We start from the raw sequence: 144179 nt of genomic DNA on the forward strand, positions 1-144179 counted from the left end.
GTTCTTGCCCTTGTTCAATCCATTATCTGAAGGCTCTTCTCCAGTTATTTCATTTTTTCCCCTCAGTTCTTTCATGTGCTACTTAATTGTTGCCGTCTCAACAAAGTGGTTTTTGCCCTTACCCAAGCTTGTTACTGCTGCTACATCTTTTAACTCCATATCACATACCAGATTATTTTATTTGTGTATGGTCTGTCTCCCCTATGAGAATTTAAGTTCCATGAGACTAGTTATTTTTTTATACTGGCTATTGCTCTAGTGCATGCTTGAGCACCTGCTACATCATGAGTTGTTTGTAGATTTATTTTATTAATTTTAATTATGTGTATATATTATGTGTGTATATCTGCACAAGTGTGTGAGTGCAGGTGCTTGCAGAGGCCAGAGGCATTTGATCCTCTTGGATCTGGAATTACAGGATGCTCTAAGCTGCCTGACAGGGATGATAGGAAATGTACTCAGTATGCACTCTTAACCACTAACCTGTCTCTCTAACTCCTACCGTGCTTTTTCAATAAACCGTTCATGAACCTAATATAATAACATACTCTTGCTACCCCTGTACTTGGCAAGTGGAGCGAAGAAGTGGTTCAAGGTTAGACATGGAGTTCTGGGTGACTTAGGGAGTTGGAGGTCAGTCAGGGTTACGCACAATCTTGTCTCTCACAAAAAAATCTAACAAAATGTCAAAATATTGATTAACTGAAATTCAATAGATAATAATTCAATAGATCATAACCGCTTCTTTTATGGTGTTCAGACTGCTTCGAGATTCTAATCTTTGGCAAAAATACCCTTTAAAAAAATAGGGTTTTTCTGTGTAATAGCTCTGACTGCCCTGGAACTCTCTATGTAGATCAGGCTGGCCTCATGCTCATAGAGATCTGATTGCTTTTGCCTCCCCAGTGCTAGAAATAAAGGCGTGCACCACTGCCATCCAGCAAAAATACCCTTTTGTAGTTGTATTTTCATACTTCCAGCTTATGTAATATGCTGTTCCCTCTGCCTAGCAATTAATTTCCCCCATCTACACTATATGTGGACAGTTCCCCACCTCACACTTAAGTCTTAGCTTAAAGGCTCTTGCTCCCTCTCTCTTCCTTCCACTCCCTCTCTCTGTGGTATTTTTGCTTCCTCAAGCTAGATTATATACCCCTTTTCTATTTGCTAATAGCCCTCCAGTACTGCTGTAGTTATCAGTTTGTGCCTGAATTATCTATTTACATATTCACTTCTCCTAAACTGTAAGTAGCCCGAAGGACCAGGAATTACTGAAGGTGAAATCACTGATGTCTACCATAGTTCCTGAAATTAAGATGGGGACAGATTTTATTTCAAGCCAGCTTTGCTGTTTCTGACGTGTGTGACCTTGGTTAAGTCTCTTTACCTTCTGAATTGTTCTAGTTTGGTTTCAGTTGTTGTGATGAGCAGCATGACCAAGCTGTTGGCCAAATAAACACTTTCTTCTCATAAGATAAAAAGGGAGATTATTGAATCTACTTTTAAAAAGGAACTACTTGTTTTAAATAGGATAAGTGATGAGAATTCTTATCTGAATCTGTCAAATGTTAATGGACTAGATATTTTTAATGTAATTCTTGATTGTATATATTGTATATACTTATTGGATATAGTTTTTCTTATATTAGTTATAAGCTTTTTAATTTTAGACAAAAAGGGGAAATGTGGTGATATTGTGTTCCCCAATATTATTGTGCACGCTAATAAACTTATCTGGGGTCAGAGAACAGAACAGCCGCTAGATAGACATAGAGGCCAGAAAATGGTGACACATACACCTTTCATCCTAGCATTCTAGAGGCAGAGATCCATCTGGATCTCTGTGAGTTCAAAGCCACTGGAAACTGGAAACAGCCAGGCATGGTGACACACACCTTTAATCCCAGGATGTGAGCCTTTAATCCCAGGAAGTGATGGCAGGAAGCAGAAAGGTATATAAGGCGTGAGAAACAGGAACTAGAGCCTGGTTAAGCTTTTAGGCTTTTGAGCAGCAGTTCAGCTGAGATCCATTCGGATGAGGACACAGAGGCTTCCAGTTTGAGGAAACGAGATCAGCTGAGGAACTGCGAGGACTTGCTAGGTGAGGTTGGCTGTGGCTTGTTCTGTTTCCCTGATCTTCCAGCATTCACCCCAATACCTGGCCTTGGGTTTGTTTTTATTGATAAAACCTTTTAAGATTCGTGTTACATTCTTCCTGCAAGTTGCTTTTGGTGTTCATTGCAGCAACTGAAACCTAGAGAAGAAGCCAAGGCAGGGATCCAGAGTCAGGAACTGAAGCATAGACCATGGAGATAGGCTGCTCACTGGCTTAGAACAAAAGCTAAGCAGTACATGAGTTTTAGTTTAATGTCCTGTAATATAGCCATCATGACCCTCACCATATAGACTGATGAGGAAAGGATGAAATAACTGTATACATAAAGTACTATGAAAAATATGTAGATCTCTGGTGGATGACTCTCAGCACTTTGGAGGCTGAGAAAAGATCATGCTTCACAAGTCTGAGGCCAGCAAGAGCTACATTTCAAGATTCTGTCTTAGACAGCAATAAACAAAATGAAAGGTTTTTTTTTTTTTTGTCAACTTGAGATAAGCCAGTGGCATCTGGGAAAAGGAACCTCATCAGATTACTTGTGGCATTTTATTGGTTAATAGTTGATATGGGAAGGCCCAGCCAACTAGGGGTGGTGCCACCCTGGGCATGTGATCCTGTATAGTATAAGAAAGCAGTCTGAGAAAGCCATGGAGAGCAAGCCAGTGAGCAGTGTTCCTTCATGCCTTCCATTCAATTCCTGCCTCGACTTCCATTCATGGTGGACTGTGATGGTATATGTAAGTCAAATAAACACTTTCCTCCCCAAGTTGCATTTGGTCATGTTTTATCACAATAGAAATGTAACTAAAACAGAAACTGGTACAGAGAGTAGGCTATTGCTGTGGCAGACTTGACCATATTGTTTTGGGAGACCAGCATCACTGAGATGAAAGGTTATGGGAATATTTCCTCAGGGTCAATACCAAACATTTGTAGTCCAGGATGGGCAACAACGCACCTCAACATGGCATATGAACTTGGTAATGTGTAAGTTACCCAGGTGGTATTGATTTTGAAGGTCACAAAGAGCAGCTGAGGCCTGACACCATATGTATCAGGGCTGGCGTCCCAGAAGAGAAGGCTGGGAGAGGTCACTGGTAAAGGTGAATCATCAGTTGCAATGGAAATCCCAGCATACTATAGCTACCAGTATCATGGAATGAATGCCAAGGACAACAGCAGCCATGGAGTGGAGTCGGCCTGATCCTATGAGAAGTATGTACTGTGAATGGTGCAACCAGAAAAGTACAGCTGCCCAGGCCCTTTGGAGCCCAGAAGATTTTTGAATGGCTCCCAAATGTCAAGCACTAAACTTTTTACATTTTGGAAGTTTAGGTTTGCTTTGATCTGATTGTGAATGTGCTCTAGTTCTTTCTCTTGGAGTGTGAAAGCATGTAACTTCTATTCTAAAGGAATCCACAGTTAAGAGACTTTGGATATTTTAAACAATCTGAACTTTCAAAGTGAATTTTTAAAAATACTACAGGACTTTTTCAAGATGGGAACTCAGTTTTATTTATGTTTTATGTCTATGGATGTTTTGCCTACATGTATGTCTGTGCACTATGTATACGCAGTGCTGACAGAGGCCAGAAGGTGATGGATGGCTCCCCTGCAGTTACAGGTGCTTGTTAGGCACCATCTGGGTGCTGGAAATCAAACCTCAGTCTTCTGGAAAAACAACTAGGACTTTTAACCACTGAAACTGTAGTCATCCAGAAATAATGGGATGATTCAACACCAATAAATCAAAAAATGCAATACACATAAATGGTCAAGGATAGAAAGTGCACGATCTTCTTGTTACAGGTAAGTCTTTTAAGAAAATCCAACATTCCTTGATGATAGAAGCCCTAGAGGGACTAGGTATGAATGGGACATGTCTCAAAATAGCAATTGCCATACCCAGAGATTAATGCATCTCTCAACTGTCATCAGAGATGTTTCTCTTTGCTATAGATGGTGACTAATGCAGAGACCCACAGCTAGCCAAGGTGGAGAAAATAAGAGCCTGCGGAATGCTCAGCCTCAAATGGAACATCTCTACTGCACTTTTTACTCCAAAGGCTCAGGGATTCCTGGGGAAGGCGCAGTAGGAAGGCTGTAAAAGCCAGAGGCTTGTGTCCTCTGCTCAGAACAGCACAGCTGCGCATTTGAACTCAGAGTGGTTTTGACAGCATGCACAAACCCCATGTAAGCGCAAGCTCCCTTCTCCAGGGAGGTGGATGCAAAGTTCCATCTTTAGCCAAGAGCTATTAGCAAGTGACAACTGCTGTGGGGAGGGGGGGTCAGTTTTCTTTGAGTTTTGCCACTGGTAGATCAACCACTAGACAGTAGAAGGCCATACTTTCATGACTATATGGCTAGCACAAATTGTCCTGGATGGGTTAAAAAACAGATGCCACAAAATCGGGTGGCTAGAGAAGGGGGATGAATCAGGGAGAAGTTGGGGACAGGGGTGAATGTGGTCAAAACTCATTGTACACAATTTTCAAAAAAACTAATTACAGTTTTCTTTAAAAAGAAAAAAATAATCCATATAGAAAAAGGGCTTTCAAAAAACTAATCACAATTTTCTTAAAAAGAAAAATAATCCTTTTAGAAAGGGGGTGGGAAATGAAAGTTCTTCTCATGATTTTTTTCTGTCTGCTTTTTTTTTTGTGTGTGTGTGTATTTGTTTTGTTTTGGTTGGTTGGTTGGTTTGGTTTTTCGAGACAGGTTTTCTCTGTGAACCAGCTCTGGTTGTCCTAGAACTTGCTTTGTAGACCAGGTTGGCCTCGAACTCACCGAGATCCACCTGCCTCTGCCTGCCAAGTGCTGGGATTAGAAATTTAGAAAGTTCTTAAAAGAAGAAATACTGACGACTAATACTCCTCGAACAAGTACTCAGCATCATTACCCACCAAAGAAATGTAAACTTAACCTTCTTTGACGCCCTTCCCATCCTTTGGCTCTGTCTTTTGGACATGTCTGTTGCAAAAGTGAACTCGTAGTACCTGTGGTTACCTGGACACAATTTGCACAAGATCAAGCCAAATAAAATTACGGTATTATTAGGGAAATTAAGCTTAAAACTACTGTAAGTTTCAGTCTCACCCCAGTCAGAACAGCCATCATCAGAATACAAAGGACAACAAATGTTGGCATGGATGTGAAGAAAGAGTGACCCTCGTTTCTATACTGTTGTGAAGAATATAAGATAGTGCAGTCACTTTGGAAATCAATCTGGAAATTTCTTCTGGACATGTTCACTAAGGACTTTATATCCTACTGTAAAGATGTTTGCACAACTGTGTTCATTACCATTCTATAATAATAATAATCAGGAAATGGAATCAACATATATATATATATATATATATATATATATATATTAACTGAGAAATGGATAATAATTATGTGGTGCATATATATAGTAGAATGCTAGTCATATGTAAAAAATGAAATTATAAAATTTGCAGGTAAATGGATGGAACTAGAAAAAATTATACTGAGTGCACCTAGGCCCCCAAAGACAAATTCACATGTTCTCTCTTATTTGGGCCCTAAGCTTTAAATCTTTTGTTTTTGTGTTTAACACGGAGTATATGTGGAAGCCAGGAAATCAGGAATAGGCCAGGGTGGGGGTGCATTTAGAGAAGGGGGTAGTACAATGAAGGTGAAGTGAATGTAGAGGGGGAGAATACTGGGGACACAAAGGGTCAAGCAGGTAATAGAATTACAAGGTTCGGAAATGAGGGGTCAAGGAAAGGGTTAACCGAGATGAGGTGTCTGTGGAGAAGCGACAAGATCTTGCAACCCAAGTAAAACACATGTGGTATGGAAGAACATGGGCGAGGGGGATGCTGGGAGCTAATGGTTTAAGTAGGGAAATGTGTAAATTGAGGTATCCTGCACATTAGATCACTCTCCCTCTAGCAGCCATTGGTTTGTTAGTTGAAAATCTTAATGTCAAGCATGGGATACCACCCTGTGAGTTGTTGACCAGAAAGGCCCCAGAGGCTCAGGACACAATATAGTCTATTGGCAATGCTCTTGGTTCCTCCACTATAACTGGATGGTAAAGCCTTACTGCTGAAGACACCACACCCTTTGGGTGCAAGAAAGAGAGAAATAAATGAGAAGTGAGATGGAAGCTTCTTCCTATAAAAACAAAAATATTTTAATTTTTAAAATTATGTGCCTGTGGGGGGATTTGTACACATGAGTATAGATGGCTATGGGGGCCAAAGGGATAAGGAGCTTCTGGAGATGGAGTTAGTGGCAGTTGTGAGTCACTGATATGGGTTATGGGATTTGAACTCAGGTCCTCTGCAAGATCATTGTTCTAGTCAATGTTCAATTGCTGTGAAGAGACACCATGAGCACAGCAGCTCTTAAAAAGGAAAACATTTAATTGGAGCTGGCTTATAGTTTCAGAGGTTTACTCTATTATCATCATGGCAGGAAGTATAGTGTCATGCAGGCAGACACGGTCCTGGAAAGGTAGCTGAAAGTTCTACATCTGGTTCTAAAGTCAGCAGGAAGAGAGAGTCACTGGGCCTGGCTTGAGCATTTGAAAGCCCAAAACCAATCCCCCAGTGACACACTTCCTCCAACAAGGCCACACCTACTCCAACAAAGCTACACCTCCCAATAGTGCCACTGTGGTGATCAAGCATTCAAATCTTTGAGCCTATGGGGGCCATTCTTATTCAAACCACAACAAGCATTGTACACTCTTGCCAGCTGAACCATCTCTCAAGCCCACAAAGCTTCTTTCTAAATATTTAGCATTCATAGTGCCAGAAAGCACTATTTGGGCAGCTAGGGGAGAAAAGTCATTAACAATAATAACCAACTATGGTTAACCAATCCTGCAGGTTATGCTGACCTGTCAGGCTTTATATGTTCATTGGTGCAATTGTGGCATAATATTTGGGGATAGCCAAGGACTTTCTGACTGTATTTGAGGCCTCTTCCATGGGAGGGAATATATTCATGGTACTATTAGCCCAGCTAAAAGCCCATGGCTTAGTCATACATCTTAGGAAGGAACCTACCACTTTTTGTTAAATGTTTTGTTAAATGTGCATTTAATCAAATGGCCTTCTAAGTAGTTATGTTTGTACTCATATATTAGTGCTGCTCTTGATTTGATCCAGAGAAGCTTCTTCCTGGAGTGGCAGCTAATGAAGAGAGTCAAAGTGCTTAAAATAAATGACTGTTGGGTACTCAGTCCTAAATGGAGCATCTGTATCATCCCCTGTCAGAGCCTAGGGAACATTGTGAAAAGAGGAGACTGAAAGATTTTATAAGATTGAAAAACTGTGAAATACTCTCTTGTGGAAATGATAACCATGTACTCATGAACTTATAGCTGCTGAATTATTTACATAAAAAAGTGCAAAAAAGACATGAAAGGAGGAGTAGGAGGGAGCTAAGAGCAGGTAATGGATGGTGAGTATGATTATAATATATTGTATACATGTATGAAATTGTCAAAAATGATGAAAATGTCATATATACATATAATGGAGTTAATTAAATAAAGAAAACTGAAATTATGAGATTTTTAGCAAAATGGATAGAAGTGGAAAATATTATACTAAATTAGCCAAACCCGACTCACAAAGACAAATATCCTATTTTGATCTTATATGTAAACTACGCTTCTAATATATATATATGTATATGTAATATATACATATGTATTGTTATCTAGTATATTTAAAATATATGCAGATATGCATATGTATTTAGGTGGGAATGAATGTATGTAGATCCTTGGAAACTAGAAAGGAGCTCATGAGAGCAAGAAAAAGGCCTTAAGTAGGGAGAGATATCAGAATACACATGATATGAAAGTGCAAAGGAGAATACTGGGGTTGGCCAGGCCTCCTAAACCATACAAACTACTTCCTTTGGTATTGCCTTCTCACCAGAATTATATAGTAAGATCTTTTGGTCAAAATACATAGAGAAATAATTCCAGGACTGACCTAGGAGCTTCTTGCCTGCTGTATCTTATCTGGTGGTACAGCCTTGATGTTACAAGAGCAACCTACTAGGAAAGATGTGCCTACTCCTGAAATGATGCTGAAATAATGGGGTAACCAACTACTTCTTTATTGGATTTGAGGGCCTGCTCAACAAGAGGGAATGTCATGCCTGGTACTGTTTTCCTGGTCAAAATGCCATGGCTAGGAAGATCATAGACCCTAGGGGTAATATTACTTTATTGTTAGTTAACTGTTGCTTATGCTGTTGATAATGTTGCTTACCTGTTGCTTTGCTAATGGACATATTGTCAAATTGCCTTCTAATATTCATGTTTATACTCATAGAATAGTGCTGTCCTCATCCTTGGTCAGAGAAGCTTCTTTTTGCAATGGTTACTGCATAGACTCATAATGGGTTGAAGTCCTGAAAAATATGAGATTTATGAATTCTCAGCCTTCCCAAGGAATGAATGAATATATATATATTCATATATATATATATATATATATGAAATTGTGGAAGAATGAGTTTTTTTTAAGGAATAAAAAGATTGGGCCTATGGAGAGGGACTCACAGGTAGTTGATGGTTGCCAAAAGAGGGAGAAAGATTTTCTTTAGTGATGTAGGTCTGGTAAGGTGTCAATACTCATATATAACCCCTCACACACACTCCTATAAGCAATACTAATGAAATTCATTGTGTTACCAAAACAAACAAATAAAAGATATGGAAAGTAAAATGGGGGACTAAATAAGAAAAATATCAGTAAGAGATGGAGTAGAACAAGAGTGAGTAATTTAGAGTGAATATGATCAAAATGTGTTATAGGATATATGGAAATACTATAATGAATCCCATTATTATGTATAATTAATAAATGGTAACAAAACTTTTTAAAGATTAGTGTTTTATCTGAGGTGCAATAAGAGGAATCCAAAGCTAATTATGAGGGAAGGATACATTCTAAATGACTTCCTGCAAGCATGCTGTGTTTTTCAAGACAGGTTCTCACATGTAACACAGACCCTCCTCAAACTTGCCATGTAGTAGAAGCTGGCCTTAGACTCCTGTTCCTACTGCATTCCCTTCCCACATTCTGGGACTACAGACATGTGTCGGCATGCCAAACCTCAAAATGATTGTTTTAACTTGAAGAGATGGTCGTACTTACTGTTAATTAAAAAATGAAAATAAAGATAAATGGGATTTGCCATCAGTATTGCATGTTGGAAGGTATTAGAATGATGCTATCCAATGTGGGTAGACAAGTGAATACAAAAACACAACAGCCATGTCAGCATACATCTATAATCCCAGTAATTAGGAGGCTGAGATATGAGGATTGCCCCAAACTCAATACCAACTTGGCAAATTCTAGACCAGCCAGGGATACATAACTAAGCCCTGTCACAAAAAAAAAAAACGATGCCCAACAAACAGTGTTGAGTGATAACAGCACTTGACTGACCACCATGTGGAGTATAAGTTTTAGCTGGGCATGGCAACCATCACTCATGACAATGAAGCAGAAGATATATATATATATATAATTTGTAGAAGAGCTATAGCAGTACATTTCTTCATTAGGTAGATGTCTTTAGGATCTAGCTTGTTAAAAGGCATGCAGATAAATGACAAATTGGAATCTAACCAGAGGAAAGTAAGTAGACTGGGTGGGAATGGAAATCAGTGCAGGAAACAGTCGAAGGAGCTGGAGGCACAGAGGATAGAAATCTTAGTAAATTTATTTTAATTTAAATAAAACCACTCAGCCAGGCCTGGTTACACATACCTTTAATACCAGCAGCACTCAGGAAGCAGAGGCAGGCCAGTTTCTGAGTCCAAGTTCAGCCTAGTCTATAGAGTGAGTTCCAGGACAGCCAGGGATATATAGAGAAACCCTGTCTCAAAAAACCAAAAGGAAAAAAAAAGCTATGTTTTTGTATTGAAGGACTCTGAGCAGACAATCAAGCCACCTGGGCTTATGTAAGATGTCTGGCTGGCAGTGAAGGTAAGCATCTCATTAGAGGCACATAGAAAGTCAGGGATTTAGTTAGATGACCTATAGGTCCCTTCCTATCTAATTTTTGAGACTGGGCTTTAACAATGTTGTAGACTTATACTGCCTGCCTAAAGAAAGTTAAGGGCAGAGGGTCTAAGGAATAAAAGCTCAGTGGTCCTAAGTGTGTTAGAGCAAATGCCACCTTAAGTCTGGCTTACTACCCCTAACTCTTCAAAATAAGCCTTCCCCCACTTCCTGGATCCGACGGCCATTCCCTTCTCCCACAGTCTCTGACCTGGAGAAATGGCCGAGTTTCAGCAGGAACTTGGGACTCTTGTACTCTTCTTTCCTTTGGGGTCAGTTTAAATTGGTTTCATCATTAGGCTGAAGATAGGTAAGTGATTACCTAGAGTGTGTCATTGCAGGGGAGCTCTATCCCTTTGAAGAGAAGTCTGGCTTTCATTGCTGCTTTGTCCTTTGAATCTTGAATGCTTTCCAAAATTGTTTTGCAAAAATGCCAGTAATTACGGGAAAGGGATCACCTTAAGATGCCAGGAAAAGGGATGGGGAGGAGCTCTGCATTCTGCAGAGGGCCTTTCCTAAGTGTCTAGAGGAAGTTTTGTGTGCTGGGAGGCTGGGCAAGGCAAGAGGCGGAGGGGGTCTTCAGAGAGGAGGGTTTTTTTTAATATGAACAATTTAATAACTTATTTTTTTTTTACATAAGCAGAATCTCCTTAAAGTTCATTTTAGGATTCCCTGTGCTTACAGATTTCAAAATTATATGTAGGACATTTTTCTTTTCTTTATTTTTAAATAGTGTGTGTGTGTGTGTGTGTGTGTGTGTGTGTGTGTGTGTGTGTACATGTACACATGTGCACCTGAGGAACTTAGTAGACAACTTACGGGAGTCAGTTCTGTCTCACCATGTAGGTTCCAGGGATTGAACTCAGGTCTTCAGACTTGGTTGCAAGTGCCTTTACCTGCTAAGACATCACACTGGTCCAAGTTTTCTTTATCCATTCTGTTCTTGAATGCTTAGGCTGATTCCACAATTAAGCTCTTGTGAATAAGGCTGCAATAAAGATTGATGTACAAGTATCTCTGTGATCCATTGTCTCAAAGTCCTTGGGTAAGTACCCAGGAGTGGACTAGCTGGCTTATACAGTTGGTCTATTTTTAGAGTCTTTGAGGAAACATCATACTAAGTTACATAGAGGACGCATAAGCTTGCATTTTTATTGGTCATGTGTAAAGGTTTCCTTTTGCCATATAGGGAGAGAGGAAGAGACAGAGACAGAGAGAGAAAATGCTGTATGTGTCTGTGTGTCTGTGTGTTGTGTATGTGTGTGTGTGTGTGTGTGGGTCACTGCAGGCCAGGAGTCAATGTTAGGGATCTTCTTCTACTTCTTCTATCACTCTCCATCTTAGTTTTTCTCACTTAACCTGGAGCTTATCAACTGGCTAGACTTAATTGGCCAGCAAGCCCCAAGGATCCTCCTGTCTGCCTCCTCAGTGCTGAGATTGCAGGTGTACACTGCCATGCCAACATTTTAGGTTGGAGATATGAACTCAGTTCCTTATGGTTTTATGGCAAACCATTACTGACTGAACAATCTCCCCAGTCCAAGGATGAAGTTTTTCTATTCAGGGTCTCTGCTTAAAAGTAGAAGAGCTAAAATATTTTTTTTTAAAGTAAAAGAGCTAGAATCAGTACTTACTATTCCTACCCATATATTAAAAAAAAATCCTAAAGTGTTTTTTTTTTTTTTTAAAGAATATGGTGCCCAGATTTCATTCCAATTAGAAGGTTCTAATTCAATTATTCTGTGCTTTGTTAATTTTATACAACTTCCCACCGGAGTGAAATGAATCACTAAACCATGAGAAACAGTAAGATGGAATTCAGCCTGAGAGAAGAAAAGTAGAGGCTGGGTTACCTGCCTGGTCTCATGTAGGGCAGGATCCATGGGTAAGAGATGACAGGACTTTAATGCTCCCTAACTATAGCCCCTTGTTTCAAAAGTGACTGAGAACAGGAAGGACTAGTTTCTTAGCTAGGGCGAACCAAGTTTCTAATTAATCTGTGACTTTTCTAATGTAAAAATTGCAAGTTTGACTGGGCATATATCAGAAATGGCAGAGTGTTTGCCTAGCATGCACAAAGCTCTGGGCCTCTCCCCATTACAGAATAAATAAAGTGTGGTGGTACAGGGCAGTGGTATATGCGGAGGGCAAGAGAATCAGGTCATCCTCCACTCTAGCTTACATAGTGTGTTAGTGGGCAGCCTGGGATACATAAGACCATATCTCAAAACAAACAAACAGAAAACAAACTTTCAAATCCTACACACAGCAGGCACATTTGAATGATTGGTTAATCAACATAGAGCGAATACAAGTATTTGAACCTTAAAGCACACCAGGTATGCTATCCCACACCTGTAACCCCAGCTTTCAGAAGTCTCGAGATGGGAGTATCACAAGCTCAAGGCCTTCCTAGGATATATCACAAGACTGTGTCTCCTAAAAACAAAACAAAACTGTAAGTTGTCCAAGCACTTATTAGAATAACCACTTTCCTTTTGTCAGTTTCTGTTCTGTGAAATGAGGTGAGCCTTTAAACGCTGCTCTATTTGCTTCTTTCATTGTCTGCTGGAAAATGGAATATTTGTGAAGGGGCTTAGTGACCTATAAAGCACTAAATGGACTTCAGGGTAGAATGTTTTATATAATAGGCCTTTTCCTATGATGAAAATGTCACAAGATGTTTGCCAGTTACATCTGAAATATCTATTGTGGGGTGTCAGGCTAGTTCTTGATTATTGTTCTGGTTAGTTTTTTTGTCATTTTGACCCAAGCTAGAGTTATCTGGGAAGAAGAACCTCAATTGAGAAAATGGCTCCATCAGGTCCGTAGGCTACTCTGTGGGGTATTAATGATGGATGTGGAGAGGCCCATCCCACTGTGGGTAGTGCCAACTCTGGGTAGGGGATCTTGAGTTGTATGAGAAAGCCAGTTGAAAAAAGCCAGTATGCAGTGTTCCTTCATGGTTCTGCTTCAGTTCTTGCCCTGTTTGAGTCCTTGCCTTGGCTTTCCTCTTTGATGGACTATGATCAGGACATGTAAGCCATATAAACCCTTTCATCCACAAGTTGCTTTTGATTATGGCATTTTATCACAGCAATTAAAACCTAACTAAAACAGTTATGCATTTCTTCTCATTTATAAGTACTATTACGTCTTCACCCAATATTAAAAATAATCCTATGATATCAGGGCTTCCAGAGTATAGCTCAGTAGTAGTGTGCTTGCCTAGCATATGTAAGGTCTTAGGTCCCACCCCCCTAATATAATAACAAATAAATAATTTTAGAATGTCAGAACTCTAGTGCTCGCTTCTGCAGCATATATACTAAAATTGGAATAACACAGAGAAGATTACCATGGCCTTTGTGTAAGGATGACACGCAGATTTATGAGGTGTTCCATATTTTGCTACAATCCACAGTGTCAGAGAGTCTAGGTAACAAGGAGGGCCTAAGGGGGGATGCATGGATCTCCCTGGGAAGGGGAAATAGAAGATATCTCCTGAGTAGACTGGGGTTGTGTAGGGATGGGAACTTGAGAGATTGGTTGGGGGTGGGTGGGTGGAGGGGGAGAGTACTGAAAGGGGAGGCTTTTGGGGGTCAGGTTGAAATCTGATGCAAGGAAAACTCCCTCAATCTACAAGGATGACCCCAGCTAAGACTCCTAACAATGGTGGATAGGTAGACTGAACTGGCCATCCCCTGTGATCGAACTGGTGACTACCTCAATTGCCATCAGAGAGCCTTCACCCAGTAACTGATGGAAACAGATGCAGAGACCCGCAGCTAAACAGACTGAGCTCAGGGAATCCTGTGGAAGAGAGGAAAGAAGGATTGCAGGAGCCAGTGAGGTCAAGAATATAGTAAGAAACCCCACAGAAACAACTAACCTGGCTCATAGGAACTCACAGAGTCTGAACCAACAACCAGGGAGCCTTCATGGGACTGACCTAAGCCTTCTACATATATGTGACAGTTATGTAGCTTGTTCTATTTGTGGGACTCCTAACAATGGGGCAGAGGGGAGAAGGAAGAGCAGGAGGAGAGGAAGGAGGGGAAACTGTGGTCATATGCAAGGCTGTGCATTAAATCCTCACCATGGCAAAAACAACAACAATAAAGCCCAATGAAGGGGCAGATGGAGACCTTGAGAAGTAGAGTAAATGATCTAACACCCCAAGATTCATCAAAGCTAGGAGCTGGCTTTCAAACTCAGTACTGTTGGTGCTTTGCTCCTTTCCAGAGTTGTGTATTACTTCCCAGCCACATCTCTGACCCCATAAATCCACACTTTCTTTTGGAGGACATTATGTTTTACTTTACAAATACATGTGTTTTGTTTCGTTTTGGTTTGGTTGGTTAGTTGATTTTGGTTTCTGGAGACAGGGTTTCTTTGCGTGTAGCCCTGGCTGTCCTGGTACTTGCTCTGTAAAACAGGCTGGCCTCGAACTCACAGAGATCTGCCTGCCTCTGCCTCCCAAGTGCTGGACTTAAAGGCTTGCCCCTCCACTGCCTGGCTACAAATACATTTTTGTGTAGGAAAAAAAAAGAGCTATGCGAGCTCAAGGCAGGGGGATGGAATTAAGCCTGTGGAGGCATCTGTGGTTGTAGAATACTTCTTCAGTGAGATGAAGCTAGAAAAAAATGTAATTGTTTTCCTGATAAACATGGGAGGATGTTCTGAAGCTGGGAACAACCCAGTTATCATCTAGTGGAGTAAGGAAATCAGAAAACAGGATTTTGTCAGTTTAGCACAGGGGCTTTCAGGAGCTGAGTACTTTTATAGGAGATAAAATTGACTGTATTATCTCTACTAAGGAGTCAGGACTTTAGCCTGCAGGTGTCAGAATACCACTGGAAGGCTTTAGGCTATGGTCAGGTATTTAATGATTTCTGTTTTGCATTTTCATAGCTATATCTCATACTTTGGCAATCTTCCTACCTCAGCACTTCAAGTGTTGGGATTACAGGTGGATGCTACTGTGACTGATTAGTGCACTTTAACCACTTGTAACTCTAGGCCAAGCAGAGGGATTATCAAAAAGAGTAAGAAAGTTCTAGACTTGCTCTCAATCTCAGAAGAAAACTTATATTTTTCTGTCCCAAACCACTGAATACTGGAGTTGAGGCCTTGTGTTGACTCATCCCTGGGACATGCGGCTGGTAGGAAGGCCACCCCACCCTTCTGTCTGGGCTGAGCCATGTATATTTGGGGCCCAAAATGTACTTTCTAGGCTATTCTGGGTCAGGACATCAGCACTCCTCTAGCTCTGACATGCACTAGTCTCTCAAGGTTTTTGCTCTGGTCCTTATTACCATCTTTATAAACAGAGCTCTCCCACGTATCTTCTGGGCTTCATGGAAAAAAACCCACCCACTCTTAAGTCCCCATGGCATAGTTCTCTTTCTTTTTGTCCCATTTAATTTTCCTAAATCATGTTTCTGGGTGTGTAAACATCCAAAGCATTATGGTATCGGAGAGAAGGGAATTTCTGTAGGCTATGGGGTTGAGGGTGGAGTACTCTCATGGAGGAAATTACATTTGACTTGGTTTATTAAGGGTGGATATTTGCATTCATTTCTGACGGTGGAAATGATGTAGCTAGCTGGAATTAGAAGCTAAAATAAAGCCCTTTTCTCCTAAGTTTTTTTTTGGGGGGGGGTCAGGATATTTTATCACAGTAACAGAAGTGAATCTAGGACAGGTTCTGACATATGGCAGTGTTTGGAAGTCCATAAGAGGGGCAGAAAGACTGTTCAATGAGTGAAGAAGACATGTTAAGGACCCATGTGGTGGAAGTGAGAGCTAACTCATCAAGTTGTCCTCTGACCTCCACATGTGTGCCTCAGTACACCCCCCCACCCAAAAACAAATACAAATTTAATGAAAAACTAGTGTAAGCTCCATAAGAGGAAATAAGGATGTGCATAGCTTAAGTGACAAAATACTTAACTAGTGAATATAAAATTCTGGGCGGCATCCTAAGATCTCCTTCAACTTGCTGTGGAGCTAAAAATGACATTGAATTCCTGATACTGCTGTGGGATGTCCTGTATGCTGTGAATGTATGTTGCTGTGATTGATTGATAAATAAAATGCTGATTGGCCAGTAGCCAAGCAGGAAGGATAGTGTAGGCAGGGCTAAGGAGAGAAGGGAATGCTGGGTGGAAGAAGGCTAAGTCAGGAGATGCCAGCCTGCCATCCAGGGAGTGGCATGTAAAGGCAACAGGTAAAGCCACGGAACATGTGGTGACATACAGATTAACCGAAATGGACTGAGTTTAAGTGTAAGAGCTAGTCAGTGGTAGGCCTGAGCTAATGGCCGAGCAGTTTAATTAATATAAACTTCTGGGTGATTATTTTATATGTGGTTGCAGGGTCCATGGGGCTGGGCAGGACTGGAGAAAACTTCAACTACATGATACTCCTACATCCTGGTTCTGAGATTACAGGCCTGCACCACCATTATCTGGCAGCACTCAGGAGGCAGGGGCGGATAGACTTCCATGATAGGCCAGCTTGGTCTACACAGCAAATTCCAGGACAGCCGGGGCTACACAGTGAGCATTGAATGAAAGGAGAGGGGAGGGAAGGGGCTCAGTTTGAGGTTGCCTTAGCTTACATAGTGAGTTTCAAGAGAGCTTGATCTACAGTATGAGACCCCTTCCTCCCACCACATCCACCAAAACACTAGCACTAGTATTTTGGCACATGCCTGCAGCAATCAGAAGTTCATGAGTTTTAAGTACTTGTGGTTCTCTGAATCTTAAGTAAAGGTTTTCTAGGTAATGAACAGAATATCTTTTCTGTCTCTTGTCACATGCTTCAAAACTTCATGCCTTATATAATACAATTATTTTATATTCACTTTTAATTCATACTAGTGTAACTCCATACAATGAAGTAAAATGAGAGCCTCGCCCACAAATTCCAGTATGTTCTTTGTGTATAGTACTGCCTGGTCTGGTATTCACTAATGGTTTTGTTTCTACCTCCTGAGTGCAGGATCATAGGTGTCCATCAACATGCCATTTTTTTTCTGTTTGTTTGCCTAGTTTTTTAAAACTAGTGGTGAAAAAATCTAATAGAGGGCTTCATGCATGTTAAGCAAGCATTCCACTAACTGAGCCACATCTTCAGTCTTTAAAAAAATTGTTTTAGTTACACACACACACACACACACACACACACACACACACACACACACACACACACATCCCCGAAGCTCACTGACCAGGTACCTTAGCCAAATCAATGAGCATCGGGTTCATTCTGAGTGCCTGTCACAAAAAACTAGGTGGATTGAGCCAAAAAGGAACCTGACACTGACATCTGGTCTCTATTCACATGTGTAAAGCAACTGAATGTGGTAGTTTGAAATAGAATGACCCCCCATAGGCTCATATATTTGAATGCTTAGTCATTAGGATGTGGCACTACTTAGAGGGATTAAGAGGTTTGGCCTTGATGGGGTAGGTGTGGCTTTGTTGGAAGAAGTGTGTCACTGGGGAGAGGGGGTTCCTTGGGGTTTCAAATGTTCAAGTCAGGCCCAGTTTCTCTCTCTGCCTTCTTCCTGCAGATCCTGATATAGAATTCTCAGCTCCTTCTCCAGCACCATGTCTGCCTGTGTGTCACCATGTTTTCTGCCATGACAATAATGAAATAAACAAACCTTTGAACTGTAAGCCAGCCCCAATTAAATGTTTTCCTTTATAAGAGTCTCCATGGTCATGGTGTCTCTTCACAGTAATAAAATCCTAAAACAATGAACAAGTATATACACCATACATATGCATTCAAAGGTTTTGTAAAACACCACTAAATATAGACAAGAGCAGTGGTGCATGCCTACAATCTCCACATTTGGGAAGTCGAAGCAGGAAGGTCAGAAGTTGTCTTCAGCTACATAGAGTTAGAGGCCAACCTGAACTAAGATCCTGTTGCACCCACAAAAAAATGCTGGGTATGGTGGTGCTTACCTGTAATCCCAGAAGGAGAAGCAGGAGGATTTCCACAAGTACAGGGTCAACTAGAATTGTACAGTGAGACCCTGAATATATATAAACATTTCATACTTATGGAGGAGGCTTTCAGGTCAGATGCAGCTTGGGTCCTCTGGGTCTAGTATCTGAAGTGTGTGGTGTCTATAGCACTTGGGATTTACCTTCCACTTCTGGGGGGCAACCAAAGGCAATAGCGGTAGTCTGTAATATTTTAGGAGTCTCCTGGACAACTCTAATCAACAATTCAAAAGAAGGCTTCTCATGGCAGGTGTTGGTGTTTAGATAGTCTTTGGCTCTTGAGGGGAGGATTGTCAAACCAGACAGGAAAATTTCATTTAACTATGTGTGTATATGTACACACAGACCCTCAGGTATTATAGATATTTTAAGTAGATAGTTAATAGTATAATTCCTTATGACTTATTTCGACATCCTAACAGTTATTTTACCATCCTATCTCCTTCTGTATTTATCTCTACCACCTCCCTAACAAAAGCCCCCACTCAGTTTTATTCCTTTCCCCCTCAGATCACTTATACCCTACTATTCTCCTCTCTCTTGCTCCTCCTGACCTCAATGATTTCTTTTTGCTTTCCTGGTTTCTATAATTATTCTAGATTATATACTCACATCTAAAGATTTGGTATTAGGGACCTCATGTAATAAAGAACATGCAACATTTGTCTTTCTGGGCCTAGATAACCTCACTAAATGTGATCTTTTTTAGTTCCATCCATTTACCAGCAAAGTTTGTGATTTTATTTTTCTTTACAGCTGAATGGTATTCTATAATGTATAATGAACCACATTTCATTATCTATGTATCAGTTAAAGAATATTCGAGTTGTTTCCATTTTCTAGCTATTGTGGGTAAGCAACAAGAATAATGGCTGGATAGTCCTTTGAGCATATACAGAGGAATGGTATAGCTGAGTCATATAATAGATTTATTCATGTTTTTTGATGATTCTCCACACTGATTTCAAGAGTAGCTGGACCAGTTGGCAATTCCATCAACACTTAATGAGGGTTCACTTTTCCCAGTATCCTCTCCAGTGTTTGTTGTCAGTTGTTTTGTTGATCTTTGCCATTCTGGATAGGATAAGATGAAATCTCAAAGTTGTTTTGATTTGCATTTCCTCAAGTGCTAGGGAAGATAAATAGGTTTTTTTTTTTTAGATATTTATTAGTTATTTTTATTTCTTTCTAGAACTCTCTGTTCAGATCTCAAGCCTATTTTGAATGTGTCGTTTGAGGTTTTGAGTCCGGTTTTGAGTTCTTTATATATTCTGCATATGCATCCTCTGTGAGATGGACAGCTGGCAAAGATTCTTTTCCATTCTGTGGACTTCTTCTTCTCTCAATTTATTCTTTCTTTAGCTGGGCAGATACTTTTTAGTTGTATGAAATACCACTTGTCGATTATTCAATCTTGAAATAATGGAGTACTATTCAGAAATTCCTTTCCTACATCTTTGTCATGTAGGGTACTACCTATTCTATTTCATCTAGTAGTTTCGCTGTTTCAGTTTTCACACTTAAGTCTATGATCCATTTGGAGTTAATTTTTGTGTAAGGTGATAGATACTGCTCAAATTTAATACTTCTTCTGCACATGGACATTGAATTGTTCCCAGCATCATTTGTTGAAGATGCTTTCTTTTCTCCAGTTTGTGTTTCTAGCATCTTTGCCAAATATCAGATGGCTGAAGTTATGTATACTTGTGTTTGGGCCTTTGATTTTGTTCCATTTATCTACATATCCGTGTTGTGCCAGTACTATATTGCTTTTATTGCTGTGGCTGTGGAATATATCTTGAGATCTGGAATTGTAATCCTTCCAGCATTATTCTTTTTGCTCAGGATTGTTCAGGGTATTCAACATCTTCTGTAGTTCCATATGGATTTTAGGATGTTTTTCTATTTCTGTGAAAAATGAGATAGGGATTTTGATTGGTATTACATTAAGTCTATAAAGGGATTTTGGAAGAATGGTCATTTTCACAATGTTAATTCTACTAATCCATGAGCATGGGATATCTTTCAATTTTCTGTGTCTTTCTCTGTCTCTTTCTTCAGAAGTTTAAAGTTTTCAGCATAGAGTCCTTCACTTCCTGGGTTAGGTTTATTCTTAGATATTTTATTTTCTTTGAGGCTATTATGAATGGAAGTATGTTTATAATCTTCTCTGTATGTTTGTTTTGGGTATATAAAAAAACTTTTAATATTTGCAAGTTGATTTTGAATCTTGTCATGTTGCTGAAACTGTTGACCATTTCCAGAAGTTTTCAGGTAATTTTTGTTTTTAGGGATCTGCTATTATAATATCATGTCATCTTCAAGAAGGAATATTTTGACTTATTCTTTTCCTATGTGTATCTCTTTAATTTCATTCTCTTCCATTATTGCTCCAGCTAGTGATTTGAGCACAACATTAAAAAGGAATGGGGACAGTGGACAGCCCTGTCTTGTTCTTGATTTTAGTGGAGTGGCTTCAAGTTTTTCTCTATTTAGGGTGATATTGTTTGTGGGTTTCTCCTATATAGCTTTTATTATGTTGAGATATTGTATCCAGAAGTTTCTTTCCTGCCCAATCCTAGAGACTTATATTAATTATAAACTGTTTGACCTATTGCTCAGGCTTATAACTAACTAGCTCTTATGCTTAAATTAACCCATAATTCTTGTCTATGTTTAGCCATGTGGCTTAGTATATTTTCTCAGTCCATCATTCTCATCTCACTTCTGTGTCTGGCTGGTGACTCCATCTCTCCTTTCCTCTTCCCAGAATTCTCCTAGTTTGGCAGCCCTGCCTATACTTCCTGCCTGGCTACTGGCCAGTCAGTGTTTTACTAAATCAATATGTGTGTATTACAGTGTATAAAAGCATTATTACACAGCATTTCCCCCTTTTTTTCTTTTCAAAACAAAAAACCCTGAATCTAATCTCCCTTGTTTAGCTATTTTCCTGACCATTGTCCATAGCAATTTGTAACCAACATTTTAAACAAAGACAAATATCCATAATTCATTTTGGGGGAATGTGAATTTAGTTTTCTAGGCTACTTCTTGCTGACTGGGGGCTGTAGCTGAAGGAAACTCGAGCCATTGGGCACCATTTGTAGCTGAAGATTTTCCTTTGCCCACCCGACTGCTGCATCCTTGCATTTCCACAGCTGCTCAGACCCAAATGAACACACAGAGGCTTATATTAATTACGAACTGTACGGCCTATTGGCTTAGGCTTCTTGCTAGCTAGATCTTTATCTTAATTTAACCCATTTCTATAAATCTATACTTTGCTACATGGCTTGTGGCTTGTTGGTATCTTTAGATCTTGCTTCTCATGGTGGTGGCTGGCAGCGTCTCCCCTGACTCAGCCTTCCTGTTCCCAGAATTCTCTTCTCTGTTTGTCTTGCCTATATTATACTTCCTGCTTGGCTACTGGCCTATCAGTGTTTTATTTGTCAACCAAATCAGAGCAACACATTCACAGCATACAGAGCAATATCCATAGCAGGGGGCATTGGTAATCTTTGGGAGACCCTGAGAAAATTTAGGATTATGGTCAAGTCCTGACTGGAATAGTCTATGAGGCTGGATCATCCCAGCCACCAGCCTTGAAGCCTTTCTGGATGCAGAACTCAGAGGAAACTGCACAGAGGTGTTCTGAAATGTTAGATCATTTGGGCTATCTGTTCCCATTGGAGATTTTTCAGGAGGTCTTGCTCCATCAAACCATATTAACCTAGAAACAATCCACATGTTCTCATCTTCTGTAGAAACAAAAGCAGAACCTCTTTTCCAAAGCAATGTATCTTTACACCCAAACTTTGAAGTCAAGATACCTTTAAAAAATATGTATGTTGGTTTTACTTAGCAGCCCCAATAATCAAATGTCTCTCTGTAGTTAAAAATCCCGAAGACAGCATAATAATATACAGTATCCACAGTCTCTGTGTATTTTCCATCTTTACATGGCTTATTTTATTTTTATTACTTTATTTCCTTTTAAGGACTAAAGTCGCAGCCCTGGCTGCTGGATCCCTGTAGTCTTACTCTCTCTATGACTCTTCCTTCCTTCCTTCCTTCCTTCCTTCCTTCCTTCCTTCCTTCCTTCCTTCCTTCCTTCCTTCCTTCCTTCCTTTTTTTCTTTCTTTCTTTCTCTCTCTCTTCCTTTCTTTCTTCCTTCCTCCCTCCCTCCCTCCCTCCCTCCCTCCCTCCCTCCCTCCCTTCCTTCCTTCCTTCCTTCCTTCCTTCCTTTCTTTCAAGATAGGATTTCTCTGTGTAGCCCTGGCTGTCCTGGAACTTGTTCTGTCCACTAGGCTGGCCTCAAACTCAGAGACCCATCTGCCTCTACCTCCTGAGTACTGGAATTAAAGGCATACACCAGCACCCTCTGACCTATTTCTATGACTTTTATCATGAAGACATGTTGGATTTTTATCAAGGGATTTTATGGATCATGATCAACTGATTTTTTTGACTTCAAGTGCACTTAAGTGGTTTATTTCCTTGAATGACTTGCCTATGTCGCATCATCTCCAAATCTAAACTTGGTCATGGTGCATAATGTTTTTTGATGCCTGTCTGTACTTGCTTTGAAATTGTTTTATTGAACAGTCTTTAAATTATATTAATCTATGATATTAGTCTATAGTTTTCTTTGTTGTAGTTGTTAGTCTTAACCTGGTTTTGATATTGGATTGATACTGGTTTCATAGAGACCCTGTGAATATATGGTGTGCATTTGGGTAATTCAAGCTAATATCAGTATGTCAACTCGACTGCAAATTTAATTCCTTTTTACAATGTAATATAACATTTATTGTTTTTGAAAACTCAGTTGTAAATATCTTTGAAGGAATACTATATTGCCTACTTCTGGGAGTTAGTTACTAAACAAGTAAATATATAACTAAAATACATTAGGAAAGCTGTGATAAGTACCATAAACAGTTGTATTGGCTCATTTCTGTATCCCAGCACTCAGCTGATATAGGAGAATCTTTAAAGATTCCAGGAAAGCCTAGTTTACATAGTGAGTTCCAGGATAGCCTGGGCTACATCATTTCAAAACAACAACAAAAATAACAAGTGTCAGGAGAGGAATACATTTTGCACATTACATTTAACATTGTTTTCTTTGGCAAAGAGAGAAATTCTATTTGAGAATGAATGAGCAAGTTCTGTTGGCTGATGGAGTAGCCAGTATCTGTGATGCCAGCATCTAGGAGGTAGAGGCAGGAGGATTGGGAGTTCCTTGGCTACTGGTAGATTTCAAAGCTAGCTGAGGTTAAATGAGGCTCTATCTACAAAAGCAAAATCAACAGCAGCAAGAATAAGTGGTATTTAAGCTGCTGCAAGAAGAAAAGGCAGGAGCTAGAAAAGTATGTCACTGTAAGCAAATAGAAACTGTCCATGTGCAGCCTTGCCTAGGAAGTGGGACAATTCAGGTGGCAAACAGTTTTGCAAGACTAAATATGGCATCTAGACATGTTAGCTGATGCCTATAATTTCAGCACTCAGAAGCCTGAAGCAGGAGGACTGGCATGGGTTAGAGGCCAGTCTGGGCTACATAGTAAATTCCAGGGCAGCTACAGTATGAGACTCTATCGCAAACAAAAACAAAACCCTTTTTAAGAGTAAATGTGCTGATGAAGCAGTAGATGTGGTGAGTACATCCCCAGTACAATCTATAATGCCAGTGCCCTGAGGATAGCAAGGAGCTCCCTTATGCCCATAAGCTTGTCTGTGGCCCCCAAGATGTTCGGGGTCAGTCTAATACCCTGAAAAATGGAGGCAACTAGAACATTGGAGCACCAGAAAGCTAATTAATACAGTTGTGGCTTAGGGGTGCAGCTAGGCAGTGGGTGGATCTAGACTGAGGCTTTGGCCAGAGAATGAAGATGATCTCATCTCTGTCGCAAGCATCATCAATCAGGAGGCCTGGCACTAGACAAGCTTCTAGAAGATGAAAAGAAAAAGCAAGCTACAGCCCTTTCCTTTGGGAGCTTTTGTTGGTATCTAGACAACATGCCACAGTAGGAACAATAACCCCTCCATTTCCTGAGCATCTGTTGCACAAGAAAAGCCCACGGACTCCTGGGTCTCAGATTCTGTCTCTAGCAATGCTAGGCATGTAGTCTGGGTTGCATCTTAATAGTAAAACCCACTAGCCAGCCTCTGTAGCTTTTCTCCTCCCCGAAATATTTTAGTTTCTGTATTATGATATCTTCACTGCAGAAGATACAGAACTACAAGGCCATTCATCTTTCCTAGGAACTCATTTGACCCTCACTTCAGGGAACACTGGCTTGAAAGTTCTAACTAGTTTTCCACCCTGAGAAAATTCATTTACTTCTTTTAGCCTTAGTTTCCTCATGTATAAAATGGGAGCATAAGCTAAGCAGTGTAGTCCTGTAGTTCTAACATTTATGAGGCTGAAGCAGATGAATTACTGTGAACTTTAAGCTAGACTTTGCTAGACATTGTGAGTTCCCAGCCAAGCTGGGCTATAATGTGAGAAATTGTATCAAAAAGAAGATATAATAAAACATCAAAATCAATGAAGAAATAAAACAAATTGAGGACCTAAAGCCTAGAAGATGGTAAAGGTGTGATCATTGTTGTTCTTTTTGTTTGGAGACAGAGTATCATGTAGCCCAGGTTGTTCTGTAACTCACTATGTGGCCCATGCTGGCTTTGAATTTCTGATCTCCCTGTCTCTTTCTCCCAAGTCCTGGCTTTATAGGGGTACACCATCACAACCACTATAACTATGATCTTTTAGGATTGTGATTTCTAGGGTTTGTTTGTTTGTTTGTTTCTCTGTATAGCTTTGGAGCCTGTCCTGGAACTCACTCTGTAGCCCAGGCTAGCCTCGAACTCACAGAGATCCTCCTGCCTCTGCCTCCTGTGGCTGGGATTAAAAATGTGTGCCACCACTGCCCAGCCATGATTTTTAGCTTTTTAGAGAGTTGATCATTTCATTCCATGAGCTAAACATGGGATATTTTCTTCTTTTTCAAACATTCTGATACATAAGATTAATGGCTGGACAGCTATTGACCAATTCAGCAGGGTGAACATTTAAATCTGTATTGTCTTGAAGAGAGTACAGCGAGATCTCTTAGACTCCCCAAACCCAAATTTTTAGAGAAGGGGAAGCTGAATAGTTGGAAGGGGTATGAATGTGAGGCCAAACTAGAGGACTGGTCTTTCTCTTCCCCTGAACCATTACATTGCCAGGACTGCTTGCTTCAGAGTCACTAGGGAAGCCCAGAAACATGATGCGGCTAGCTCAGAGGTCACTTCAGCTGTGGAGGAGGAACCCCCATTTTCCTCACTGAGACAGCCACACCTGGGTTTACAGCTGCACACATGTATGGCTGAGCTGAATATAAAACAGGACCATTGGCATCGTGAGAAGGAAAGGGAAGTCTTTCTTCCCCCCGCAGATTGGGTCTCAGTACATCCCAGATTGGCCTTGGTCTCATGATTCTCCTAACTCAGTCTCCACAACATCTGACACCTCAGATATGCAGCATCCTGCCTGGTGTGGTAGAAAGCTCTTAATATGAACTTAGTAATGTTTTTGATTTGCATTTCTTAGTTGAAAGACTGTAGAATGTTTTCTAGCCTGAGGCTAGGATCTAAGGAATGAGATAAAGTGTGAAAGAGGCGACTGCCTATCAGATCTACCTGGAAATACATAGCTGGCCCAAGAACACACATGCAAACAAATGAGCACAGTAACAGGAAGGCCCAGGAGCATACAGAAAATACACATGATCAAAGAGACATATATCTGACTGAGCACTTGTGGGAGCCTGTTTTCAGGCTCCTCGTGGCTTTACACAGCAAGAGGATGATTAGGGCCACAGGCCTGAGTGCAGGTGTCTGAGATGGTCTGCACTTGGCTGTGCTGGGGGGGGGGGGGAGGTCTTTTGCTCCACCCCTTGGCGTCTCTATAAATACCCTGGGGCAGAGACAGTCGGGCCGTTGGAAAAGGTTCCAGGCCTTCTCGAGGCTATCCTGTATTTTCTATCTGTTTATCTCTGCAATATAAATCTTTCTATCTAATATTTCCTGCTGCTCGCACTCAAGAAAACTCTGGGGAGCAGTGGGGTTGGTGGGTAAACGCCCCACAAGCACTAATGCTTATACCTGCAAAACACACCGCTATGATCATCATTTTCCATGTGCAACACACTTCCCATATTTCTAGTCCCAGCACTGTTGAAGTAGAGGTAGGAGGATCATGAGTTCAAGGCCAGGCTGAACTACACAGTGAAACCCTGTCCACACACTGTAGCTGTTAGACATGAGAAACCAATTTCAAACCAATAGGGAAACTTCCTTTTGGTGGGCTAGCTTTCGTAGTACTGAGAGGTACTATGTAATATAGGCAACAGTATAGAAAAATACATCAATGGACTTCCCCAGCCCTGGATCCTACATGCTATAACACCAACTACTATTGCCAGGGTAGCAATCGTGACATGACAGGGGTAACTAACAGATTGCTGATTGAATTGAGGCCAAATCCAATCACAAATGAATTCACGTGTGTGACTATAATCCTGGTCAAAAGCCTGTGACTGGGGAAGTTATAGACCCAGTGTAGAAGATGCTATTATTATTTTCCTAAATGATCATGTTGTCAATTTTCCTTCTAAATACATGTAGACCTGAACTCTATAAACCTTTGTCAGAGAAGCTTCTTTTTGCATCGGGCAACAATCAATGTACTGAGAAGAGACTGGGTACCCATCACTAAATGGGAAATCTTTATTAACTTTCCACCAAGGTTTAGAGACCATCAAGGAAGCAGAGACAGAAATAATGGAAGAAACATGATGGGGGCGAGTTCTGGGAAATGCTGTCTTCTGGACATGATGCAGCTATGGCAATCATGAACTCACAGCAGCTGTAGTTACCTGCACAGGATTAAGCCAGCCAAAACTCCAACATGGATGGTGGCCTAGTTTGGTTTCTGCGGCTGTGACAAAACCCTGCCCAAAAATAAGGTGGTGAAGAAAGAAAAAAGGGCCTATTTCCACTTATAATTGATGGTCCATCATGAAGTCAGGGCAGGAGCTCAGGGCAGCAACCTGGAGGCAGTGACTAAGCAGAGGCCATGGACGAATGTTGTTTACTTGTTTGCTCCTCAGGGTTTGCTCTACTACCCTTCTTATACAACCTGCCTGGGGATAGCACCACCCACAGCGGGCTGGGCCCTCCCACATCAATCATTATTCCTGGAAATATGAAATAAATTGTCTCCTTCCACTTTCATGTGGACTCTAGGATTAAAGGTGCATGGCAAGCACCTTTACCTACTGAGCCATGACCTTTTTTAAAATTTTGTTTTGTTTTGAGACAAGGTCTTATGTAGCCCAGGCTGGTCTCAACTCACTATATAGCTAAGGATGTTCTCCAACACACGTATTTGCTTGAACGTGTGCACATGGCAAAGTACACATTCAGAGGCCAGAGAACAACTGGGGAGAATTAGTTCTTTACTTCTAACATGTAAGTCCTAGGGATCAAACTAAGGTTATCAGACTTGGTGGTAAGCACCCTTACCACCGAGCCAATTTCTTGGTTCTCTTCCAGGTTTTTTTTTTGTTTGTTTTTCAAGACAGGGTTTCTCTGTGTAGCTTTGTGCCTTTCCTGGAACTCACTCTGTAGACCAGGCAGGCCTCGAACTCACAGAGATTCACCTGTCACAGAGATCTGCCTGCCTCTGCTTCCCGAGTGCTGGGATTAAAGGTGTGTGCCACCACTGCCCGGCTCAGTTTTTTTCCCCCACATTTTCTTCTCCTACTTCCTCTATCTTTCTTCCTCCCTCCCTCTCCTTTTTTCCTTCCTTCTACCTTCCTTCTTTACTTCTCTGTTTTATTTAGTTATTGTATTTTATTTTATAATTGAGATGGGGGTCACATCACATACAGCCCACGCTGGCATCCAATTCATCTTTTGGTCCTTCTGCTGAGTTTACAGGCCTGTGCCACCAAACCCAGTTTTATGTCATGACTGGGATCAAACCCAGAGTTTCCTGGATGCTAAGTAAGCATCTTATCAACTGAACTACATTCCCAACTCCCTTTTAAATCCTGTGTGTATGTGTGCTCCATGTACATGTCTGATGCTCTTCGAGGCCAGGGAGGGAGTTGGCTCTGGAATTGGAGTTACAGTGTTATTGGGAACCAACAGATTGGGAACTGAACCAGGGTCCTCTATAAGAACAGCAAGTTCTCTTCAACACAGAACAGCCTCCCCAACTCTTCTTTCTTTTCTTTTATTACAAAATCTCACAATATAACTCAGGTTGGCCTAGAACATTCCATGTAGCCCAGAATGGTCTCAAATTTGCTGCAGTCCTCTGGCCTTACCTTTCTGAGTGCTAGGATTATGAGCTCGAGTCACTGTGCCTGGATTATTTTATATGTTATTTTAAAGTAATTTATCCTGGGCTTTGTGGTGTACACACACATGTAATTGTAGCATTTGGAGACAGAGGCACTGGGAGTACTGCATGTTCAAGGCTAGATTGCTTCACATAGCAAGTTCTAGGCTAGTAAGGGCTTCAGAAGAATTACAGTATTCCAGGGGCTAGAGGAGTGAATCAGAGGTTAAGAGTGCATACTGCTCTTCCTGAGGACCTGGGTTTAGTTCCCAGCATCCACTTCCAGCAACACACAACAACCACTGCAACCTTGTTGAAAACAAACAACCACAAAAGAATACCATGCCCTAATTCCACTCTTCCCTCACCACAGTAATTTATGATAATTGAAAAAAATTGAATGTAAAAAGCAAATAAAGTATATACATTGAGAAGTAAAAGCTCCTCTTCTTTTTCAAATGTTTCATTTCTACTTTTTAAAATTTCTCTCTCTCTCTCTCTCTCTCTCTCTCTCTCTCTCTCTCTCTGTGTATGTGTGTGTGTGTGTGTGTGTAGTTGAGTGCAGTATCTGCAGAAGTCAGAACAAGGCTACAGATCCCCTGGAGCTGGAGTTATAGGGGGTTGTGATCTGCCCCAGATGGAATCTGGGAACCTAATCAGGTTCCCTGGAAGAACAGAATGAGCTCTCAACCACTGAGCCATCTCTCCAGCCCCCTTATTCTTCTCAATACCTCTGCTGTTTCCAGAGATAACTATTGTTATTAGCTTGCCATTTATCTTTCTCCTCTGGAGACTTTTAAACATGTATAATTCATAAATGGTATTATATCATTAATATTGTTCTGTGACTTGATAATAGAATGAAAGTTCATTTCATGGTAGTTTGTGGGTTTTTTTTAAGGCTGAATAACACCCTGTTGAATTGATATACTATTTTTTGTGTGGCCCCACTGAGCTACATTTTCAGTATTATAATAATGTGTTCAAAAGCTCACTAATGATTGTCATTCAGATTGTTTTATTTAATTATTAGAGTATTGCAGTGAATGACCTTGTAAATGCCTCTGTGCACAACAACAGAATGTTTCTCTAAAGTACACTAACAGCTAAGCTGGGATAGTATGAGTTTTTTATTGTTGTTAGGAACTGAGACAGTAGTAAGGAGACAAGAGAGGCCACCTCCATTGGTCTTGTCTCCTAACAGGAGAAGCTGAGGAAGTATAAAGTCGAACTTTGCCCTTAGAAGGCAGCTATGCTAACCATTATAGCACCAACACCACACCAAATTTGCCCTTAAAAGACCAAAACAGAATATATTCTGGTAAACCTGCAGGGCTAGAAATAAGAAGAGCTGTCCTCCTGGAATGGAGGGAAAGAAAGAAAACAGCAGCAGTTGATGGAACAAAGAGAATGTGGAGGGGAGGCCTGAGGAGCACCATGAATTGGCTACAGGAGCTCAGGGGAAGCAGAAAGCACAAGGAGGGAGCAGAGACTGGGAGGGCTTCCCGTAGGTGAGGCTCAGGTGCCCAGGGACAAGAGGGTGCACACTGCCTGTGGCCAGAGTGGCCTGGCTAGAGGGCAAGGCCTGTGCTGGGGAGCTGTGGGAAGAAGAGAAGGCTGGGAAGGGAAGTGTGTGCATCCTTGGGGCAGGCCACCAGCCAACTCTCAGGACAGGTCAAAGTCGCCATTCCTGAAGATCACCATGGTAACCACATGGAGGATGGCCAGGGCAGGGCAGCCCAGAGGCAGGAAGACCAGGGGGGCACCTGTTTTCACAATTCAAAAGAGTTGGTTAGGGAGGACCTGAGGTACTGTTGGTAGACACGGCAGGGAGGAAGCTGTAAAGGACAGACACACAAAGAGCACGGCTTGGTGACCAACGGGAAGGGTCCAACAGAGGAGAATTCACCAAGGTGATACTCTGCACATAACAGACGACGCTAACAACAAACCCACTAACAGATACAGAGCTGCTGGGGAGGATGAGGGTGAGCACACCTCACAGAGCCTGGCCCCTAAGAGGTAGCCGGCACTGTGGCACACACAGCAGGATGGAGGGATGGGGCAGATCCTTCTAGAAGTATAGAGTGCGAACTGTGCATGTTTTCCGGAGGGAGCACAAGCAGCGCATGCAGACTGGTCACATATGGCTGCCCACTGCTCTTTGGGAACAGAACTGGGATCTACTGACTAGACTGGGAGTCCCTGTGGACAGGACCCACTTCATATTCCAAGAGGACACTGGTTCAAATTGAATTGATCGGCTGGCTGGGGGAAGCTCCTGAAATGCTTACAACTTTTTATGTGAGGAGAACCAGGAAGCAACCCTACCCTCTCCCTGCCGTCCATTAGTGTGATTAATAATAAATATCCCCAGGCACTGGATGCTGGCAAGATGCCTGGTCTCTGCTGCTTATTCCCCATCCGCTGTCCCCACTTCCAGCCTGCCCATTAGGTGCTGTGCTGATAGGAATCACAAAATGTGCCTCCTCTCCAAGTATGCCTGTCCCAGCCTGGGACTGAGGTCATGGGTTTGGGCTGGTGGAAAGAAAGTAGACTTAAATTCCTACGACCCAGGCCCAGCTTCTGATCTTGTTATTAAGAGACCACGTGATTTTCCAAAAGGTACTTCATTTCCCAGACTCTCAATCTCCTCATTTCTAGCTCTGAAAAGTCTTTTGTGACATGATGTGAGTCCCTAATCCTCACTATATGGTAGATAACATTTTCTCTGTTGTCACTCAAACTCTGTGTTTCATTTCCAAGAAAAGAGTACCCCGTTACTTTGGCTTATATTCTCAGCCATATTATGTCACGGGGTGAACTTTTTCTGTTGGGGTGACAGCAGTATATTCTTTTATAGTACTGTCTAGCTTCAGAATGTGCACAACTACACACACTACATCCACCCATCAATGCCTGTAAACTCATGCACACACAGGAAAAAAAAGCTGGGTAGCATGTTAAGGAGCTGAGCAAACTACTTAAAAGTCAAGGGCGGCATAGGAATCCAAGTGGAGTGGGAGAGGATGCCATAGGGTGGGGGAAGGTAGAAGAGGGAAGGAAGTAGTCAGAGTCTGAGGGAGATGGGTGGGGTTGGACAAAGAGGAGAGATTGCAATAATACACGTGCAAATTTTGATAATCAGAACCATAGAACTGTGGCGAGTCTTTTCTAACCTGACTACTATAAGACTGATTTATGTAAAAGTGTACCACATGATCGATCTCTTGCTGATCCTGCAGCTCACTAATTATCTTGGCTGGCTAGCCCAAGAGCTTCTGGAATCTACTTGTCTCTGCCCTGTTCTCATGCACCTCCTTGTCAGGCTATAGGTAGATGGTAGAATTCAAATTCAACTCGTCATGCTTATTGTGCAACCATTTTACCAATGGATCCAACTCTCCAGCCCCTAAATCTTAGGTTTGGTCTCCTGTCCCTTGATTATGATGTCTCAAGCTTTCCTGGACACTGGGTCTAGAATGCTCCTGCACTGCATCTCCTCATAGTGGCCCTCACCTAGCTTTACTGTTTGATAACAGACTTGTCTAACCTTCCTTGAATGGTAGGAATTTACCTCATCTAAAACTCTTCTCATGCTCCCTATTTCTCCCCGAGGAGCCAATCTATATGCAAACAGCTAGATTTTATTCTCACATCTTTTTCTCCACAAAGGCTGGCATAAGCCAGATCATATCTAAACTTAATTGTCGGGATTAATCTGGTCCCAGAAAGATGGGTATAATTCTCAGGTCACTTATGATCACAACAAGCAGTTGCATGGGGGAAGAATAGAAGTATTGATCATGGAAACATGGAGTGGTGTACCAGGAGGTAGGGAACTAAGATGAATTTCCCTGCCCATAGTGAAGAACAGCAGAGCGCCACAGTTGCCTCTACTTTGCTGGGACGATAGGGAGACTATTTGAAGTCTAACCTCCCAGTCATGTCCAGTTTCTTGACCTCAGTAACCATCCCCACTTTAACCAGCGTCTGTCTGGTGAAGTGGGAATGTGAGGCATTACTTCATTGGTTCTTTTTTGCCCCTGGTTTTAACCATTATTTTTGACTTGTACTATTGCAATCTCTCCTCCCCTAGGTCCAACCCCACTCATCTCCCTCAGACTCTGACTTCTTCCTTTCCTCTCCTACCTTCCCCCACTTTACAGCATCCTCTTCCATTCCACTTGGATTCCTACGCCTCCCTTACCTTTTTAGTAGTTTACTCAGCTCCTTGACATGCTACCCAGCTTTTCTTTGTGCTTGTATTTGCGGGGAGTAGATGGGAGTGTCGTGTGGCTGTGGGTGTGCACATACACATGGGGGGTAGGGAATGACATGCTGGGGATTTCCACTTTCCAGAAAGTTGAACTAGTCTGCAGTGACCTTATTTTATTTTAGGTATTTATTCTAGTACCCAAATCCTTTAGGCTCTAGGTGAACATGAATGAAGGAATCAGTAAGTTCCTTTAACTTTGTGGCGGGGGTGGGGTGGGGGGAGAGGAGGTCTATGGGCCATGACAGTATCAAGGAATGTGAGTGGCTATTATTTTTACTCCTTCTACCAAGGTCTTCTGAAAGATGCTGCTCTTCCTTGGGGCAGATACCCAGGTTTTGTCAGGGAATGCTCTTCTCCTCCCTCCCCCAGCACCTATTAATGAACTGTGGTGTCAGCGACAGAAATGGGGGCATGTTGATTCATGGACTCTGTTAAGTTGTGAGAGGAGGAAATAGGACTGTTAGGTTTCTGAGTGCCAATGCAAGACTTAATGCAATCACGTTTGTGGGTTTTTTTTTTTTTTCTGAGCAGGCTACTTCTTTCTCCTCCTTTTATAATGTTTGAATGGGAAAGGACCTTGGAAACCCAGTAGTTTGGTCATTGTTCCAGAAAAGGGAAACTCAATGCCAGAGAGGGGAAGGGACTTACCCAAGAGAGTGCAGAGGACACAGGGTGAGTTAATGATAAAACCATGATTTGAAGCCAGGTGGGTGTTCTGGTCGCCCCTTTTAAATGGCCTTTCCACTCTTCTGTATTTGACTCTCCATCACCGAAGTATATGGTACTTTCCCTGACAAAAGACACAAAATCCGTGCTCCTGAACAGTTGCCAGAACAGGAGGGTATATCTCACCTGAGAGACTTAGACACTTATCAAAAAGTGAAAGTGAGTCTGGTGTTGGGGCCCATACCTGTAATCTCAGCACTAGGGTGGCAGAAGCAGGAGGCTCTGGAGTCCAAGTCAACCCGCTACTGCTACTACCCTGTGGTAAAAAAAAGAGTGAATGTGTAGAAATGGCGGCACACACCTGAAATCCAGTAGAGGTAGTAGGTTATTGGTTCTAGACTAACCTAAGGAACATGGTAGGACAGTGAGTTCAAGACTAACCTAAGCTACATAATGAGTTTAAGGCCAGCTCTGGTGACAGAGCAAACAAAAGTAATGTGTTGGGGAAGGGCTAAAGAAAGGTCCACGGTACCAATCTGAGTAGAGCTGAGCCTGGGAATAGGAGGAAAGAAAGTGAACATAGAAGACAGATATTTGGAAAATACCTCAGTTCTGAAGAACACGAGGCCCAAACAATGTAGAAGGAAACGTGACAGGTGAAATGAACCCCAGAGAGGGGAATGAAGTGTTGAGGAGGAGCTGAGGCAATTTAGTCAAGAAAATTTTCCTGAGAGTAGCAGAACTCTGAGGAGCTGCTGTGGACAGCAGAGGATCTGTGTTCCCAGGGAGCTTACATGAAGCGTGATTGGAAGTCACAGCGAAGAGTTCAAACGTACACAGGGGGAACTTTCTAATCAGTAAGGATGCCTAGAGAGGAAATAGGGCAGCTCTAAGGGGCAACGGGTTCCCCAACAGTGGTAACTCACAGTGGAGAGCTGCAAAAGCATCTGGCTAGGGTGTGGCCCCCCAGTAAAGCTCTGGCTCAGACTGGGGGCGGAGTCTGAGGGTCGAAACTTCAGGGGCTAGGGACAGTTGAGAAAAGTGGGAGGGGGGCAGAGGGGGCCGGGGTGGGGAGTGGGAGTCCTTCTCGGTGCGTTTGGGACCCCGGCCTGGCCCCCCACGTGGCCGGAGTGGTTGCCCTGGGCTGGGCCGGGCTGGGCGGGGCGATGCCCGAAGCCGCGGGCAGGCTGGCGGGAGGGCGGGGAGAGGCGCGGAAGCCCGGCCACATAAAGGAGCGAGCGGCGCAACGGGGGCGGCTCTTTCCTGGGTGGGGTTTGCAAAGTCGTGGCCCGTTAGCAGGAAGCGGAGCAGTCGCCCGACACCAGAGTGGGACCCAATCTGAGCACCCGGCTCTCTCCCGAGTCCTTGCCGAAGTGTACTGCGCGCTCAGAACAGCCCGGCAGTTTCTAGCCAAACTTCACCAACTCCTCCGCCTTTGCCGCCACCATGCCGAAGACGGTGAGTGCCGGGGACTGGCGCTGTTGCTCCAGGGGGCTCCAGTTTGACCCTTGCAGCCCTAGCTGCGGACTTGCCTGGCCACAGGCCTGCCGGGGGCGGGGGGGGGGATACCGGACTGTCCCTCAAGGCCCAAAGAAGGAGAAGATAGTGGGGTCCTAATTTGAGCGCTCTAGAGGGTGAGGCGGTGTCCGGACTAGAAGTGTGGATAAGGAGGGGCCATCCTTTCTCAGGGTCCAGTTCCCCGCCTCTGGGATGAGGCAGTGGAAACTCGGGGTTGTTGGGCACTGGGAAGAGGACTCTACTTCTGAGAACATTTTCCCGGCCCAGGAATTGGCGCCTTTGTGGAGCAAGGCTACCACTGTCCCAGAAGAGCCCCATGGTAACAGAGAAGCAGGGAGGAGAGAGGAAGTTGCTCAGGGCGGATCCCGCACGCCCATCCACCTTTCCCACAGCCGCCCCCCTTCTCCCCGACTCCTGCTCTGCCCCCTTCCAGGGCTCCTCAGCTCAAACTACTTTCCCCTGGGAGGTGAGGGGGATGTAGAGGGGCTCATCTGCTGGGTTACTTCCTTTTACCCAGGAGTGCAAACACTTAACTAGGCACAAGTCTGTGGAGGGGCCCACTCAAGCTACTGGAAGAGAGGGCAGGTTTCTCTTCCTCTAAGAAATCCCTGATAGACACAGTACCCCTCTAACCCCTCGGGACTGTTCTGTGAGGTATGGGTTTTCTCCTGCGAGTGCCACACCTATCTAGTGTGGTGCTTGATTAGAGATCTGGTCTCCACCCCACTGGCTGTTGCTAGAAGAGCAGAAGCCTCCAGGGAGTGAGGCCTAGGGGGGCCGGATGCCCAGTAGGGAGAGGTGGGGGAGGGGTGTGTGCTTGACTAATGAGCTCTGCTTGCTTTTGTGCAAGTCACGCCTGGTCCTTGTTCATGAAGGCCCAATGACCACCACGACTTGAGTCTCTTAGGTGAAGGAGCTTGCTGGCCTCCTGTGTTGTGTGTTGCTGGTCCATCCATCTTCCTAGGAGTGCCTGAGCCTGGTAGAGCTGAGATAGTGACGAGGATGCTTAAGAAGGGATGAGGATCCCTGGGAGGAGAGGAGAGTGAATATATACGGGGAGGTCTTTGTGTCTATACTGAGGTTTAGTTTCCACCTTACTGTATTTCAGCTTTCACTGCTGACTCGTTCTTCAGCTTCTCAGAACTCTGTCCTTAAGGAACACAACGTTTCTCTCTTAGTTTTTAGTATTTTGAGACAAAGTCTCATGGTCTTATGTAAAATGATACTTTGTGAAAGTATATCCATATGTGAAATTATCCTTTGTTCACCTCCCCAGCTGCCCTCCTGTGTGTCCTTCACCCTAAGACCCCTGGCAGGTCCCTTTCCTCCCCTCAGTCAGTCTTCCCTTCTGTTTTCTTAGCACATGTATTCCGTGTCGGGCTTTTTGACTGGTTGTTAATTTTTGAAGCAGGATCTCGCCCTATAACTTAGGCTGGCCTGGGACTCTCCACATAATGCAGATTGGTCCTGAATTTTTACCAGTGTTCCCGCCTCTGCCTCCACAGTGCTGAGATTACAAGCTTGACCGCCACCATACCTGGCTTGTTTGTCTTGATAGAGGTCTGATTCTAGCCCAGGCTGGTCTAGAACTCACTTTGTAGCCCCAGATAGTCTTAAAAACTCTTGGGAGACATTCTGCTTCACCCTTCCACGTGCTAGATTGTAGGTTTGAGCCACCACCAAACTGGGCTTCCACTCCTCTGTTGGGTACTTAACCATTTCTAAACTATGAAAGATACAGAATGGTAGTGTAAAATCAAATACTTTCCTTTGTATTAGCCATGGTTAGTTTCACTGTTAAAGCCATTTTTTTTTGTCCCTAGGCAGACCAAGCTTTAAAATCTTTTGAAATAAGCCTTTCTTGGATTGTTTCCTGATTGGTAGTTTCCTAAGTTTGGTCTTTCATGTTTTTCTGAGACAACGTCCTACACTGTAGCACAGGCTGCCAACTCCTAGCAATCTTGACTCAGCCCTAGGAGTGCTAGGATCACAGGGCTTTCACAATATCACCAGCCCATCTCTCCCTTCTGGAGAGAAGAGAATTCTAAATTAAAATGGCTCTCCCGGGACTCTTTCAGCTTCTGGTCTCAGCGCCCACATGGCAGCTTACAACTGTCTGTAACTCCAGTTCCAGATGTCTGACTCCCTCTTCTGGCCTCCTTGGGCATCAGGCACCAATGTGGTACACAGACACACATGCGGCCAAAACACTCATGCACATACAATAAACATAAATAAACTGTTTTTTTTTTTGAGAAACCCTTGCCATTTCACTCTCACTTTAACTTAAACAAACAAAAAACAACAAAAAACAAAACCTTCGAAAAGACTTTGGAAACTCTCTTGGATTCCCTAAAACCAAATTGTGAATTTTCAAGGTCTTGAGTTTTTTTATTTCAAGCTTTATGATTTATGAAGTTATAATTTATTTATTTACTTAACTGGTTTTATGAAATAGGGTCTCATGTATTCCAGGCTAGGCTCAAACGAACTTCTAATCTTCTTGCTTCCACCACCCAAGTGCTGGGATTTGAGGCATATGCCGCCATATTTGAACAAGTACTAATTCGAATTCTTCCCATGGTGTAGATGAGGAAACTCACGGTAGGGGAGGACTGACCATGCGTGATGCAGCATACCGACAGGAAGACGCCAACTTGAATCGAGGTCTTTGGGGGGTCAGCCTTGGAAAAACCTGTTTGGTTTACTGGGACTTTGGCTTTAGATCATCAGCAGGCCTGGGGGGAAAAAGCGATCAGTGGTCATTTGATGGTATCATCCATGATAGCAGCCACAGAGCCCAGCTGCTTGAAGTGTCTGAAAACATCTGGGTCTGCATTCAGCTAAACTTTAACAGGGGCTAAGAACTGTTTATTTTCCTGCCATTCCTAGCATTGCTTGAGCCACTGGAGTGGCACTAAAGTGGTACTTGGCAAATAGGGGGCAGAATTTCAGGCTTCTAACCCTTGAACCAGCCCTGCCTGGAGACTTGAGGGTGGGGCAAGGGATCAGGAATGAAGGTTGCAGGAGAGGTTTCTGCCTCTATCCACTGCCCCGCCCCCAGTATGTCTCTTTTCTGTAGCCCTGGGCGGCCTCTAAAATGCCGGTTATTAACTCGGTTATTAACTCGCAGCTGTCTTCTTGACTCTGCCTCCCAGCTGCTGGAATTACTGGGTGAACTGCCACCTGAGGCTGTTTCGTTTGGTTTGTTTTGAGAGAGTCTTGTTGGGCAGCCCAAGTTGGCCTTGATTGCAGGCCATCCTACTTCTGCCTCTTCAGTGATGAAATTATGTAGTCTCTCCCACATCGGAATATTATTTAACTTACTATTATTGTTATTATTATTATTATTATTATTATTATTATTATTATCATCATTGGTGTGTGTGTACAAGTGGAGGGTAAGGGCAAGTTTCAGGAGTCGTTCTCTCCACTGTAGGATCTGGGACTCAGACTCAAGTGGTTAGCTTTGTCTGCTAAGTGGTTTCCCCTTTGAGCCATCATGGGAGCCATGCCCTTTGTTTTGTTTGTGACAGGGTCTCATGCTGCCCAGTTTGGTTCTTAACTGGATATATAGCCAAGGATGACCTTGAACTCTGTGTCCTCCCACCTTCCACATGATAGGATAACAGATAAGTGTTACAGTGACTAGCTTTTCTCCACTTTTTTGATTTTCCAATTTGCTGAACCCTTTGTGAAAGTGTGGATAGATGGTATGAAAATTGTCTTGCAGAGGGAGGGAAAAGTCGAGGCACAAAATAGTCTTTACTCTCATGTTAATCTTGATGGGAAAGATTGCCCTGTGAGCCTGTGATGGGGTGGTATTGATTATTGCATTATTTTCTAAATGCCTGTAATGGCAGCCTGTAAGGATAGTGTTGCCAGGCATGGTGGCTCATGCTTGAATTGTAGCTCTTGGGAGGCCAAAAGATTGTAGTAAGTTTGAGACCAGCTTGAGCTATAGGGTGAGGGTGATGTCTTTTCTTTGGTCTGTTATTCTTATCCAACTGCTTCACTAGATTGTGGAAATGGAAAGGACATTTAGAGGTCTTTCCCCATGCTTCCCAATCTAATTCTCTATGGATGAGAAGTGATGACAGCTACAATTATTCTGAACTCTGTTCTAATAGTGTTGCTTGGCAACAGTCTTTCTTAGGTCCCATTGTATATTCCTGGGAGTTCACCCCACCCCCACTGGAATTTCTAGACGCAGGGTCCCTGGAGGGGGAGATCTGGCTACCAGTAGTACTATCAGGGTTGGGCTTTTCATGGCTACACTGACTGGCTCTGATCTTTGAAGATAGATCTGACTCTGTCTGATCTTTGAAAGATAGAACTGAGTTTGTCATGTGCTTCTTTCTAAACTCCCAGCCTTTTCTCCCTGCTCCCCCACCTCATTCTTCTGTCCCCAAAGAGGGAAAACAAACAAACAAACAAACACACAGTACAAAGGTGGTCTTCTTTGGGGTTGGCTGTTGGTCAGGTCATGATGAGGATGGTTTTTCATAATTGACTGCCTTTGCTGTTCATCCCACTTAACTTCATGCTTGATAGAGCTGAAAAACTTTTCAATTCCAGCTTCTATTTGTGGTAGAAGAACCCATAGTTTAGGGGGGTCAGTTTAGCAGTTCATGAACTTGGATGGCGGGTGTTAGGAAATAGAAAGCAAAACTGAACTTAGAGTATTTGTTCTCCTTCTATATAAGGAGATGAGATGTCCTTTGATTTTTAAAGATTTAGTGTGTGTTATTTACATTTGAACAAATAATTTTTTTTTCCTTGAAGTCGGATGGTGGTGCTGCACACCTTTAATCCCAGCACTCGGGAGGCAGAGGCAGGTGGATCTGTGTGAGTTCGAGGCCAACCTGGTCTACAGAGTGAGTTCCAGGACAGCCAGAATTACACAGAGTAACCCTGTCTAAAAAAAAACTAAAAAAAAAATTCTTGAAAGCATTTCTAGGACCTTTAAAGAAGTTCTGTGAATGTATAGACACCTGACAATAACTGAAATTCTAAATCTTGACTGAGTCTGTTCACAAAATTAAGCAGGTATCTTTTTAAATTTTGTTTTTGAAACCCAAAAATTCTGTTGGTCCAGATTGGCCTGGAATGTATGAGAATCTCCTTACTTAGCCTCCTCAAATATCTTATGTTCTACGTCTCAATTTCCTTAACATTTTGTTAAATGTACAAATATATACAACCGAGTTAGTTTAAGTTAATTGTGTTCATCAAAGTTGTTTCACAGCGGCAAAAATGGAATGAAAATAAAAGAAATAAAGTTCTAAATGATGAAGAAAGTCTGGGCATGGTAGTACTGGTTGATAATCTCAGAACTTGGGAAGTAGAGGCAGGATGAGAAGAGTATAGGGTTATTCCCCATCCAATAGTGAATTTGAATATAGCTTGGGCAACATGAGACCTTGTCTCATAAAACAACAGAAAAGTTATTCAAAGTGGGCCATTAGCTAATTCCTTTCTGTCAGCTCCCGGTATCTCTTTCAGTTTGTCATAAGGGACCTGTGCCAACAACAGGGTAACTGTAGGGACCCTTCTAATACTGCTATTCTTGACAGCCTTGATGGTACAGTGGTATAGATAGCCTTGGCTCTCCTGTTTTCATAGGCATTCTTTCATTCTTTAGAATTTGAGCACCTTGGAGGTGCAGAACGTACTAGAGATAGAGTTGATAGTGCTTGCTGAAAGGTATTATCTTATTTTTGTATGCTTTGCAGTATTGTTTGGTGAGTACCAGTTTAGAATGTGGAATTTCTGGTTCACTTAATTAGATCCTGCCAAAAACACTGGCAGGATTACTCTAGGCTATTTCTCTGAGGTTTGGGCTGTTTTGTATTTTTCCTAACTTAGACAAGAAAGCAAGCAAGTGAAACTACATTGCGAAGGTGGTAAGTTTATTGAAAAGCTCTAGGCAAACAGGAAAAGCTCTATAAAGAGTTGTGTGTGGTGGCTTATGTCTGTAATTACAGCACTCTGGAGACTGAGGCAGGAAGATGCTGTGAGATTGAGGTCAGTCTAGGCTATATAGTGAGTTCATTGTCAGCCTGAATAACAGAACAACCCTGTCTTCATAAAGAAATAAATAAAACCTGTGTAGGTTTCTCTACCTTTCTTTGCCTGCATCATAGATTTCCTATAGCTTTACTGAAAGGTTAGGGAGATGCTAGGTTCCTTTTTGAGGGGAGAGAAAGCTCTATTGAGACAGGGTTCACATAGCCCAGGCTTGTCTTGAACTTGTGTAGAGGAGGATGATCCTACTAATTCTATCTCCAGGTATTGGGATTACAGGCATGTGCTATCACATCTAACTGGAAGTTACAAAGATTTATCTGAAATTTATTTCTAAATGTAATTGAGTAGTTAGATGTATTGGTAGATATTGAGAAGATGGTGAAGATAGACAAATCTTCTAAGGTGTATACTACCAATGAGCTGCGGACTAGGTACTATGGGGTTCAGCATTTCAAATAAATGTGTTTTCACTTGGAGCATTCCCACAGCTTCCTCAGCCCTAAGATTCACTGTATCTGATTATTTTTGGATGACCATGGTTTCCCACAAGAGTATGTTGAGCTACAGAAAATCTGAGCTGGCCTTCTAGTTCAGCCTTCATAGTTTCGATGAGGACACTGAAGCCCACAATAAGGTAGAGATTTGAGTGAGCTGATAATAGGGTCATGCCATCTTGCCTGATGCCATTATAAGAGAGGATGTTTAGTGTTTCATGACTCAGCTGGGGGTCACTTGACCATCATGTTAGTGACTGTACAGCAATCCCCGGGGACTTCTAACAAAGGAGATGGTTCAAGTCCTGGGCTTTTCTTGGGAACCCCGTAGCACTTCCTAGATAGGTGTTTTATCTTGACTGTGAAGGGTGGTAGAAGACAGATGGTTGAAGGGACCTGGGGAGAGGCTGTTTGCCCATTTTTCTGCTTGAGACTAGGCCTTACTGCCCTAAGAGTCATATTTTTCTTTCAAAGAGGATTTCTAGTCCAGGTTGAATGTGATCTAGTTATGTAGCTGACGACGACCTTGCTAATTCTCCTGCTTCCACCTCTCCAACTGCTGGATTAAGGGCGATCACTACCAAGACTGAGTTTTTTGAATCTCTGAAAATTATTTATTTATGTGCATGTACCTCTCTCTCCCCTTCCCACTCTGTGTGTGTGTGTGTGTGTATGTGCATGTGTGTGTGTGTGCGTGTGTGTGTGTGTGTGCAAGTGCATGCACTCCCACATGTGGCATTGTCTATGGCATGTATGGAGGTCAGAGGACAAGTTGCCAGAGTCAGTTCTCTCCTTCCATCTTGTTGAACTCAGGTCATCAGGCATGATAGCCAGATCCTTTACTGGCTGAGCCAACTCATTGCCCGTGTATTTTGTTTTATGTTTTGAAACAGATCTCATGAGCCCTGGTTGGCATTGGACTTGCTATGTAATCGAGCATGGCTTTGAACTTCTGACCTTTCTGCCTCTATCTCCCAAGTGTTGGGAATACGGACTTGTATGCCCATGCCTGTCAAGCTCTGACCTCTTTGAATTCAAGCTTGACCTGTCTCTTGCATTAGAAGAATACTATAGAACTTGTCTTTCTAATTTGATGACAGTATTTGCTGCTGTCGCAGCCATTTCAATATAGTCTGGAGTCAGCTGACCTCAGCTCTCAACACTCATCTCTAGGTGCTTTGCTAGTGGGTCAAGTCTGGGGAAGACAGATAGCCAAAAAATGACATTTCAGACTTTCTTAGAAAGGATACAGTGTTAACAAGTACAGACTCTAGGACTAGACTGCTTGGACTCAGATTCCAGTTATGTGACCAATGAGTTGTTCCTAACATGCACAAGACCCTGGGTTCCATCCCGGAACTAAAAGGAAAAGGAGCTAAGTAACTTAACCACAGGTATAACTCATTAGTCACATAGCTGTAATTCAAATCCAAGCTGCTTGGTTCTAGAGTCTGAATTTCTCTTCTCCATCTCCATCCCCCTTCTCTGGTCCCTCACTTCTGTTTTTTATTTATTTGTTTTGTTTTAAACAAGGTCTTCTTTTATAGAATAGGCTGGCCTTGAACTTGTAACTGTCTTTCTACCTTTGCATCCTGAGTGCTGGAATTCCAGGCATGTGCTGCCATCCATATCTGAACTTTTTTTTTTTGAGTGGAGTCATAGTAGGTGGCCCAGGCTGGTCTCTGGACTCCTGGTCTCAAGTGGTCCCTCCGTTTTGGCCTCCTGAATAGCCACAGGTATGGAACAAACATGCCTCACTAGGTTATATCTGAACCTTATTTTCCTCAACTATAATTTAAAGATAATACCTGCTTCATGGTTGTTGTGGGGATTAAGTGAGATGATTTATATAAAGTGCTATAACTGTGCCTAATATCTAACAGTGTCATATAAATGTAATCAGTTATTACTGAGATGTCCAACCATCTCCTAGGAGCTTCATCTTCATAATTTATTGAATTGTTACTATTACTGTAAAGCATATAAACACAATGAATAGAGAATACAATCCATGCCTTTACAAGTTTCCCATTTAATTGGAGATTTAGGCCCAACTCATTCTTAGAAATAGTTTGATTTAAAAATGCCATGCATATATTTTTTATAAACACATGTATGGCATTATCTATAGATTTTAATAAGGAGTTTCCTGGGACATTAGTGACTTAAAGAGTACACAGTGACTATTCTGGGTGGGAAAGTGATAGGACTTTTATATAAAGGTGTAAGTCAGGTGATCTTAGGCCAGTGCCCTTTTGAAATAGTCCTTTCTTCATTGGCAAACATTTTGAAAGGTCTATGAAGGATACTGTGCCTTGAGTTTTCTGAAACTTGAGTGAGTTGATTCTAATACAATCTGTTATTAGAGAGAGAGAGAAATATTCTTGGTCCAGTAGGTTTCTAAATGGCTCTGGGAGATGGTTCAGTGGATGAAGTGCTTGCTATGCAAACATAAGGACCTCATTTTGGATCCCCAGAACCCACATTAAGGGTACAGCTGCAATCCCTGAGCTCCTACTGCAAGATGGGGGGTAGAGATAGGAGAATTCTGGAAGCATATGGGCCAGTTGGTCTGGAGTAAAGTGGCAGAAACAAGAGAGGTGCTTTCCTAAATAAGGTGGAAGCCTGGGACTGATAACTGAGGTTATCCTCTGGTCCTCCACGTGGATTTTGTGGCATGTGTGCACACGCAGAAGTACACCTGCATGCACGCACACCTACATGCACACATGAGGAAAATGGTTCCCTCCTTCATGCTTCTGTTTGAAGTAAGCCAAGAAATAGAACTCACTGAAGACTGACTTTCTATTCTCCCATTGACTTTGTTGGGAGAGGAGGTGTTTGGGGAAAATGAGAGGGACGAGTTCTCAGTGCGTGACTGTGACAGCTAGAGGAGTATGGTGCTTTCTGACCAGAGCCTACCTACAGCATGGGCACCTTGAATTTGGAGACTAAGATTTTGGGGTAATTTCCCAAGTGCTGGTCTTTGGGTATGCCTGACAACAGAAATAGCAGATCTAATACTGTTTTCAAATTTATTTTTCATTTGTGGAAATTTGATAGAAAATTTCTATGACTGATAAAAATTTATGTGGTTCTGATTGAGGCAAATTATGGGAAGAGTTGAGGTTTGAGCATTTTGTGATACAGGACAAAGAGGAGTCCCGAAAAATTACATCCCTGTTATGTATTTGGGAGATAATAGGAGCCAATACCTGTGAGAGGGAATTAAGCTTATCTATGGAGCATGGTCAGCATTTTCTTCTCTTTAGTTCTGGTCTCCCTTAGAAAGATGGATGAAGCTTCATTATTACTATTTTTTGAGATCGGGTTTTACCATGTAGACCAGTGTGGCCTCAAACTCACAGAGATCTACCTTCTTTTGCTTCCCGAATTCTGAGATTAAAAGCATGTGCCACCAAGCCTGGAAAAGCCACATAATTCTTCAGATAGCTGAAGTAGTTTCTTCTCTTACCATTTTGTTAAAGTCTACCCCCATCCCTGGGTCCAGTTCTTTTTCAAAAATTGCAGGCTGAGCATTTGATGAAGTCCACCTAAAGGCTCTTTCTTAATTGTTATAATCTTTAATTAATCTGTGAGATGGGGTTGGAAGTATCAAGGGAAAATCCAGTACAACTGTCATTAGTTAGGTTGTATAAGTCTTTGCTAGCTTCAAGGGTTTAGAATAAGCTAAATATCTTCTCAACCATCATAGTAGACACTTATGAGAGACTGAGAAACCTATAAATGTTATTTTATTAAAACTAAAACTTATATGGACTTTTGCCTTGGATTTGTTTTTTTCCTGCAGCATGAGAATATCGGCAACATCAGAAATATGTAAACGTAGAGCTTCCTTCCCCTGGTTCTTATTGCCCTTGGTCTCTGGGCATGGCATGGTGAATCTAGCATACAAGAATATTGGCCATTTTGCTTCAGGGTTACTTTGCTTCTCTCCTCAGGGTACTTGGAGAGTGCTCATGAAGAATTTGAGGTGGCTCTGGGAACAATTTAGCCTCTTTGCCTTTCTGCAATAACCTAGGCATTTTCTTATGATTGGGAGTTTGCCTCCTGGCCAGAGGCCAGTTGCCAGAGGAAACCAGTGACTAAAGGCTTCCTCCCTGTGATGTCACCTTCTGGAACCATTCCTCATGATTCCCTACCAGTCAAGTAACCTTATTTGGCTATTTTCGCCCCCCTCAAATGCCCATCTCACCTCAACTAATCTCCTGTTCTTCAGAACAGGGACTGCCTTACTCAAGTTTTTGCAGTGCTACCTGGAAACTTTTCTCCTTAGTTAGAGCCCAAGAGGAGGAGGAGGAATGGGAAGTGAGAAGGCTGAGAGAGTGAGTTCTGGAATGATTGTGATTTCTCCACCCTGCTTTCTTATCTTTTCTTGCCCTCTTGTCCCTGCATAGTTACCCCTCTTTAGTTTCTTACTAAGTTTTCTGACAGCTTAAGTGTGGTCTTGCTTGGCCTGAAAAGGCATAGGGCGTGGGGTAGGGCTCTCAGCATCAGAAAGTATTCTTTTGGAGTAGGGAAGGCCTTCTAGTTAATAAGGCCAAGTCTTGGCATGTGCCTGTTGTATGCCTAGGTTTCCCTTGGCTTTCTCGAGCTGAGTCAAAGGTCCATCTGCCTCCTTTTCCCAGTCCCCAGATTAGGTTAGAAGACTAGAGCTTTTGACACATAAAGCTTCAGGCACTTGTCTCATTGTCCGGCCCCCCCCCCCCCCCCCCCCCCCCCCCCCCGCTTTAAAATTTCTTTTTCAGATTTTTTAAATTTTATTTTATGTGTATGAGTGTTTTGCCTGACTGTATGTCTGCACCACTTGCATGCCTGGCACTTGAGGAGGTTAGAAGAGGGCATCAGATCCCCTGGAACTGGAGTTAAGGATGGTTGTCAACCACCACGTGGGTGCTGGGAACTGACTCCTGGTCCTCGTCAAGAACAGCAAGTGATAGCTAAGTCATCCTCCAGTGCTGTGACACCCCTTCCTGCTTGTTAGTAGAAATTGTACAGTGGGAGCAGTAGTTAGGCTGAATCAGGATATCTGATTTTAGCCTCTGCCTGGGCGACCTTGGACAAATAATTTCCATGAACTGTCATTTTTTTATATGTGAGACAGATATTCTGATAATGTGTTTACTCTTAAAGAGAATAGAAAGATGGTGTGTAACAACAGAGAACAGTGAGTGAAGATGTCTCATCCCCTTTAATATAGCATTGAGGAGGTTTCTCCCCCAAATATCAGTATGTAAACAGATTCTGTCTCTAGGAGCTCTACTGTGGGCCAATGACTTGGGGAAACAGCTATTGACCGCGAACTTGGGGCAAGGCCTTTCTATCCACCCCGAAGACTAGAGTTGCTGGCTATTTTTGGTTATTGTTGACTCTCGAGAGAATAGAAGCTCCTACTTCTCTCAGGAAGGAGATGACCAAGAAACAAACCCAAACTGATTGGGAATGACGTCTTATTTCCCCTCTCTTCATACAACGGCCTTTTTGGGGCTATGGGATGACTTTTGTTTTGGGCCTTAAATTACTAAGATTTCCTCTTGTCTGAGTCACTGGTGTCTCTTGCTGCCCTTGTAGAGGGAAAACTTTATGTGTGGCATTGGGCGGAACGAAGAATAATAATTTCTAGCCAGGGAGTTTTTTTTCCCCCCATATACCCTCCATGCTTAGTGTTGGACTTTCAACTGATCCTACATTATGTGAATATTGTTAGACTTACAGATCAAAGGTGATAAAATTATGAAGTTGTTGTGAAGGTATGTTACATTGATAGAGCCTAAGAAAGGATATACTTTTACTTCCTATCATCTCTGTTTTTGGTCCAGTACTGGCTTGTGAATCCCATGTTGTATCTTAGCCTTTTGGAAAGTGGCCCTGAACATGAACTTCATGGACTCTGAAGTATTGGCAACTGTCTTCCTCCTTTTAGGAACAATTTTTTTAGGCAGTTTACCTACTGATGACTGACATATGTAAAGCTGGATAATGCTGTTTAGAAAAAGTTTCTTTCCCAGCATCAAGCTGGAATGGTTTCTGGGTCATAAAGGCAGTTTCTTCTCCTTTGTTGGCAGCTCCTCACTCTTCCATGGTCTCCATATGGGATCTACCAGTTGCAAGTGGTAGATCAAAATGGCTTTTGGTGAGAGAATGTAGGCAGGCAGGTCACTGAAGGAAAGTAATGTACGGTTAAACAAAAGAAGAATGGGCCTTATTTTTGTATTTCCTCTTTTTGTAAAATGCCCCATGGTATATGAGAATGTTTAGCACAGAGAACAATCCTTCAAAAACTAACTTCAACATATTAGTTCTTATTTATATTTCTTATCATATGTTACATCTATACCTTAGCTTTTCTATGGCACATTGATTTGTACATAAGAAATCCTACTTCTTTACCCATCACTAAAAAAAATCTGATTGGATAAATGCACATTTAGGATTATTTTTCTCAGTATTTTCTCAATATTCTTGGCATTCCAAGCTGGCCTGTAATTTACTGTGTTGTCTAAACTGGCCTTGAACTTGGGGAAATTGTCCTGCCTCAGGCCCTGAAGTGCTGGGAATTGAGATGAACATCACCACTCCAGGTCATTGTTTTTTTAAAATGGACTTTTGGGTTGGGGTTGTAGCTCAATTGGTTGAGTGCTTGCTTTGCATGAAATAAGCCCTGGGTTTGGTCCCTAGTGCTGCATAAGATGGGGTGGCATAATGGTCATATGCTGGAATTCCCAATCATTTGGGTGGTGCAGGGCCTAGGACTGAGTGCAAGATCATCCATTGCTTCAAAGTGAGTTTTAGGCCAGCTTAAGGTACATGACACCTGAACTCAAAAAAAAAAAAAAAAAAAAAAAAAAAAAAAAGGAGAACATTTTATTTAATGGCTATAAAATTCCATCCAGTGATTATGTGCTTTGTAGACAGGTTGAGCTTCCAGATTTTTTTACTTCAGTAAACTTGGGGGTTTAAAAATTCTAGCTCCCCTTACCTCAAGAAGTGGCTATCTCCAGATGAAGATTGTTAGAGACATACAAAATTGTAGTCAGACTTTCCTTTGTGCCATCAGCTCTCGAAAAAGACACCCCCCCCCAAAAAAAAACCAACATGGATACTTATTAATTATGAAAGCTTAGCATATATCTTAGGCTTGTCCCACAAGCTCTTATAACTTAAATTAACCCATTTATATCAATCTATGTTTTTCCTCATGGCTTTTTATCTCTCTTTCATCTTGCACCTCCTGTTTCCTCTCCATGTCTCTGGCATCTCTCCTGCTCCTAGATTTATTTCCTCTTCTCTCTCTGCCTGGAAGTCCCACCTAACCACTTCCTGCCTAGCTATTGGCCTTCAGCTCTTTATTAAACCAATCAGCAGGCGTCTTGGCAAAGACACATCTTCACAGTGTACAAAAAGATAATTCCATAACACAAAATTTCTTGCTCTTTTTTAAAAAATGTGTGTTTGATACAGGATGTCTTACTGTGAGTCCATTGTAGCTTTATGCTCAATATGTAGTCAAGGATATAAGGATGACCTTGAACTCCTTATCTTCCTGTCTATCTATCTACTGCAGGATTCTAAGCCTGTACCACCTTACCCATACGTCTCTATGCCCAACTTGTTTTTGAGATAGGATGTCAATTTGTAGCCCAAGGTGCCCTAACATACAGTGTAGCCCAGGTAGACCATTTTCTTGCCTTAGGTCCTTGAGTTGTAGGATTCTAGGTGTGTGCTACCATACTCAGCATGAGTAAACCTTTTGAAAGGTTTTAAGTCATCAATAGACTTAGAGAGGGAGAAATAGCAGCAGTATATGTAAGGGATCCTGCATGACACATAGGAGGTACTGGTAATGGACAAAAGACACACATACACACATGTGGTGTAGTAGTGTGTTAGCAGCTATAATGAGGAAGATCTGAGTCAGTGCATAGAAAGCCAAGCTGTTCTGGTCTTGATAACATGTGCTTGTTCACTGTGCCACTCCACCATGTTTTGTTTTGTTTTGTGTTTATTTATTTATTTTTTCATTTATTGAGACAGGATTTCAGTCTATAACCCAGGATGGCCTGCCATTCATTAGGTGTAACAGGATATTGGCCTCCTACAAGTTATCATCTTTCCTCAGCCTCCCAAATACTGGGGTTGTAGACATGAATCACCGTGTCCTGCTACTAAACAGCCTCTTAAAGTTCTGTCACTCGTGTGTATCCTGTCATATCCCTTTCTGAGTGCAGAGATGTGACAGCTTTCCTGAGTCCCCCACAGGAACCTCATAGCCTAGTTCTTTTTACAAGAACATATGTCCAACATGGTTCCAACTGGCCCAGCATGGCCCTGCTCAAGAATGACTCCAAGTAGCTGGGATGGGAGGTGCTCCCTTCCCCTTAGCTCTTTAGCAGGAGGTGAGTGGTGTCAGCAAAGGGTTCCTAACCCTCTTTTAGATAAAGGTAGAAATATTTATAGAAGCTGTGGTGAAATTAGGACCCTTCCAGGTCTCCTAGCCCAGGTTTCCTATGTATTGTTAGAACATTGTTATGTCTGTCACTGATTATACAGTTTTATGAAGCCTGCTCATCCCAACAGTTATGGGCGAACAGTTTAAGAGGGAACCATCCAAGTCGAATTCAAGGTCTTTGGTTGATAGATACTCTTTTTTTTCTTTCTTTTTTTTCCCTTTTCAGTAGGGTGTTATCTTAGCCTGACCCAGAACTGTGTGTAACTAAGGATAACCATGAATTCCTGATCCTCCTCCTTCCATCACCCAAGTTTTGGAATTACAGGCATGTACCACCATGTCTGGTTTATGTTGGGGATTTTGCCTAAGGGTTTGTGCATGCTAGGCAAATACTCTATCAACTGAGCTACGTCCCTTAGCTCTGGGATAGATATTCCTGAAATAGCATGCTTTTTGTCTTTACCACATACTACACACAGCTTTTTGCTGCTGTTTTGATTATTTGCAAACTTGTACTTTACCCTAGAACTTCTTGTCTTGTATAGAACCTCATTATTTTAATCCGTGGATAATATCTTGGTCAACTGTAAAATGCAACAGGAAGGGTCTTGTTCAAAGTGTTAAAGTAGGGCTGGGGATATAGCTCAGTAGAGTGCTGGGTTTGATCAGGAGAGCCCTGAGTCTGAGCACTAACACTGCATAACCATGCCTGGTGGTACACACATATAGTGTTGGCATGCAGGTGGATCAGAACTTAGGCAGTTAGGATGCAGGAGGATCAGAAGTTCAAGGGCATACTCAGATATATATTGAGTTTGAGTTTAGCACAAGTGAGACCCTGTCACAAACCAGAAAAGAAAAGTCATGTACTTAGGTCAGTTGCAGAAAAACTGTTTTTGAAGTTGAGACCACTCTCAGGATTATATTCTTCATATTGTATTAGATGAAACTACTAGACCAGTGGTTCTCATGCTTCAAGTTTTTAATACAGTTCCTCATGTTGTGGTGACCCCCAATCATAAAATTATTTTTATTGCCACTTCATAAATGTAATGTTTTTCTTGTTATGAATCGTAACATCTGATATGCAGGATGTCTGATATGTGATCCCAAAGGGGTCGATACCCACAGGTTAAGAACTGCTGTACTAGAGTGTAAGCTGAACCCACTAGAGTGTAAGCTTCATGAGAGCAGCGATTGGTTCCGACTGTGCATTGTATAGTCTCTGTAGCATAGTGACTGACAGAGACCAAATATTCAAGAAATATTTGTTGAATAGATACATTTAGTATTCATTAAATAGATATGCCAGCAAGCAAAGACCTCCAGTCTACTGGAAAGCACCTAGCACAGATTAATTTAGGCCCTGGCAGAGTGGAATGTAATAGTGCCAAGGACTGGAAAGGCATTGTCCTTCTTGTGTACCTTAGAGTGCCTATTTATCTGTGAGTGTTCAGCCTGAGTTATAGTCAACTTCACTCCCTCTTTCCATGTCTTCACACAGTAGTTTTCATGCCAAATGGGAATATTGAAATAAAAGCTTTTAATGGATTCTCATAGGCAGCTGTGTGAGCGCTTCAATCTGCCTTTGTGGAGCAGCCCAGAATTTGGCCTGTAGAGTACATATTTGAGGCATTACCCAGTGTAAATTTTTTTGGTATGTGTAGTGCTCATTATGGCAGAGCTAGTAGGCAGGACTGAATTATGTAATCAAATCTGAAGATGTTAGGGCAGAGCCAGGCTTAGATGGGCTGGATAACAGGGAAACCCTGGAGGTCATCTTGGAGGACCCAACAGTGATTGCTACTATAGTCAACTCCACAGCTGCCTGAGAGCCCAGAGCTGCATATCTTTGCAGATTTGGGCATGTTTTAGTCAAAGTCGGATTCTTTTATGGGAAGCAGAGAAGTTTTTTTCCCCCATTCAGTTCTAAGATAGAGATGTGGGTAACACAGGAAGGCATAGTGTTAAGCTTAGTAGGTAAGGTTGCATGTCATAAAATAGAGCCTCTGAAGGTTACCTTGTTTTTGTCCTGTTATGTTTTGTTTTTGAGACATGGTCTCACTGTGCAGTGTTGGATGGCCCAGGACTTGGAATGCAGACCAGGCTGGCTTTGCACTCACAGAGATCTATCTGCCTTTGTTTCCCAAGGGTTGGGATTAAAGGCATGTGCAACCACACCCGAGAGTTACCTTATTATTAAGGGACCTTTCCTATTTGGGTTTAAAGGAATTTTCCCATCTGTTTTACAGTACTGAGCTTAGACATTGTGCCAAGAATATTAATAGACATAGACGGTAGGATAGATTTAAATATAGATTGTCTTCATTTTATAGTTTGGGACTTTACTTTTTGGCAGTACTAGGAATTCAACCTAGGACATCATATATGCCAGTCAAGCACTCTATTTCTAAACTACATTCCTAGCACTCTTTCTGGTTTTTATTTTTTATTTTATTATACACTATTCTTGAGATAGTTCATGTAGTCCAGGCTGGCCTTAAACTTGCTTTATAGTTGAGGATGACTTTGAATTTATGATCCTCCTGTTTCTACTTCCTGAGTTCTGGTATTACATGCCTGATACATACTTTTTATTTTGGGAGGTCTCACTAAATTAAACTCTCTCAGTAGGTCAAGCAGGACTTGAACTTGAAATTCTGCTATCTTAGCCCACCCACTGAGTAGCTAGGATTACAGGCAAATAGGCACAGATGTGGATTGTTTATTCATACTTTTCTTTTCCTTTGTTTGTTTGCTTGTTTACTTTTTGAGACAGGGTCTTTCTGTGTAGCCCTGCTTGTCCTGAAATTCTCAATGTAGATAAAGTTGGTCTCAAGCTCACAGATATCGACCTGCCTCTGCCTCCCAAGTGCTGGGATTAAAGGTGTGTGTCACTATTCTTTTCATTATGAAATGATTACATTATTTGCTTTGATTAAAAAAAAAACGACAAACAAACAATAAACCTAGGGCTGGGTATGATGATGTACATCTGTAAATATAGCAAATCTAGCACTGCAGAGGCATAGGGAGAGGCAGAAGGATTATAAGTCGAGAAGAGACTAGTTTACCTAGTGAATTCCAGCCCAGCTAAGGCCACTTAGTGAGACCTTCTATCTTAGAGTTTCTATTGCTGTGAAGAGACACCATGTCCATGGCAACTCTTATAAAGGATAACATTTAACTGAGGGTAGCTTACAGTTCACAGGTTGACTCCATTATTGTCACGGCAGGGAGCATGGTGGTGTGCAGGCACACTAGGTGCTGGAGAGGTAGCTTAGAGGTCTACATCTGCATCCTGAGGCAGCAGGAAGAGAAAGTGACAGTGGGCTTGGCTCCAGCATTTGAAACCTCAAAGCCCACCCCCAGTGACACACTTCCTCCAACAAGGCCACACCTCCTAATAGTGCCACTCCCTATGAGCCTTTGGAGGTCATTTTCTCTCAAACCATCATACCCTCCCAATCAAACAAACAAATGAAAAGAAAGACAAAACTGAAAAAGGTGAAGTCTGTCTTCTGTGCCTGACTGCTCTTCTGAGAGGACCACTTTTAACCAATGTGAATGTAGACTAGAACTCTCCTTTTTTTCTTTCCCCTTATTTTTTACTTTACTGAGTCAAAGTCTCTACATAAGCTCAGACTGGCCTTGAAATTTTCATCCTCCTACCTTAGCTTCCACTTAATGTATTACAGGTGTGTGCTGCCACATCTGCCTGCTATAATGTAGACTATTTTCAACGCATTCACACAGGAACCTTTAAGCATGCATGTTGCACTCATCTGTATTGTTCTGCAACTTGCTTTGTTTCTATATAGCTAAGGGAAAAACTCCTTAGGCGTAGAGTAGTTATCTTGTCAAATCAGGTTTTAAAGTTTGAAAGGGCATATTAATAAGCAAATTAAGAAATTAGGTGGAACTCTGTACACATAAAGAGCCTGTATGTTTACTCTTTCTTTCTAAAAGATTTGATTAAAAAATTATGTGTCTTTGTGTGGGTGTGTGCATGCGAGTGCAAATGACCTTGCAGTCTGGGAGAGGGGATTGGACAACCCTGTAGCTGAAGTCACAGGTGGTTGGAAGCTGTCTAACATGTCTGCGGGGAACCAAACTCGGGTCCTCTGGAACAGTAGTATGTGCTCTTAACTGCTTAGCCATCTCTCCAGCCCCTGCCCTCATTTTTTTTTTTTTGAGGCAAGGTCTCATATAGTCCAGATTTGACCTCCTATGTGTTATGTAGGTGAGGATGACCTTGAATTTAGGATCCTTTTGTCTCCACCTTCTCAGTGCTGTGATTGCAAGGTTGAGCTACTATGCTGTGCATGGCTCACAGTCTTTATCAAATGGGAACTAAAAAGTATATCATGAGCACTTGTCTGCTGAGGAGATAAGGTATACTGGCAGGGGGATTTGTGGACCTTTCTTCTGCAACAAAGGATATTGATGGTTGCATCCCTTTCTATGCTCATCCTGGAGGAGAAATTCCTGTGGTTTCATGTGTATCTAAATGGTCTTAGTGGAATACATGTTGGTAAGGAAACTCATGTTCCTATGCGTAAAATGGCCTCTTCCCTGTTTTGCTGTTTTCCAGTTTGGAGAAGTTTGTTTCTAGACAGCAGCTAAATGAGAAGGTTAATTAATTCTCAGAAGACTTATGGAAGCTGTGTGAGATGAATGAAACAAAACCAAGTGCATCCGTATGTGTAATGGTGGGCACTTGCTTTCAAGTGTTCTAAAGAAGACCAGTAAGAAGGCCTGTCAATTAGCAGTGAAACAGAAAGAAATCTTCTCTCTTTTCCCCTTTTTAGCACTCATACTAGGGAGCTTGTCTACATGGCAGAAAAGCAGGCTTTGCAGAGTGTTCAGATGTGCCCAAGTCAACCAGTTGAGGGAGATGGTAACTCGTGAAACACAGATGTATAAATAAATACAAACAAACAAATAAGTCTAGGCTATTTGCTGCTGGTCCTAGTCTTAGAAACTGGCTAATTTGAGAATATTGATCATTTGAAGATGCCAAGCCAAGAGAGGAAAAGCAGAATTCCCAGAAATGCTGGCTTCCTTCTCCCTACTTGGGGCAGGCCCATGTGGCACCTGCGTTTTCAGTTGCCAGGCTTCCACAGTGAGTGGAGGAGAGCTTCACCTTGCCCTCCTTTTAATCTAGCAGCCCCTCCACCAGAGGTTGACCCTGGTTGTGCTGGGCCTCCAGGCTACTCTAGGCATTATTGCTTCCCCTTTAGACAAACAGGAAGTGGCCTACAGACTGAGTACTGGAACTTTCTGACTTCCAGTGAAGCACAGAAAGCAAAAGGTCTGAGATCACTTCCCAGAAAGAGAAAGGGAAGGGTATTTTTCTTTTTATCTTTCCTTCTCCTTTCTTTTCCTTCCTTCCCTCCCTCCACTCCTCCCTCCCTCCTTCCTTCCTCTCTTCTTTTCTTCCTTCTTCTTGTCTGCCTCCCTGCCTCCCTGCCTGCCTGCCTTCCTGCCTTCACACTTTTAATAAGTAGCTGTGGCTGACCTAGAACTCACTATGTAGCCAAGACTGACCTTGAACTTCTGATCCTCCTGCTTCCAACTTCTAAGTGCTAGGATTACAGGTTTGTAGTGTGCCACCATGCCCAGAAAGAACCATGAGTTGGGATTTGGGGTGTGTGTGTGTGTGTGTGTGTGTGTGTGTGTGCTAGGGATTAAATCTATGGCTTTTCAGATGCCAGGTGAGAGAGTTAAACCCTAGATGGGCATCTATGTGGTTTGTTGTTTAGCTGTGATGGAGGGTAGGGGATGGGGGATGAGAACATAAGGGAATGGGATGGTCGAGCTGGAACAGAGATGGAGTGGGGGGGCAATGAAAGAGATACCATGATAGAGTGAGACATCATGGGGATAGGGAGAAACAGGGTGCTAGGAAAGTTCCCAGGAATCCACAAGGATGATCCCAGTTTAGACTACTAGCAATAGTGGAGAGGCTGTCTGAACTGGCTTACCCCAGCAATCAGAGTGGTGAATACCCTAACTGTCATAGAGCCTTTCTCTAGTAACTGATGGAAGCAGATGCAGAGATCCACAATCAAAACACCAGGCCGAGCTCCAGGAATCCAGTCCAAGAGAGAGAAGAGGGATTCTATGAGCAAGGGGCATCATGATCATGATGGGGAAACATACAGAGACAACCAAACTAAACTAGTGAGAACTCATGAAATTTAGATCAACACCTGTGGAGCCTCCACAGGCCTGGACTAGGCCCTCTGCATAAGCAAGACAGTTGTGTAGCTTGATCTATTTAAGGGACCCCTGGCAGTAGGATCAGGATCCATCTCTGGTACATGAGCTGGCTTTTTGGATCCCACTACCTATAGTGGGACACCTTGCACAGTCTTGAGGCAGGGGGAGGGGCTTGGACCTGCCTCAACTGAATGTACCAGGCTCTGTTGACTCCCCATGGGAGGCCTTACCTTCTTGGAGGAGGGAATGGGGGGTGGGGGAGGGAGGTGGGGGATCTGTGATTGGTATGTAAAATGAATAAAAAAATTTCTTAATAAAAAAAGTTTATATCCAAGGTAGCACCTGGCGTTTATTGTGGGCCAGGCTTGTGGGAAGGTCAATGCTTCTATATTGTCTTTCTGACCTTAGGGTAATCCTTTAACCTCATTCCGTTTTGTATTCTCCTATTGGTAAAGTGAGGATGATCATGCTAGCCTCAAGTTAATGGGCAAGTTGGATAATATCAAATTGGAAAGCTCTCAATTGTTCGCTCTGTAGAAAAATCAAGCATGTAGGAGTCAAGTGCTCAGAAAAGTTTCAATCATGTTTTAATGGCCTGTGTTGACAAAGGCAGCAGAGCATGTCAGATGAAAAACATTCAGCTCTCCATTATGAATGGTTATGATATTTAAAAGGGTAAGCTTCAGTTATCAGAGAAAGTTCACTTTGGATCAGCTTATTCATAGTCCTCCACTTGGGATCAATGAGGCATTGCTGTATCATCAGCTTTGAACTCTCAACTGCCTGTCCTAAGCCATGGGACCATAGGGAATGTAAACTCTATTGGCTCTTTCAAGGGATAGTCCAAAAAAAGACGTAATTAGTCGAGTAAATATGCTCTCTCAGATTTCCAGTGTAAAGTGGTTAGATTGTGATTGCTACCGAACCCCGTGTTGTGTGTATGTTTGTTTTTAAAAACGGGGTCCTGTATAACCACAGCTGCCTTGGAATTCACAATTTAGACCAGGCTGGCCTCAAACTTCTGGTGATCCTCCTATCTCTGTCCCCCAAGTACTGGGATTATTAACCCATCTTTAATTGATGCTGATAACTTATCTTAATCACAAAGAAAATGACAAACTTTACCATCTAGAAGAAGGGCTACAATAGGCTTTTCCTTTGTAGTCATTTGTACCCTCACTGGCCTACCCCTCTAGGCTGTGAACTCAGGTCTTGTTGGTAAAAATTAAGAGGTAGAAATTAGGATGGAGGCAACCTAGACCTTGTGTAAGTGTGCTCTGTACGGACTGTGTTCCACAGAAAGTTTGAGTAATTCCTCCCTGTACTCTACTGGGATTCAGCCTTTGGTATGAAGAGCCAAGCTCGCAAAATCTTGGAAGCCATTAAGACTCCTTTTAAGCAAGATCCTTTAGCTGTTGAGCAGCTTAGAAAGGGAAATTCTAAGGTTAGGAAGCTGAGATGAAGTTCTTCTTTTAGGAGGCAACTGTCTGCTTTATAATCAGTTCCCTATTTATAGGCAAGTCAGATATGAATTAGACACCCCTTTTCGGGTTTTCTGGTATTGCTCTATAAGTATTTTCATATGTCCCCAACTTTCTTGCTTTTTTTTACCCTGCGTCTGATTTTTTTTTTTTAAATCGATAGGGTCTCATGTAGCCTAGTGCTGAGATTAACAGCATATGCTACTACCTGGTTTAATGTGGAGTTGGGGATTAAAGGAGTCCAGAGATTTCATGGGTGGTATCCAAGCATTCTAACAACTGAGATACATCCATTCCAGCCCTCTCATTGATGGTCTAGATAAGACAAATAGCATCATCACAAATAATGGTAATTCTTTGCATTCGCCGTATGCTTTGTAGTAAAGCCCCACCCCCTTACTGTTCTTAATAAATCATTTGATACTAGCTTTTCTCTGGTTAGCAGGCTAGGAATTACCTCTTCATATAGAGAAAATCAAGGCTCAAAGTGGGTAAGGAACTGTAAAGATTATCTAATCGGTCATGGGGGCAGATTTCAAAGGTGAGGAAGAAGAAGATGAGTTTTGGACTCTGCAGGATGCCATGTGGGAAAGGGAGACAAACATTGCTTCATAAAGGCCTGGACTTTCACTGCAGGCATGGTTAGGCCAGGGTTCTGAGATTTGCAAGGAAAAAAATCACTTTTGAATATTTGGTCCTTTCCCCATTCCAGTAGCCGCTAATCTCTTACAACTTTGGATCAAAAGTGAAGTTAAAACAATGAAGTTTAGAGAGAATTCTTGTTTTTGAGGCCTTTGTGGGGTTGGCCACCTGCTACATGGTTTGTTTTCTGTCTGCCTGGGGCCTGGCCTGGTGAGCTGTGCAGTCCTCTTCCAGCGCTACGCACCCCCATTGCTGGTGTCTGACCACGCCTCTCAAGGCTAATGGCCCTTTCCATCTGGTTGAGCCAGTAACTTACGTGCCTTTGTTATGCACAGAAGCTGCTTACTAGCAAGTGAGAATTGCCTGGCCTTTGCTTAGACCTAACCAATGTAGCCTCTTGTACCTTAGTAGGAATATGAATATTGATTTAGTTTCCTCTCCTCTCCTCTCCTTTCCTTTCCTTTTATTTACTTATTTTTATTTTGATACAGAATTTTTTGTAGCTCAGACTGGCCTTGAACTCACTAGCTGTATAGCTAAAAGTGATCTTGAACTCTTGCTTCTCTTGCCACTGCCTTAGTTTTCCAAGTTGTGGAATGTACTAATATGCCCAGTTTCTTTCCACTTTTTTGAATCCCTAGTTAGTTCTCAGAATCCTTTGTAAAAGGATGGATGGTAGAGACAGATGTATGTGTTAGTGAAAATGCATTTAAATATTTTTCCTTGTGGAATCAGTTGAAGGTTTAAGAAGGGGGAACTTGGTGCCAGCAAAGTAGCTTGATCACAGAGTGCTTGCCTAACGTGTGTGTAGCCTTTGGTGGGATCCGAACCGCTGAAGAAATGAAGGGGAGTGGGGGTTCTGGGTTTGGTGGCATATCTCAGTAGTCACAACCTTAAGAAAGCTGATGCAGGAGGATTGCCATGAGTTCAAAGCTGCCCTGGGCTACATAGTGAGCATCTAGCTATCCAGGACCACATACAAAGCAAAGCAAAACAAAACAAAAGAAAACAAAAATAACGCACACACAAAAAATTGTGATGAGGATCTGAACTCAGAACCTTAGTGGCCTAAGGCTTAGTGTTCTAAGCAGAGCTAGAACAACCCTTCTTACAGTAGGAGCTGAGCTTTGTGTGTGGGGAGCTAGGCTCACTGGGAGGGATCCCAGTGTGGGGTAATTAAGATAACTGTATCTTTAATGGGAGCTTTTCTTTGTTACTTGCAAGAAAACAGCCCGAGAAAGGAGAATCCTATGTCAGTGGACATACCGCATGGATACATTTGAGATGAGCTAAAATTCTATTCTTGGCTCCTCATACTTTGGTACCCGGAGGTAGAAGTGGCCCTGATAGCTCAATTGGGAATTCTCTAAACTTGGTCAAGGATGTAGGTGATGGGAGTTGCGGCCCTCAGACCAAAAGTGCTGGAGGAAGGTTTGGGGTTCAGCATAACTAAGTAGCCCCAAGGGAGATGAGTAGCTAGCTCTCTTTGGAGAGTGAGTTCACTGTCTGGGCATGTTGTAGAATTGGGCCGGGGTGGGGGTGGGAAGAGCACAGGATGGGAGGTGAGTGAGTAATGCTGTGGGCAAAGGCATTCAGTCAATAGGAACATTACAGGCAGTTGGTGAGTAAGAGCCCGAGGACTTGGTGACTTCACTCCTCAGCTCTATATGGAAGTTTTGGGATGGTGCTCTTGGGAATTGAATACTGTTTTCTACTTCCTGTTTTAACTGGGTAGCCTTTATACCTGACTAGGGAGTGGGGCCACCCATAGATCAGCCTCTACTAGCTCCCTCCCGTTCCAGGGGATGTCTGTTGTGGTGCATTCCAGAGTGCATCAAGCCCTTGTGTGCATATCCTAGCTCTGTTTCACAGTGTTGGCTGTGATTGTTTTCCCCCTGCTTCATATGTGGTACCCTGATTAGAGAATGAGCTTGTCTTCTTAGGCTCGTGAGAGGATGTTTAATGTGAAAAACTATGAGTATACCTTAGGGTTTCTTCTCTCTAAACAGCTTCCGAGGGAGCTATCTCTTCTTCCCTGCATACACTTTCCCTCCCATTTTCTTGAAACATATCATTATGTAGCCGACCTAGCCTTGAAATCAGATTGTTCTTTCTCCGTCTTCTGAATGCTAGAATTGCAGGCCTGGGTTACCATGTCTGCTTCTCTCTCTGTCTCTGTCTCTCTCTTTCCCATAGGAAGGACAGTAGTTGTGAAGAGCCATAGTGAGAGATCAGTATGTGGGCATTTCTGAATGATGGGTTTCTTCTCTTTAGTCCTGTGAGAGAAATTCCCAACCAGATCACAAGTATCCTGGGCCTAGTCACAGAAGAGAAGCTTGAATGAAGTATTGACAACTGAATGTATAAAGCACTGTAAAAGTGAAACACACAAAACCCTTCCAATCAGTGGACTAATGAACTGAACAGGCAATTCTCAAAAGAAGAAGCAAATAGCCAATACATATGCTTTTTAGTTAAAAAAAAAAATTTATGTGCATGGGTGTTTTGCCTGCATATGTATCGTTGAATCACGTGTGTGCTTGGTGTCCAGGGAGGCCAGAAGAGGGTATCACATCCCCTGGAACTGGAGTTATAGATGGTTATGAGCTGCCATGTAGGTGCTGGGAATTAAACCCAGGTCTTTGGAAGAACAGTCAGTGCTCTTAACTGCTAAGCTATCTCTCTAGCCTAGAATTAATTTTATTTATTTAGTTTTATGTAATTTTCATCACATTTATTTATGCATTTATTAGTATGTGAGGTGGTGGTGGGAGGCATGCATACTACTGCATGCATGTGGAAGTCAGAGGATAACTTGTAAGAGTTTCTACTACTTGTGGATCCTGGAGATTGAACTAAGGTTGCCAGACTTGGCAGCAGGCACCTCTTACCTGCTGAGCCACCTCTCTAGCCCACCAATAAATTAAAAAAAGTTCACTATGCTTAGCCATCAAGGAAAATAAAATTTAAACCATTTAGAGATTCTACTTTACCCCCATTAGAATGGTTATTTTATACACACACACACACACACACACACACACACACACACACACACACACATATATATATATATAAAGTCAAATGACAACAAGTGATGGTGAAGATGTTGGGAGTGTAAATTAGTACTGTCACTATGGAAATCAGTGTGGAGGTTTCTCATAAAACTAAAATAGAACTACCATATGACTAAGCAATATTGCTCCTCCATATACCCAGGTAATTTTTAAGTTCTACCGTAGAGATACTTTTACATCCATTTTATGGATTTTTTTTTATTCTTTGAGATTTTAGTACATTGGTACAATGTATATTTAGCATGCCAGCCCACCACTTCCCCTGCTTCACATCTGTGAGGTTGTGTGTGCACCAGCCATACCGCATCCAGACGTCAACATTGTACAGCTCTCCCCCCAACCATTAGTTCTTACATTCTTTTCACCCTGTGTTCAGCAGTGTTCCCTGAGACTCAGATTGGAGGAGATTGATAATAACTCCTCCACAGCTGAGCACTCAGTGATATTTATTTTTGGCACTTTGACCAGCTATAAGTCTCTACATTTACTAGTAAGTACTGCAAAGAAAAAAAGAGGCTTCTCTGACAAGAGTTGAGATCAGTGCAATCTATGGGTATAAACATTAATATTTAGAATGCACTTTGATGGCATGTCCATTTAGCAAAACACCATAAGTAGGTTCCCCTCTAGGGCCTTTGATTGTCCCAGGCATGGACTTTTGACCACATAACAGTACCAGGCATGGAATCCTTCCTGTGGAGAAGTCTCATCTAATCAGGAAGCAGTTGGTTAACCCCCAGAACTGTCATGCCGCTATTTTTATCAGTGGGCACATCTTGCCAGCATGTCAGTACTATAACATAACTTGTGGGAATCTAGCACTGGGTAAGACCATTTTTGTTGTTGTTGTGTGTTTGTTTGTTTGGTTTTGGGTTTTCTTTGGACAAAGTCTCTGTACATAGCCCTGCTATCCTGGAATTCACTCTGTAGACCAGGATGGCCTCAAACTCACAGAGATCCTCTTGCCTCCCAAATGCTGGATTAAAGGCGTGCACCACCACACACAATTGTAGATCCATGTTTATTGCTATGCTGCTCATGATAGCCAAGAAAGAACTAGACAAAGGGAAAAAGTAAATGGACATACAAAAGTATAAACAATGGAATTTTATTCAGCTGTAAGAAAAAAAATGAAAACATGGCGTTTTCAGGAAAATGGGTGGAACTGGAAATCCTACTAATCAAAGTACTCACATTACATGTTTTCTTTCATGTAGATCCTGTGTTTTAAGTTATATATAGATGTATATGAGTGGGTGTGGGTGTAGGTCACAAACTAGAAAGGGGAAAAGAGAGATCTTAGCAGATGGGCAGAAGGGGGGGAAGCAAAAAGAGGATAATAGAGTACATGTAACATGAAAGCAGAAGGGAGTTAGTGGGAAGAGGACAGAGGTTAGATGGTAAGGAGGAAGTCACAAGTGAGGGACAAAAACAGCATGAATGAAGACGCCATAATGAAATTCATCCCTTTGTATGCTAATTAAAAAAATCGAATTAGTAAGAAAGCATGGTCAGCCTGAGAGGTGGCTTATCAATGAGAGCACTTGTTGCTCTTTTAGGGGACTTGAGTTTGATTCTCAGCACCTACAGTAGGAGGCTCACACCAGGCTCTACTTCCAGTTCCAAGGTGTCGGAGCCGATAGCCATGGGTACCTGCCTTTATGTACACATTCCCACATGCAGACACATACATCTAAACATAATCCAAGTATTGTTAAAAAAAAAAAAAACAGAAAGAAGAACATGTACCAGAGACTGTATGTGGCCCAAAGCAACAGTTGTCAACCCCTATAGACTGTATGCTTTGGATTATCAATTATATAGCCATGTTTGTTTTTTCCTGAGAAAGGATCTCCCGTGTTGCTCAGGCTGGTCTCAAAGGGTCCTCCTACTTCAGCAGCTGAGCCGGTAGGCTTATACACCATGTTCAGTGTATATCCATTTCTTACACATTCAGAAGTCCTTTCTAGTCACTTCTTTCTTGAGCCAGATGCATTGCAGGTCTTTTAATTCTGAATTATGATTTGGCTGCTTGTTGCAAATTAGAAATCGTGTTGGTTGCCAGCTAACTAAACTCCTCTGTCTCCTTCTGGGGGACAAATGGAGGTCATAATTGCCTAAGGTTAGAATTAAATTTGAATCTGTGGAGTAGGAAAAACACCCCTGTAGATGATCTGTTCCTTTAGCTCACTCTTCCTTTGTACATGTTTGCTCCGCATTACAGGTGGCCCCAAATCTGGTGAGTTTGCAGCTGCTGTTGGTAGTAATTAGAGAGATTGGAAAAGAACCATGAAAGTGCAAAGCCGTACTCAGTGTGGGATTGATTCTAGGACTCCAGCCAGCAGCACTTCCTGCTCCTTCTTCCACACTCCTTCCTTGGCTGGTGTTGAGTCTCCTAAAGTCTAACCTGCCTCCTTTGTGTTGTCGTGGGACCGCTTCAAACAGAAAGAATACTCAAGCCTTTTGGAGGAACACAAATCGTTCATGGAGTTGTGGGGGCGATCCCCTGGTGTGGCCATGGTGGTGGTAGTAGTAGTAGTAGTAGTAGTAGTAGTAGTAGTAGTAGTAGTAGGCCTACATGGTGAGGGAGGCATCTCACTTCCTTTGTAAGTCCTTTTCCTCATTGCACTGTGTTTAGCTGTTGTGTGGTTCTTTGGGTATATGCCTGTTGGAGCAGTTACACCATGCTATGTCTTTGGGAATCTTGTTGTGGAGTCAGTATGGTTCCAAGGCCATGTCACTCCCCTATAAATGTCAGAGTTGTAACAGGACCCCCTAAATCTTCCTAGGAATGCCTTCTCTTCTCCTTGATGCTATATCTGCCTCTTTTAGACATCCCTAGAACCATGAGTGTTCACCTAGTCATGTGCTACTAATCCTGAGAGACAAAACCCACTGGAATTCCTGACCAGTGGTTACACATTGGGCACAAGTGAATGAGCAGTTCTCACCAAGGCTTCTTAGTCTTACTGTTTTCCCAAGTCCTGCATCCCTACCCCAGGGATGGAGCAGTTGCCAGGAGTCCGTCAACACCCTTCTGCTTGTCAGGACTGACACGTTTGTGGGTAGTGAGTGAGGTTGATGGAAAGGATTTTTTGGTGACAGTGAAGAGTATATTGACACTTCAAGATCAGGGGATGTGGGGTCTTGTCAGCATCACGGTTTTTTGAGGGAAGGGAAAGTGGTAGCAATAGAGAAATGAAGTAGGCTTATTTGTAGATGAATCCTCTACCATTAGTTATAGCTATAAGTCCTTGGGTGTAGCCCCTTAACTTTTGGCACTCAGTTTTCCAATTGTTGAAGCTCAGATTAGTAGGGATACTTATTTCATTGTGATTTATGAGAAAAGTGCACAAGTATGAGAATATACCTAACTAGGGGCTTAATAATGTCATATTTCCCTAAATCTCTTGTCATATTTTACCCTCTAAATATTTAAGATAAAAGAATTTTAGGACACCAGCTATGCACTGCCTCTAATTATTATTTGTTTTTGCTATTTTCTCTTTATTTGTGTGTGTGTGTGTGTGTGTGTGTGTGTGTGTGTGTGTTTGTGTGTTTGTGTGACGTATATGCTCCTGCCAAAAGAGGAGGGTCTTTGATCCTCTGGAGCTGGAGCTGGAGTTACAGTTACAGATGGTTGTGAGCCATCTAATGTAAGTACTGGGAACTGAACTCAGGTCATCTGTGCAAGAGCAGTAAGTACTCTTAACCTCTGGGCCATCTCGCTAGGTCCCTCTGCCTGTAAGTTTAAGTGTGTCCCCCTGGACGGCAGTAGCTCTGTTTGATTTATTTTTTCCTTTTTTTCTTTATTTTGATTTTCTTTTAATAGTTGGGGAAACTGATATTTGAACCAGTGATGACCATGACTGATGTGTTTTGCAGTGGACACACCTCTCGCTAAGTCCTCTGCTGCTTTTTGGGTGGAAGGGTGAACAGTGAGAGTCTGTGGGTATTTGTCACTTTGTGAAGAGGAACCTCAGATATGCAAGCTTAAAAAGTCCGAGGATGAGGGAGTGGGGGGTTGGGGGGGAAGAAGTCCATGAGAGCCAAGGTAGAAAGGATAGTTACAGTTGTGAGTGAGACAGAGAATGTGCAGAGCAGACAGTGATGAGAGGAACCCTTACTCAAAAGGGCAAAAATAGCTTGTGAAATCAGTGACTCCCTTCTCCTCTGGAGAGGTCAGGCAGCCTTGGCCGGGGCCCACGCCCAGGCCCTCTCTGTGCTGGTAGATTTCATTTCCGTTTTCTCTGTGGATGTTGGGGGTGAATGGGTGAGGGTTGAGCATCTTGTCCTGGCTGCCCCTCTAGATGTCTGTAGGAAGAGCGGGTCTCTGTATGAACCAGAGGTGTACTGTAGTAGGCTCCTTCAGTTCTGTGAAGGAGTTCTTGTGTGGTGTGCTGGTGTTAGGCTTACAATGCTAAGCTGGTATCTCAGTGAAGCGGTAGAAACAGCTTCCTCTCTGTCTTGTACATTAGCCCAATTTGTCAGGCTTTTTTCTTTAATATTTCTCTCTCTGCCTGTGACACACCTCTTTCCCACATCTGATGAATTGGCATATAAAACCAAATTGGCGAGAAGGTCTCTAATTTATTCTCTTCTGATAGATTCTGGGAAGGTCTGCGAGCTGGGGAAGGAGGCGTTAACATTTAACTTGATGCCCTTTAGAAGGTTTTCATTTCTCAGATGTATCTCCGTGGCATTTGGAAGACATGAATTGTTTTTCTTTGTCCTGGATCCCCATTTGGTCTCTGCATAACATTACAAGTTCCCCTTTCTTTTTCCTCTATTTCTTGTGATAGTTTTATCCTTCAGAACATGTTGGCTCTTTAGAAATTTACTCAGATGGGTCCGTGAGATAAAGGATCTTGCTGCCAAGCCTCATGACTTGAGTTTGATCCTCAGAACCCACACGGTGGAGGGAGAGGACTGACTCTCAGTGGTTGTCCTTGGACCTCCATGTGCGTGCTATGGCATATTCATGCGGACAGATAGACAGACAGACAGACAGATAGACATAGTAAAGTTATTTTCTGTCTAGATATTTCCCTTGTCTAGAAATCTCCCTTGTGTCCCTTGTGTCTCCACTTTGCCCTTGATCATCTAAATGCCTCTTCTTTGCACTTTTTCAGTTGCTTTTGATTATTTTGACCTCTGCCCCTGCTGTATGGAAGGACAATTCCCTATTCACTGATCTACATATTACCTCCATCTAACAAAAATTTCTTTATGTGTGCGCGCGCATGCACGCACACACACACACACACACACACACACACACACACACACACACTATTGTAGGAGTATGGGTCCTTTTTGGAATGTCTCAAGTAGGTTGAGAGGTGCATTTAGTTAATTTTCCAAGTCCTGTTAGAATTATAGATTTATAGAGTTTTATTTGATTCCATGCCATGTCCATGCACTGGCTCCAGCGACAGGCCTGAGTAGGGCAGCCAGGAAGGAAATGAAGAAAAGAGAAATACACAGAGACACAGAAATTGTTAGGATCAATTTGTTTGGGCTCTCGGCTGGAGAAGCCACACACCCTGGAAGCTCATAGTATTTACTCTATAGATTTGAACAGAGAGGCAGAGTAATTGCATACAGCTGAACAAGGCTTAGGCAAGGTTGTTACGTACAGATAAACAAGGAGGCAGGATTTATGGCATACAGCTGAATCAAAGATTCATAGATCATCGATTAGCTAATCTCAGTAGGAGTAGTCTCTGTAGGAGAGCAATCTTCAAGCCATGAATACGGGGTTGAGGGCACCCCAGTGGACATTTTCTGAACATACCACCAACATCCACACTCAGTCCCCAGAGGGAATGCTTTGTCATTTTCCTCTGAGACTTACCCTGCAGGGAAGGCTTAGCATTCCTCCATGGGTCTCATGAGCTGGTGATCATGTCAACAGGGTATGTTCACTCAGGATTTCACCCAGTTAGGACTTCCTCTGCTCCCTAAAATTACACAATTATGTATGTTGCTTAGGTCTTTTGAGAAACCGTTGGTAATTTCTGGAGAGATTCTGGTGGGCCTGTTTTCTGTTCCTTTCTGCAGACACTAGATGGAAGTTAAGATAATGGAGAAGAGTGTTCATGTTTTACACTGAGAACTGAATATATATTTGTTTAGCTGAGTGGGTTCATGTGCACTCACCTCAGTTCTGGAGAGTGTCAAGTTATGTGGTGGCTGGGGTGCTAAAAATGTTGATATTGTTGATGGACAGGCTAGATGGTTTTTACTGGTTTCAATAAATTGGTAGGTAAGCTTGTAAGTTTAGAGGATATGGCTTTATCACCTCAAAAGACAACAGCGACAACAACCCCCTCCCCAAACAGCTTTTAGAAAGGTTCTCTCAAACTATGGATTGACCAGAACTAATAAGTTGGACGTCTCCCTCTCTTCTTGTGTGACTTCACTAGGGCCTTTTTCAAAAGTAATCATAGCTCCACAGGCTCCCACCCCACTCCACGGGAGGTAGGTATTTTTGAGAACCTTCATTTTCTCAAGGCCTCTATGATAAACTTTCCTTTTTGATGCAGCCAAGAGTTGAACTGAGCTTCAAGATTAGGTGTGGGGACCGGCAGGTTGTGTGAGAGTTCAGAACGGCCTGGTTCAGGTATGGCAAGCTTCAGCCTGCCTGCAAAGCCCAGCTGGAAGCGCCTGTTGCGCCGACGGCTGGTGGGCTCATTGAGGCAGTGCTTAAGAATGACGTCTTACTTTTGACCTTGGATCCGTGAGGAGGACCTCCCTAAACATGGAATGTCCAGCCACATTCTTTGCTGTATTTATAGGCTAGGAAGGGAAGACAAAAGGGAGGCAGGGAATGGGCTGATTGGAGAGAAGCAAAGACATCAGCAGTGTGTGGGGCTGTGGTACTTCTTTACATTTGTTTGGGAGCTGCTCTGACAAATTCAGAGTCATTTTTTCCCTCTAAGTTGGCTAATGGCGCTCTAGACCCATTAAGCTGCGCCGTCTTAGCAGAAATGCCAGAGCTAGTGTTTAAGATTGCTGTGTGAGACTTGTGTGACACTTGGCAGCCTTTTGAAAACAGAGTGGTACTGTGTTTTTGTGTCTTCTGGGTCACTGATCAAAGAAGGGCACTGGCAGGTTGTCTTCCAATCTTGGAATGTGAAAGAAGTTGGCAGGTTGCTTTTTATCCCCCAGAAAATTCATTTATTTTTTTCTGGAAACAATTTGGGCTATCACCTTTTATCTTTAGGTATGTGTCCTTCAATGTAGCAGGTGCTCTCAAGATTATCTACTCACTCTTCCCGTCCCTCTGTGAAAATAGGAGATTTACTTCAGATTAGTTAGCCTGGTCAGGCAGAGAGCTCTGGCTCCTTCTCCAGCCAACCAGATCCTCCTCCGCAGAGGGGAAGTGTGGTAATGACATTATCTTTCCCCAGGCAGCCACGTGTTCTCTGAGAACAGGATGTGGGGAGGGCTGGGGCCCAGTCACAAGGTGTGGGTGATGGCCCTGGAAAGTGGGCTGGCATGTAGCCATGAAGGTTGGTGTGGGCTTCCTTGGCTTTGAGATTAATTAAAAAGCTCCTATATTCATTCACAAGGGTTCACTCATGTGTATGCCCCACCCCTACCTGTGACATGCCTGTATTCTTACCCCAAGAAAGACATACTAGTGAAACACCTGTGTACATGAGGTGTATATTGGCCTGTAGTTCAGTGGATGGGCGAGGTCTGCTTACTGTACCAGACCATTCCTAATTGTTCCTGTCATGCTAGCAAGGTATCGTTTGAAGAGCTTGGCCCTATTAGACGTTGGGGTTGCCTTGCTGCTCTTTCTCAGGGCCCTAGTTCATTTCCTACCCTCAGAAGGCTCCTGAGTACCCTGAGGTAATTTGCATGTTTGGTTTCGTTTTAGGCCTCATCTTCTTCCCCCTGCCCCCACTGCTTCTGCTGGGTACGACTGGAGATGTACTGCTGAGGGTGGGGAAAAGAGGATGTAGCTAGCTTCCTGTGCAAAGAAGGGTGGGGCTGCCGCCTTCCTGCTTGTCTGCCCACCCAGCTGCCATTCACCCAGTGCTTAACTGCCTGAAGAGTTCAGCTTGGAATGACCAGAGGCTGAGGGAATCTGCCTGGCATGTTGAAATGGGGATTTACTCACTAGCTCCTCCTTTTGGTGATAGCACCTTTGGAAGTCTAACCCCCATATTTCAGGCAGGGAGATGGAGGATCCAGAGAGTAGTATAAGGAGTTTGTGGCACAACTAGGTTAAGTAGAGTTCTAGGAGACCAAACTTGGAACTCTCCATCTTCCCAAGATGTTAGTCCAGTGGGCTTCAGACTGGCCAAGCTTTCTGGTGAGCTGTAGCATCCTCGGTAACAGCTCGCAGCTAGAGGCCGCTAGATTTCTTGGATATAAAGTAAATGATAACAGGCAAGCTTTTGACAGAAGGATCTTCGTAACCTTCACTAAGAGAAGTTGAGGATGGCAAATAACGGTCTGTATACTGGTAGTAGTTTTATCTCCAAATTTGCACTAGATGCCTTTTTCCCGTGAGACATGCACTCATAATATAGCCCAAGCAGGTCTTGAACTCATGACATTCTGCTACAGCATGGTGCTGGGATTATAGTTGCTGCCATCAAGCCTAACTAAACCAATTGTTTTTACGTCACTGACCCTCTGTTTCTTCCTTCCATGAAAAGTTGCATCTCTGCCTTGCCTTGCTGTTCATTCTTTATCACTTAGTTCTCAGAACATCTGAGACAGGGGAGTTTGGTGTTGAAGGTTTGCTCATTGCCCAAAAATTCCCCTGGGAATGAGTATGTGGAATGTTTACGAGGCAGAGAACTCAGGAAGACTGTGACAGGAACCTTAATTAGAACATTTTGATCAATATGTTTTGGCTACTGAGGTACCTGTACCTCCCACTGTCTGGTTCTTAACTAGACAGAAGGAAGGTTGAAGACTCTGGACAATAGCTCAGAGGTTTGACACAATTTTCTGATTAGCGTTCCAGAGTCTCCACCTTCTCCTGCCTTTAGCACCTGTTCTGTTAGTCCTAACTTCAGGGTCCCCGAATGAGGGTTTCTGAGCCAGAAAACGTTTTGGACATAGAGACTGCTGGTACTGTGCTCTGATCTCACCAGTATCTGTGCTAGAGTATGTTTCTTTAAACTGAGGTAGTAAGTATCTTTTGGGGCTCTTGTTGAAATATAGATTCCCAAGCCATTCCTCTCAAGAATCCATTATAGTAATTGTGGATTGGGGTTCTAGGCATCTGGGTTTATGACTAAAGGCAGAAATGATGTTTACAGTCAACTAAGGGCACCATCTCATTGGCACCAAACACCATGTTTGCTATATAGGCATCATTTTGCTCATTTTACCAGTAGGGAGACTTAAGAGCTCTTGGCTCGTTGTTGGTGGAGCTGGATCTTGTATTGATGTTTTTCAAATATAAATCCATATTCTCCCTGCTGTTGAGATACTACTTTAGTTTGTGGCTGTAGGTAGTAGTAGTTCAGAACAGGCATGGTTATCACCATACTTTACAAACAAGGATACTAGGATGTGGAGGGATATAGTGGCTATAGCAAGACAATGTCATCCTTGATCTTTTTGGGTGTAGGTTATGTTCAGCCTTGGAGAGCCTTTTACTAAACCACTATCCTAGATGTCTTTTGGTTAACCTTTACTTTCTGTGTTCCCCTTCAACCAGATAGTTTCCTAGCCAGTTTGTCATCATGAAGCTTGTAAATTGGGCAAGTATTTAGAATTATCTTGATGGCTCTTAATTTCTGATGGCCAGCCCAAGAATTCAAGATGGCTGGCTAATTTCTGACCCAAGAAGCCAGAATGAGCAAGGAACTCTTCCAAAAATTTACCTCAGGTGATTCTATTGAGTCATTTTTTAAGCCTAGTTTATGTCCATTGTGATACCAGCTGAGATTTAGGAAGTCTTGGTAAGTTGTATTGAGTGGTAAAGGTTAGAAATATAAGACATTACAGGACAAAAACAAAACAAAACAAAACAAAACAAAAAACCTCAGGGAGAATTCAGAGCAAGGAGGAAAGACAAGGCAGTCTTTGCAGAGGATAAAATAGCATAAATGCTCTGCTGTGTTCACTAATCCTTTACGACTCTGTTCCTTGGGGGGGAATATCACATCTCTCTTAAGAGAGAGAACATTAAAAAAAGTCCTGGGCCAGGCTGTGGTGCATGCCTGTAATCCCAGCATTAGCGTTGTGAAGGGCAGGAAAATTAAGAGTTAAAGGTCATCTTTGGCTACATACCAAGTTTGAGGCTTGTCTGAATCACAGGAGATCCAAATAGATTAATAAACAAATCAATACATGCTGAGATAAATGTGTCTTATTGTTGTATATGGCATCACATTATCTAAGCGAATTAGAAATGCCATTACACCATAGAATTTGCACTCTTAAGAAGCCCCTGGCCTTCTGTAGTCAAACAGACTTTTACTTTAACTCAACCTGATAGAGAGGATATTTGTAAGGATAATGACACAAAGGGAAGGGGTTAATACTCATCATAATCTATTTATGATAGGCTAAGTACTTTCTTATCTATTAATTAATATCTCAGTAACCCTGTAGTGAGGTTGAAATTGGTAAAACCACTTTACAGAATATAACTTTTTGTTTTGGCTGGGGATAGAACTCTGGCGCTTGAGCATACTAGACAATCACTCTGATACTGAGGAACACGCCGACTCTGGAAGTGAGTGTTAGAAAAGGTAAAAGAAACCCCAAAGCCTCCTCCCACTCTCTTCTACTTGGTTCTTGCTAGACATGACACCATTATTCCTTGGAGCAAACATTTTTAGTATTGTGGGCTTCCCTTTCACCAGGTTTGGATGTCTACTCTCCACCAAAGTGGATAGGAAGTCAACCTTAGTCTAGCCCTGGGGTTTAAAACAGTACTTCTTTTATTAATTATTTTTTCCATTTATTTTTCATACCTACTACAGTTTCCCCTCCCTCTTCTCCTCCTGTTCCCTCCCCCCACCTCTCATCTACCCCTTTCTGCATCCACTCCTTCTCAGTCTCCAGTCAGCAAGGGGCAGGCCTCCCATGGGCATCAACAAAGCATGGCACACCAAGTTGAGGCGGGACCAAGCTCCACCCCCTGTATCAAGGCTGGCCAAGGCAACCCAGCATGGCATTTAGGCTCTCAAAAGCCAGTTCAAGTGCCAGGGACAAGTTCTGATCCCACTGCTAGGGGCCCCACAAACAGACAAAGATACACAACTGTTATACACATGCAGAGGGCCTAAGTCAGTCCCATGCAGACTCCCTAGCTGTCAGTCTATAGTATGAGAGCTCCCACAAGCTCAGATTAGCTGTCTTTGTGGGTTCTTCCAGCGTGACCTTGACACCGCTCCCTCCCTGGCTCATCCAATCCCTCCTGCCTCTCTTCAGCACTTGGCTGTGGATCTCTGCATCAGCTTGCATCAGTTACTGGATGAAGGAGGGCTTTTTGATGACAGTTAGGGTAGTCACCAGTTCAGACACCCTCTCCACTATTATTAGGAGTCAGCTGGAGTCATCCTGTGGATTCCTGGGAGTTTCCTTGGTTTCTCCCTAACTGTGAAATGCCCCTCCCCATCAAGACATTTCTTTCATTACTCTCCGCCCTCTGTCTCGCTCCCATCGGGTGGGTGGAAAAAAAGTACTTTTTGACTAGACCTGTAAGCCTCCTCCTGGCTTTAGCAATTGTAACACCTAGAGACAATGGACTTGGCAGGATTCTTGTGAGCAGTTGAAGGAACCTAGCTGGTGCTTGGATCAACTACATTGTTCTTCAGAGATGTGATGTCAAAGGTTGAGGTGTTGTACTCCTAAGAAAGGGAATAGAGCCCACTTTTGGTGCCCTGGCCAAAGCCAGCATCTTCAGGCAGCCAAAAATGGTCTGTCTCCAGTCTACAAATAACTTCCTGTGAAACTTGCTGGCAGGAGCCTGGGTCAAGCAGGAAGCTGACTGGAGAGAGTGAAGCCCAGCTGGGTGTGGCTCCGAATAACAGTTTCTCACATTTGGATGCTTATTTTATTAATGATGGGCTTGCTTCCTTTTCATTTCGGCACTTCCAAAGTTTTATGGGCATTGAAGGACTCTGTTATTCTTTGCTACCTAGGTATGAACCCATTTCGTTATTCTTTATGTCTTTGCTTCCATGTTACTATGAAAGATTTTCATCTCCCTAGAATTAGTGGTAGTAGATAGTTCAGCATGAAAGATTTGCACCCTGTTGAAGACTGGACTTCCAAATAGTGCCAGCTTTGAGTTCTTAATGAAACATACTGAAGCTGCCTCCTCCACATAGTACCTCCAGATTCAAAGTAACATGTTTGGAGGGTCTACTACTCATAAGATCCAGGATGGCATGAGGGCTTATTAAATGTGATCAAGAGCCAGTTTTTTTTTTTTTTTTAAAAAAAAAAAAAAAACATGAAATGTTATTATTTGTGGTGCTACAGATGGAACACTGGTCTTCATTAGTCCTTGGCAAGCCTCTTAGCACTGAGCCACACTCCCAACCTAAGCACTCCGATTGTAGTCTCTGTTCTCGCACTGCATGGTAGCTGTATGACACCGGTCCAGTGCCTCTCTTCCGTACCTCAGCATTCATATTTGTGAACTGTTGGATTTGAGTCAAGTGATCACTAAGGGTCCTTGCAGGTCTAAGAGTTTGTTGTTCCACACTGTTTATCATTTTGGAGACTAAAGGTAAGATGCTCTGGAAGGAGAAATCAGGTGAATTTCTGGGGAACGATCATGCTAAGGACACTGGGCACCCCATGTGCCAGGAGGAAGATAGGAGCTGGAGTTGGGCATTGTTCGTTTCTAGGACGTGTCTTGACTGATGAGCTGCTTTTGATAGTGAGACCGTAATTAATTGCACACACACACACACACACACACACACACACACACACACACACACACACAGACACACACATGTAGTTTCTTTCCTGACTTTCACGTGAGAGGAGTAAAGGGGGACAGGATTTGGTCTGGAGCTGAGCACAAGCTCATGAAATCAAGGCTGCATTGAGACATTGTTGCTAAAATGAAATCGTTGTTTCTGATTTTTGTCATCTTAGGCCTTTGTGCTGAGCTCTCCTCCCACACTGATAAGGTGGTCGTATTCTTGTTGCTGAGAAGGTTTAGTGCCCCAAACATGGTAACTGACTCAGTAGCACTCCAGTCTTTAGTGTACTCTTGTCTGTCAGTTGAAATGCTTCTTGGAATTTTTGGAGGGCAGGGCTGAGCCAAAACAAATGAAAGAGACTCTTGTCTCCTATGCCTTTTTGGAGCAGCTGGAGTGGTTGGAGAGCTAATGTTGAGTCATGAAGGTATGGGTGTGGGTCAGTCAGGATTGATGTGGTTCTCTTTTATAAAAACTGTGGGGAACTGACACACACATAGGAAAGGTTAAGCCCAGGCAGGTATGGAAAGGTCTGGGAATAGCTCAAAGGAGAGCTAAGGGGATCATTGGACCAAGTGCACTAGGGAGAAAGCAGAATGAGTAGGTACAAAGTGGATACTGTGTGTGTGTGCGTGCGTGCGTGCGTGCGTGCGTGCGTGCGTGTGTGTGTGTGTGTGTGTGTGTGTGTGTGTGTGTGTTGAGGGAAGGGGGCATGGTGAAGGAGTTCTACAGCTCCTGGGCTAGAGAATCAAGGCAATTCTTACTTTCTTCGAGAAAAGAGGTGCTTGAGGCTGTTCTGTTATCCCGAGGATCAAGATCCAGCAGACAATGCTGGGGGAAGGTGGTTGGGGACACAGGTGATTGTTGTGTCTGAGGAAGAGATCGGGAGTTCTGGGGTTGCCCTTCCTCTGGCTCCTCTCCTCCAATTACAATCGTATTCTTCATGTTAGCAGCCCCCTTGAAAGCCCAGAAAGGAAAGCCACTCCCTCAGAATTCCGAGATAGCACATGAGGTTGTTGAGCTCAGACCTAACGGGGCTTACAAGGGTTCTGCCCCAGGGAGGCAAGGGAACCCGATCTAAGCAGTGTTTCCCTCATGTACCCAGGCTTTCTATGCTACAGTGTGTGGGCTTTGGCAAAAGAGTTACCCAGGCAGTGTCTGAAGAGAGCAGTGAAATTACCATGACTAGAGAGGTGGGTGGAGTTATGGAAGGAGCTCCAAGAATGTCCAGAAGACCCGCCTCCACCAACTGCTAGCAGAGGAGATTTGGCTTTGGTGATGCGAACTGAGCCTGGGGGTGATGGGGCTGGCACAGGGTTGGCATACAATGCGTGTTCTGTCACCTGCCCCTATGTACTTCAGTTTTTTCACTTAGAAACTGACCAAAGCCATGTTCATCTTTCCAGTGAGTTCACTTGTGATTACTTCTCTCCCCTTCTCCGCCCGCCCGCAACACACAGCAACAGGTGGGGGCGAATTATGGCCAGACCCCTTCGCTGTGGAGGACTACTGTGTACAGGGGCGATCCTGGCTCCAGGGAAAGGGAGGCTCTTTTATTTGAAGCTCCTGGACATATGAAAAAGCACTCGAGCAACGGCTGCCCAGACAGACTCAGCGCCTGGCCTGATTATGTTTCAGGCTAACCAACTTGGGGTGGAGGGGTGATTCTAGTTGAAGGCTTGGGATGGGAAACCCCCACGATGAGTTAGTTCATTTGCACAGAGGCTTCCTGTGGGAAGTGTCTATGTTGGATTGTTCATTAAGCATCAATGGATTTATTGTTCTTGGACTCGAGGTGGGAGGGCCCGTGGATGGGAGAGGATGACACACTCTTGAAATTCGTACCCATGATTTTTGTTGTCTTGATCCTTAAACCCTTCAGTTCTCCACAGACAGTCTTTGACCTCAGTCTATGCCTACATACTCAGGCCCAGCTTAGGCAAGGCCTAACTGTGCAAACAGTTCTCTTGACTGTGAATTATGCTTTAAATTGCTAGTTTACCCAGATCAGCTCCTTTATTCCCTGCCAGGGAATTTTTGACTGTATTTGGAAGCTTCAATTTCAGGGTTTTAAGAAAATTTCTGTCTGTATTTATGTGTGCATGACCATAGGGTGCAGAGGTCAGAGGACATCTTATGAGAGTCATTTTTTTCCCTTCCAACATATAGATTCATGGCTTGAACTCAGGCTGTTAGGCTTGTGCTGGCCACCTTTTTTTAAACCTTCCCAAAAAAGATGCTCCCCTCAATGAAAAAGAGGTCAATTCCAAATGGAAGACAGTAGGGGTACCTATGTCTAGAGGTCCTTATGTGACATGGGTCTGGTCCTTATGTGACATGGGTCTGGACTATAGCTTGTCTTGTGTGTTTGCATCTCAGATTATAAAAGAACAAACCAACCTTAATCAATGCAAACTCTTACCAGCCCCATCAACTTTTAGGCTCCATTTACTTTACTCAAACCCACTTTCCTCACTTTTGTTTTGGTTTTTCTGTTTTGAGTCTCTTTCCCAAAATCAGTCCTGTCCTTGGAGATCTATGGAAAAATCATATTAATATGATTCTTAATTTGCACAAAAGATTTTTCTGTTCTGCTTTTCAGGGACTTCCCTGTGTATTACCATTGTAGTTCTTTGGTAATTCAGTAATTGCCTCAAGGTCAGAGAATAGTTCTACAGTTCTCCTACACCCATCATTCTTTAAACACTGTGCCTCTTCTGGATTAGGTGAATTGAAATAAATTTCTAGGAAGTTCCTTAACCAGAAACCCTTCTATCCATGAATAGCATTTGAAACAGGAAAGACCTATGAATGTGGATACAGTTGGCCTTCAAACAAATGTGGGTTGAAAATATTTTGGGAAAAATTACATCTGTATTGAACATGTGCAGACTTTTATTATTATTCCTGAAACAAAAAAGAACAGTGGCTAATTAAATAGCATTTACATTGTGTTATGACACTTGTTTTTGTTGTGAGAGACTGAACCCAAGGCCTTATGTATGCTCAGCCATGGCTATACCACTGAGCTACATTCCCAGCCTTTATCTTTGGTACTATAAATTATTTAGAGATGATTTGGAGATCCCAAGAGAATGTATGTAGGTTATATGCAAATGTTATGATGTTTTTCAAGACACTTGAACATTTGTGGAGTTTAGTATCCATGGGGGTCCTGGAAGCAGTCCTTTACAGATACTAAGGGATGTCAGCATTTGTTTTCACTAAGCTCGAACTTAAGATTTATCCTTTTAATTATAAGTATGAGCAAAAATATTTAGTAGCAGCAATACCTATGATATTGTCATCAGTGGAAGTCTTAAGATATTTAGTTGTTCCAAATCTCCCAAAATATCATTTAAACTAAATTAAAAATTACAGTAGCAGATATGTTTTACCCAGAAGACATGTCACCTCCCCCTCCAGGATTATTGATTATTGATTATTATTAATGCTTATTGGCGGAGTGGTGTCACTCTTTTAAATGACATCGCCACAGATAAGTTGTCCTTGCTGTATTCACACACTTGACATCCATGCTTAGGCAAGGAGGTCAAATAAACTCAGTGGACCAAACAGAAAAGAGAAGACATAGAAGCAAGGGGAGGGACTCATAGAGAAGAAGAGTGCCAATGGGAGATGGAGGGGGAAGAGGGGTGTGTAAAATGACTAACATTCATTGTAGAAATGTGTGGATCTGTCAAACAATAAGAAGATTTTAAAAAAGAAATCATAGTAGTAATTATTAAGACTCAATGCTACGTAATACTAGGTAACTTAATACAGTGTACAAGTGCACGGTATTAAATTTGACATCTGTTTCAGTATAAATCATCTCTTTGTGTTTATTCCATGCCTTTAAAAATGTTCTGACAAGTATTCCATTGGCTTTGCTAGATTGGCAAGAATGGTACCTGCCATAAAAAAGTCAAGGAGTAAAACATCCCCTCCTCTCTCTATATATGTTCCCTTATCTCTGTATATGTGTTCAGGCTGCCAGTGCGTCCACCCCTGTACCATCCATCGAGGTTTGTATATGCTAGATAACTGCTCTACCACTGAACTACATCCTTACCCTTATATCCATCTATTTTATAGACTCTTATTTGATGGCTATTCATGTAGCCAGCATTTTCCTTGTGCCTGCTTATAATTACAGAGATGTATAAATATTGAGATGAGAATAAATCGATGTATTAGAAAGACCACTATCCCCATTCCACTCTCTCTCTATTCTTAGCCACTGGGTTTTTTTGTTTGTTTGGGATGTTTTTGGTATGTATGTGTATGTGTTAGGTGTATGTACATGCTTGTGTGGGTATGTACATGTATAGAGGACAGAGGTAAATGTCAGGTGACTTCCTCTATCAATCTCCATTTTATTTTATTTCTATGAAAAAAATTCTCCTGCTGAAACTAGAGCGTATTGATGGACTAAGCTGATTGGCCACTGAGCTCCAGGAATCTGCCTTCCTCCACCCACTGCGGTGCTGGAACTGGAGACATACACCACTGATAGCAACTTTTATGTGGTAGTGGGGATTGAACTCAGGTCCTCATACTTGCAGAGCAAGAATTCTACTCCCTGACCCATCTCCTCATCCCCACTAGAGAGTTTGCGGTCACTCTTCCCCCAGCAGAAGGTGACTTGAGGCTGTATTTAGCATGGCAACTGCTTTCCGCACAAATTCCAGCCCACTGGGCCATTTTCTCCACACGATATGAGAACTCAATACGATCGTGCTCGCTGGATGGGCAGGAAGCGTAGGGTAACACCCAGTAAGGTGGCTAACCTTGTCTTACTCCCACAAGGCACTTGCTTTACTTGTTCCTGCCTTAAGGGCCTTTCCTGTCTCATTGTCAGTCCTGAAATAGATTTCCTCCCTGAATCTCTGGTGAGATTTATTTACAAAGTTATTCCTTGGGTCTGGTATTTATCAGAGTTGTTTAGCTGGCAAAATGGTGTCTGCTTCCATGTTGGTGCTACCTGACCTTTGTGCTTGGGAAAAGCCCAAAGATGCAAAGATTTAATAAGGTTTAATATCATACCTGTTCCATGAGGATTCACATCTTTGGCAATTCCATATTTAGGTTTCCCCTCAACCGTATGAACATTTTTTTTTGTAATTTAAACAAGAGAAAAGCACCCATAACTTCATTAAAAAACAAAGCTTAGCTAATATTAGGACATTATTCCATTTACCTATATATACATCTTATGAAGATGAACTCGTATACTGTGCACAATTTTGTTTATACTTTTATTACGTGTGTGTGTGTGTGTGTATGTGTGTAACTTGGAGGTCACAGGACAATTACAGAGTTGGTTTTCTTCCTCTACCATGTGTGTCTTAAGGCTTCAGTTCAAATCATCAGACTTGGTAGCAAGCACCATCTCGATATCCTCAAAGCATGAAATTTTATATGACCATATAACAAGCCATCTTTTTGCTATGCTTTATAGCAAAATATCTAGTAGTATAAAATTTTATCTTTTTTCCCCAGTGGAAGCCTTCCATATTTTGTAAGAAGAAATTAACATATTGGTTTAAATAGTAAAGTCTGGACAAAGACCTGTATTCAAACTCCCACATACTAGCATTATAATTATGTGTCTGTGATATAATATATATTGTATCTATTTTCTCATCCCCAATGTAGAAATAATCAGAGTGACTCACTGTTAAGAGAGGTAGTACAAAAGCTGGGTGGCAGTGGCGTATGCCTTTAATCCTAGCACTTGGGAGGCAGAGGCAGGAGGATCTCTGTGAGTTTGAGGCCAGTCTGGTCTCCAAAGCGAGTTCCAGGAAAGGTGCAATGCTATACAGAGAAACCCTGTCTCAAAAAACAAAAACAAAACCCCCCAAAACAAAACAAAACAGAGGTAGTACATATGAAGTACCTAATGAGTTGTATATCTAGATACATGAAAACTGTTGTTTATTGTTACTGTATTTGTTAGTACCACCACTGTCAAGTTTTTACTAAAGAAAAATCTCCTTCATAATAAAATCTCGGTTGTCCTTGGAGTAGGCCAGGGAATCTGTTTCTAAGGTTGTGACTATGTTGTCTAGTGCCAATGAAATCCTATGTGGCTATCTGATACATATTTTTTAATTAAAAAAAAAGCTTGTAAGGATTTCTTTAATTCAACTTCCTCGGTGCAGAGGTGTTTTCGGAAAGTGGGACTATCTGTCTCTGCATATCAATGATTGTACACTTTCTTGTAGTTCAAGAGTTCTTTCCATTCCCTTGGCAATATGGTAGTCCACTTAAAAACTTTCATCTTATGGCCAAACACATCTTGGCAAACGATCTCATGGCTTGTGTTTTTGAGAATCTATGATGTATCAGGAATTGTGTGAAGCACCAAGACTACCAGAGACAGCAAGAAAGAAAATCATCTTTTCGTCCTAGATTATATCTCCAAGTAGTAACAGAGTCTGAAGTTGATTTGGGTTGAGCTTTTGTCTCAACCTGTAGACAGCGTAACTCCAACTTGCTAGTAGTCTGTATCTGGGATTGTTGGCCAGAGGTCCTGGAAGAAGCAATACAGACACATCAGGAAAATGATGGACTGCAATGCACTAAATTTTAGTGACTCAACTGTTATCTTCTGAGACTGTATAAGAGCTTGGATTTTGGTTGCCTCTGGGAGGACTCACCCCTCTTCCTTAATAAGCTACAGTTACTTGATATTTTTCTCTTTTCATTTATAATATAGAATATGTTAATATTTTTTCATTTAAAGTATTTTTGGATAAAAATATAATTACACCATTTCACCCCTCCCTTTCCCCTCCTGCCTTATAGCTTGGTCCATGCCTGACTCCCTCTCTTTGTGGTAGCACATTTATAGTGTACACATTCACCTCTGCTGATTCCCCTTTCCTCTCCTGCACCTGGAGAGAACAATGAGCCACAAATACAGGAAGCGTTAGCAGAACAAGGCAGTATATAGAGCCACAGACTTCATTATTAGAATGATCCTTAGTCATTGCTTTACCTGCTCCCTCGTTCCATGTCTGTCTGCCCTTCTGCAGATTATAGAAACTAAGGCCCAAGAAAAGGCTAAGAGCTATTCATGTTGGTGAATTGAACCCATTATAGTGCTGCTAAGCTTGGAACCCAGTTTTAAATTTGTTTTTATTCTTCCACAATTTCAAATATATGTGTGTGTGTGTGTATTTGTGTATGTGTCTATAGACGCTGTATATACATGTAGTACACACTTGGATCACATTCTTCATGTTGTGCTCTCTGATCCTCTTTACCTTCAATAGTTTTCTTTGTGTGTGTGCTCCATTGCATTTAATTAGGGATTCCTGCATGAGCACCTGTGGAAGGTTACTTACTTGAGCAAATGACTCCTCCCTGCCATGTCCCCACAATTAATTGGCTATAGCTCCTTATGGAGAGATGGAGGCTCACTAGCTCCTGCCCTGTCATGTTGATGTGCTCACTATTGTGCAGATCTTGTGGAATTACACAATATTGTGAGTTCAGAGTTGCAACTGCCATGCCATGTCTAGAAGACACCGTTAAAGCACTCCTCTTCCTCCCCCAGCACTTATGTTCTTTCTGCGCCATGTCCTATGATGTTCTCTAGGCTTTGATTTGGTAAATGCAGATGCCTTGTTTAGGACCAAGCACTCAGAAGCCACTTATTGTCAGCACTTTGACCAGTTTTGAGTCTGTGTTAACTTAGCCGTTGCAAAAAGAAACTTCTTTAAGATTCAGAGTAAAACTAGTTTATGGGCTGGGCGTTGGTGGCACACACCTTTAATCTCAGCACTTGGGAGGCAGAGCCAGGCAGATCTCTCTGGGTTCAAGGCCAGCCTGGTCTATAGAGCGAGATCCAGGGCAGGCATCAAAGCTACACAGAGAAACCCTGTCTCGAAAAACCAAAAATGAAACAAACAAACAAACAAACAAAAACTAGTTTATTAATATAGACACACATTTAGAGGCCAGTTTGACTAAATGTCTATTGAGTAAATCAATAGTAGTAGGTTCTCCACTAAGGCATACGACCTCCCCAATCATGTGCTTTTGAGCAGGTTTATAGTACTGAGCATGACTTCCTCCTGTAGAGTGGGTCTCAAATTCAATCAGAAAGTGGTTGGTTTCTTCCATAACCACCATGCCTCTGTTGCAGTGGTACTCAACCTTACTAATGCTGCGGTGACCCCCAACCATAAAATTATTTTCATTGCTACTTCATAACTGTAACTTTGCTACTGTTATGAATAGTAATGTAAATATTTGTGTTTTCTGATGGTCTTAGCCCTGTGAGGAGTCATTCAATGCTCCCTCCCCCCAAAGGGGTCATGGCACATAGAACCACTGCATCAGTGGCACATTTTGCTTAGATGGTTGATATTTTAACTTGGAAAGTTCATAGCAGAGGACGCAGTGTTTTTGTTTTTTATTTAATTTTATTTTATTTTGCTTCTGCAACTATCTACTAGTGTCATAGATAAGCCAGCCTGTAGACCAGAGGTAAGAAGAGAATGCTGTGGGCTCAAATTGGCTGGTGTAGGTGGGGAACACTTTCTGGAAGAAATATAGTCAATATTTTCTTCCTCTTTGTAGTAAGATGATTTACATTCTTGTTTGCCTCTTGGGGAAGCATTGTTTGTGACTTTGTTTTTATTTTCAGTACTGTGGTTGAGAATATGGTTAGGCTACGACTTATGTCAATGTTGTACCGTTTTTCACACCAGTTTCTTATTTACTCAGTTTCTTGGCACTTGGATTTCTTTCTCCAAAGTTGAACAGAGACGCTTGTCTAATCCCCTACTGAGCACAAAGCCAAAGAACTAAATTGCCTTCTTTCATCTCATCCTAGATCAGTGTGCGTGTGACCACCATGGATGCAGAGCTGGAGTTTGCCATTCAGCCGAACACCACTGGCAAGCAGCTGTTTGACCAGGTAAGGGAGGAGGGCCTTGTTCCTTAATCACTCTTGCCAGTAGGTCTCATTACAGTGCAGACCAACCATTCCTTCTCTATTTTGGAAAAGGTCTCTTTTTCTACTTGCCATTCCAAGGAAGGTGAAAACAAAGGCTGGCTCCAGACTTAATTAAAAAAGAGGAAAAGCTTAATTTTGGCAACCTGAAATCTCAGTCTCATTGACCTACCACATCCTATCCTTGATCCTGAACAAAGGTGACAAGAGACAGGGAGTGAGATTCTAAGCTAGATTTGTTGAAACTGTGAATATATTTTCCTTTCAACTTTTAAAGATGTCTGTCTGTCTGTCTGTCTATCTATCTATCTATCTATCTATCTATCTATCTATCTATCTATCTGATTGACAAGTCTCTTTAAAAAGCCCAGGGTGTCCCTAAAACTTACTATACAGCCTAGGTTGGCTTCTATCTCAAAATCCTTATTCCTCAGCCTCCCAAGTGCTAGGATTATAGGTGTGTGCCTCAGTGCCCAAAAGTTGCCCTCTTCCTTCCATATGCAGACTGTGGCATGTGTGTCTATGCACATACACAAATGTGAAAGAATGGAAAAATTGATGCTTACTTTATAGGCCTTTTGTTTTATGAAAATGTAATATTATTTGTATCTTTAACATTCCCCCCAAAACCTGATTACTGTGACATATAAGGTTGCACAAAATTCCAGATCAGAAATAGACAAGACAATAAGAAAACCCAAATAGTAGTAAATGATGGCTCCCCTTCTAACACCGTGATGCTTCTTGTCTCATTCATCTATTAGGATTGGGAGATAGGCTTGATGATCTAATTTTAGATTTAGTTGGAACTTACTCCTTCTCTGGAGTTTGTTTTGTGTTTTTGTTTAGAATGGTGTAGGGCAATCACTGATGGTTAATTTGTGAAGATACAAGTTAGTCGGAGGAACTTTTAAACACATAAGTTATGTGTTGACATCTCCATAGCTCACAAGTGAGTATAGTACTAGTCTGCAATGACTGAAAGCATTTTGATTATATTAAGGTTTTCATGTGGGTTCTATATTGGAGAGCTTTTAAAGGGATAGACTAGTGGATTTGAAAGGACACTAGATGTCTAGAGCTGGCTTTGCCACTAATTTCTTTCTTTTTTTTCTTTCTTTCTTTTTTTTTTTTTGGTTTTTCGAGACAGGGTTTCTCTATGTAGCTTTGCGTCTTTCCTGGAACTCACTTGGTAGCCCAGGCTGGCCTTGAACTCACAGAGATCCGCCTGCCTCTGCCTTCCAAGTGCTGGGATTAAAGGCGTGCGCCACCACCGCCCGGCCTTCTTTTTTTTCTTTTTAAGATTTATTTATTTATTATGTGTACAGTCTTCTGGCATGCCAGAAGAGGGCACCAAATCTCATTATAGATGGTTGTGAGCCATCATGTGGGTGCTGGGAATTGAACTCAGGACCTCTGGAAGAGCAGCCAGTGCTCTTAACCTCTGAGCCATCTCTCCAGCCCATCACTAATTTCTTGTTCCACACAAACATTTCTCTTCTTTGGGTCTCAGTTTCCCTATCTGTAAATGGTTCCTCAAATTTGGTTATCTCTCAAATATTTATCTCTGCCACGTTTTCTACACATCTGCTTCTCCTTCTTCTGTATTTCCATTGTTTAGAGTTCAGACAACCCTTTTCTGTAAAAGAAAGAAAATACCTCATTTGAGTTGATAGGAGGAGACAGGCAGCTGGCAGAAAATGTCTTCTGGATTGGCTTCTAGTAGTCCATAAGATAGACATGAGGAGGTATCCACTATACCACATAAGCTCCTGGGTCCCTTGTTTTAGGTGGTGAGGTTTTAGGAAGAGGTGCCAAGTGAGGGGAGAGTGTCAGTCATGGTGGATTTTACTTTGACCTCTTCTTAGACTCCTTACAGAGTTCTGCTTCTGCTCACTCCTCTCCCAAAGCAATGATTGCTATACCCTTCCTTCCCCGCTCTGACCACTGGGCTTTGTCCTTTTGCATTGAAGGGGGACTAAGACGTGACTGCAAGGAAGACACGACTGAGAGCCTGGGGTAAAATACAATCTCTGGGCAGAATTTTATTCATTTCAGAAAGTCTCTACTTGGTAATTCATTGTTAGTGTTTCTTTGCTTTATGTACTGTGTGTGTAGTTCTGTAGGAGGCCTCTATGGCTGTGAGCCCTGGGCAGATCGGAATGGTAATTTTTGGGGGCAGGGAATGAGGTCTTCATATATAACTCTGGCCGACCTGGTACTTATTATGTAGTCCAGGCTGCCTGGAACTCAGAGCAATCTTCCTGTCTTAGGCTCCTGACTCCTGGAATTAGACATGTGCAAGCATTCTTGGCTGGGAGGCTTAAGGTTATTGCCTCCCAAACAGAGCCCTTAAAAGATTTTAATCTTTCATAATCATCGAGAAAAAGACTGAGGGAGAAAACCAGATAATTTATATATTAGTAGTATTCCCATTCTACGGATTCGAATTTAGCAATGTCTTGGGAAGTATATTTATTGAGCACCTACTATAGATTATCCCTGGGTAGGTGCTTTAGCTAAAATTTCATTCAGATTATGGTGACTCTGAAGTTGGTTTGGTAACCTGTAATCTCTGAAGATAGAGGCAGGAGGATCAGGAGTTCAAGACCATTCTCAAGAGTATAGTGAGCTTTAATTGAGACTAGCCTGAGCAACATGAGATCCTGTTTCAACAGACAAATGAACAAATGAAAAAATGACCTTGAGTTCTGTTATACAACATGGTGACTATTGTTGTTAGTAACGGTACATTATAGTCTTGAAAATCGGTGAATTGCGTTGGAAGTGATAAATATGTGCGGTTTTACATATAGCTGGGTTCTTTAATCATCATGATGATCCTGTCCCTAAAAGGACAAAGAACATACCTTACTAGGTCATGTCACCAGCAAGTTGTGATATGGAGTTTCGAATTCATTTTTTCACATACTTCTCTCCCTCTGCCCCACACTGTGTGGGGCTAATGAGGGTGCTCTAGTTTTGAGATGTCTCAGAGAAGATGTGTTTTCTGTCCATAAGTCCCCTGAAAGGCTACCACAGAAAAAAAGAATACAATCACTCTGTGAGGTCAGAAGGGTCAGAGCTGTGATATCATAGGTGAAAATTATTGGATAAAATATCTTGACAAGATACTAAGCAACTATCTCTCTTGAGGTGAAAGCAAATGAGAATGAGAATCCACAGATGTGAGCTTTTCCCTTCTTCTAGCTTGATAAAGCATAGGGAAGAAATCAATTCTACCTGACTTTGAGATCCATCATTCAAGGGAGCCCTTCTGGCAGAACTGGGGCTTGAAAGGAATTGACGAAAGCTCTAGGGCCATTCTGGAACTCAGCAGGCATCTGGCTCATGACCAGAAGGGAAGTAAAATCAAGAGGAAGCCTATTTCTTGGCACCCAGTGATAAATAACATGCAACAATGGGAAAACATAGCTTGAGGAGGCCCAGGGCCTGGTGGGAAATGGGAACGGGGCCCACAGTTGCTCCCACTTACTTACCTCTGTTTGTGAGTGTGCTGGCTGCCAGGAAAGAGAAAGAACACATTTTGCTTCAGGCATGCTGTACTTGCTTGCTTTAATCTCTTAAGGCAGCTTCTTCAAATGACTTCATCTTGAATTTTGTAGGAGCCACTAGGTGGCAGGGCTACCACTGTGAATAACGTTGGTTTTGCCCTTTGAGATTCTAATATAATTACAACATTTCTCCTTTCCCTTTCCTCCCTCCAAACTCTCCCATATATCCCTCCCTGCTCTCCTTCAGATTCACAGGTCTCCTTTTTTTTCCCCACTAATTGCAATTGCACATATGTATTTATATGTATATGGAGATCCTGCCTGGTTTCTCAGCCATTCTAATAATTGATCTTTTTAAGAGCCAAATGTATGTGGAATGTCCTGGGAGTTCAGTTGAAGGAACCCTAAAAATCACAAAGCTTTCTGGCTCAGTAAAGTACTTATGACTGGCTGACTTTGCATTAGGACTTCTTTTTTTCTGGTTTTATTTTATAGGATGATTAACATCTCTTATGCCACTAATATTAGTAGTATCCCCATTCTACAGATGGCGAATTGAGGCTTAGTGAGGGGGAAAGTTCTGCTTAAGGTCACATAGCTATAAGGAGTGGTATAGCTTAAACTTGAACCTGGATAGTAGAGTCTACTTTTGCCCAGTGCCTTCTGTCAACTATACCCAGTGTGGGCTCCCTTTCTTTAGCCTACTCCCTAAACAGAAACGCAGCTGAGTAGCGTCTGTTCTGTGAAGAAGATGCTCACTGGAGCACAAGCTATGTGGAGCAGAAGAAGCAGAGGTTGTGGCAGCATCTTACAGATTTTCCAGTTAAACATCGATTTGCTTTTAGGGGGGTGGTGATGCAGCTGCTGCCAAGCCTGTGTTAGAATCTTCGTGCACCTCATATGTCTGGGCATTGATGCAATTTTGCACATAATTTCTCATGCTATATTTTTCTTACGGCTCTGGCCTTGCTTATGATGCAGCTCTGGGCTTCTGAGATGGCTCATGATGTCATTGATTTGTTACTCAGATAGATGCAGATAGTACATGAATTGACTTCTACAAGTGGAAAAAAAAAGAGATAAATAGAATTCTGTCTTACGCCCTGAAACTCCTAGAAATTAGCAATGATTTTTTTTACTGGCAAATCTCTTCCTTTTATTAAAGTTCAGTTTTCTTTCTTTGTAGTTTTTTTTCTTTATCACCATCTATAAATTACACATAATAATTGGTTTTTCTTTTTTGTTGTTGTTATTTTTCGAGACAGGGTTTTTCTGTGTAGTAGTAGCAGCCCTGGCTGTCCTGGAACTTGCTCTATAGACTAGGCTAGCCTCAAACTCAGAGACTCACCTGTCTCCCTCCTGAGTTCTAGGGTTAAAGGTGTGCACCACCATGCCCAGCTAGTATGGCATTTTCAATAAATATACTTAATGGATTTTGATATATCCACTCCTCCCTTACTCCCACTAGTCCCGATTCCCATTCCTGCCAATCTTTTTCCTCTTCCCAACTAGTCTCTCTTCTACTTTCATGTCTGCCCCTCACCTCTACCAGTGAGTTTCTTTAGGGCCATTTACAGAAGCATGAGTATCCACCAATAACTGCCTGTAGATCTTCAGGGATGGGTGTGCCATCACAAAGCCCTTTCCACGACAGGTTGGTTGTTCGCTCAAATCTTATGTAGCTAATCACAGCTGCTGTGAGCTCATGGCTGCACTGACCACAGCCGAGAGCAGTACTTGTATATGGGGATGCACATGTCATTTGAAAGGAATTTAATAGGCACATCACTGAACATCAGTTTACTAGCTTATACTGTGTTAATCCGGTTTACTCTCCACAGTCTGTTTGGGGAAATAGTGCAGAGTACAGAACAGAATTCACAGTCTCTAGGTTTCTTTGTTTTGGTTTTCTTGTTCACCCAAAATGTGTTTATTGGAATAGCTTCCCACTCATCTTGATTCATGATTTTTTTAGTGCACCTCTCAATTCCACCATACCCCTAGGCCTCTTTGGTATAGTCATTCACTGTGTTCTACTGCTTAAGGGTTTCTTAAGGGCAGCTTTGAGGAATACTAGCTTAGGTCATATGAGCGGGGTGTCTGGTACCAAAGGGAGCAAATATTTTTCCCCTGGGGAAGGAGCCATTTCTCAGCATTATAAACACTCTACTCACTGGTTCCACAAAGGTTTGTTCCTAGAACAAAGAGCTAGATACTTCTCTCTAATTTGAAAAACAGGGTCTTTCCTCCCTCAAGCCCTGCCCCACCTGAAATAGAGGTCTTGGCTACCATAAAAATTGGAAGTGAGTAATTTTCGGCCCAATTTCCTTGTTCTTGGAATTGGAAATGGAGCCAGGAGTTGCCCAATCAAATGGCCCCCATCACGCCATGGCCCTTAATTGGAGATTTCCTTGTAGCCTGTAGTCACAGGTCATCTCTATTGTCTTTGTTCTTTTTCAATATCAGTTCTGACTTCAGACTGTATTTCCTTCCTCCCGTATCCTCACTTTGGAACTTCAGCATAGGTTGAGAGACTGCTCATCTCTCCAAGCTCAAGAGCTTAAGGAAGTGGAAAATTCATATCGCGTTGATTTCCCTATGCTCACAAAAGAAGAGGCAGTATTCATATCAAAATCCCCTTCAGTCTTAGGTTTTGTGAGCTGCCACAACTGGCTTCTTGGTTTAGGTAAAAGCCAATTGTTGCTTTACCAGTTCTGTTCCTTTTATGCCCCACTCCTTTTAAGCATGTTAGCCCTATGGTCTATACTACCTTCAGTGGGTCTTTTAATCTCTCTAGGATCTGAATGTTTATGGAACTTTTCTTCTTCCCACCAGTTGCATTTCAGTTATAATTCTGAAACTGCACAGAAAAATCAGAATTATTAGTTGGGTCCTATGTTAAATACAGGACAAGAAAGAGCTTAAAAAAATCTTCCCATACACATCCCTACATGTGATATCATTTAACAATTGTCCTCCCAGTTAGATAATGAGGCAGTTGGAATCAACAAAAGAAATATACTGGCTGCAAATTACAGAAAGAAGATATTTGTTCATATTTCCTGATATGTGACATCAAACTATAAAGAGAAAGTGTGATATCTTAGAACATGGTTTCTTCTCAGAGTGGTTGTTGTGTGAGGTGGGCAAATGTATTGATTTGTTTACTAGAAAGAACATTGGCAACTCTGGGTCCTTGTTTTTATCTCTAGTTAAGTCTTATAGATTTTCTACTCATCTAAAGTTTTATTTCCATCCTTTTATACGCCAAGTAAAAGGTGGGGACTGTGTGATGTGGCTCAGCTTTAGTGTGGCTATCCCTAGTCTTGAACATGCTAGTGTGCAGCCTACAACTGGTCCATCAACATGCTAGTGTCAGGGCCTGAGTATAGACTCCATCTGTTTTGTCCTTGCAGGCCTCCATTTCCTGTCCTCCGTTCAGTTTAAGGGCACTGGGCAATACAGACCCTTGAGCTTCTTCATAGGACAAAGGTTGGCCACAAATACTTAAGGAACAGTACCCAGGAACAGTATAGCTTTGGGGTAATGGGTATTCATATACTATGCTCCCCAACTTGTCTTCTCAAGTGTTCTTTCTTGGGGCATTCCAATTGAAACTTCGTCTTAGATATTGACATCACTTCCACCTTCTAAATATAAAGGACAGCTGTGAAATTTGAATTGATGACATTAATGACTGTCAATTATAATGATGTAATTCTTTCATAAAAACCTGAAGGCCTAAGGTGGGGAGATTCTAGACAGCTGGACAGGTGGAAGTTCCTGGAGGGACATAGGGACTCTGCACCACTCCAGCTGCATCTCTGCACCTTTTCTGTTTCTTCATCTGTGCCTTGTTAAACATGCTTCCTTGGTTAATTTGAGACAGACATTCTATATGTAGCTCTGGCTGACGTGGAACATGCCATGTAGACAAGGCTGGTCTTGAAGTCACAGAGACCAGAGACCAGCCTGCCTCTGCTTCCTGAGTGCTGATATTAAGCACAGCCCATGCCTCCCCTTTTGGCACAGGATCTCATGTAGCCCAAAGTAGGCTCAGCCTCTCTGTGTAACCAAGGATGCTGACATTGAGCTTCTGATCTCCCTGCCTCTGCCTCCTCTTGAGAGCTGGGATTACAGGCATGCATTGCCATACCCAATGCAATAGCCTCCTTTATAATAAATAGAAAAACAAAAATGGCAAAGGACAATATATGAGAGTACCCCAGAAGGATATAATAAGGGTTAACCCAAGAATCTTTGTCTGCAGTCTCTAATCCGTTCTAGGAGCAGACAGCTATATAGCATTGTAGGAGAAGGGAGGCAGTGGCAGAAAGTATGAGAATTGCCGTGATTTAAAAGTATGACATAAGCCGGGTGGTGGTGGTGCATGCCTTTAATCCCAGCACTCAGGAGGCAAAGGCAGGTGGATCTCTGTGAGTTCGAGGCCAGCCTGGTCTACAGAGTGAGATCCAGGACAAGCACCAAAACTACACAGAGAAACCCTATTTTAATCTATTTAAACCCATATTTTAAATCTTGACTTGGTTACTTACTGTCTGCACCTTGGGCATATAATTTCATTTCTGGACTTTTAGTATTACTGTCTGTAAAGTGGGCATTACTGGACTTCTGTCGTAGGGCTCTTTTGAGAATTGAAGATGATAATGGATGTAAGGTTATTGGTGTGTGCTAGTGTTCACAGTAGTACTTAGTGGGGAAAGAAGCTGATATCAGTCCTTTCTTTTTTCTTTTTTTAATTGTGCATTAAGCATACGTTAATTATAAAAACAATGGCTTTGTCACATTTTCATATACATGTATTATATTTTGATCATAATGACCCTCCTTTCATCCATTGGTCCTTGTCCTTTTCTTAAATAGTTCCCATTCTACTTCCATGTTCTTAAAAAAAAATCTAGATTCCTTGTATGACATTAATTGATTTTAAAATACATTTTTCTTAATTATTTAAGAATTTCATGCATGTATACAATACATTTTCATTGTGTTCACCTTTCTCCAGCTGCTTTCAGACCCTCTCCCTCCCAACTTCATGTACTCATTTTTTAACCCACAGAGTCTAATTAGTCTTCCCAGTGTGGCCATAGGTATAGAGCCATTCACTGGAGTATGGAAACCTGCTAAAGGCCACATCTCTGAAGAAAATGGACTCTTACTGTTCTAGAAGCCATCAACTGCCAATAGACATCACTTCTTGACTGCTGCTTTAAGTATATTTTCTTTCCAGACTAGCAGTACCTTAAACCCTTTAAGGGTGGATTAAGATGCTTCACTTTTATGTTCTTTAATTCCTGGCACAGGATAGATATTAAACCAGTGATTGTTTTGTCTTTTCCAGGTGGTGAAAACAATTGGCTTGAGGGAAGTTTGGTTCTTTGGTCTGCAGTACCAGGACACAAAAGCTTTCTCTACTTGGCTGAAACTCAATAAGAAGGTAATCACTTACTGCTCTGTCAGAAGTTGTTCCAGCTAATGACATGCACCAGCTAGCAAACCTGAGATACTTAATCAGTAATATATTGAACAAAACAACAAAGGAAACAGTGTTTAGAGTGTTTAGTTTAAAAAGTTATGTGGAGGGGAATGACCACACTCAGCCAGCTGTCCTAATTCAGACAAAGATTTCCATGCTTGTGTAGGATTGCTCTGTCTGTACACAAAAAGTGTTTTCTCATCTGTCTGCATGGTTGGTTCTTCAGCTTCCTTGATTCCCATCCTCCTTTTTTATTTTGAGAGAGGGATTCTTGGAGGCTGGTCTCAAGCTCCATATGTAGCAGATGGTGACCGTGAACATCTGATCTTCTTGCTCCTGGTTACTATCATCAAAATATAGGCAGGGAAAGTTGTTGTGTTTCAACTTTGACTTCTGAGCAAGAAGGGCACACCAAAAGGAGTGGAGATGATTCCTTAATTTAGACTTGTTGTGGACCAAAGCTTTGAGGGGTTTAAGGTGTAAATCCCTTTCTCGAGGTCTGTAGGATTAAGAAAGAGCCCAAACACTGCCCCAAGTAGTATCTGCAGACACCTGGCAGACTTCCCTCTCCATACCCAAACTGGTTGACTTTGACCCTACAGGTCTCAATACTGTGCTGTGGCTCATTTTGCTGATTGTATCTAGAGGTGTGTGTCTCACTTCTGCTTCAGAGATCTTGTTTTATTAAAGAATGGAGACTTTGTAAAATTACATTTATTTACTATGTCTGTGCATGTGTATGTGTGCGTGCATGTATGCCATGGTAAACATGTTGGTTCTTTCTTCTACTTTGTTGTTCCCTAAAACCTAAATGAGGTCACCAGCTTTGGAAGCAAGTGCATTTACCTTCTGAGTCATGCTGCTGGCCCCAACAGTGGCCATTTTGCTGAGCAAATTAGGAGCCATTTCTAGGCTTTAGAAGGTCATATGATAATGGTCTAACCTAGACAATTCTGTGGCTTCAACCAGATTTGCTCTTCTCCAATAGTTTATAACATAGGAGAAGACTTCCAAGAGGAGCTTTAGGGGCAGGAGAGATGGATGGCTCAGCTGTTAAGAGCACTGACTCTTTTCCAGAGGATCTGGGTTCAGTTCCCAGTACTGACATAGCAGTTCACACATGCCTGTAACTACACTTCTAGGGGATCTAATGCTCTCTTCTGGCCAACATAGGTGCATGGATGCACTTGACACAGCACTCACAAACAAAAAATATAAAATACAGTAAGGTTTACAAAAAAAAAAAAAAGCTTTAAAAAGAGGGGTATTCTTAAATCTACCCTCAGAATTTGAAATTATTAAGCTATATTGTCAGGTAATGGTAGTTTCTGTCATCAGTGTGTATTAGAAATTTTAAGAAGAAAATTTCCAAGAGGAAAAAATGTATATAAGATTCCCCAGTGAAAGTAATACTTCTGTGTTTTAGTTTTAGTTTAGTTTAGGTTTTTTTTTTTTTTTTTGGTTTTTTGAGACAGGGTTTCTCTGTGTAGCTTTGCGCCTTTCCTGGCGCTCACTTGGTAGCCCAGGCTGGCCTCGAACTCACAGAGATCCGCCTGGCTCTGCCTCCTGAGTGCTGGGATTAAAGGCTTGTGCCACCAACGCCCGGCTAGTTTTGTTTTAAATTACGAGGAGAGTGGCCTCCCTGCCTCGGGAGATTACCTGAACTTAAAATCTCTCAGTGCTCTCCCAGCACCTTACAAACACTCTCCCATCACAACAATCCATAGTTTGAGAGCCTACCTAATCTCCTTGTTCCTCCTAGGTGACTGCACAGGATGTGCGGAAGGAGAGTCCGCTGCTTTTCAAGTTCCGGGCCAAGTTCTACCCAGAGGATGTGTCTGAGGAACTGATCCAGGATATCACCCAGCGCCTGTTCTTTCTGCAAGTGAAGGAGGGCATTCTCAATGATGACATTTATTGCCCACCGGAAACTGCGGTGCTGTTGGCCTCCTATGCCGTCCAGTCAAAGTATGGCGACTTCAACAAGGAAGTGCACAAGTCTGGCTACCTGGCTGGAGATAAGTTGCTGCCCCAGAGGTGAGCTGGTGCCTTGGTCTCCTCTGACCTGGTTAAAGTGGGTAGTGGGTGGCCACCAAAAGCTGGCTAATCCCCAATCCCCAATTTGTGTGGGTTGCCAGATAAGTTTCTTTCTACTAGGTTTTGTCTAAAGACTGCTGTGCTGCTCAGAGAGGCACATTTGCATATAGTATTATAGCCTATTGTATTTCCGGTCCTCAAGAAGCGGTTTTCCCCTTTCTGTCCCTGATTTCAAAGCTTCATTACCCTGGAGATAGGTGCTTACGTAGAACCAAAGATGAGTTGATTTGTTTTGTCCTCCCCCGTTTCCATTTCTTTTCCACTGATGAGATTTTATTTTAGAAATTCACAGGAGAGAGAGGGAGAAAATTATGCAAGCCACGGGTTCCATTCTACTTAGTTTTCTGATTTTGTAAACTTCAAAGGAGAAAGCTCTTAAACACTTAATATATTTGTTTTAGCATCATGACAATGCCAAATAAACAAGGCAAGCGGTTTCCTTATTTTCTGGCTCAAGAAAGAGAGATACAGAGGGACTCGCTCTGATCTGCCTCATCTCCCACATTTGAGGCGGAACTGACCTGAACCCCCAGTGTCTTGACTCTTTTTTTTAACCTTGAAGGTTTTGTTTCATTTTGCATCAGATGGCCATTAATTTCCATAGGCTTTTGGATTAGAGCAGGAGAAGAGAAGCTAAGCAAGCCTGATTCTGGGGTCCCGAGTGGAAATGGAGCGGTGGGATAGTCATTGTGCCCTAGGAAACTTTTGTGGTCAGTGCCATGATGTCCCATGATTAGCATATTTACAGCAGCTCCTGTTTAACACTCTGGTAGAATTATGGGTCAGGTCTTTTGGTTTCCTTCAGAGTAGTTTGAGACTACATCCCTTCCCTGTATCCAAAGCTGTTTTAGAAACACCAACTGTTGGCCCCAAGGGGTTGTAGGAGAGAATATTCCTGCCTATCTCTACTGTTAGCCCCTCAACACAGACTCCTGATGTATTATTGTTGAGTTTAGAGATGCAGCACATTATTAGCTTTGCTGTTAAAGGAACAAAGAGGGCCTGGCCTTTAATCCCAACACTTAGGAGTCAGAGGCAGGTGGAGCTCTCTGAGTTTGAGGCCAGCCTGGTCTACATAATCAGTTTCAGGATAGCCAGAGCTACATAATAGAGAGACCCTGTTTCGAACGAATGAACAAACAAACAAACAAACAAACAGATGAATCCCCGTCTCAGATGGAGCTCTTCTTTTAGGAAGTTCCTTATGGCTGCTCCAGTGGGAGTTCAGTAGGAATCCAGCAATACCTCACTGGGCTCTCTTCACATTTGCATCAACTCTGTAGAGAGCTGAGTGAGCTTCCCTTGCCTCCTGCCTGTGGTCTGTAGTTTTTTGACCACTCACTGTCTTTCTAGAGTCTTGGAGCAGCACAAGCTCAACAAGGACCAGTGGGAAGAGCGGATCCAGGTGTGGCACGAGGAACACCGGGGCATGCTCAGGTAAGCCTACCCTGCCAGCTGTGAGCCTCACTGGCCTTGCAGGGAGAATGCGGCTGGGGTCTACAGAGAAGCGGCAAGTGATTAGGGACATGGGTGGATTTTAAGAGCGGGAGAGAGGGATGAGTTTGGCACTTCACTATAGAAGGCAAACTTAAATCATTATGAGACTGTGATTTAGTTTTAAGCTTTTTTAAAATTCGTAAGAGCCAAATTTTAATGCAAAGGACTGTAACTTGAAAAGATCATTAATTATCAAATCAGGACTTCACTTTTTTGTTTATTATTTTGCGTGGTGTCTGTGTGTGCGTGATACACGTTGTGTGAATGTGGGTATGTGTCACAGTGAGTGTCTGGAGGTCAGAGAACAACCTTCAGTAGTTCGCTCTCTCCCCATCATGGGTTTTAAATATTGAATTCAGGTGGTCAGGTTGTATGTCAAGCACATTGACTCACAGAACTATCTTACAAACTCAGATCTAAGTTATGATTTTTAAATTATTACATTTGTATATATTTTGTGTGACGCACACATGCAGGCTCTCTCTCTCATGTGTGGGTGCGAGTGCATGCACGCATGCTTGTGTGTATGGGGGGGGTGCACGCCTATGTACTGTAGCTTCATGCTGGGGGTGCATATATGCAGGTCAGAGGCAACTTTTGGGAGTGTATTTTCTTCTTCTACCCTCCCATGTAGGTCCCAGTAACTGAACTCAGATTGTCAGACTTGCTGGTCAATGCTCTGACCAACTGAGCCATCTTGCCAGCCCCAGAAGGTTTTTGAGAAATGTTTTCAGCATGTAGTTTAGGCTGATCTTGAACACCCAATCCTCTTTCGGCTACCTTCCAAGTGCTGGAATTACAGGTGGTGCTGGGATTACAGGCATGTTCCATCACTCCCTACATACTAAACAGTTTTGACAGCAATGAGAAGGAAGGAAAAATCAGGATCTCAAGGAAGTTTCTGGGCTACCTAGTGATTCCACCCCTAAAATAAAATTGGAAAGGAGCTCTTTAAATATTGTAAAAGAATTTAAAGGTTGAGGAACTAATCTCATTTTACCATTAGCACTCCATCTAAATTCTGCTAGGAATGCATCTCTTTTTTTTTTTTTTTTTTTTTTTTTTGGTTTTTTGAGACAGGGTTTCTCTGTGTAGCTTTGCGCCTTTCCTGGAGCTCACTTGGTAGCCCAGGCTGGCCTCGAACTCACAGAGATCCGCCTGCCTCTGCCTCCCAAGTGCTGGGATTAAAGGCGTGCGCCACCAACGCCCAGCCAGGAATGCATTTCTATAAGAGGATGTCACAATGCAAAGGAGAGAGAGAGAGAGAGAGAGAGAGAGAGAGAGAGAGAGAGAGAGAGAGAGCGAGAGCACATAGCTTCTGCTAATACTCCAGAAGACAAGGGACAGCCTCTCCTTATTATTTAGGTTTCTGGCAGCAGTTTTTGTTGAACAGAAATCGTGTGTATTCTTGTTACTCATCATTTGCTTATGTTCTATTTCTCAATCCTACTAGCAAGATCGTTGTCAGAAACACAGATCAAGCTGGCTTTTTTATGTTGCTGGGTCTGATATGGGAGCTCTATACTTTGTGACAATCCCTGTCTCCTGTTCTTCATCATCTAGGGAGGATGCTGTCCTGGAATATCTCAAGATTGCTCAAGACCTGGAGATGTATGGTGTGAACTATTTCAGCATCAAGAACAAGAAAGGCTCAGAGCTATGGCTGGGTGTGGATGCCTTGGGACTCAACATCTATGAGCAGAATGACAGGTATACCTCAGACTTCTATGAGTTATTTGGATCACTATTAAACACATGTATCATCCCTAACCACAGAGCAAGACTATACCATTTGAATCCCACCTCAATTATTTTTCTACCCAATTAAGTCCAGCAAAGATGTTTGTATAGCTTCCATAATCCTATATTGACTAGAGTTGTACTATTATTATGGTAGTCGCTAGCCACATGTGACTATTGAACATTTGAAATGTCATTACAGCTGAGATGTGTAATAAATATAAACTACATACCACACTTTGAAGAACTACTATGAGAGAAAAAAGTGTACTAACCATCTTTCTATACCTGTAACAGAATTCCTGGGAGAAATCATCTTAAAGGAGGAAAGATATTTTGGCTTGTGCTTTTAGAGTTTCCAGTCTGCATTTACTTGATGCAGTGGCTTTGGGCCTGTACTGAGGTAGAATTTCCTTGTGGAGAGCATGTAGTTGCTGAGAAATAGACAATGAAAGAGGAAGGGACTGGACTCCCAATATTTCCTTTGAGGGCATGCCCCCAATAACCTACTTCCTCCATCCAGGCCCCATTCACAAACTTCTGCCACTACTAATAATACCATTAACTGGGAACCTAGCCTTCAACAAATGAGTTTTTGGGAGACATTTACTATCTAAATTATGCTTGGGATGGTGGTGCATGCCTGTTATCCTACCACTCAGGAAGTATAGGCAGCAGGAATCGGGAGTTCAAGGCCAGCCTTGGCTACATAGTTAATTCACGGCTGTCTTAGTTTAGGGCTGCCATTTTTCTGATGAAACACCATGACCAAAACCAACTTGGGGAGGAAAGGGTTTATTTGACTCACAGTTCCATATAGCTGTTCATCGTTAGAAACAGTGAGGGCAGGTATTCAAGCAGGGCAGGAACCCAGAGGCAGGAGCTGATGCAATGGCCATGAAGAAGTGCTGCTTACTAACTTACTCCCCATGGCTTGCTCAGCCTGCTTTCTTATAGAACCCTGGACCACCAGCCCAAGGATGACATCATCCACAAAGGGGTGGATCCTTGCTCACTAATTAAAAGAATGCCCTATAGCTGGACCTTATGGAGGCATTTTTTCAGTTGTTCTAAATGTTGATTTATATGCTTAAATGATAGTATTAGGATCTGTAGAGTTAATCAAGCCTTTACAATTAGGTCATCATATTTCCTTTTTATCCATTTTCCTATAGCTACTAGGAAATTTATAAATGTGACCCTTATAATTTTTGGACAGTGCTGACCTAGAGTCTATCTTGTGAAGGTTCATAAAGTTCAAGTCTCATGTTACGATTGACTTTTGGCCTAGAAGTCTTGCTGTAGTGCTGTCTTTCTTGTTTATTTCCACCTCCCCACCTTGGTCTGCTCTTGGTAAGGATGAAATCATTAGATTATTGTTCCATTTACCGCCCGAATCTTAGAGTTCATTCTATCTTCCCAAAGTTAGGATTTTGTATAGAAGGTTTTCAGTGAAATAGTATTGCAGATCCTCTGGAAGGTTCTTACAAGGTATTTGCTCCAACCCCAAATGGAACAAAGCAAAGGGCAATAAGGAATCCCAGTAGCCGAGTTGACAGTAGCTCCTTCTCCTCAAGGGAGAAGTTGTGGTAGGGGATAGAGTGGGATTGGTGCTGGAGAAGGTATTAGATCCGTTTCCTTCTGGCTTTGTCTCTGTCACGATGTTGTCGGCCTGTGTTTCTACAGACTGACTCCTAAGATTGGCTTCCCTTGGAGCGAAATCAGGAATATCTCCTTCAACGATAAGAAGTTTGTCATCAAGCCTATTGACAAAAAAGCTCCGGTGAGTGACTCCTCCTCCTGACTGTGCATGCCGGGTTTTGGCCAAGGCTTCAATAATTTTGAGGACAAACACGCTGTTGGATTTGTCTGTCTCTCCATTTTCTGTGGTGTAAAACTTGTACACAACTGAACAAGAAGGCACAAATGGAAAGCAAAATGTAGGAGGAAGTTGATGCTGAGAAATGTCAGGCGCTATCCTTTATTTGGTTCCTATTATCCAACCCCCTTCATGAGTGAGGTGAGCTAGCTACAGGCAGTCTTTTTTTTTTTTTTTTTTTTTTTTTTTTTTGGTTTTTCGAGACTGGGTTTCTCTGTGTAGCTTTGCGCCTTTCCTGGAATTCGCTTTGGAGACCAGGCTGGCCTCGAACTCACAGAGATCCACCTGGCTCTGCCTCCCAAGTGCTGGGATTAAAGGCGTGCGCCACCAACGCCCAGCGCTACAGACAGTCTTACATGCTGCTGCCCTGCCATTACCCCACCGTCCTGAGTCCCACAAATGGACTCTTCACGTGTACTTGGCTCATGGTTAGTTGTGGAAAAAAGGCAGAGCCAGTTCAAATCCAAAGGTGACATTCCAAATTTACCTTGTAGAATGTTTTATAAAAGAAGATTAAATATTTACTTTATACGTATTTCTTTACCCATCAGTTTTTAAGACAAAGTTTCACTTTAGCCCAGCCTGGCTATAACTTAAAGTAACCCTCAGGCTTCAGTCCCTCAGTGCTAGAATTATATACGTGTATTACCATATCCTCTAAAATGTGCCTTTTTATTATTACATTTAATTTGTTTATTTAGTATGTGATAATAATTAAAAAGAGATCATGAATTTTGGGGAGGCACACAATTAGGTTGGCGTGATGGAGGTAAAGTGCTCATGTATGTAGTTCTCCATAAAATAAAAAGCCAGGTGAAATCAAAGGCTTTTTTAAACAAGTAGCAATCAAGATATTTGCTATTTAAGAAATTCAGATATTTGTGCACTTATATCTTGCTTTCTTATAACTAGAACACACTTTTCAGAGATTATAGAAACGGTTTAGACACCCATGATGTACCTATTGACTAGTGTATTACTTATCTTATAGGAGGCCCTTTTTCATTCATTTGAGAACTTTAGTTAGACGTCTAGGTAGAGACACATGACATTGTCTGCTCCCTTAAGAGTTGATCCAGTCGGGCCAATCAGTCACCTTAAGCTAAGGTAAAGAAGTAGTAGGAATACTTATCTCTTTGCTGAGACAGTGTACTTTTCCTTCCCTGAGTTCCTACCCCATAGTTTAGTTCCTATTGGTTGCCATGAGGTTCTGTTGGATGTGCTTATCTTACTGTATCCTGACACAGAAAAACATAACTCCTCCCTTTTCTTCTTGCTGGTGGTTTTGTGTCAAATGCTGACCAGAAACTAAGTATGCTTTCTCTGGGGCTTTGGGCCTTTTCACACTTGGTGTAAAGCTCTCCCTGCCATGTGGCTGCTTCCCCACCATGGGGCTGACTTCCATATTGGCTTAACCAGAGGTCATGGCCCTCTTAAGCTCCCACCTGGGAATCAATAATAAACTTACTTTGAAAACTGAAAAAAAAAATACTATAGCTAAAATTTTCCTGCCTTGCCCACAGTCAGGACAAATCTTTGTCACCCACCAGTCCCACAGCCGCTTAGACCCAATCAAGTAAACACAGAGACTTATATTGCTTACAAACTGTATGGCCGTGGCAGGCTTCTTGCTAACTGTTCTTATAGCTTAAATTAATCCATTTCTATAAATCTATACCTTGCCATGGGGCTCGTGGCTTACCGTCATCTTTTCATGCTGCTTGTCAGGGTGGGGGCTGGCAGTGACTCCTTCTGCCTTCCTGTTCTTTCTTTTCTCCTCTCTGTTAGTCCCGCCTATATTTCGTGCCTAGCCACGGGCCAATCAGGTTTTATTTATTGACCAATCAGAGCAACTTGACATACAGACCATCCCACAACATAGCCAAGTGCAGACCATTTCAAACACCTGCACTCAAGCCCGTGGTCCTAATCATCCTCTATGTGGACCTGCTGGGTAAAGCCACGAGGAACCCAAGAACGGGCTCCCACAGGACATACAGAACATCCCACAGCAAAATACTGTAGCAGAAAAAGACACTTCTGATGAAGTATTTTGGGGTGCTTTATTAAAAAGATTTCTTTTTCAGTTTTCCATGTTTATTTTGTGTGGAGGGGTGGAAGGATAAGCATTCCATGATGCACATGTGGAGTTCAGAGGACGGCTTCCTAGAATTGGTTTTCTTTCTCTATGCTGTTTTCGGGCTTGGTCCAGGCACCTTTACTTCCTGAGCCATGCATCTTGCTGGCCCCTGGCTGCATTTCATGTCCAGAATTGGAGAAAAGAGCACCAGTGTCTAAGATAAGAATCATGGGTTCTAGTCTCTAGTCTGCCAGTACACTGACAACTGACTCTGGAAAAATCATTTTCTTACTCTGGTAACTAGTATTCCCACTGGAATGCAAATGATTGGATTGCACAGTCTTTCCAGTACTTTTGACTTTAGCTTTACAGAAGCCAGAAGGTCACTTTCACCCTTTCCTCAAAAGTTGAAATTTTTAAAAATTTATTATTTTATTACTGGTATGTATGTGCATGTATGTGTTTGCTCGAGGACTTATGTGAGCCATCTTGTCAGCCCTAAAGACTCAACTGCTGATTTCCCTCTAGGACTTTGTGTTCTATGCTCCCCGGCTTCGGATTAACAAGAGGATCTTGGCCCTGTGCATGGGGAATCATGAGCTGTACATGCGTCGGCGTAAGCCTGACACCATTGAGGTTCAGCAGATGAAGGCACAGGCCCGGGAGGAGAAGCACCAGAAGCAGATGGAGCGGTAGGTGCTAGAGTGTTGGAGTTAGGATGACTGCTGTGGTAAGGAACTTGCTAAGAGGTTCCTAGACTGCTTAGGGTGTCAAATCAGCCCAAGACCAGGACTTGTGAGCTGTGGAGGGGAGGAAACCTCATGTATTCAGTTTCAGATCAGTTTTATTTCTTAAAAACAGGCATCAGAAGTGTAGGCTTTCAGGGGTTACAGGAGGGAAGAACCTCTTCCAGTACTCTTCCCCCTCAATCGCCTCCTCACCCACCCCCAGTCTACCTGAGAAATCTGTTCTATTTCCTCTTCCCAGGGAGATCCAAGCATACCCCCTTGAGTGCTCCTAAACAGCTAAGTAATATTCCATTGTGTAAATATACCACATTTTCTTTATCCATTCTTTAGTTGAAGGACATCTACGTTGTTTCCAGGTTCTGGCTACTATGAATAAAGCTGCTATGAACATAGTTAAGCAAGTGTCCTTGTGATAGGATGGAGCATCCTTTGGGTATATGCCCAAGAGTGGTATAGCTGGGTCTGGAGGTAGATCAATTCCCAATTTTCTGAGAAACCACCATATTGGTTTCCAAAGTGGCTATAGACGTTTATACTTCCACAAAGGTCCTGCAAGTTCAAGGCCAGTCAGGAATAAATAGTAAGACCCTGTCTTAAATAATGAAAATGAGCAGAACCTGGTTCTAATACATATAGATATATATTTGTGTGTCAATCTTAATTATGTGTGTGTATGCATATGTATATATGTATATATATATGTACATGTGTATGTTTTGTATGTGTATCTGTTTGTGTCACACACACACACACACACACACACACACACACACACACACACACACAACTAAGTTTGACTTTCCCCCTCAACACAGGTTTGGACTCAAAGTCCTGTGAATGTCAGGTAGGTACTCTATCACTGAGCTATTTCGACAGCCCAGAGTTCTCATTTATTAAGAGAAAAAATTGCCAAGATTTGGGGAGCAGTTGACCGAACTAGAACATATTCTGTAGGACCTCACAATCTAGCAAGAAAGAGAATGAAGGAAATACATACACGTATATGCTCACACTGTCTTGCTTACATAGTCTTGAGGTACAAAAGCTATGCCATTCATTCCCTTAAATATTTATTGAGCAGTGAAAAAATGGTGAAACATTCCTCATCTTATGAAGCTGTCATTCTTGTAGGAGAATTTTTTTTTTAAAGACAAGTGTTTCTCTGTGTAGCACTGGTTATCCTAGAACTCACTGTGTAGACCATGCTGGCCTTGAACTTAGAGATCTGCCTGCCCCTGCCTCCCAAGTGCTGGAATTAAAGGCGTGCATCACCACCACTTATCATTCTAGTAGGAGAAGACAGATAAAATAAACAAATTGCTTAGCATATGCAATAGTGAAAAGTACTATGAAAAAGTGTGTGTGCCAAGTGTTCTGAAAGGTCTAAGAGTGAAGACATGTAGCCAAGGTCTTAGTATGCTTCCTAGTGGGTGGAGTGTGGCTCAGCAGTTAAGAGCATTTGCTGCTCTTGCAGAAAACCCAGGTTTGGTTCCCGGCACCCACATGGCAGCTTTCAACCATCTAACTCTACTTCTAGGGGATATGGTACCTTCTAGATTCTGTGGATACTGCATGCATGTTGTGCATTTATATACACACAGGAAAAACACACATAAAATAAAAATTAATAAAGTCTTTTAAAAATGTTTCTTTAAATAGGTAGCAAGGTCAGAAAAAGCAAATACGTATTCTATATCTGCAACAAAATCTGGGAAAAGGGAACCTGAAGCTAGGGTTTAAGGCAAGCAAAGTTAGCCCTAGCTGTAGACTTGAAGCACAAAAGGCAAATTCACCTTGCTATAAAGCTACGAGGCAGAGTGCAAAAGTTAGTAAATCATTTTCCAGATGGAAGGTTGAGAACAAGAGCAAAGCCATCTAATCTAGTTGGTTGCCTGCAGTACCAGCATTCCTGTTTAGGTCTCACGAATTCCAGGTAAATGGACTGAGCTTGGAAATCTATGCAGGGCCATGATGTGGTGGCTAGATTATGGATGAAATGGAGAGTGTTCCTTGTTCTCAAGTTCTGCCTTATGTTGGGAGGGTGGGGACTAACAGACGCAGGTCCTGGAATTCCTCCAGATTCCATCCAGCCTTGGTAGCCTGCTAACATCCTTCCTTTGCTTTTCTAGGGCTCTGCTGGAAAACGAGAAGAAGAAGCGTGAGCTTGCAGAGAAAGAGAAGGAGAAGATTGAACGGGAGAAGGAAGAGCTGATGGAGAAGCTGAAGCAGATCGAGGAGCAGACTAAGAAGGCTCAGCAAGGTGAGGCTTGGAGTCATGGCGGAGGCTGAGTTTCCCTAGAACCTTTTCCCTGAACTGCAGAACAAGACTTATGCCAGGTGTGGCCACGGAGTAGATCAGGAATTTATCAAGAAAAGTTCTTGGAACTATTGTGCTATGAAGGGGAAATTTCCCAGGAAGCAAGTTAGTAGGCCATCTGCATCTGAAAGCCCTCCATCGATTTTCTCCTTTTCTATTAGAACTGGAAGAACAGACCCGCAGGGCCCTAGAACTTGAGCAAGAACGGAAACGGGCCCAGAGTGAGGCTGAAAAACTGGCTAAGGAGCGCCAAGAAGCTGAAGAAGCCAAGGAGGCCCTGCTGCAGGCTTCTCGGGACCAGAAGAAGACCCAGGAACAGCTGGTAAAGTGACATCCTGGGCTGGGGTTGTGTGCCTGCGTTTTTTTCTTGTTTGGCTCCCTATGGGTTTATAAATTCCTTTGCCTGTGTAATGGAGTCTTTCTAGCTTGTTTGTATGTCAAAGGTCTCTAAGAGTTCATTCAAAAGCAATCTAAAGTGTCATTAGTACAACCCACAGTCTTCCATAGTCATGATAGTCATGGAATTTTATTTACTTTCTTGCTTTTTTTTTTTAATCTTTTTGAGACAGGGTTTCTCTGTGTACCACCGCCCGGCTTATTTACTTTCTTAAATAGTAGTCTGATCCCGTAACCTAAGGAAGGAAAAGGAAGAGTATATCTATCACATGTTGCTTTAGCCACATTTCTTCTTTCCTTGCTTTCTTGTTTCTTTCCTCAGTAGCCCTATACAGAATAATGTGACTAGACAAGGAACTTGAGAATCATGGAGGCTGAGAGACTTGTCAAAGGTTACAGCTGTGTTTGATGAAGGATTCCAACCCTTTCTGTCTCTGTCGGAAAGATTCCCTCCCTGACATCATGTACAAAACTAGGGTTCTGTGACTTGGAAGTTAAGCATCTAGGGCCAAATTTCCTTAATATAGTCCCTTCTCTTGTAGTATTGGTGTACTAGTATCTCTCAGGAAAAAGATGCCATGAGGAATTTGCTCAAGGGATAAGCAGATGTATAAACTTTTCCCATTGTATAAATTGCCTTATGATATTAGTATGTATTTGTTCTGGTAGCAGTCTTGGTGGAGTCCTAAAACAGCAGTGAAGCATTTGCTACTTCAGGCACTGACTTCAAAGCTTTGCTGAGGCCTCACTGCATGTACATTTGGCAACATTAAGAGGGGACGAGGGAAAGAAGAGGGGCAGAGATGACCAATTGTCTGCCTTTAGGAGGCCTGTAGTCCAGGAGGGGAGCTGTGACTCATGAAGGTATAAAGTAAAGGGTGGAGTAATTCGGTTAAGAGTCCTTAGGGCAACAAGAAATGGAACAGCCAATTACCTGCCAGGTCCACAGAGGAACCGGGGTTCCAGACATCTGGCCTCTGAAAACCCCAATGTCAAGCCCTTACAGGCTTCTAATGTGCTTATAGGCTTCAGAAATGGCAGAGCTGACATCACGGATCTCTCAGTTGGAGATGGCCCGGAAGAAGAAGGAGAGCGAAGCTGTGGAATGGCAGCAAAAGGTAAAACACAGAATCCAGAGCAAAGCATTGTGGGAAAGAGTGTGCTATATGTGTATATTCCAATTCTTACATTACTTAGATTTAGAAGCCCTGCTTTTTAGACAACCCCCCCTTTTTTTTTTACAGTTTTTATGGGAGAATGTGCTCAAAGGTTTCTCAAGTACTTTAGAATTCCCCAATACCCGTGGGAAGTTGATACAATCACTCTTATTGTCACTTAAAAAAAAAGTCTCAGGATCAAGCTAATAAAACCATTTGTTCTAACTGGTCTCTTACTAGACATGTCTTTCTAGGTGTAGTTAGGTTACCACCAGTTACCTGATCTGACTGCCAGTCCTTCTGTTTCTGTCACAGGCCCAAATGGTACAGGAGGACTTGGAGAAGACTCGTGCTGAGCTGAAGACTGCCATGAGTACCCCTCACGTGGCAGAGCCTGCTGAGAATGAACAGGATGAACAGGATGAGAATGGGGCAGAGGCCAGTGCTGACCTGCGGGCTGATGCTATGGCCAAGGACCGCAGTGAAGAGGAACGTACCACTGAGGCAGAGAAGAATGAGCGTGTGCAGAAGCATCTTAAGGTATCCAGGCAGGGCCAACAGGTCAAGGAGACTGCGTAATGACTTAATAGCTAATGACCTTTAGAACCAGGGTGTCCAAGCTGTAGTCTGTGCCAGTGATGAATAGGAGTCTAGGACTATGGAAACTTGACGGGAAGACAGTTTCTCTTACTAATCACACCCGAGAGCATGTCATTTAGCTCCCTTCTACTTCCTGCTCCCTTCTTATATTCAGAAAATATCTAGCTAACTAAATTACGACTTGAATATTTGGAATATTATTCTGATTGTTCTATTCTCAAGAGATAGCCATCATTAATCCATCCTACACTGTGTGTATGTGGCGCTGGTGAGTGTGCATGTGCATATGGTTTATGTGGGTTGGAAAGAGGAGAAAAAAATAAAAAAGAAGAGAAATCTGATCAAAGACGTGGAACTGAAATGAGAGGAAGCCATTGACACCTGACCTCTTGCATCCTCACAGGCCCTTACTTCAGAGCTGGCCAATGCCCGAGATGAGTCCAAGAAGACTGCCAATGACATGATCCATGCTGAGAACATGCGACTGGGACGAGACAAATACAAGACGCTGCGCCAAATCCGGCAGGGCAATACCAAACAGCGTATTGATGAGTTTGAGTCCATGTAGTGGGCATTCAGCTTTTAGGCGCCCCTCCTCCTTCTTCCTTGTCCCCACACTCCTATAGTTTTGCCTGACTAACACTGTGCTGGAGCCACTAACTAGAAAAGCCTTGGAGCCATGCCAAGCATTCAGTATAGCCATGGGACCAAATTTAGCCCTTCAGTCTCCCCACTCAGATCCCTGGGCAAACAAATGGCCCACTATGGTGCCAATGGAGTCTCCTTCTCCTTCTCTGTCATAGTCAACCTAGCTTTCTAGAATAGATCATACTGCCACTCCTCAGAGGCTCACTCCTTTTGATTGGACAAGCACTCCCCACCCACACTTACTGTTTTCCTCTGGGACTCAAGTGTGAAATAGGTTGATAGCTAGCTCCCATCCCTTGCCTTTTTCTTCTGAATCCTATGATTTGCAAAGTTAGGGTGTTGTGTGGTTTAGGGACAGAATTAAGGCCTTGATTCAATCATTTAGTATGTCAACTGAGCTAGGATTTGGCCTCTTAAATGTCCATCCCTTTTAGAGTTATTTAGGCTTTGCAATGATTTCTTCTACCTCCCATATTGGGCCTATTACAAATTCAGTCCCAATAAGCCTTGTCCCTGTGTTTAGGGACCCAGTTTCTAATCATGGAGGAATAAAGGGATGAAGGAAACAGTGCATTCTAACAACCTGGAAAGCCTCTTGCCACTGTGCATCTCGGGAACCTTTCTTCTATCAAGTTAGGGCCATGGGTAGGGCTACCCCCATGTTAGTTCATGTTCCTGGTTCCATCTCCAAATCTGTCCCTGTCCTCTCCAGTCTCTAGATCTCTTCCAGCTAGGACAGAGAGGATGAATACCCCTAAACCCAGCCAGTGGCATTTGAAGCTCTTGCCACAGAGGGAGAAATGTTTATGCCTGGCGTTGGTGTTTTCCCTGCCAGGAGTTCTAGACTCCTCTTTCCCTGACCCCAGAGCTAATCGGCCCACTGTTCCTGCTTCACAGACACACATTATGACAAGGAAGAGTAGCCCTTGTCTTTCAGGCTCCCGGTAATCCTTCCTCATCTTACCCAGTCCAAAGTGGTGCGTGGGCCCTGCTTCTGACAACCTTCTAACCCAGGTCTCATCCCTAGTCATGCTGTCCCTTGGAGCTACATATGGAAAGCTGCTGGCTATTCTGGTCTCGTCCCTTCACACCCCCACACCCCTTTCTCCACTTTGGAGCAGCTGTTTCCTCCTCTGTGTCACAAGTGTGCTCTTCTCATTTTTACCAGTATTATATATTCTAGTGATATCTAACTCGATATTGATTTTGACTTTTTTTTTTTTTTTTTTGCTAATGCACTATTAGAGATACTAGTCTTGGGACAGGATTATTTTAGCTTCATTATTTTTACTACCCCAACCCCATGTCTGGGAAGTATATACTATATTAGAAAATGATATTTTGCCAAAAACAATATGTAAGAAGACTTCAGTATTAGTGATTTGCCTGTCACTATAGGTCATACAATCCATTTAAAATGTACTTAATATTTGGTTTTATTGTTCCTGTTTGCCTTTTCCCCAGGGTTCAGTCCCCCAGAGGCTTTATTGTCCCTTCATGCAGTATCCCTAGCCCAGAGCCTTCCTCAGCCCATGCCCCTTCTACTTCACCTTGGGGAATCTTATATGCATTGCTGTGAATTATATTGACACTCGGTGAGCTGCCCTATATTGGCTAAATTCAAACCTGGAATTGTGGGGGCAATCTAGCTGCATTAAGGGCAATAACCCACCCCCCACAGAGACTGGGGAGAAGGTTAGAATTTTTATTCAGGTTTTTTTGTGTATTTTTGTTTTTTAAATAATTGTTTTGGAGGGGTTTATGCTCAATCTGTGTTCTATTTCAGTGCCAATAAAATTTAGGAAGACTTCACTGTGACTCGGTCTTTCTTTCTGCGTATTTCATTGTAGTTTCTGGTCTCCAGGCTCCCTTTCTATCTTTTATCTCATTTTACTTTGATTTAAGTTCTAGTGGAAGGAGGAATGTGATTATCCTCATTTTAATAGGAAGCATTGCCTTTAAAGACCACCGAAACAAGAGTAGCCAGCTGAGGTCCTGAGGTTACAGGTGTGGTAGAACTGGCAGATCTGTTCTTTTTGTGCTACTTCATGCCATGTTTTCCGGGATGGGTTGGAGAGAGAGATCAGCTGGTACAGGCTAAGGCTCACAACCCAGTTGTTTGGTGTGGTTATGGGACCTGTATTAACCAGGTGATACTCCTAGACTTTCTTGGCACTGGAGCATTGGAGCTTTGAGACCATGTAACCCAGGTTGGCCTTAACTTCAAGGCTCTCTTGCTTTTGTCTCCTCAGTGCTGAGATTACAGGCATGTGCCAGCAAGCATGGTTAGGCTCCTTATCTCTGGCACACCCCTGGGAGGGTCAGCCCGTTCTGCCTCCTTGTCTGGAAGATTTCTGACTCATCTTGTTCCCTACCTCCCTTCCTTTACTGCACTGCCAATAAAAGACAGGGGAACTATCTTGGGTCTTGTTATAGAAAATGGTGGAAGATGTTGAATGAAGGCTGATATAGCATGTGATTCTTTGGAGTTTATAAAGCACGTAAATTCTGTAGCTTAGATATGGCTATCTTCCTATTGTAGATGAAGAAACTGAGGTCCAGATAACGTTCTAAACTTTCTTGGCTCTGACATTCCCACTTGTTCCTGTCTTGGGAAGTAAAAATTTGGAAGGAAAATTAATTTATCACACCCACATTTTAAATTCTCACAACAATCCTTTGGTAACTTGTCTGCTAAATATAATACTTTAGAGACTAATTTTTCAAATATTGGAAAAGTTTTAGCTTTTGAGGCAAACTGTCAGTTCTGCATGGAGTCTGAGGCCAGCTTGGGCTCTCTGACACTGTCTCAAAAAATAGAACAAACAAACAAACAAACAAATCCTCAGATCAAAAAGGACAAGGCCCAGTGGCACAGATTTGTAATCCCAGCTACTCAGGAGGCATGGCCATCACACCCTTGACAGGCCCGGGCTACGGAATGAGTTCTAGGCAATCCTCGACTACTAAGAGCTCTTAAAAAAAAAAAAAAAGAAGAAAGCAAGGAAGGAAGGAAGGAAGGAAGGAAGGAAGGAAGGAAGGAAGGAAGGAAGGAGGACTATTTGAGGAAATGAAGGAATGCAGGCAAGGGTGTCAAGGTGTACAGGAGGAGGGGGGATGAATAAAAACGAAGTATATTGATGAATAAAAATACCATAAAGAAACCCATTTCTTTGTATGCTCACCAAAGAGTGCTAATAAGGAAAATGGAAAGGGAGAGAAGAGGACTAAGGATGCAGTTCAGTGGTAGAATGCTTTTCTAGCATTCATGAGGCCTTAATTCCACATCAAGAAATGAGCAATATAAATTTAAAAGACTAGATGAGTGTGGTTAGGTTAAGGGTTTTGCGATAGAGAGATTAGACATGATGCTGTAATATCCAGATCATTCTAGTGTGGTCACAAGACCCCTTAAAAGATGGAGAGGGTGACCTAAATGAAGACGCAATGTTGCTGGCTTTGAAGAGGGAGTAGGAACCAAGGAATTTTAATGACCTCTGCAAACTGGCCCCCAAAACTAAGATAATACAGTGCAGTGAGGTTTTTTGTTTGTTTGTTTTGGTTCATTTGTTTGAGACAGGCTTTCAAACCATAGCCCAGATTGTCCTGGAACTTACTATGTAGACCAGGCTGGCCTCCCATTTATGGAAATCCTACCCCTGTCTTCCAAGTACAACTATTATAGATGTGAAGGATCTATCAGGCTTGCATTTGTGTCGTTTCAAATTACTGTTTCACACTTTTATATTTTGAAAAGTTCTCCATTCTAGGAATGACAGTGCTACAAAAGTAAAGAATAGATTAGTGGTTTCCTGTAGTTTAGGAGCAAGGTGGAAAAGCTGATCACGGGGCTACAGCATTCTAACAACGGCAATATTATACACAATAATGTTTATCTGGGGGAGGTCAGCCTGGGTTACACAATGAGTTTCAGACTTTCCTTAAATAAAGAAACAAACAAGTAAATAAATAAGCAAAAAAAAGGAACAGGGTAGAAAATATGCAGAGTAGAGCTTGTGTGAGAAGTAGGTGTGCCTGTAAGATCCTAACTGTCTCAATGTTTTTATCTTGGCAGTGATGCATGATCATTTATAGGATGCCACCACCAGACGGACCTGAGTAAAGTGTCTATGTAGTTAGTGCCGCCATTGTTTCTTTTTCTGAAAGATAATTCTGCTTTGTTTTACATATATGAATGCTTTGCCTGCATGTATATTTGTGCACCGTGTGCATGCCCGCTGCCCTTAGAAACAGAAATGTGTGTCAGATCCCCTGGAATTGAAGTTACAGAAGGGAGTGAGCTGCCATGTAGGTATTGAGTCCTGAACCTGTGTCCTGTGAGAGCAACAAGTACTCTAGACCTACTGAGCCATCTCCAGCCCCTCTTTGTTATTTCTTACAACTGCATATGAGTCTCTGATGTGACTTAGTCTGAAAAAATGAGTGGGAGAGAAGGAGCGTAGTGGGATAGTGAGCATGAGCAAAATCCAACTGTATATATGAAAATATAATGAAACTTGTTATTTTGTACACTGTAGATAAACAGTGACTGCTTGTATCTGCCAAATGGCACAGCAATATTATATACAATAATGTTTATCTGGAAACATCTCAAACTTGAATTAAGAGAATAAACAAAACCCCAGCATATTTATACAATACATCACTCAGGAATATAAGTAAATGTATTACTGAAACATATATATGGGTGAGCTCATAGATATGTTGTATAAAACAAGGAAAACATAAAAGAGAATATGTGGTCTAATTCTTTTTTGATTTAAAAATCAAGTTATATTTTAAAAGTACAGCATATAAAAATTTGATTAGTGGTAGAGTCCTGGTAATCCAGGTAAAATCCTTCAGCAGTATTAGAGCATATGACTCCTTTGCATTTACCGTCAGAAGACAAATCCAGCATGGGTAATAAACACAGAGCAGAAATCCAACATTCAATACAATCCCAACAATGAGTCATTTCATGCAAAAATAGGTCAGAACTCTAAGTCAGCAGGCTGCTCTCTTGCTGTGTCTAATTAAAATTTTTGAAGCAGGAAGTGTAGTTAATGCTTGAAGTTTTAATTTCAACAAGAAATTCTGAAAATGCCTCAGCATCCTCAAGTGAAGGAAGGGAGCCAGCTTCATTGTGTACGTCTAAGAGAAACAGAGCTTGTTCCAGGCAGAGAGTAAGCGAGCTGTGTCTGAGAGGAAATGCTGGTATCTGTCCTTACAAAGTGCCATCTGGAAGATGGGGAAGTGGGAGCCATGATGTCATTCCTCCATCTGTCCTTATGCCCATAAGCACACTTTAATCAACTGTCAATGGCTTGATACTCATATTTTGAATGGTAAAATGGGGGTGCAGCAGTAACAGAGAAAGAAATGTTACTGATAGACTTCACAAATTGCAACATGAGATTCCGTTGAGTTTTAGAAAGAAATGACCACACGTAAACAAAAATGGGGGTGGAGAGAATCCCACATCTGCTTTCCATCATCAAACAGTCAAAGCACTGGACAGCAGAGAGGTTGAATTAGCTGATATACCCTAGAATTGCATCTGGTTGCCTGGCTCAACCAAAACAATTCTCTGAGAAAATGAAATATACATCACCTGAAGTCCATGAAATTCACATGCCTGGGAAAACTTAAATCACTTCAAGAGGAAGCCTGATTTTAATGATTCCTAGATCTCTGAGACATACTCCTGTGCAAATCCTTCATTTCCAGTTCATGCATGCTGCCTTGAATAGGATTAACAGAAAGATCTGTCATCTTCACAGCCTGAAGGCATTGCTCAGGGCTGCAGGCTTAAACCATGCCCATCACTCCCCTGTACTCTGCTGGAAGGAAGCGGGTTCTTCCCATATGGCACCAGTTTCCGGAGCACTTAGCCATATGCCCACAGTGTCCTGTATCCATGGCCACCAGATACAGCAGACCAGCCATTAGCCCTCAGCCCTCACTATTGTCTCACCATCACCTAAAGAATCTGCAATGCTTGCAAGCCCGCTGCCAGAGAGAAAATGACTCCTCAGTAACTGCCGTTCCGTTATAATTCTATTTACATGGCATTCTAGAACAGGTGTGATTTCGTGGAGCTAGATTGGAGAAGTTGACCGGAAAACAGCATTAAGGAACAAAACTTCAGGATGTTGAATGCAGATAAATCTTTTTTTTTTTTTTTTTTTTTTTTTTTTTGGTTTTTCGAGACAGGGTTTCTCTGTGTAGCTTTGCGCCTTTCCTGGAGCTCACTTGGTAGCCCAGGCTGGCCTCGAACTCACAGAGACCCGCCTGGCTCTGCCTCCCGAGTGCTGAGATTAAAGGCGTGCGCCACCAACGCCCGGCCGCAGATAAATCTTTTTAAAGAAGGAGTCTTTCACCATGGTAGATAGATTCTTCAACACAGGCAGAAAAAAGGGGGTTAGAACTTCTGTTTGTAGGAACCAGGAAGTTAAAGGAGTTATACTATACCGTCCTTGCTATAGCCCTCCAGAAGAGTGTAGCTGCAGGGGCCTGGTTGCTTAATTTGAATCTTAGTTCTACTTCTCTAATCCTGTGCAAGTGATACATGTTCTTGCTGTACTGGGCTTTATATTTGCAAAGTAATAATATCTGTATACTTCAGAGTTTTGTGGATTATTAAATTATTACATGTATGGAAAACATATATCTTTCACTGAAAAAGTTAGAAAATCACCTTATTTCCCAGAGTGTATCATAATCAATTGGTGCGTTTAAAATAGATTGCTGGGTGTGGAGTATTCCATACTAAGTGTAGTGGCACATCCCAGAAACCTCAGGAGACTGAGTCAGGAGGGTTATAGGATCAAGGTCTACTTGGACTATAAAGCAAGACACTGTTGGAGAGCCACCGTTCTGGAGTCTAGAGTAGACCAAAGCTTGCATGGGTGGAGGTCTAGAGAGAGAAGTGACTCATCTATGTTCACAAAGCTGCCAGCCAGAGGTGCACTTAGATCTTGTTTCATTAGTGCATTCTCTGGGTCAGGCCTTCCTTATTCTTACAATGTTGCCTTAAGCTTAGAATTAGTGCTGCTTTACCAAACTTAATTACCATGTCTGTTATTATACTGCACCTACTATCTGCTTTTACTGGAGAGACTGTCCTGCTGAAATGAAGAAGGAGCACTCTCCTACATTTGAGGTGGTGGTAATGAACAGCCCTAGTCTTTCTTATTGTACTTGATGTCCACATCATGACTCTGGGTTCCTTTTCACGGAATTATTAAAGTCTGCCTACCAAAATAAATGTTGGGTAGATTGCAGGGAGGAGATTAACCCCTTCAGCCACGTGTACTTGTGCATATCTTTAATACCAGCACTAGAGAGGCATGGGCGGGTGCATCCGGATGAGTTCCAGGCCAGCCAGGGCTACAGAGTGAAACCTTGTTTCAAACAGCAAAAAAAAAAAAAAAAAAAAAAAAAAAAAAAAAAAAAAAAAGTCATACTATTTTTGGTAATGTAAAATGGTGTCACCACTTTAGAAAACGGTTTGTTCCTTAAAAACAATATAAGGGATAAAAATGTGGCATGGTGGGAAAGAATGTGGCATAGTGGTAGAAAACTTGACTAGCATGCATGAGACCCTTGATTTTATCCATAAAACCTTCAAAACTTAAGTATAGTTTCCATATGGCCTTGAAGTTCCATAGTTGTACACCCAAGAAAAATGCCAATATATGTCAATCATAAAATGTACATGCAAGAATGTTTACCTATCATTTACAAAGATCTGGGTTCGGAGGCAGAGGCAGGCGGATCTCTGTGAGTTCGAGGCCAGCCTGGGCTACCAAGTGAGTTCCAGGAAAGGCGCAAAGCTACATAGAGAAACCCTGTCTCGAAAAACCAAAAAAAAAAAAAAAAAACAAAGATCTGGGTTCAATGTCCAGAACCACGAAAAATTTATACACAAATATTAATAGTCATATTCTAACCAAAGTGGAAAAAATTTGAAATAGTTGTCAACTTGGATAAGTATGGGAAATCTGATGGAGGCATTTTCTGAATTGAGGTTCCTCTGTCCACATAACTGTTGCTTGTGTTGGGTTGACAAAAAACTAGCAGGATACCATTTCACCCCATTCAGCTATTATCAAGAATGCAGACAACAAATAATGGCAAGAATGTGAGGAACAATCACTCCTAGTCGTTGCTGGTGGGATTATAATCTAGTATGTCCAATGATGGAAGTCAGTATAGAGTTTTCTCAAAGTGTTAAAAATAGAACAACCATATGTCCCAGCTACACAACTCCTTGGGGGTGTGTCCAAAGAACTATATATGTATATATCCTACTACAGAGATGCTATCACATCCACATGTACAATGGAGTTGTATTCAACTATAAAGGAAACTGAAAGTATGAAACTTGCAGAAAAATAGTTGATCAGGAAAGTACTATACTAAGCAAGGTAACCCAGAGTCAGACAAAAAACCTGCATGTTCTTCCTCTTACGAAGCACGTCTCTCTCTCTCTCTCTCTCTCTCTCTCTCTCTCTCTCTCTCTCTCTCTCTCTCTCTCTCTCTCTCTCTCTCTCTCCTTCTCTCTCTCTCTCTCTCTCTCTCTCTCTCTCTCTCTCTCTTTCTGTGTGTGTGTGTGTGTGTGTGTGTGTGTGTGCGCGCGCGCGCAACATTTCTATAAATGGGTACAAATGTTGGTAAAGCCTAAAAACCTAGAAAGGAGACCAAAAGAGAATGAAAAGATGTGCAGAGGAATGGAGATAGGCAAGAGATCCCAGGTGACAGGGATGCTGAAAGGAGAATGGGGACGGGGTAATATAAGGGGACACAGAGGGATGGACAGCATGAGGAGAAGAAGAATCAACTAGACCAGATTTCGTGTTTGGAAATTCTACAATGAAGCCTAATATTTTATCCTAATTAACAAATAAAAATAAGTATGAAGTGCTTCATGCTGAAAGAATGTCACCCTAGACAGCAACTTGATTCCATACATGGAAAAAGAGAATACTCATACAAATACATATTCTTCTGTTCTCTTGTTTCTATATTTACTTGTGTGTAAAAAATAAAAATAGTGAGAGTGAGAGAGGAGACAGGAGAGAGAAGACACACACACACAAACACACACACACAGAGGGGGGAATTTTGAAAAGTAGAAATAAACATTTGAAAAAGAAGAGGAGCTTTTACTTCTCAATGTATATACTTTATATTTGTTTTTTACATTCAATTTTTTTCAATTATCATAAATTACTGTGGTGAGGGGAGAGTGGAATTAGGGCATGGTATTCTTTTGTGGTTGTTTGTTTTCAATAAGGTTTCATTGGTTGTTGTGTGTTGCTGGAAGTGGATGCTGGGAACTAAACCCAGGTCCTCAGGAAGAGCAGTATGCACTCTTAACCTCTGATTCACTCCTCTAGCCCCTGGAATACTGTAATTCTTCTGAAGCCCTTACTAGCCTAGAACTTGCTATGTGAAGCAATCTAGCCTTGAACATGCAGTACTCCCAGTGCCTCTGTCTCCAAATGCTACAATTACATGTATGTGTACACCACAAAGCCCAGGATAAATTGCTTTAAAATAACATATAAAATAATCCAGGCACAGTGACTCGTGCTCATAATCCTAGCACTCAGAAAGGTAAGGCCAGAGGACTGCAGCGAATTTGAGGCCATTCTGGGCTACATGGAATGTTCTAGGCCGACCTGAGTTATATTGTGAGATTTTGTAATAAAAGAAAAGAAAGAAGAGTTGGGGAGGCTGTTCTGTGTTGAAGAGAACTTGCTGTTCTTATAGAGGACCCTGGTTCAGTTCCCAATCTGTTGGTTCCCAATAACACTGTAACTCCAATTCCAGAGCCAACTCCCTCCCTGGCCTCGAAGAGCATCAGACATGTACATGGAGCACACATACACACAGGATTTAAAAGGGAGTTAGGATGTAGTTCAGTTGATAAGATGCTTACTTAGCATCCAGGAAACTCTGGGTTTGATCCCAGTCATCACATAAAACTGGGTTTGGTGGCACAGGCCTGTAATCTCAGCAGAAGGACCAAAAGATGAATTGGATGCCAGCGTGTGCTGTATGTGATGTGACACTCATCTCAATTATAAAATAAAATACAAAAACTAAATAAAACAGAGAAAGAAAGAAGGAAGGTAGAAGGAAGGAAAAAAGGAGAGGGAGGGAGGAAGAAAGATAGAGGAAGTAGGAGAAGAAAATGTAGAAAATAAAAAAAAACTGAGCGGGGCAGTGGTGGTACACACCTTTAATCCGAGCACTTAGGAAGCAGAGGCAGGCAGATCTCTGTGACAGGTGGATCTCTGTGAGTTCAAGGCCTGCCTGGGCTACAGAGTGAGTTCCAGAAAGGCACAAAGCTACACAGAGAAACCTTGTCTTGCAACCCCCCCCAAAAAAAAAAAAAAACTGAAAGAGAACCAAGAAATTGGCTCAGTGGTAAGGGTGCTTACCACCAAGTCTGATAACCTTAGCTTGATCCCTAGGACTTATATGTTAGAAGTAAAGAACTAATTCTCCCAGTTGTTCTCGGGCCTCTGAACGCGTACTTTGCCACGAGCAAATATGTGTGTTAGAGGACATCCTTAGCTATATAGTGAGTTGAGACCAGCCTGGGCTACATAAGACCTTTTCTCAAAACAAAACAAAATTTTAAAAAAGGTCATGGCTCAGTAGGTAAAGGTGCTTGCCATGCACCTTTAATCCTAGAGTCCACATGAAAGTGGCAGGAGACAATTTATTTCATATTTCCAGGAATAGTGATTGATGTGGGAGGGCCCAGCTCACTGTGGTGGTGCTATCCCCAGGCAGGTTGTATAAGAAGGGTAGTGGAGCAAACCCTGAGGAGCAAGCAAGTAAACAGCACTTGTCCATGGCCTCTGCTTAGTGAGAGAGAGAGAGAGAGAGAGAGAGAGAGAGAGAGAGAGAGAGAGAGAGAGAGAGAGAGAGAGATTTTGTTGGTTTCTTTTGGCAGAAACCAGAAGAAGGCATTGGACGCCCTGGAGCTGGAGTTATAAGTAGTTGTGCCATGCCTGCTGTGGAGACTTGAAACTGAACTCAGGTCCTCAGGAAGGGGAGCAAGTACTCTTAACTACTAAGCCTTCTCTCCAGCCCCTTGTCATTGATTTAGACAAGAATTATACAAAGCAAAATGTATATTATTTTAATCTGGATCCTATAACATACATGAATAGAAACGTAATATATTTGGCATTAATAGCCAAAATGAGATGAGTATTGAGGTATTTGATCCACTTGGAGCTAATTTTTAAAAATTTATTTATTTTTATTTTATGTACATTGGTGTTTTGCCTGCATGCATGTCTGTGTGAGGGTATCAGATCCTCTGAAACAGGAGTTACAGACAGTTGTGAGCTGCCATGTGAGTGCTGGGAATTCAACATGAGCCCTCAGGAAGAAGAGCCAGTGCTCTTAACTGCTGAGCCATCTCTCCAGCCCATGGAGCTAATTTTTTATACATAGTCATAGATAAAGGTATAATCTCATTCTTCTGCATGTGACATCCAGTTTTCCCAGCACAATTGGTTGAAGATGCTATCTTTTCTCCAGCGTGTGTTTTTGCCTCTTTGTTAAATAATAGATAGCTATGGTTGCAAGCACTTAGGTTAGGGTCTTCTAATATGTTTCAAGTGGATTCGACACCACAATTTGAAACCTGAAGTACTAAAACTGTTAGAAAACAATGACAGGCAGCAGCTCACAAGATTCAGGTGTAGGGAAGGACTTTCTGAAGAATACTCCATTTGCTCAGTGATTAAGACCAACAATGGACAAATGAGAACTCATGAAACTAAAAAGTTGCTGTATATCTAGACAAATAATCAATCCATTGAAGAGGAACCCCACAGAATGGGAGGGAATCATTACCAGGTATAGATCTGACAGAAGATTGATGTCCTGAATATGTAGAGAACTCACAAAACAAAGAATCGAGGAAACAAATGGCCCAATTAAAGATGGGCTAGGGATCTAAACAGAGAGTTCTCAAAAGAAGAAATAAAAATAGTTCCAGAATATATCAAAAGTTGCTCACCATTCTTGGCAGTTAGGGAGTTACAGCTTGCAACAACTTTGCGATTTCATCACATCCCAGTCAGAATGGCTAAGATCAATAAAACAGCTGACAACAACTGTCAGTGTGGTTTTGGGGAGAGAACCCTCGTTTTCTGTTGGTGGGAATGCAAATTGGTGCAGTCACTTTGGAATCAGTACGGATAATCTTAGGTGGGGGGGAAGACTAAAAATAAATCTACCATAATACCCACCAATAGCACTCCTTGGCATATACCCAAAGGATGTCATCCTTTCTATACAGATACTTGCTCAATCCTGTTGTTCATTTCTACCCTATTCACAAGAGCTAGAGAGTGAAAACAGTCTAAATGTCCTTCAACAGATAAATGGATAATAAAAATGTGGTCTATATGCACAATGGGATACTATTCAGCTGGGAAGAAAATTGAACATGGAGTGACCACAGAAAGCAGCAAAATATAACGGGACCATAGGTGGGGAAGGGTAAGGAAGGGAATAGCAGGATATAGGTGAAATGAAGCAGGAAATGGAAAAACAGTGAAGAGGATTCTAACTGGCTTGTGGGGAAGGGCAGTCAAAGCAGAAGGAGGAGCAAGGAGAGATATCAGCAAATTTGTTTGATAAAGCCTCAATGAATCCTATTATTTTATATTTATGTAAAATCATACACAAAACATATATACCTATATAATATATACATGTGATATATATTAAGGGAAGTTATGGAACTAGGGCTGACAATGCTCCCCACAAAACCCACAGACTAACAAGAGCCCCAGTACGAGGCACAAGAAATCTTGAGAAGAGTTGGTCTAAGCAGTCAGAGTGACAGCCCAAACAATGCAGACTATGGCTCTTGCTCTTGGTTGCCTATCAGAGTTTGCAGGTAAAATCCTATTGTGGAATACACTGAACACTTGGGGCACAGGAGTCAGATGACTGGAGCTGGATAAAACCTGAAAGCCTCCTTCCTGCCATCTGCCTTCCACAGTTTCAGGAAAAAATTATGCAAACTACCAAGGGAGGGAAGTAATTAATAGCCTTACCCAGCTGTGACACCTATGAACCACAACAATGACCAGCACGGCAAGATATATGTACAGGTGCAATAAATGGTACTCACATGTTGGTGGTAACTAGTACTAGCTAGAAACCTAGTACTATTTATCATGCATTGTAGTAGCAACCTAGGCAGCATCCTAGTCATGAATATTAGAAGAGAATCTATTCCCACCCCTTTGCTAGGTTAGCATAGTTCCCAATCACATTCTGTATCTTATCCTTTTAACTACAGATAAGTGCAGCTGTCACCTCTCAACAAAGAAGTTGCTCTTTGTAGCTAATGGAGAACATCACAGAAAATCACAAGGGGACACAATGCAGAGAGCAGTGGATAATGGGGATTACAGGTTCAATGGAAACATCTACATCACAGCTCCTGCATCTATGGCTCAGGGAACTCGTAGGGAAGGCACAGAAAGATGATAAGAGCCAGAATACCAGGAAATCCACTGTGAAACAGTCTCTCATAGAAATAGCTGCATGAAAAAGTTCTGAGCATTAGCATTTTAATAGATATACTAACACGGAAGGAGGACTATCTCATGGGCTCCCACCTCTGGGCAAGGAACTACAAACCACTGATGAGAAAGTTAGCCTTTCTCAGGGATGAGGCCCCTAATTTGTTGTCCAATACAAAGTGGTCAGCCTTGAAACCCATATACACACAAAGAGCTAAAGTGGACTCAGCAGGTTGTATTTATATATTTGTATACATGAGGTGGGTACACTTGGGAAGGGTTGGAAGGAGGAAAGGGATGGGTGAAACTGAAGTAATTAAAAATAAGTATATGCAAGAGCTTTGATGAGACTGATGTAACAATTTGCCTAAAGTGTAGATATCTCTGGAAATTTGCTTTCACAGGACCACATGAGCAAACCAGAAATACGGCATATTAGTTGCTTTTTTCATTGCTGTATTCAAATGTCTCACAAGAAACAACTTAAGGGAGGAAGGGCTTATTTGTGCCCACAGATTCTGATGGAGGGAATGCGGGGGCTTGGGCTCCATCTAGTGGCCATGGACTGCAGAGTGACTTGTTCCATCTCACCTAGCCTACCAGGAAGCAGAGATCTCAGCCAGAATGGGGCCAGCTATAATCTTCTATTCCTGTACCTACATCCCTGTATCAGCAAGCTTGGTCCCATGTCCAAAAGGATCCACTACATTCCCCAGCATCATCACCATCTCAAGACCAAATGTTCAAACATATGAACCTATGGGGGACTTTTTATGTTCAATCCACAATATAGGGGAAATGAAGACATGGAGCTTCAGGTTATCTTTTTCTCTCATAAATTTGTCTCACATTTTTCTTCAAAGTATACATGATACAAGGTCATCTTTGGTGGATTTTTATAGGAAGTAGGATAGATGATGTGATCATGTTCAAGTTATTTTCTTGAGACGTGTGTGTGTGTGTGTGTGTGTGTGTGTGTGTGTGTATGTGTGTGTTGTAGTTTTCTTGGATCAGCACTATTCCTGAGAAGAACATCAGATTATCTTGTGAATGAAACAAGCTTTTGTTTTTTTTTTTGCTCTATGGTACTTGATGGGAAATGTCATGAAAGCTAGGCTATGTGGTTGCTTAGACATTGTTTCTGCTCTAACTCAATGGAGTCTACCTACACTATCATGATGAGTTTCTCTGTCCCTGTATCTGTGAGATATGTTGACAAAAAAACATAACACACTCGAAGTTGGACCCTGCTTTCTCTAGGCCAGGGTAAATAGCATCACACGCTCAGGTCATAACTCCAGGTATGATTTTGACAATCACATTGTTAAAGAGCTGGTTCATATGAGGAGAGACTTTTTCTGAGAAGAGTATGAAAAATTTTAAAGATATTAAGTGATTATATTTGTCACTCATAGTAAGCTTAAGCACATTCATAATACTCTAGAATTATTCTGAGTAAATATGCAATCTATTACTACTATGTCTTTAAGAGACAAATAAAAATGATGACTCTATTAGTAGTTAAAGACTGCAATGATGCTGAATGAGTATACATTTTGCTTGTAAGGCTGAAATATCCCACATAGATAATAAATAGAAATTGCATTGGTGTACTTGGGAAAACTTTGTATTGCTATGACTAATGCTCAAACAAAGAAAAATTACATGAATAGCTCAAATTATAACCATTCTCTTAAAAATAATTTCCTTGTTAAAATGGAAAATACAAAAGGTAAGAAGTAATTTTAGTCCAGGGAAGGATGTAGGACAATCTAACCTTATTAGTGGGAAAGACTTATGTATTCAGTGGAAACCAGAGTTACTGAACAGTAAGCCAAACAGCACTAATTGACAATTTGTTCAAGCTATGACTGTCAGGAGATAGCATGATATACTTACAGGTGTTTTGAGGTTTGGGGCAATGCGAGCCATAGGTAACCATGACTAATTTTTTCAGTCCTTTTTAATACCTTCATTGGGAATTTTAGAATTTCTATTATGCAACAGACCTAAAAGGTAGTAAATCGACTTCAATGGCTGTGAGCAGGTGGCTTGTCAGGAGGCCACATTTGCATACACAATTATACTCTTTGACTTAAATTTTGTGTTTTGCTCGGGCAGCTTGAGGGAAGGCAGATGGACACTGGAGGTGAACAGAGTTTGATCTTCTCGGCAATGTGGCTCCTAGCCTAGGAGAAACTATTTCAATAGTGAAATGTTTATTGAATCCCATGGCAGAGTTGATTTGGAACACTTAGAGTTTAGTCATCTACTCTATTCTCTGCATATTTTCAACATATGACTAAGTACTGAAATATAAGCAAAATGGTGATGTTCAATATGCTCAAGGTATACTTCAAAGTTGAAAATAAGAATGATAAAAAGAAATGGGTAATGATTAATGAAGGAACACATAACTGCTCAAAATGCTGACTCACAGTAAGAGACTGTAAGTGCTTAGCCATAGTTGAGACATGTATACAAGACGCCTGCCACCTAAGGGAACATTATGAAAAAAGGAATGGAAAGCATGTAAGAGCTGGGGACAAGGAAGAAAGCTCTGAAATGCTGTCCTCTGAATGTGACATGGCCATTGCACACATGATCATACAGTAGCTGTGCTTACCTGTGCAAGACTTGTGCTAGATTAAGTCAGTCAAAATTCCAGCGTCCACTGGGGATGGACTCCCTGAAGTGCCACTCCTACCTGAGGGTCTATTGTCAGTTGATAGCAGTTGGAAAAGGGACTGTCACTTTTAGTTTGGAATGTGGCTGCTAGTAGATTGCCCATACTCCAAGGACAGCATATGAACCTGTGTGCAAATGGCCAGCACTCATAGGACTCAGTGGGGTATTTTAAATGGAGTCTATGGAGGTGGGAGGGAGATGTGTTGAGGCTGGGGAGAGTTTGAGAGGTGAGGTGAGTATAGGTTATGATCAAAACACATCATATATCAGGATGTATTGTATTGGAGAAGAATAAATTAAAAAAAGAAAAAAAGCACATCATGTATATGGATGAAACTTTCAAACAATAAATAAAAATATTTGCCAAAAATGTGTTGAGGGGCCAGTGAAAGGACTCCCTGGGTAAACATGCCTGTTGCCAGGTCTGATGAACTGGATTTGATCTCCGAGGTTTACAATGTGGAAATCAATTCCTGTACGTTGTCCTCTGACATCCACATCCATTCATCCACCCACACACTCTTATAACCCCTGCCCCAACACCAACAAGTAAGTAATTGTTGAGGATTTTTGCATCTGAGTTCATCATGAACGTGTGTGTGTGTGTGTGTGTGTGTGTGTGTGTGTGTGTGTGTGACATGAAAATAGAAGTGGGATTATTAAGGGGATAGCATTGGTATCAGCAGGAGGGAGAGAAGTGACTGGGCTGATGATGTGAATTGGGAATCCCTGGTTTACTCTCCTATGTCCTATACTTCCCCATTGTGGAAAAAAAAACAACAGCATCCAACCCTTCAAGCCTTCTCTTTTTTTGGATTGAATGTATTCCTTATTTCCATTCAGCCACCATGCTGTATATCACCATTAGTCATCTTACTCTTGTGCATTACTTGCTATTGTACAAAGTAGTGTCAGGAATAATAATTTACTACCTTTTAATGATTATCCTCATTTTACAGATGAGAAGTTAAGGCACAGAGAAGTAAGGGATTCTATCCAATATCAAACAACACATCAGTGATAATGTTCAATTTTCAGCCATCTTCCTTTATTAAAATGATCTAACTGTACATAATCATACTAACCAGAAAATAGATCAATGTGTTATTGAGTACCTATTCTGTGTCAGAGGATGTTTTTTACATAAGGTTTTGTCTTGTAGCCTGGAATTCACTATGTAGCTCAGGCTGGCCTCCAACTCATGATTCACTTACCTCAGCGTTCTGAATGTTAGGATTATAGGCATGTGCCACTACATTCTGCCTAGGGATTCTTTCATATGTTAACTCATTTAATATGTGCAACAGTTCCAGATGGTAGAGAACAGTGTTGTTCTCATTACAAGATAAGGAAACCAAAAGTGTAAATAGTTTGCTAAAACTAACACAGCTTCAAAATAGCGAGAATTGAGATCTGAAAACAAGGATCTCTGGAGACTGTGTCTGTTTGTTTTATTTTGTTTGAGATAGGGTTTCTCTGTATAGTGCTGGCTGTCCCGGAACTTGCTCTGTAGACCAGGCTGACCCCAGGGATTCTCCTGCCTCTGCCTCTGGAGTGATGGGATCAAAGGTGTGCAGCACCATGACCAGCTTGGAGACTGTGTCTTAAACTACTGTACAATATTATATTTTATGGTCCATTTCAACTTCCTGAAAATTCTGAACTAGGTGTCTGGAGTGCAGATACTGGTTTCCAGAGCATATTCTGCCACTGGTAGATTTTTGACTGTTACTTTTCAAATTTGGGTCTGTTTCCTTTTACAAGAAATAGAAACCTTAGACCAACTGAATTCTAAAGTCCCTTCAGTACAAATTGAACTGGAAAATGGTCAATACCAATTTAAAAACAAAATAGCATTATTAAATGTATTGGAAAAGTGCTTTGGAAATAGTCACGCTCTGTAGATTTCACAGTAAGAAGACACATAATGGGGATCCAGCTCTCTTTGTTTAACCAGTGTTAAAGCAATGCCAGTGCTAGTGATAAATTCTTTGAATTTTTACTGTGTAAATTCCTGATGCTCATTTTCCTATAAATAAATGAAGATACTAGTTATATGGAAAATTGTCTCCTTAATTAACACCCTAGACTTGATGCCATTGCTGGCTTAAGCAAAATGATTACTAGCCCCAAAGCTACCTGGACTATCCCGTTGCCAGCACCAGCTGTCTTGAACACTTTACAAGTACAGGAAAATCACAGATGGTTGCCATGGAACCTGAAGGCAAAGCCTCTGCCAGGGCTGCTTTTTTGTTTCTTTTTGACAAGGTCTTAGGTAGCTGAGACTGTTCATGGACTCTTTATGTAGCTGAGGATATGAGGGTGACCTTGAATTCCTGTTTTTCCTGCCTCCACCACTCTCAAGTGCTGGGATTACAGGTGTGTGCTACCATTCTCAGAATAGCCAACACATCTTGCCATATTTTGTGACGAACATTTGTCATTGTAAGTCAACATAAATTTGAGATGACACTGAAACCACTTCCATCTTTACCGGTGGGATTGCTTGTCTCCTGGTGGTCCAGCCAAGGGACAGTTGTGACTAGTACGAAAGAGAAAAACTGTGATTTGTCCAAAACATAAACTTCAATGGCTGTGATTGTTCTTAGAAGCGGGTATGTGATTGGCCCTCATGTCTGTGATTGGTCTAAAACATGGCTATTACTGGTTCAAACACCCCTTCTTGAAGTATACAAGCAGGCTGCTCAGGTTCACTCAGTGAGACTGCCAGGAGCCACTCCTGCTCTGCTTACCTTTAAAGCACGGGCTGAACTGATAACATGAAGGAAGAAATACAGAGCACAGAGAGCAGTGGTAATGGCAGAAACAGAAGACCAGCAGTGGCAGTAACAGCTGAACATTTGAACGTTTGAACCTATAAAAGCAGGAAGGCAGCCATCTACTTTTCACCTGATGAGCCCGCGGCAGTCGTGGTGCCGGGCACAGTAACAGATGTATCAAGAGCGGTGGGCTCTGAGCTCCTAAATGATCTTGTTCCAGAATGGAATATGCTCCTGTATGGCTCTAATTGTCTTGCCCAATCCCAGGCAGCCTCTTCAGGTGCCCCTAAAGAGTCCTGGTGTAGACATCACTCCCGCCCCCGCCCCCATATTCAGAGTGGGTAACTGTGTGACAGGCGTCAGGTATTCAGTTGTTTGGTAGCTGAAGAATCAGCTGAACAGTTTAAGAGTACCCAGGCCAGTAAGAAGAAGGGCAGTAGAAGGAGAGAGAAGGAAAAAGAGCAGCGAAGGAGAGAGCCAAGACTGAGAAAAGATAAAGGGGTATACAAAGCAAGAGAATAAAAGCTGGATGTCCTGGTCACCACAATAATCTATGAGTTGCCATACTTTCAGAGACAAAGATCTCAGCCCCTTGGGTGAGAGCTGTGGTACAGGTTGCTGCCAAGGGCCGAGAGTCCTGAAACCTAAAGTCTACAGGAGGACTACAATACGTAAGAGCACTAGATACCAACGCGAGGACTTAACACTAGGGGGTGCACTTGCTCCCACCTCTGCCTGCATCCTGCTGCTGTAGCAAACAAGCACTCAAAATTGAAAGCTGCTCGGAACCAGCACTTACAGAGTGTCTTGTTTATGCACAATTTCTATTTTTCCTTTTGAATCATTTTGAGATCATAGCTTAATTGCAATAATTCTCCTTTCACTTTCTTTCCTCCAAACCTTTGCATATACCCCCTCCCATTCTCCTTCTAATCCACGGCTTACTTTTTTCATCATTATTACATGTATATATGTATATACATATACATATACATTTCTAAATACAATATGCGCAGTCTGTGTATTGCCCCCTGGATGTATGCTTTCAGGGCTGACAGTTTGGCACCAGACAACACATTATTGCCATCTTCCCTGGGGATGGCCACCTCTCCCATCCCCAGCTTTTCTCAGTTTCCTGCAGCTCTTTGTGTAGGGTTGAGGCCTCGTGGGTTTTTCTTTGTTCAGTTTGGTAAGTTCATTGATGTCATCCTTGTTCAGCTTGTGTTTGGGCAGTCATGTTGGTGAGTCATACGGGTGAAGCTTCTGATGTTACTATTACCCTCAATTTCTATCTGGATAGAGCAAAAACCTTCAGCTAGCTGATTGGAGACAAGGCAAAAACTCTTTTCTTGGAGAAAATACTTTAACTTTACCTCATCTTCTCTATCTCCCTTCATTTAGTCATGCACATTTCCAATCTCAGTCCACAGAAGTATGAAAAAGATTGCTTTTCACCCCTCAAGACAGAGTATTTTTAGGGAGACACTAATCCTCTGCTAGAAAAGGCAGGAAGAAGCCAAAGAGGTTATTGATTTAGCTTTTTTCAGGATTTTATATTCCCTGGTACTGTAGCCTTGTCTCAAACCATGAAGACCTATTTGGACCATGATCCCACCAATTTCAACTGGTGAGACTTTTTCCCAGCATGGAGCAGCTCCATAAGGATATGGAGCACTCAGAGAGAATTGGGTACTTCCTCTGAACATGAAGTGCTTCTCTGTATATCCTACTCTGGGACCCCAGGGCAAGTGTCAGAGGACTACTTGATGAGACTGGCATGAAGATTACATCTAGATAGAGGAAGAAAAATGAGTCAGAACCATTCAGTGTTCCACATTGTAAATTTTGGTTTGAGCCATTGAATAGAATACGACTCAATGGCTTCTCAGAAGAAGAATGAACAGTGATAAAAGCTCAGAAATGTCAAGGTCTTGGCGCAAGGGAATCTCCCAGGAATCTGCAAGGATGACCCCAGCTAAGACTCCTAGCAATACCTGAGACATAGTTTGAGCTGTTCATCTCCTGTCACTAGGCAAGACTTCAAGTGGAGGGAATGGGAAACCAACCAGCCACATAACCTTCGATCTACAGTCTGTCCTGCCTGTGGGATGGGGTGAGGGTGGACTAGAGATTGAGGGAGTGGCCAACCAATGACCAGTCAAGCCTAAAACCCATGTTAGAAGAGTAAGTTCACCCCTGACACTACCTGGAGCACCAGGACCCACAGGCTGGATAACCCAGAGACCTCGGAGAGAACCAAACATGACAGAAGGAAAAAAAATGTCAATGTCATGATACCTGACAATAGCCCAATCATCATCAGAGAGTATTCATTCAGAAACTGATGGAAACAAATGCAGACTCATAGCCAAACATTAAGCAGAGCTCGGGGAATCCCGCAGAAGAGGGGGAGAAAGGATGTAGGCGCCAGAGGGGTCAAGGACACCACAAGAAATCTCATAGAATCAACTAACCTAGACTCACAGGAGCTCACAGAGACTGAACCATCAACCAGGGACCCTGCATGGGACTGACCTAGGCACTCTGCATATATGTGTAGCTTGGTCATCTTGTGGGACTCCTAACAGTGGGAACAGGGACTGTCTCTGACTCTACTGGCTTTTGGGACCCTACTCTTCATACTGGGTTGCCTTGCTCAGCCTTAATACATGCAGAGGTGCTTAGTCTTACTGCAACTTGACATGCCATGTTTTGTTGATACTCATGGGAGAATTGCCCTTTCCTAAACAGAAACTGAGGAGGAGTGGTTTGGGGGTGGAAACAGGGAGGGTAGGGGGAAGGACTGGGAGGAGAGGAGAGAGAAAAATAAAATAAAGTACCAAGGCCTAAAGCACAGAAGTGGAAGACTTGCTAATATCTCCTTCCACTACCTGAAGACTGAAAGGCACCTCAAGTTAAAGTATCCACTGCCTATCACATAAACCACACCTCAAGGCAAACAACACAAACATCATCACAGGAAGTGTAAAATCAAAATATTCGGCTTTCAACAAAAGACACTGTTCTAGTTTGGTATCTATTGCTGTAATAAACATCATGACCAAGTCAGCTTGTGGAAGAAAAGGTGATTTCAGGTCACAGTTCTAGGAAATAGGACATCACCGAAGGAAGATAGGACAGGAACTCAAGGCAGGAACAAGGAGGGAAACTATAGAACAACACTGCTTACTGTCTTGCTTTCTCTAGCTCATGTGGAGATAGCATTTTGCACAAACTAGGATAACCTGTCCAGGGATGACACTATCCAAAGTTGGCTGGGTCTTCCTGTGTTAATCGATCTAGATAACTTTCTAAAGACATGGCCACAAGTCAATCTGATCTAAGCAATCCCTCAATTGAGACACTGAGACTCCCTCTTCTCTGTTGACTCTTGGCTGTGCCAAGTGAAAAATAAAAACTAACCAGGTCAGATACTAAAAAGTTGCTAATTTTACAATAATAGATTCTAATGACAATGAATGAAGTGAAATTCTAGACAAAGAGTGTATATATATATATTTGTTTTTTCGAGACAGGGTTTCTGTCTGTGTAGTTTTGGAGCCTGTCCTAGAACTCACTCTGTAGCCCAAGCTGGCCTTGAACTCACTGAAATCCACCTGCCTCTGCCTCCTGAATGCTGGGATTAAAGGCGTGCACCACTCCCACCCAGTTCAAAAAATATTTTAAGAATATTCAACAAAATCAAAGATGACATAAATAAACACTGGAATTAATGAAAGTCTATATAGGATACAGAAGAGAAATTCTATTTCACTAAAGAAACAGAAATTCTACTTCACTGAAACAACCCCTCATAATTGAAATTCAAAATGTTTTTATTTAAAAATTTTTCATACAATGTACATATATTTTAATTATCTTTTTAAAGATTATAATATAATTAAATCCTTCATCCTTCTCATTGCCTCCTTCAAGCCTTCTCCAAGCCTTCCCATATACTCTTCCTTCATCTTTCAAATTCATGGTCTCTTTTTTCATTAATTGTTGTTACATGCATATACACATGCACATATAACACACACATATGCAATGCGTGCATAAATACAAACTGCTCAGAATAATGCTACTTGTATGTATTTTTCAGGGATGACCACTTGCTATTGAATAATCAGTTGCTATACTTTTCCCTGGGAAAGACTATTTCACTTTCAGCATGCCTTAGTTGCCTATATCATTTTATGTAGGGTTGAGGCCTCTGGTCTATTCCCATCCATGTCAGCCTGTCTACTGTTTTTGTTCTTATTCAGTTGAACATAGAAGTTTTCTTGATGAGGGGTGAGGACTACACTTATCTGCGGATATAAGGATAAATATTGAGAATGTAGTTAGTGATGCTGCTGCTGGCTTGGTAAATTGGTAGTCGTAGGTTCTACTCCAAGGTTCATGACTTCACTAATCCTGGCTAGTTGTCTAGGTTTCCACTACCAGGCATGATTTCTCTCTTATTGAATGAGAAATGTCCTCCATAGGCTCATGCATTTGAACACTTGGTCCCTGTTTGGTGGTGCTTTGTGGAGAGGTTGTAGAAAGTTTGGGAAGAGGAGCCTTTCTGGAGGAAGCACATTGCTGCAGTCAGTCTTGGTTGAGTGTTTAGAGCCTCACCCCAGTTCCGTTTGGCTTTCTTGGCTTTGTGTTTGAGGTTGGGGATGTGATCTTCCAGATTTCTGCTCCTGCCTCAATATCTGCTGCTTGCTACCATGTCTCTACCACCACAAACTGATTCTTATCCCTCTGGAACTATAATCCAAAACAAACCCTTCTTCCATAGGTTGTTTTGGTCCTGTTATTTTAACACACCAACAGAAAAGTAACTAACACAAAAACAGAAGGCTGACTACCTAGAGCATAATAGGAAAAATGTAAGAATTATGATGGGATGACTCACAGATTTTGGTCTTGCATAATTGTATGAGTGCTATTCACCAAGAGAAGAAAAGACAGGAAGCGATGAATTGACTACTCCTTTAATAGTTTTGATTACATTGCTCCCTGAATCAATTATTTTCAATTTGCTACAAAGATAATTTGAGGGTCTTTGGAACAGTTATTTAGAACTTCCATTATTGAGAATTTTCTACCTTCTCTCACATTGCTCTCATTTTGAGTACTTATACCACATCCGTTCCCTCACATGCATTAAACAATCTGTCTTGCCTTAAATGAAAACTCTATTAATGAACATTTGTACATTTACTAAAATTTGCTACCCATTTGGAAATTGCCAAACAGATATAGCTTAACATATTGAAATTCCATATATTTTTACAAGCCCATTGAAAATGTTACATTCCCAGAAATATTCTAATTCCTTAGTGGGCATGAATATCTCTTTTCCTCTATATGACCATGAAGTGCTAATAAAGGGTAATATGTATACATTCAATATTTTAATGAAATGAATTGTTCTATGTGTCCTTAAGAAAATGCTTCCCCTTTCTACATTTTAGTGGTAAATTTTGTTCTTCAATAATTTCATACATGTACATATTATATTTTGGTCCTTTCCCCATCCTTTCTCTCCTACTTTCCTCCTGCCCATACCAGTCCCCTTCATCCCTATAGATCTTGTTCTCATGTTTATTAGTTCTAGTTTTTTTTAATGTCCCAAAGAATTTAATGCAGGCTATCTGTGTGATCTTGGGTTAGGAACTAACCTTCAGAGTCTGGTGGGCTAACCAGTGGGTACACACAGGATACCATGCTTCCTTATATGACAGGGCCTCATGAGTCCTTTCTCCATGAGTTGCTGGCTGCTCTAAGAAGGGCATGACTTCTGTAGACTCAGTGCTAGCTAGCATACACAGTCACGGTGAGTTGAGGATTGCCTGGTTTATGTCCTGCTTCCTGATTAGAAGATGGCATTTTGCACCTGCATTCTCCTTCTTTTGGCACTTACATTCTTTCTTTCTCTTCTGACACAAGGTTCCATGAGCCTTGCAGGGGTGGTGTAAATGTTCTATGGCTGAACCCTCAGCTGTCCTTTTTTCTCAACATCTTGTGCAGCCATGGGTTTTTGCAATTGTTATTAATTCACAGCAAGGAGATTGTTCTTCAAGGGTGAGAGTAGTTTCTGTGTGCATTCACATAGATATTCAGGGGGTAACTTGATGCCATGTCAGTTCTGCTAAGCAGCCATCTTAGGTTCCCTCTACCCAGAGTCTTAGAACTCTCTAGTCATAGGTTTTGAATGAGGTTTATACTATCAGGCATGGATTCTCTATTGCACAGGAAGACAAAAATCTGATTATGGAGCAACTGATTACCTCTATAACAGTCATAGCACCGTTACACTAAAGGGTGCATCTTGCAGTAGTTTTAGTCTGTGTTGCCTTGATGGTTAAGGAGGTTGGACACTTTTCAAAGTGTTTCCTAGGCATTTGCTTCTTTTTAAAAGTTTTTATTTACTTATTTTATTTTATGTATATGTTTTGCCTGCATGTATGTTTATGTACCAGGTGTGTGCCCAGTGCCTGAGGAGGCCAGAAGGCATCAGATTCCCTGTAACTCAAGTTCTGATGGTTATGAACTACCATGAGGGTGCTGGGAACTCAACCCAGGTCCCCTGCAAGAGCAACAAGTAATCTTACCTGCTGAACCATCTCTCCAACCCCAGGCATTTGTAATTCTTTTTTTTTTTTTGAGAAATGTCTGTTTAATTCCTTAGCCCATTTTAATTGGGTTGTTTACTTCACATTTAGTTTTTGAATTTCTTTATATATTTTACTTATTAACCTTTTACTAGGTATACAACTGGCAAGTATTTTTCCCCATTCTTTGGGATCCCTCAGGATTAATTACTCTATGAAAGGTAGAAAAAATAAACTCATTCTGAAATTTTGACCTTACCTATATAAAGGCAGGAAGATATGACTGGTACATAACCATGTGACTCTATTAAGGTAGTATGTAGAGAAATATTCAAAGGCATTAAAGAAATTCTGTACTAAGGCCCCATGTGTGGGATAATAACTTTTTCTATGTCTTTAGGAATCATTCCAATAGGTAGGAGAGGTATCCAAAATACTGAATATTCCCATTTCCCTCAGATTAGAAGCACAATCAATACTCCTACCTACTTATTTCTTTTTTTCTCCTCCTTCTTCATTTAAAAAAATGTTGAGACAAGATTTCTCTGTGTAGCCTTGGCTGTCTTAGAACTCGCTCTGTAGACCAGTCTGGCCTTAAACTCACAGATTCTACCTGTCTCTGTCCCCTGAGTGCTGGGATCAAAGGTGTGCGCCACCACCACCCAGTGCTTTTTTCTGTTTTATTTAAATGTTTTCTCTACTGTTCTTAGACATGACATTCTTCAATACAAAAATGAAAATAAATACAATAACAATTTTCCTATCTATAGGAGCCAGCATTTATTTCACAAAAACTGCTAGAATTCATGCCTCCATACCCTGGAGCTCCAGGATACTAGAGGGACAGGGCTGATAGCAGAGGAGACCCAGGCAGATATACAGGGCTTCTCTCTTTGCCTTAGACTTTTCTTGATGGAAGATTCAGCAAGACTTTTGAATAACCTTTAAAAAAGTTCTTCTTCCTAATGTGTTATTTATGTTAAGAAATGCGATGTGATTGTTCATTCGTGGACAAATTATTGGTGATGGGTTTAAGCCTCTCTTAAGTCCCCGACTTAGTGTGTAATCCTAGCGTCACTTCTCTCATTTTGAAATGGATAAACGTGAAGTGGTTTCATAAACTATGTGACAAAATAAAGATATGAGATGCAGATGTACCTTTAAAGACTATTTTCGTAATTCAAATTGAAGACTTTTAAATACTATTTTTATTTATTGTTTGAAGTTTTAAATACATATAAACAATATGTTCTGCTCATATCCACCTCGTCTTCACTCCTACAACTCCTTCCATACCTTTACATAATGACTCCCTTCTAAACTCGTGTCTTCTTTTTCTAACCCATTGTGTCTTCTTTTTTAGCCCAATGAGTGCTATTTACAAGTGCATGTTTGTAGGGCCATCCACTGGGACACGGGCAAAGTATCAGGAGCTGCACCCACAACAAAAAGTGACTCATCCTTCTCCAAGAACCATCAATTGCTCCTCCCCTAGTGATGGGGTCTCAGGAGCCCTTTCCTCCCAAGTGCTGCAACACCCAGGGCATGCCCAGAAGACAGCATTTTGTGACAGCACTCCTCCCCACCCCTCAGCTCTTTTATCTCCTCGAGGAAGTGGTTTGTTTTCTAAGGAAGCTTTTAATGGCTTTATTTCTAATAAAATCAGGATGTTGGAATTTGAAAGGTTCTTAATCCGGTAGAATTTGTTAAAAACAAATTTCTGGGCTCTTCTCCATATTCAATGAATAATATTTTCTGAGCCCATATCTTAGTTGTATGATTTGATAAGAAAAATAGAGTGCTTTTCACATAGCCAGATTTTACTTTGTTGGAACATCCATATGAAGTGATCCATGCATGGTAGTTTTGCATGTTTTGAGGGAATACAGACAAGGTTAAACCCTGTGTATAACCATGAAACACTAGTTAGTAGCACAGTATCCCAGTAATTTTATTCTAGTGGGCTTTCAATGGAGATGGGAAACTGGATCAAACTCTATACTTTTTCTGACTAGCTGATATTATTATATACCTTTAGTGAAAGCCTTATATAAATACAATTCACACACCAGAAAACACACTCATTTAAAGTGAGGAATTCAATGCTTTGAAAAAGTACATTCACAAACCATTACTGTTCTCCATTATTTGTAAACCTTTCCTATCCCTGAACCCGTAAATAATCATCAAGCCCTCTCACCCTAACAAATCTCCAAGCCCTGGCAACCACTAATGCACTTCCTGTCTCTATCAACATTGCTATTTTGTTTATTCATATCAGTGGGATTTAGACAATAAATGTTTTTGCCAGTCTTCTTTCACTTAACCCCAAGTCAAGGGCCCGGTTCATTATGGTAGGGAAGTCAGGTTGGTAGGAGCATGAATCAGCTGGATATATTGCATCTACTGTTAGAAATCAGAGAGAAATAAATGAAGCTACCTCCCTTTCTTCCTCCTTGTTATTCAGTCTTGGATCCCATCCTCTGGAATAGTGCTGTACATATTTAAAGTGGGTCTTCTTCCTTCAGTGAACCCAATCTAAAAAAATCTTTCAAAGACATGCCCAGAGATTTGTTTCAATGGTGATTCTAAATCCTATTAGCTTGATATTCAAGAATACCCACCGGAACTCAACCTGACACTCAAACACAAACTGTTTAATACATAACCTCTCACTCCTTGCTCCATAGTCTTATGGACATCTTATAATGCAAATTGCATTCAGCCCTCAGTCTTTAACAGTTCCAGTGCTGTTTAAAATTCCAAAGCCCAAGTCTCATCTGAGACTCAAGGCAATCTTTTACCTGTGAGCTCCTATTAAAAATAAAAAGCAAATTACAAACTTCAGATGTATAATATCATAGAATACATTTTCCCATTCCAAAAGAGAAGAGGTGTGGGTCATAGCAAGAAATGATCACCAAAACAAGACTGAAATCCAGCAAGGAAACCATGAAATCCTGTAGCCTAAATACTTGGGGCTTTTGATGGGCTCAACTGAGATTCAAAGGGTTTGGGTATCTGATGACTAATCTTGGTCATCAACTTTACTGTTTCTGGAACTGACTAAAATGCAAGTAGCTGGACTCACGTGTGAGGGAGGTTTTTGATTTGATCATTTGAGGTGGGAAGATCCACTCTTTTTTTTTTTTTTTTTTTTGGTTTTTCGAGACAGGGTTTCTCTGTGTAGCTTTGCACCTTTCCTGGAGCTCACTTGGTAGCCCAGGCTGGCCTCGAACTCACAGAGATCCGCCTGGCTCTGCCTCCCGAGTGCTGGGATTAAAGGCGTGCGCCACCAACGCCCGGGTGGGAAGATCCACTCTTAATCTTGGCCATACCTTTGGGTAAAAGGACACAGAAGAAGGAAGCTTTTATTTTTTGCCTGCTTGCCCTCACTCTTGCTGGAAAGTTCATCTATTCTGCTCACATATTCTTTGGCTGGTGTGAGAACCTACCTTTTCAGGATTCTTGTGTATAGTGAAGACCAGCTGAGACATCCAGCTTCATGGACTGAACAAATATCAGATTCTTGACTTTTCTGTCAGCGGACAGCCAATATTGGACTAGCCAGACCACAGCTGTAAGCCACTCCCATAAATCTCCCATATACATATACATTATATACACATACATATGCATATACATATACATGTGTATATATTCATTCTATAAATTCTGTTCCCCTAGAAAACCCTGACTAATTCAGTATCATAATCATTTCAGTATGCCTGCAGTACACACAGCATCATTTGGGGGCCTTCAGCTTTCCTCTCTAGATGTTCCAATATTGCTTCTCCAATATTCTGGGGTCTCTATGGTGATATATTGTGTACCGCAATATATTGTGTACCCTAATAAACTTATCTGGGGATCAGAGAACAGAGCCAGCCACTAGATTAGACATAGGGGCCAGACAGTGATGGCACACACCGTTAATCCTATCACTTGGGAGGCAGAGATCCATCTGGATCTCTGAACTCAAGGCCACATGGGGAACAGAGTCAGGCAGTGGTGGCACATGACTTTAATCCCAGCACTTGAGATCTCATGCCTTTGCTTGGCAAGCATACATGACTTTAATCCCAGGAAGTGATGGCTGGGTTGAGAACGGTATATAAGGCATGAGGAGACAGGAACTAAGCAGCAGTTCAACTGAGACCCTCAGGGGTGAGGACTCAGAGGTTTTCAGTCTGAGGATTTGTGGAAACATGATTGGCTGAGGAGTTGGCAAGGTGAGGTTGTCTGTGGTTGTTCTGTTTCTCTGATCTTTCAGCTTTCACCCCAATATCTGGCTCTGTTTTTTTTTTTTTTTTTTTTTTTAAAATAAGACCTTTAGCAATTCATGTTACAGGTCTCTACTACAACTTAGGCTTACCCTTAACAATATCATACAGTAGACCCTCAGGCCTCCTTGTAGGGACTCTGATGCTACCATATATTACCTGGGCTTACTTGTTTTCAGGAACCATTATGCAGGACTCTATAATTTTCTCAATTCTGTGTACATTATGCTTGCAAAGCCAGTATCATCACATGGATGACACTGCCAAGTTCTGCCCGCTCAGTGTGATGCCTTTGTATGATAACCAGCAGAAACATTCCCCAAAGCAGTTGTTTTGGATAAAAGAACCTCTTTAGAGATATTCTCAGTTCGTCTCCTTTCAAATGAGTAATTAGCATTTTCACAAGATGGAGCTTTCAATGTGTGGAGTCTTGTGCTCAGGCCACACTTCCTGTTGTCTCAAGATAGAGTACAACTTTCTCTTCCATGGCTCTAATCTCTTTAACAATTACAAATTCTTTGTCAATTGCGCACTTTTTGTCCAAAGCCTTAAACTGGGTTGCACACCTTTCTTCACCATACTCCGCATTTTTCTTGTCATTTTGTCCCCGCTTTCTGGTGATTCTAAATTATGTCAAGCTGACAAAGGAGATCAACTAGCACAATGGTATTTAGAACAAAAGAATTACCCAGCATAATTCAGTGTTATGTCTTTGTCACCTTTACCCCATAGTACTCATCAATATAACTAAATTCAATGAGGACAAGCAATGTGTCAAAATACTAAGCTGTGTACATAGGTATATGTTTAAATGTAGCCCTTGGGGCAAGATATGGTGTACAATAAAAGCTTTATATTCACTGTATTCTGGACCTTGGGATGATTCCATGATGAAGAAAAACCATAAACATTATTCACAAAAGCCAAGTAACAGAGTTGGACTAGGTGCTCATAGATGGATGACTGATAAGAAAGTCTCTCTCTCTCCTCAGTGGAGTATTATTCAGTCATAAAGAAGAACAAAATGGTCATTAATATGCAAATGGATGGAACTGGAGTTCAACATATTAAGAGAAATAAGTCAGATTCAAAATGATAAATACTGTATGTTTTCTCTCATGTGTAGAATTTAAATAAAAAAGATATGAAAATAGAAAGGTGAACAATTAGGAAGGGAGGGAACCAGTAGAAGTTGTGAGAGAGACAAGAAAGTGTGGAGGGAGGTACAGATGATCAAATTACATTGTATATGTGTGTGAATGTGGCTTAAACCTATTATTTTGCACAAATTGAATAATAATAATCATATATTTAAAGGTTCAAACCAGTCTCCTTCTGTTTCTCCCTGTCAGGCCAGCAGAGGGGGGAGTTGGGAAAGAATTATCTTACTTTTATAAATCCCCTAGATTAAGAGGAGGCAAGGTAACAAAGATAAACTGGGATCAGATTCTGGAGTGAGAAACTTCCATGCAATAACATTCAGCTGGAAATGAACTGTTTAGTCTCAGGTAGTGAAGCATTCTTCATGGGCTTCTTCTGCCCTGGGAAATGCCTCTTTGGATTTTGTAGCAGCACTTCTGACTTATCAGAAGCATGGGTTCATCATTACAGGTTAGCTTCTGGTTCTTGTCTATCTGTTATTGGCAGAATGTTGGACTAGGGTTCTTATTGTGTCTTAAAGTTGCTTACTTTTGTAAAGACGTCAGATCTCTCAAAAGTATCTTATGTCTTTGTTTTAGTCTCTGAAGAATTTTTTGTTTGTTTGTTTGCCACTAGGAAGCCTAGACCAACACTTGTGGAATGGATCCAGGTTGACTACCTGTGCTCTACTCCCCCACACCCACCACTCCAGTAGCCCTAGTCATATCCAACATTCAGTCCTTCTCAATACCCCACGTCCTGTGGCCAGATAAAGTCTGGTGAGTTCTCTAAACCCTAGCCTGCCTTCACCCTCACAAGTACCCAGACATAGCCCATGTAGCAAATTCTGTGCACCAGCTCAGTCTGATCAGTCCCACCTGAGTTGTACCTCAACCTCCAAGATGGACCCCAGTTCCTCATCTAATAGGACAGCCTAGTTTAGTCAGTACTGTCAGCACCAATATCAACACTTAGGCTTGGCCCAAGCTGAACATCTTGTACACTGCTCCAGTCTGGTGAGTTCCCTGGACCCTAGTTCACCTGCACCATATCCAAGTTCTAGGCCTAGCCAAGGTTGTACTTCTCTGTGTGAATTCAGCATAAGTCCCTGGAATATCTGCTGCCTGTGCCATGCCAAACTCTCAAGTCTTGCCTTGGCTGCATAGCCCTATATATGCAGGCCTAGCCTGAGATACCCTAGAATCTCACACCAGACACATACCAGTAAGGAAGGCCATGTACCTAGGTCTCATTATATAACCCAAACAATATGAAAGATCAAGACAATATATATCCCCTAAAATCCATCAATTCTATAGAAATGTTCTCCAATGAGAATTGCCTACATAAAACCCAGGACACAGAAATTAAAAGAACAGTCATGATTTTCATCAAAGAATTAAAGGAGTTTAAAGAAGATACAAACACCTCAATAAACTTAAGAAGATTAGCAAATAAACACCTCATCGATGCACAAGAAAACATAAACATATGGCAAGATGAAATGACAGACAATACTGGATTTGAAAACTGAATTCAGTAAAGACATAGAAATATTAAAGAGAACTGAAACTGAAATGAAGATGGAACTGAAAAACTCAATAACTCGATTAGAAAATTCAGGAAATTCATACAAGTACAATGAATGAGGCTGAAAGAAAATATTAGGACTTGAAGAAAAAGTCCAAGTAACTCTCAAAATAATAAAGGCTATTGTTATTGCCTTTGGTTGCTCCCCAGAAGTTAAAGGTAAATCCCTGTTGTTGCAGACATGAAGCATTTCAGAGAAAGTGGAGGAATTAGTTCACACAGCAGTGGAAAAAAAACCCACATGGAAGGCACTTGTGAAAACTGTGGGACAGAATAAAAAGACTAACTCTTCAAGTTATAGCCATAGATGATGGAAAACAAACACAGGTCAAAAACATAGGCCAGATTGCCAACAAGATCATAAGTGAAAACTTCCACAAACAAAGGAAAGACAAACCCATAAAGATATAAGAAGCACATAGAACACCAAATAGACAGGACCAGAAAATAAACTCCATGTGACATACTATATTTAAAATACTAAATAATTAGAAGAAGAAAATGTATTAAAAAATACTAGAAAAAGAAACACAAGTCACATATAAAAGAGAACTCATCAGAAAAACAGGTGATTTCTTTTTTTAAAATTATTTTATTTTATTTTACAATACAATTCAGTTTTACATATCAGCCATGGATTCCCTTGTTCTCCCCCCTCCCGCGCCCTCCCCTTCCTCCCAGCCCAGTCCCCATTCCCACCTCCTCCAGGGCAAAGCCTCCCCCAGGACTGAGATCAACCTGGTAGACTAACTCCAGGCAGGTCCAGTCCCCTCCTCCCAGGCCAAGCCAAGGGACCCTGCATAAGCCCCAAGTTTCAAACAGCCAACTCATGCAATGAGCACAGGACCCGGTACCACTGCCTGGATGCCTCCCAAACAGATCAAGCTAATCAACTGTCTCACACATTCAGAGGGCCTGATCCAGTTGGGGGCCCCTCAGCCATTGGTTCATAGTTCATGTGTTTCCATTCGTTTGGCTTTTTGTCCCTGTGCTTTATCCAACCTTGGTCTCAATAATTCTCGCTCATATAAACCCTGCTCTTTCTCGCTAATTGGATTCCCGGAGCTCCACCTGGGGCCTAGCCGTGGATCTCTGCATCCAGATCCCCCAGTCATCGGATGGGCTTTCTAGCAGGACAACTAGGGGGTTTGGTCAACCCATCACCAGAGTAGATCAGTTCGGGCTGTTTCTCAACCATTGCCAGCAATTTATTGTGGGGGTATCTTTGTGGATTTCTGTGGGCCTCTCTAGCACTTTGCTTCTTCCTTTTCTCATGTGGTCTTCATTTACCATGGTCTCCTATTCCTTGTTCTCCCTCTCTGTTCTTAATCCAGCTGGGATCTCCCACTCCCCCAAGATTTCTTTCCCTTGACCCTTGCCCTTCATTACCCCCACTCGTGTCCAGGCTGTTCATGTAGATCTCATCCACAGGTGATTTCTTAATGAAAAATCTTAAAGTCAAAATCCATGACACCCATATCAATCCTACAGAGAATACTGGAAGTAATACTTCAAACTGAAGAGAGGAGAAAGCATGGCCTCTGAGGGTGGTCACCATGATTTCAGGTTCTAAATTCAGCTTGTTGAGACCAGAAAGTCGGTCATCATAGTATCCTGAGTTTAATATGGTGTGCAGGGGCCTTGAAACACATCCTCGATTAGCTATTCATTCAAGTCTCGCTGCTCTAGGGTATCTTCTTAGAGAGTATATGAATGTCAAGGAGCACTTGAAAAAAGGAGAGATTAGGACACAATGGCTTGAATGTCCTTCTGGAACATTCTTTCAATACAAGGTAGGTCTTTCTAGCTCTTGAGGAATTTCTCTGAGACCAATTTGAACCACAGACTCAGTGGCCCTTCTCTGCGGAGAATCTCAAAGCTACATTTAATCATTCTTTTTTTTGTCTTCTTATTCTCTGACATCCATGGAGATACATATCCTCTTACTGCTCAACCGCCCCACTGTTACGACAATACAGTAGTAATAGTAGCCAAGTTGTAAGATAATTGATTAGGTTACTGTTTTCTGAATACAAAATTTCATTCCTGTTGTGTCTTAACAAGGATTAGAATTGGGAGATCACCTCATCTCTTGATGGAGACTTGAGAGACATCCCAAACCCACTCATCAGTAAAAAGCATTCAAATTATTTCTAGGGCTCAACTCTTCCTGCAAAGAGCTGAACACATACGTTTCTTGTTGGTTTTCTTTCACTTAGTTTTCAAAGGTAATTTGGTTTGACTTGGCTTCTCATAGATTCAATGGAGGATATGTCCCTTTTAGATTTGGCACATCTTCATAATAGCAATCTAAGATTTAGTTCCCCCAGAATTTGCAGAAATCAGCTCTCACACACCATTTAATTGATCACTATAATGTGTTGATGACATATACATTGGCATCTCATTTATCAATAAAAAATTTGTGTTTAGAGAAATTGAAGGCCTTAAGAGTTGTAAGAATACGAGGGTATGGTGGTGTATGCTTGTCATTTCAGCATTTGGGAAGCTGTAGCATGAGTACTGTGAGTTCAAAGCCTGTCTTGGTTATATAGCAAGACTTTGTCTCAAAACACACAAACCAAAAGGTTGCATAATTGATCATGGCCACAGCTGAACTCAAAAGATCTCTTGATTACAAACCCATGGTTTCTTACTTTTAATTTGTCTTTATCTGAAAATTGGTGGGAATTTCTATCTGTTCTAGCCCATCCATGTTTGTCATATTTCTTACCACTTCTTAGAAACTCATGAATGGCAAAGTGACTGGACATCTTATTTCTACATGAAGTAGAAGACATAAGTAATGCTGTTTCTGCTGCTTATGAAGTGACTTGGTCATAACAATGAAAGAGGATATAAGAGATCATAATAGAGAGTGAAGAAGGCCTCACTTCTTAAAATGGTCGATGAATTATTTTGGTAGGTCTGCCAAACAAAATATCACAGATTGGTGTTTTAACAGAAATGATTTTACAATTGTTCTGGAAGCTGAAAGCCCAAATGTTGCAGCTTCGGTTTTTTGTGAGCCCTCTCTGGCAGGCTTGTAGGTTGTCATCTTCCTACTATGGCCTCACTTGGCCTTTTCTCCAGTTAGTTATGTACCTCTTTTCTTGCTAGTTCCAACAACACTAGTCATATTAGAACAAGGGACAGCCTAAGAGCCTTGTTTTAACTTAATGACTCTTTCAAAGCTGTGTCTCCAGATACAGTCATATTTTGAGGTATGAGATAGGTGTAAGGCTTCATGCACTTGTGAATTTGGAGAGAAGGGTAAAATTCAGTCTATAAAACTGTTCTTCAGATCTGGGGATGAAACACATTCACATTTTTAGTTTAGCCAAATAGCCCAAATGAAAGACACACAGACAGTTTTGAAATGAATCATTTGTATTGGGAAAGGTCAGAATATTAATTGCTCCCAGTCCCTTTTACTTCTTCTCCCAATGTTCTATTTCTTTCTTTGCAGGCAAGTGAAGAGTTTCAGTAAGCACGATTATCTGCTGGCTAAAAGAATTACTCTGTCATTTTATTCTTTTTCTGCAACTATCTGATCCCTTGAGAAAAGTTTGGGCTCTTAGTTGTCTAGAGATAAGTAGAGAAAATGAAAATTCTGTCTGTATACTTCAAAATGTATTTTTTGTCCTTAGTCTATGGCAATCATGAAAACAGCAGACATAGATTTCAGGTTTCCTAGCATCATCTCACATTGAAATTCTTGGTCATGCTGCTCCAGTAAGTACACATACATTTATTAGACTGAGTTTTTTTTAATCTGAGCCCAGATAATGCAGTTTGGGCAGGTGAAAAATGGATTTTAGTATTATCTTAAAATTTTCCATTGTTTGGGATACAAATCCACAACACCATTAAGAATTCTCAGCTTATCTATACAGTTTCATCTCCTGCTATTCTTCAATATAATTCTTATACTCAAACAATATGAGATCTTAGCCA

General features: G+C 41.9%; 1 protein-coding gene and 2 non-coding genes across 3 annotated transcripts; 2 read left to right on the top strand and 1 right to left on the bottom strand.

The window, feature by feature from the left end:
* Positions 1–13489: 13489 nt before the first annotated feature.
* Positions 13490–13596, top strand: LOC114706503. The gene has a single exon (XR_003736537.1). It is a non-coding gene; the product is annotated as a U6 spliceosomal RNA (small nuclear RNA).
* A 21188-nt stretch (positions 13597–34784) lies between these two features.
* On the top strand, positions 34785–109374 carry Msn (moesin). The gene is made up of 13 exons (XM_028888864.2): positions 34785–35008; positions 83265–83348; positions 92262–92357; positions 94159–94433; positions 95847–95930; positions 97554–97700; positions 99417–99513; positions 102218–102381; positions 104568–104698; positions 104917–105077; positions 106177–106269; positions 106624–106848; positions 107312–109374. Exons 1-13 carry the CDS (start codon positions 34997–34999, stop codon positions 107474–107476), a joined length of 1734 nt encoding a protein of 577 aa, XP_028744697.1. The 5' UTR covers positions 34785–34996; the 3' UTR covers positions 107477–109374.
* Positions 92492–92630, bottom strand: LOC114706504. The gene has a single exon (XR_003736538.1).
* Positions 109375–144179: the final 34805 nt, after the last annotated feature.

The sequence above is a fragment of the Peromyscus leucopus genome, chromosome X (assembly GCF_004664715.2).
Source record: "Peromyscus leucopus breed LL Stock chromosome X, UCI_PerLeu_2.1, whole genome shotgun sequence".
In the NCBI taxonomy this organism is placed as follows: domain Eukaryota; kingdom Metazoa; phylum Chordata; class Mammalia; order Rodentia; family Cricetidae; genus Peromyscus; species Peromyscus leucopus.

Excerpts from the sequence above, each read along its gene's own strand:
- Msn (XM_028888864.2), top strand. Across the intron at positions 99,514-102,217 it reads CTATTGACAAAAAAGCTCCG|GACTTTGTGTTCTATGCTCC; the intron begins GTGAGTGACTCC and ends ATTTCCCTCTAG. Across the intron at positions 104,699-104,916 it reads GACTAAGAAGGCTCAGCAAG|AACTGGAAGAACAGACCCGC; the intron begins GTGAGGCTTGGA and ends CTTTTCTATTAG.